At 37.3% G+C, this 144,179-nt stretch overlaps 1 long non-coding RNA gene across 4 annotated transcripts; it reads right to left on the bottom strand.

Moving 5' to 3' along the window:
• Positions 1-26,614: 26,614 nt before the first annotated feature.
• Positions 26,615-122,843, bottom strand: LOC125329335. Of its 4 annotated transcripts, none has more exons than XR_007205126.1 (7): positions 122,752-122,843; positions 70,038-70,132; positions 67,171-67,290; positions 53,718-53,810; positions 46,424-51,389; positions 44,557-44,964; positions 32,521-42,149 (listed from the first exon to the last, which is right to left on the bottom strand). It is a non-coding gene; the product is annotated as an uncharacterized LOC125329335 (long non-coding RNA). The 4 variants fall into 4 exon arrangements; XR_007205130.1 differs by lacking the exon at positions 70,038-70,132 and having other exon boundaries at positions 46,424-47,052; positions 51,354-51,389; XR_007205125.1 differs by lacking the exon at positions 70,038-70,132.
• Positions 122,844-144,179: the final 21,336 nt, after the last annotated feature.

Here is a 144,179-nt window from a genome sequence, read left to right as displayed (position 1 = left end):
CCCCCTCCTTTGGTGACATCATCTGGGTCTTTGGCGGGAAGGCTCCTCCTTGAAATTCGTGGTTGCCATGGAGTTACCTGCAGTCCTAATGGTCGGTGGTTAAATTTAGCTCTAGGGCAAGCACATCTGGGGCTTCTCCTGACTTCATTTTTAAGGATTTATTAAAAGAAATACAGTTTTAAAACACCATTTTAAAGTCTTAACATTAACAAACACATTTAACCAGTACGTAACTCTTATCCTGAACATTTAAACATTATTATAAAAGTGAAACTTAAGGTAGAAGTAGAACTTGGAGTGGGGGTATGAAACTTGAAAAGGGGAACAGAACATGAAAGAGGTTTGCCTTGAAATTCACAAACAGAATTAACACAAACTTAATTAATTATTCTTCATTGATGTGAAAGCCATTTATTTCATTTATGACAATCTTTAGCGATAGCGGAGGAATAGTTAACTTTTGCAGTGGTAACATAAAGTTTATCTTGGTGTTGTTCTCCATATCTTAAATGGCTGTGAGTGAACTTGTTCTATCATATATGTGAGAGGAATCTGAAAGAAGATAGTAATATTTACTGCCTCACACACCAACTTCTGAATACTAGTTTCTATGCACGGCTGTAAATATAATTAGTCAGAGAATCTTGAACAAATCATTTCACCTCTCTGTCTATTTTTCTTCCCAGCATTTTTTGTTAGAGTATGTATTTATTCAACAATGACATCTAAAGTGCCTGCAATAAGCACTTAGCCCTCAGCTCAGGTGGTGTCTTTGGGCCTAAAAAGGAAAATTAAGATCCTGACTTTAAGCAATTGTATTTCACCAAGTTCATAACTGCCTGGTGAAATAAGATCCACTTTTCTCAAAGTGCTTGCTCTACTGACAGCAGAATAGGAGACTGAAAAAACTCAGTGAATTTTAAAGAAAAACTTTGGTCTTGTTTTCCTCAAATCAGTGACACTAAAACAGGGTTATATGCTCAGTGTCCCTGAAGGAAGATGAAATTATGATGTAAGAATAAATAGTTATAACTCAGTCAAGCAGGCACAACCTCATCTGCTGGTCCAGGCTTGAAAAAAATGCAAATGGAGAGACTGGAAAGGAAGAAGAAGGATGAAGTTAAGCTGAGAGGCATCCAGTTGCAAGAAGAGTGTTTGCAATTATATGAACAAGGTAAATGTGTGATTCTAGACATGTTCATTCTAATCCTTCAACATTGTGGCAGGGCATACACCCCTTCTCCCCGCCACAGGTGGCCGGTGCGGATAGGAGAGATAACCCAGGCAGGCAAGGCCCAGCAGGTATCATCTCCTGGCACCAAAAGGTCTGCCGTCCTAACCAAGAATCAACATCTTGGTATGGAAAGCAGATGCGGGAAGAGATAAAAGAAAAAACATAGGTGACCAAAGGCCTGTTTTTAATGCTATAAAAGTACTCGTCATGGTTTGAAAGACAGGCGTCTGCTAAGGAAGGCAGGAGCCTCCCTTGGAATGGCAGATGCAACCCCCCTTCCCTCCCAGTTATTATAATTTTGAAGTCAAGCGGCTTTTAGGCAAAGATGTGGGAAAACAGGAATAACAGTTCTTTGCTATTATATATCTGTATGTGTATAACCAGTCAAACAAACAGCAATAACTATGGCAGCAACAGCAAACAGAATCACAAACCCAGTGCCAGCCTTCTCGGCTGTCGGGCCCTTTCCCCTCGGGTGCAGTTCCGCTCGCAGCCGGCAGGGGCGCTGGCGGCTCCCGGTGAGCAGGGCAGGTGCGATGGTTCCCCCGCGGCTGCAGGGGGCGCTCCGGAGCGAGCTCGGGGAGCGCGCGGCACCGGTGGTCTGGGATCCCGGGAAGGGATGGAAAAAAGGCTTCACAAACCGCTGGGCAGCCGATCCCAGTGTCCGGCCAGACCCTCAGGAACAGCAGGCTGGAACGGCAGGCTGGGGCGGCAGGGATGAGCACAAATCCCAGGTGGCAGACGAGACGTATCCAAACAGGGAACCCCCCGGCGGTCTGGGCAGGCAGGGCAAGCAGGGCTACAACACAGCGAAGGCTCGAAGCAACGATGGGGGCAGGGCGGCCACGGCCCGGCTTCCAGCGGGGCAGGAAAGGTGGGCTTGTGATCCCGAGGCTTCTCCGGCAGAAGGGAAAGCAGCTGAAGAAAGCAGCCTCTCTCTCTGTCCAAAGTGCTGGGGACCGACTGTTCGCACACCCAGGTGAAACAAAAGAGTAGCCAGATGCACCCAACGTCTATAGCCACCTCTTTTGTTTTTCTTAAATGCCCAGCCATTTGTCCCCCTAGCAACATGTATGGGGAAAATTCCTTTAACAGAAAAAAAGCCCGAGGAGAGCTCCTAAAACCCCAACAGTACTACAGTTTATCACAGAGGCAGAAGTCTCCTACACACAGTCTGAGAACATTGAGATTTCTTCCTGGAGTCTGGATGCAGATTCTGCAGTTACTTTACTGGGAATTGAGGGAAAGGATTTCAGTGTGTGCTGCATCAGGAATTGGATGGTAAGAAACACTGTGTTTTGGTTTGAAAGACAGGTGTCTGCCTAAGGAAGGCAGGAGCCTCCCTTGGAATGGAAAATGCAACCCCCCTTCCCTCCAAATTATTATAATTTTGAAATCAAGGGGCTTTCAGGCAAAGATACCGGAAACAGTAATAACAGTTCTTTACTAATATGTGTGTGTGTATATATATATATGTATATTTTTATATATAAACAAGGCAGGGAAAAAACTGATTTAAACTGACAGAGTCAGATACGACCTGACTCTGTTAGTCAGGGTAGCAGCAGCAGTCCAATAAGGTGGTGGCTGCAGTCCTCCTGAAGTGAATGGATGTGGTTCTGTTGAAGCGGTGATCCTGCGTAGAAAGATCTGGTCTTCCTCAGAAGGTCTAGTGCTAGCTATGTAGCTCTTGTCCTCTGGAAATCCAGTGGGAAAGGCTGCCTGTGGTCTTCAAAAATTGCAGCTTATATCCAGGATGGGGTGCTTGGTTTCTCCCTCTGGGTGGAGCATCTCACAATGGAATGAGTCATGAGATAAGGCACTGATGGGCCATTAACAGGATATAGTCTTGAGGGAGGAGGCAGGGAGCACTGCCCCAGCTGGTTTTAACAGCTCATGAAGATGATGATAGAATACATGCTTGTGGGCACACCTTACATTGTAACCTAGGACACATTGGATCCTAAATTCTAATTTTTCTTTGCTAGCTATAAAATTAATAGGTACCTTTAATCCTGCGTGTATAATACCAGTGTTCCCTTTTGTCTTATCCCTGTGTAGTAATAGTCTGTTTTAAGTCTTATGTCTGTTAGGTTTTTTTGTCTATTAAATAAATAATTCATTCTATAATAGACTGAACCAGCCATTATTAAAGAACTTATGAATGAGAGTGGGTCTTGGGGTGCTGGCCACCTCAATAATGCGACTGCTTGATGCCAGAGGCCTGGGCAAAAGGCAGGGACATATTTAAACCCACATCATCTATTCATAACAAACATATATTGTTGGTATGCACAGTCATCTATAAGCTTGCCTTGTCTTTAGGAATCCCAAAATATACTCACTATGCTATAAAAATTTTCGTGAGTCACATTAGCAGGATGGCCAAAAACAAACCAGGAGGAAATGGTGCTCTTTTAACATTTGTATTATGCTTATCTAAATGTTATTAACAATCTTTTAACACAAAATGAAACTAAAAAAACCCCCAAACAAACAGATATCTAAAACATATAATATTGGCAATCTTTGTTTTATCCCCAAAATTGAAAAAACCTAGAGATTTTTACCTCCAAAAGGTAGTGAAAAAAAATCCTTCAGCAGAGGAATAGCCAGTTTTTCATGTGTTAGAAATGGATTTTTATGAGAAAGTATGCAGGATTGTGATGTATTTTGTGTGCTCTTATCTGAATAACAACACCATAATGAGCTTTTTTGGGTGGGAAGGTAAATCTCATTGCACTTTCTGAATGAAACATCCTGTGTCCTTTTGCTCAATAGGGAGTACCCATCACTAAGACAGATGTGAGCCTTCATTTAGTCTTACTGGTGCAAGCACAAATGTAGTATTTGACTGTGATTGGTGCCAGGTTTTTTTCTTAGAATTTTGTTGTCTAGATATTTCTTGGTGAATAATCGACCGCAATGTTTGCTGGGTAGAATAAAGTTTTGTCTCAACACAGTGATATCCTTATAGTGGAACATTTGGAAATTCAAGTGTGAAGATTATTTCCCACGTATTTTTTACCTTGAAAATAAGCAGCAACTATCTTTGTGGCATTGCAAATGTATTATCCTAAATCTTCACTGAATACTGCTGAGAAAAGGCTATCTTTGAGTCATCATGGCATTATCTCCCTCCCTTTGGAAAAGCTAGAAGGCAACTGCTGCTTAATTTGAGGTCTCTTGGGGAAACCACAATGTGGTCCATGTAAGGTACATTGTATCTTTGACTTCTTTTTCCAAATTGGATTACCCAGTCCTTTAGTGTTCTCTGTAAAGCTCATTGCAAAGGAAAAACGTTTCAATTCTCTTCTTTTATTTCCTCTAATATAGAAGTCCTTAGAACAGTTCTATTCTACATTGGAAACCTGGGAGTTTAGTCATGCCACTGCGGGGAAGTAGATCATTAACTCAAAAAATCAATCCATCAGACCTGAGATATAAAATGTCAAACTCCACTGCTTAAGGCACAACCAGGAATTGTTGAGGAGAAGCATGTATCTCAGATTCAAGTGAACGTGGAGGGGAAAAGAATGGAAGTGGCTTCATAGTTCAGAGAGGTCCCCTTTTGAACAGACATAGGTGTTGGGGTACAATAAGTAGACTCCAGAGTTGGACTCACTCTATTGCTCTCTAACTCTTACCTCACGAATTATTTTTTACACAATGGCCTATGAACTGTGGACATACCAATTCCAGTTTTTTGGAGTTCATTATCTGGGGAAAACTGGGTATATAGTAGATAAATAGGGAAATTGTTCTCCTAGAATTAACCACTGAAATTCCAGCTCCTAAGTACCTCTTTGAATCAGAGGCACATGGAGTAGAGGGACTCGGTCTCCTGTCTCACAGTCTTCATTCAAGAAAAGTTTACTAAATCTACTTGCTCAGATAGCAACTTCATAGCTGATAGCAGTAGAAAGTGAAAAAAGATAGTATGAATCCTCATAGTTTCCCTGTTATGCAACAGTATTTCCTAAAGCCATGATAGCTCAATCGTGTTCACACACAACCTGATGTAAAGGAAAAAAGTAATGAAGTCATTCACAGCACATAAAGCTGATTATGCATGAAGTCTGTGAAGATTGGAGGCTAGAATGAATTGCTGTGCTGAAGGTGCATCAGTCTCTGTGTCTTGCATAAAACAAAACTAATAAGAAACCTTGAAAATATTTTTAGAAGCATTTTATGTACCATGTAACTTGTGGCTTATTTTATTTCTTTTCAGAGGCACCCTCCTTTTTTTTCCCTGTCCTGTCTAATGTGGAAATCAAAATTTTGTGTAAAAACTCAAAACATTATCAAGGTAGGTCCCAAGAGCACCAGTGCTAGAAAACATTTGTCTTACAGTTCTTAGAGGATGTTGTCAGCTAATGAACAATTTTTGGCCCACAGATCAGTTAGTTCTAGTCTTCATTCAGGGTATGCCCCTGAGACTATAGAATCTTTAGTTTTAGTTTTGATAGCAATTTTAAGCACAAGATTTACAATAACAAAAATAAGTTGCAAACCCACATAAATTTTTCAGATTTTCTTTTTCATTTCAAAAAAACAAGCATTTTGGTTTAAAGTTCTGCTGCAGAAGATCTGTCTTCCATCTTTCTTCATTCCTCTGTATTTCAAATGTGCTAATGTGTTTCCCCCCTTTTCATTAAAAAAAAAATCTTATTCTATACTCTTACAGAAATATCAGATGATTCTCAAGTAGAAATAGTAGAATTCATTCTATAATTTTTAATAATGTTTTCCAGACGTGGACGTTATTATCTATGAATAAAATAAAGGAAGTCCCGTATTCTGTAGATCAGTTCTTAATTCTATTTTTAAAATGAAATAATTTTGTTTGTGGTCACAGTCACCTTAAACAAATACTGACTATTCTGTAAGACAGAGCAAATCACTATTAATGAGAAAACATAGTGGTAACTGTACACTAAGAACATTGTGAAGATGAATGGTTCAAAGTACTTTTAATAGACGATGGTTTTTTACCTATATAAGTGAAGAGAAATTATAAATTCATACAGTCATTCCAGGGATACAAAGGAACTATGTAAATGGTGATACATCTTCTGATAACACTGGCAAACTCATTAGTGTACTGTGATATCCATTATAGGGAACATCATACAGATGAAAGCTATTAAATTAGAAAATGGTCTTGAGTTCTGTCTCAGTAGAGGAACTATGATTTATTACTCAAACTAATATAAGTAAAATTTGAAGGGTGAGTTGTACTTATGATCTATAGTGTGGAAGTTCTAAGCCTTGCTTAAGTATAAGCCAGCACTTTGCCAGGCGCTACAATGATAGAGTGACCGTATGGTCCAAGAGGTAGTTTCAGCCACAGCACAGTTGCTGACTGACAGAATTCTATTGAGCAGGATAAGAATGCAAAGAATGGAAGAAGGAAAGTGCTGGCATATGGGACTGCACAAGTGACATCAACAACCTGACAGTGTGATATGCAAAGCTTCACCCTTTAAAGAGCCTTAAAAATTGTCAATGCAGTACAAGAGCTTTAAAATCAGAAACTTACGAAGTAAGTTTAGCCTGACAACATTTTCTCTAATCAGGAAACAAAGTTTTCTTCCTTATTTCTTTACCTATTATCCTACTCTCTGGACTCTGGAATGATGTCTAGTGACATGATTAGATATCACCAGTTGTTACTACCTTTCTTTTATTTTTCATATGCCATCAGTACCAGGCAGCTTTTCTGCTGACTGCCTTTCTTGTTTCTCTCTGAGTGGCCAGAAGAAAACACTTGGTACTCAGATTTTCATCTTACACTGTCATGTACTACGTGCCTCTTTCCTCGCACCTTAGATACTTGAAAAAATTTTTTTCATTTCCTAAATATTTTTTGAAATGTTCACCATCTCAATAAATGAGGTATTAATCTACAGTAGCTATGCAATACTTGTCACTAAATATGATGTTACCTTTTCTAATTATCCGGTCTGGAATTTCAGTGGGTTGTAGAAACTTGTTCTTTAATCAGTCACTTTCCATTTTCTACACTAATTATAATCTCTATATATGGCAATGAGCTATCAAACATCAGCATTAGCTGCATACTCTGTGCTTAGGTTTCAGTCAACCTGTACTCAGATATACAGACTTTATCAAGATCTTTATCCAGGTTGTGAAACTAGCTTTAAAATCTTCCAGGACTGTTGTTCAATGCTTATTTAATCAAAATTCAGTCTCACACAAACCCATTTTTTCCTATTGTACTATAACAGGGAAATGATGTTTTGTGTCACTTCCTTCTTGTGAACTGATAAATACTGAAATGCAATTTTTAATTCTTTTTTTTTTGGCACACTCTGTTGCATTCCTGAATACAGCTGAATTTTCTTCAGGCTTCAAGGCAAAGATGCAAAGACTTTTATATGTGTTGGTAAGCATCCGTGAGTTACTTGAGTCTGTGTCTTGCTTGATGTATGTGGCATCCTTTATGACTACTCAGTTGTCTTACTCTCACCTTGCAGTGCCATGAGTCATAGCAGAAGTGTAAAGTCATCAGCAGCACTTTTCAAAAGTGTCATTAAAGGTCTTCTAATGGCTCATTATCAAAATGCTTATCAATCTCCTTTAATTGTGGAATCGTTCCATTCCAAAAAAATCCACAGCAAGAAGCTCCTCTAGCAGCCAAGTGTTTTCTCCTCTTTAGCTGTCAAGGGCCTAAGCAGTACAGGCTTCTAGCTGTGCTTCAGTACTTTACTGAAGCATTCTCACATTCTTATTGAAGCAGCTTTTCTGTAATACAGTCTTGGTGAACAGTTCCCTTTACTCTGTCAAATGCCTTCTAGTGGGTTTTTGGTCACCTTCCATGCTGTTTCAGTGTTCACCTATTCTCTTCAAGAATCACAGACCTCAACAGCTTAGCAACAGCATGGCTGCAAAGAGAAAACACTTCTAGGGCAGTCTGCACATTCTTTGTCCTGGTCTCACTCTTAGAGGCAGTAATATTCACAAATTTATCTCTAAATATGACAGAGCTGCTACCATGCACATGCAGATGGTGTATGCATGTTCATATGCACTGATTTGACACCATGTCCTTCTGTCCTCCTCATCCAGGTTTCATACTGGTAAAAGCAATATTCAAGACCAGTCTTTGCTATGAACAAAGTCTTCAAGATTTGCTTCTGTTCTGTAATACTTCTGTTGTCATAGCCCAATTATTATGAAAGTGTACACCACAGATTATTTTTACATCTGCCTTAATTATTTATTCGTATTTAATGCTTTTATTTTGCAATAATGATTCTGATTTATTGTAATTGTGGACATATCCATTCTCTTAGAATAAGTTTTCTGCTTCTTTCCCTCACTTTCTTTAGCATACAATGTGAACTCAACTCAATGTGATAGATCATCTATGGAACCAGTAGGTCTAAGTGAAGCAGTATTTAAGGAGTATGACACAAAATGTTCATAGAGAAAACCAGACAGTTCTGAGGACTCATCATCTCTAGGTTTAAATTTCATGGGGTTTTTTTTGTTTTTCTAGCTCAACTCTGGTATCATGGGATTAATGCCTACTAACAAGTGGCTTGCATTAGGGTATCTCCTGAACCTTGTTGTGCTGTTTAGCTTCATCCAGAAAGATGGAAAAGTAATACATTCAACAGGTTGCATGGACTGAGACTTCTCTATAAAATGGCATAAAACACAGTAGGTAATGTTATGGGTTAATTTCAAAAGCACAATTCAAAACCAAACTGATATACTAATGTAGGTATGTCCACTTAGCAAAAATAAACAAACAGACAAACAAAAAAAGGCACTTTTCATTATTGTCAAAGCTGCTGTTTTCAGTGTGGGATTTTGTCAAAAATCATGTAAGTATCCCATAAATGATAGGACAAGGGGAAATGGTTTGAAACTGGAAGAGGGTTTGGGTTAGATATTATGAAGAAATTCTTTACTGTGAGGGTGGTGAGGCACTGGAACAGGTTGCTCAGAAAAGTTGTGGATGCCCCATCCCTGGAAGTGTTCAACACCAGGTTGGGTGGGGCCCTGAGCAACCTGGTCAAGTGGAAGGTGTTCCTGCCCATGTCAGGGGACTTGGAACTAGATGATCTTTATGGTCCCTTCCAACCCAAACCATTTTATGTTTCTATGATTCTATAAAGGCAATCAGTTCCCAAGGTGTGAGGTATGACACAGAACTCTGGGAGGGAACAAACAGTGGCAAAGCAACTCAGCAAACTTATTACTGGTTAATAATTTTTAACATGATTGTCTAGGTAAGAAAACAGCTCAAAAGACAGTTTATCTGGTATAGAATTAATAGGACAAAAAAAAAAAATTATTGTACTAATAGATCAAGATATTACATGTAGAAGAAGTGTTCTCTGAATCTTAGTTTGCCCAGATCACACTATGTATGTCTGCATGCTAATTTCCTTGTGTTTTTGAACAGCCCTACATCCACCTGTGATTCACACCAAAGTATGAACATTTTCCTAAATAATTTGTAGAGTTTATATAAATGGTGGTAAAAACAAAAGGAGCTGGGTTGGAGTTGATGGGGATTACAAAAATGAGTGGTTCATGGGAAATCGAACTCTAAGATAGATAGGTTAGAACAGGGTTGGCATTCTAGGGGCTAAATGGTTAAATAAACCACTAAAAGCCTTGCTTTTGACTTTTGGTACTTAGTTTTGCACAAGAAATGTGAAATTTCCATTTGATTACAAAAGTAAAATATAACTCAGGAGACAAAGAAGTACTGTCAATAAAGGATTAATACTCTTCAGCTAAAGGAATTCCTCAAGAGTTCAGTCAGTCCAGATGCAGGCTATGTCTCATTTTTGTTTGAAAATGATGAATCCCCATCTGTATATGATAAGTGGCATGCTCTGCAGTGCAAGCAAACAGGTTTTTTCCTAATCAGAATTCACCTTTTATCCCCCAAAAAGTTGCATAGTTTCAGTTTTATTTTAAGTTCTTTGTCAATATCTGGAAGAAGGGCAGGAGAAACCTCTTAGAATTTTATACTTTTAGCACAAAACCATTTCAGATTTAATGCATATTTCTAACATACAGTAAGGTAAGATAATATTCCTCTGGTTCTTAAATAATCCATGTACATTTCTTTTCAGACTGGAGACCTTTATTAACTGAAGTGAACACCATCATGTCTTCAGGCAACATGTATTATACATTCAATTACTGTAGTTTAAGCTAAAACATCAAGATTAAGATCTCCAAAACAGCCTAAGGCATTTAATCTCATTATATTCAAGATGAAGAATTTCACTGGGATCTGGGTCCCTAACTCATTTAGGTGTGTTTAAAATACTAGCCAAAATTCCCATTTTATGAATATGAGTTTAAAATTACCTTAATGGATCTAAGTTTATTGCTCATGTGGTTTCTAGTTCATATCTGATAAATTATAACTTGAATTACCTGCTATAATGTCAGCTAACTATTCAATTGGCCTTTTTTACCACCACTAGGATACTTCATGAAAATCAGACATCCAATAGGATTAAATGAGATTAAGGTAAACTACAACTTCACCTCAGATACTTTTGTCATTTGCTGACACTAAAGTACACTAGAATATAGTTAGGAGAATTGTCTTATCTTGAATTGAATTTAATAGAGATGGTATGTTTTAAATGAAATTGATATTTTAAATGTTAAATATGTCAAAGTCCCTGGAAGGATGATCATGTCTACAAATCAGGTATTCTAGTAAATGTGTGAATGTAGAATAAAGCACCAGTCCTTAGTTTTTTGCTAATGGCACTGAGCAATTTTGTTAGAAAAGTTAATACATATTGTTAGTGGCTAGATGTGACAATATGGTCTGTATATTAACAAGGTTCCCATGCTGTCACTTGTTTATTGTTACTTATACAAAGCTGAATGGGGAGTAACTCCTGATGTAAGCAACAGAGAAGGATGAAACCAGTCTGTCTGCAGCCTCTATACCTGTGGAAGTGGAGGATGAACCCAAAAAGGGAAGATGTTGAGCAGTGAACAAGCCCATATCATGTGTGTCATCTGAGCCCCCATTTAGGTCTCTTATAGTAATGGCATTTGATAAGTCTCCTAGTTTTCCAGTCTTTTAATATCTATCATTTTTTATCATCATATCAGTAAAAATACTTCTCTTATAAACAGAAGCTCTTCTGTGGTGGACAATTCCTAAGCCCTATAGACAGACAAGTTTAAAGACCTTTTACTTTTATTAGAAGATAGATTCTGATCCAAGAAAGGCGGCATTCACAAAAAAATTAAAATGTAGATGAAAACAATTTAACTAAATACTTGATAAAATCTTAATTGTGTGAGAATATCTAAGCAATGGTAAATGTTGACAGTATTGCAGAATGGAAGACAGATATTAGCTAGTAGATGTAGTTCAGGAATAATCAGTTAGGGCGTATCTTATAGCAAAGATAAAATTTAGGTCACCAGTTATACTGTCATTATATCTAATTTTTTTCCACCGCTGAAATCAGTCTTGAAGATGTTCATACATAAATCAGCATAGAAACCTGAAATTTCAGATTTATCAGAAAGTTCTCTTCTGATCTGACAGACTAAAACATATTAAAAGTAAATGTAATTTGTCATCAAAGGCTCAGATACTGAAGTATGGTGTAGTGATGTAGAAAATCTATGTAGCTTGTATTGCGAAAGGTAATTATCAGAAAACTACACTTCATTTAGTCTGTATACTGAATAAAAGCTTTAAGAGGCATTTCATATCACAGTACATTCTTTTAGCAGCAAGAGAACTGAGTGCAACCAACTTAACCTGTCCCAAATGATAATAAGTCGTTTTCCAATTTATATTAATAAAAAATGTGGTGAAGTTGTAATAAATGTAATTATCTCTCTGATTGACAGGCCATTTAATGTTTGCTAAGGTCTAATTCAAATGTTTATATTTGTCTCGCTTTTGTTTTTAAATGAAGTAGTGCAGTTTATTCCAAATATAGGACATTGGTAGTTATCCATAACAACAATAAAAAAATAAAGAATCAAATTCAGGTTGATCAGACATGCTAAACATGGTGCTCCCCCTTTTTCTTTTTCTTTCTAAATTAGAGAGATTTGAAAGTGATGCTGTTGACGTGTCACTTGGGACTCCATCCCAGAGAACCTTTTCCGTATTTTCTTATCTAGAGCAAAACAATTGTGTTTTAAATGTAGACACAATTTTTATGAGAACAATGATAGCTTTTATCCTCATGAAATGGTGATCTTCCCACAATTAAATTTCTGTTTTAATAGTCCATCGCACTGTTAGCACCAAAAACAATTAGAACACTTCATGGTGTTCAATAGGGAATATTATAATTCAGCACAAATGCCTAAAAGGCCAGTTACCCAATGGAGTACCTCCCCATTTGTAGGAAGACATTCCCTGTGCTCACAATCCAACACATTATATCAAAATTATAAGTCTCATTGTAGTTGAAGTCCACTGCTTTGTGGTTTTTGAAGCATCAGAAGCTTTGTTCAGCTTTGTTTTTGTTATGGAGACTGAGGTGTAGTGGTTTCCCTCCATTTTAGGTCATAGGAACAGTGACATGAATGTCATTAGCTCTAAGCACTTTTAGTATAACATCATGTGGCATATTTGTACTGCAGTCTTACAACTACCTAATTTTTTTTTTTTCTTTCTCAGTTTTATAATGGTAAATCTAACTCTGTTTCCCAGAAATATGCAGGGGAAAGAGATCTCTTCTGTTCATTGCCTTTCTGAGCAAGGCTGGTAATCCTCATGCATGGATGTAATTTTTGTTATGAATCTATTCCAGTCACCTGCTACACTTATCAGTTCTATAACTCTAAATATTTGCAGTTCTTCAACTTACCTCTTTTCTTCTTTCTTGCCATTTCTGTGTCTCTTTTTATTTAAACAGCTTTACTAGTAGTCACTGGGGGTTATTACAGGTGCAAGTTAGAATCAGCTCTCCCCTCTGAATCTAGGCATCCTTCCACAAGGACCAGGACAAGCAGGGCCATATCCAGGTAAGATAAGATTGCAGCGTGCACCTGGGATGCAGGGGCTTGAGATATGTTATAAAATCCATGCCTGCTGTGTAAGCTCAGCTACCAAGAAGTTGAATGTGAACCTTATGATGACAGTAAGTGTTCAATATTATTGTTATTGAAAGAAATGTCTTTTGTGCTATTAGAACAAGATGCCTAAATTCAGGTTATGCAGCACTTCTCTGAGAAGTTTGGATATTGTGGTGATTTGAGGAAACAGTATTTTTTACTTTGTCCAGAGAAATTATTAAAAAGGCAAAGAAAGAACTTGAACAGAATCACAAGATATTTGGTTGGCAAGAAGTCCTTAATTAAAATTGGTGAAGAAAAGAGCATATTTTTAGTTTTATCTTTTTTTCAGTATTTACACATTTCCTACAAAATAGCCACACCCTTTTGGAAAGAAGCACATTTCTCCATGGGAGTTATGGCAACCAAAATCTGTTGAGATACAGAATTTGTCTTATGAAAAATGTGAGACAAGACTCTGTAATACCACATGCTTTTATACTAAACTTCAGTTGGTAAAATGCTTTTCCAAACAAGAAAGAGTGAAGAAAACCCACATCTTTTATGGACATCTCTTACAGATACCTTTTCTGTTGGGGAAGATGAAACAGGAAAGCCTTATAAATATGATTGCCTGACAAAAGATTTTGGGAATATGAAAACTACAGGCAACATCGAAATGAAAGCCACTTTTGAAATACCAAGTCTTAGTTACTGAACAACTGGAAAACAATGGTATGGCCGACTGAAGGTAATCCCCTCTTGATGGAACAATACCCTCTGCTTGCAGGCAGGTCCAAGGGTCAGAGCAGACCCTACTAGCTCAGCAGAAGGGGTCCAAAGAGTAGTTTTTAGAAGTTAAGATGTAACACTCTATGGTAATATAAGAACTCTTATAGGCTGTAGGCAAATGCTATAGGATTTGTATCTTGTATTAGATTGGTTAGTGACAATTAGAATATTCAGTACAGAAGATGATTTATTGTATTGTAACCAGGACTTCACCATTCCATTCCATTCCTCTCTTACTCTTCGCACACTCTTACACTCTCTCTCTCTCTCTCTCTCCTTACTTACTCGCTTACTCTCTTGCTCTCTTGGGCCTGCTCAGAGCTGCCAGCTGCAGCTCTAAGCAGTGCCCCTGTACCCACACCCTTTGCAATAAACCACATGTCCCAAGATGAGACTCCAGAGATCTCCCATCCGTAACCTACACTTTTCCTTCTATGTAATTGTTGGGTAGAATAGTCAAACACACATGGTTATGGGATACAGTAAGGGTGGCCATATTCTTGCTGAAGTTTTCAGCTTTGCATGAAATAATTAAATATTCATTGAAGCAGAAAGAGAAGAAGAATTACTTTATTGCCTTCTGGTTAGAGAAGAATAATAAGAATTGCACTCTAGTCCTTTGCTCCAATAATACCTTAATATGAAATTCTTTAATAAGAAACCCATAAGCATTCATTGGAAAAGGAACTGTAAGTCAGGTCTCTTCTACTAGAAGGCTAGAGTAATTCTCATTATATCAGTCTATTTCCAATCCAATGCATATTTAATTATCTATACATACTTAAAATTTCAAAAAATTGGAATTAGAAAGCCAGTTCCCCATCTTCAAAATACTTTGTAGATTGTTGGTGAGCACATATGCATTAGATATTCAGATGACTCATGTGGAAAAAAACATATTTGAGCTGGTTTCCTCACTTCCTGGGCACAGAAATCCTGCATTAAACTATAGCTTAACAGACCCTCTTGCTCAGGGTTTTTCTTTCTGATCCAGCAGCCGTTTCAGCATATTTGTAAAGCAAGGTATCATGAAATCCATGTGACTACAAGAACTAGTTTATAGTTGTCTGGTTATGAAATATGTAGCCACTCCAGATTTACACAATCAGTGTAAACAAGGAGTAACACTTTACAACTGTGAATGAAAATTATACTCAAAAGCTGCAAAGCTAGTCAGGATACCATCAAACAATAGAATAAAGAGTATAAACTTAAGTTCTTCTTAGATTATCTTACTTTTCCTTCCTCTCTTTCACCTTTCTTGCCCACTCCCCACCTAAATGCTTGTTTCAAAATTACTCTCTGCTAGGTTTCAAATGATGCAGGTTTGAATTAGTAGATACACCTGAAGGATTGAGGTCTGTGTTTAGGTAGTGGTTAAATGTTTATCTACATTGGCTTCTCAAGTTCACTTATTGATAAGATACATAATTACAGGGAAGAATGTGCATTCCTTCATTATATGGGGTATATTTCAGTGAGTTCCTTAAGCACTCATTTTTTTTAACACTACATTGATCACTCCTTTTTCTTTAACCAGGCTTTTACTTGAAGTTATACCAGAAATTAGGTACTTGGCTGTACCAGGACCTTAAATTTAAAAGAAATTTAGTATTTTAGCCATTGGTTAAGCAGTTGATTGTTACCAAAAGAGCATTAACTGTATTTTTCATGCTGATGGTGATGCAGTTTATGCAGATAATTAAAGAAGAGGTTCAATTTTCATTTTCATTATATGCTTAAGTATCTTCTCGGTCCAGATTAGATTTAATAGAGCTATTTGCATGCACGTTTGATTGATCTGAAGCTTTGGCACCCAAACAAATTGATATTGTTAAAGTAATTGACTGACTTACCCTGTATTTCCTTATTTTATTGAACTACTGAAATATTGTCAGCACTATAAAAGTCTTTTAGCTAAGTGCTAAACTCGAATCAATAAATTTATTAATGTATTGTTCACAGAATGACTAAACAATACTGATCTTAAGGGACTTTCATGAATTTAAGAATTAGTAGTATAACTTTTTAAATGACTAATAACTGAAGGTTAAATCAAAGAACTAAATAATACCTAAACAGATGTAAGAACAAACCAAAATAATGAAATATGTTCTGAGTTTGAATTTAACAAATGGAATCATTTCATACCAACTGCTTATAATTCACTCAAAAATAATTGCAAAAGCTCGGGGAGAGTAGTTTAAAAAACTACAAGTTCATGTGGAAAGTTCATGGTACAAAAAGTAATAGGAACACCTGTACATCTCAGCTGCACAAAAAAAAGTTTTAGCATTCTATATATGCTAGAGGACAATTTCAGGTCTATTTGTTTTAATAGGGTAAAATAGTGATGATAGAAAGGTTTGGGTGAACCCTGGGTAGTAGGATTTACAAATTTATCCTAGGAATTAAAATATTCAATACTCACTAGTCTCTCTGACTAATATAACAAACATTGTGGTGGTATTTTGGAAAGATTATTGCTGATAAGAATATGTTGACATTACTGAGTGGCATCAAGGTGACAATAGTGAGATGGTTACTCCCCTCTTTCAGGAAACTGAAGTAAAGTAATATGGTGCATAGGGTAATAGAGACATATTTCTCACTGAAGCAATTCTGTATGCTTTCTAAACTGATATGTACAATTCCCTGAAAAAGATCCATCTACTTCTCATGCTGTAAGAGATCAGAAAGTTGTAAAGTGGGGAGTGAAGTTTGTTTGAACTATTTTCCCTAACAGTCTTTCCAGTGAAATTAATTAAATAAATAATTTCTCTGAACAAATACTGCAAGATGTAGTTGTGAAGGTATCTCTGTGGAATATCTCAATGTTTTAGCTCCTCATCAGAGTGTTAAAGCAGATTGTCATCAAAATTTCAATTTATTGTTTCATTTAATTTGTTTCATTTCCCAAAATGTTTTAAAGCTAGGAGTAGGAAAACAAGAATTTTTTTGTCATTGGTTTCGAGGAATGCAGAATTTCATGTATAAATCTGGAAAATAATTCTGAGCATTAAAAAAAGTCTTCCTTATATCTAGTGAAAATTGACCATCTTTCAGGCCCTGCTAAAAAGTTTATCACCATTTTTCTTATAGGCCTCCTGTAAATTCTGAAGGACTGCAATAATATTTCCCCAGAAGCTTCTCTTCTCCAGGCTGAACAACCCCAACTCTCTCAGCCTGTCTTCACAGGACAAGTGTTCCATCCCTCTGATGATTTTTGATTCTCTCCTCTGGATCTGCTCCAATGGATTAATTTCTTCCCTGTGGAGTCTGGATGCAATATTTTAGGTGGGGTCTCACCAGAATGGAGTAGAGGGGCAGAATCAACTCTCTTGACCTGTTGGCCACTCTTGATGCAGCCCAGGATACAGCTGGCTTTCTGGGCTGCAAGCACACTTTCAGGTCATGTCCAAATTTACATCCATCTGTAGCCTCAAGTCCTTCTCAGTAGGGTTACCCTCAATCCCTTCATTCTCCAGACTGTATTGATACCAGGGATGACTCCCACGAAGATGCAGGACCTTGTGCTTGGCCTTGTACCTCCTGAAGTTCACGTGGACCCACTTCTCAAGCTTGTTCAGGTCCCTTTGGATGGTATCCCACTCCTTAGGTGTGTCAGCTGAACCACTGAGCTTGCTGTCATCTGCAAACTTGCTGAGTGTGCACTCGATCCCTCTATGTTTTTGATGAAAGTATTAAACAGTACTGTTCTCAATAAAGACTGCTGAGGGACACCCTTTGTCACTGATCTCCATCTGGACATTGAACCTTTGACCACTACTCTCTGGATGTGAACATCCAGCCAATTCCTCATCCACTAAACAGTCCATACATCTAATCTGTATCTCTCCAGTTTAGAGAAAAAGGATGTTTTGGAGGACCATATCAAAGGCCTTACAAAAGTCCAGATAAATGACATCTGTAGCCCTTCCATTGTCCATTGATGTAGGCACTCGACCATAGAAGGCCACTAGGTTGTTTAGGCAGGACTTGCTCATGGTTAAGCCATTCTGACTCTCTTAAATCATCTCCTTTTCCTCCATGTGCCTTAGCCTAGCTTCTGGGAGAATCTATTCTGTGATCTTTCCAGGCATAGAGGTGACGCTGGCAGGTCAGTAGTTCCCTGGATCCTCCGTTCTACTCTTTTTAAAAATGGGTGCAATGTTTCCCCTTTTCCACTTACCTGGGACGTCACCTGCTCGCCATGAGTTTTTAATTATGATGGAGAGTGGATTGACAACTGCATCAGCCAATTCCCTCAGGACTTTAGGATGCATCTTGTCAAGTTCCGTAAACTTACATATGTTCAGATTTTCCTCAGGTGGTCACGAACCTGATCTTTTCTTACAGTGGAAGGGAATTCGTTCTCCCATTCCCTGCCCTGTCCATCCAAGTAGGGGGTGTGAGAAGAGAGGTTGCCAGTGAAGACTGAGGCGAAAAAGTTATTGAGTACTTCAGCCTTCTCCTCCTCCGTTGCTACCAGCTTGATGGTTATGTTCATCAGAGAGTGTGCTTTCTCTGACTTTTGTTTTCTGTCAGACATACCTGTAGAAACTTCTCTTTATATCCTTGCCATGTTCTGCTCCAGTTGTGCTTTGGCTTTCCTGACCCCATCCCTACACAAGCTATCAGCATGTTATACTCTTCCCAGGAGATCCGTCCCTGCTTCCACTTCCTTTTCCTTCTTGCCTTTCAGTCTGACCAGCGGGCCTTGACTCAGTCATACAAGTCTCTTGCCTTCCTTTCTTGATTTCTTACATGTGAATGTCAAGAGCTCTTCCACTCTATGAAGAACAACCTTAAGGTTATGCCAGCTGCCTTCTGCTGCCTTGTCCCTAAGGCAGTTTCCCAGAGGGTCTTATTGACTGAATCCTTGAACAGCTGGAATTATGGTTTTGTAAAATTTAGGATCCTTACTTTATTCTTCACCTGACCCATTAGCCTCATGACTGAAAGTTCCAACAGTGCATGGATACTGGAGCTCAGGCCACCTCCAGTCTATACAGCACTGATTAACTCCCTTGTGTTGGTGACCATCAGGTCCAGTATTGCATCCCCTCTGGCAGGGCTGTCTATTAGCTGGCTTAAGAAGTTATCCTCAGTGCTTTTCAGGACTCTTCTGGATTGCCTACAGCTCACCTGCTACTTTCCCAGCAGATGTTGGGGTGGTTGAAATCCCCCTGGCAGATGAGAAACAGTGGGTGAAATGCCTCCTGTAGCTTCAGGAGGAAGACTTCATCAGTAGGTTCCTCTTGATCAGGCAGCTTGCAGGAGACAGGAGCCACAGGTTCCCTTTGTTGCCTTGGTCTCTGATTATTGCCCACAGGGTTTTGGCTTGCTTTTCTCTGTTCTTTAGAGACAGCTCTACACGCGGCCCATTTCTTGATGTAGAGGGCAACCCCTCTACCTCTCCTTCCTCTCCTGTCTGTTCTGAACAGCCTATTTTTCCCAGTGTCTCTCCCTGCAGCTGGAAGGATAGAAGAAAAAATAGCCTGTGCTCCAGATTCCCTTAACAACCATCCCAAGGCTCTGAAGTCTCTTTTGATTGTCCTCGGACTACGGATTGTGTCTTGGACTATGGGTGGCATCTTCATCACCACCCACATGGAAGAGCAGTAATGGATAGTAATCAAAAGGCTGTATCAGGCTGGGAAGTTTGCTAGTCATGTTCATAAGCTGGGCCCCAGAAAGTCATTAGACTTCCCTAAGAGGATGGTCTGTCAGGAATATTTAACTCTCTCTTCCCTTCTGAAGGGGGTCATCTTCATGGAGGTGTTATGATACTGGGCGTATCCTGGCAATATCTCTGGTGTAGATGAACAGTTATCTACATCATTTATTGATGGGCCTTCCACATCCAAAGCCTCATAATTGTTGTACAAAGGCACCTAGGAAGGCAAGGAGGTTTTACTAAAAGTCTGTCAGATGTGTCATTTATAACAAAGTGTATAACTAGGCAGAAAACCTGACCTACCACTCTAGGACCCACAGAGATGGATGGACTGAATGGATTCTTCGTAAGAAAAAGCACAGTACCTTTTGTAATAATTGCTTGAGGAAAAGTAATTTTGGATGCTTTTTCTGGTGGAAATAAAATAGAAAATGAAGTAGGTTGAAGATATGTCTTCAAAATTTAATGAAAACAACAGAGTATTACCTTGTATTTGATATGAATGTTATTCTGCATGATTTTCCATACTTTTATATAACTATATTGATCTTGATAAAAACCAAAAAGTATAAGAAAGAAAAGTTATTATAGTCTAAATTAATAATGTTTACTTGTAATTTCTTCATCTGTCCCTCACGGCTCTTTTCTGCTTTACAAAGTGGCTGCTCTACACATAGTCCAGGACATGGGCCTGTGAGTTTAAGGCATGTTCAGTAGAAATAAATTGCACATCTAATGTCAGTCTTTAAGAAGTCAAATAAATCAGGCCACAGCTTCTGTCAAGATAAGACCAGTGAGTGACTGTGAATTCAGTAGCAAGTGAGAAGAATCTAATAAAATAGGTATTTGTAATGTATTTATTTGCATAATAGTAGATGCTTTTGATTGTAAGGGCTGCTAATCCATTTATATGTAGTTTTTTGGTGATTGACTAATGTGCCTTCAAGACATCATTTTCTGGAAGAAAATAATATTTACTTATGAACATCCACATTTTGGTTAGAATTGTGTTTAAAACAATTTTCTCTGCTGTGTAATGCAGAAATATATCATAAGAACTGAAATGTTTATCAAGTTACATTTTATTTATGGCGGTTGGATAAAAAGCATATAGGTGCAATCCTTCCTTCAATCTTTTTTCCTCAGGTTTTTGCTATTCGATTGTGATAAAAAAAAAAGGGAATTCACACACTAAATGTGATGAAGTTTTGCTATTCTTTTCTTCCTACTAATATTCAAGATAAAATTTTAAAGATGTTCTTGAAAAAGTGAGAAAATTCTGCAATACTCATTGAGAGGCAGAGAAAAAACTCTCAAATTCTAATTTAACAGTCTAATAAAGTAAATTTTCTATTCTTATATTTATTTTGATGTTTAAATTGCAGGAAAATATCAGAAAGCAAGTTTTCCAAAAGCATACACATGCCTTTGAAAGTCAAAAGTCAGACAGTCAGTACATACCTATATATACACACACCCCATTCCAGTGCTATTCCTTTAAATGCAACTCTAACAGCTAATCTATCTTCAGATTTTCCCAGGATTATCCTGTCTCAGAGAATGTGTCTTCTGGAGATACTCGGGGGGAAAAAATCAATTTACTTTGACTTATTGGGTTAATCACAATCAACAGGTCCATCTTGAAGACGTACAATCTATAAAGCAAAATTTTTAGAAAGATATTTCTTGAAGACATTTGAATTTACAATTCATTAGGGAAGTATATGATCAGCTCAAAAATTATATAAGAAGAAAAAGAAATTTACTTATCTAGTATATAATCTTCTAGAAAGTATTCCTTACTCTATATTATCACCTAAGTTTTTCTTTAAAATTGTTTTTTGTTTAATCATTTCCACATAATGTCTAGTCCCATGATGGTACACACTGTATTGATTTTTTAAGTGGTCTTAAAATACTTGAGATATATACTTTGGCTGTTATATTTTATCATCAAAATATTTTTAATCTAAAAAAAGAAGCTGATCCTCTTTATTATGGATAGGTTCTATTCAAATATATGCCTTTATTATTTAATGCTTGGTTTTAATACCTACTGAATGCACTTGAGTGTTGCATGTTATTTTTTATCCAAAAACTGAGTCATAGGTATACATTTTAAGTATGTCACTGGTTTATAAAGCAAGTGTCAGTCTAAAAATGGAATATGTCACATTTAAAAAAAAAAAACAGATAAAGAATCAGGGAAATAACTTTAGCTATAGTCACAGATCAGAGTATAAAAGTTTGTGTTGGTCACTTATTGAGTAAATAGCTGGTGCAAAATATTTATATAGCAGTATCTTTGACCTCCTGTCATCAAATTTCATCAGGCCAAATAGGTTGGATGCTGAAAAAATGATGCCCATACTCATTTTGATGGATTAACATAAACATTGTTCATAAAGTACAAAATTACTTTAAAATTTATTTTTATAATGAGCTAGTGAATTTTAGGCTGCCATTTTCACTTTCAGATCTACGTTTGGATTTTTTATTTTTTTAATTTCCTCCAGGTTATGTCATCAAAATGCCATTTCACATTATCTTTGTGAGTTTTCTATTAAAAGAAGGATCCTTGAGGTCAGTTCATCTTGGTGGAGAAGGGAATGCACTCTAATATATAGAGATAATAAGCTGGTGGCACAAATTTTTTCCCTGTGTAATAGCTCTGGAAATATTTACTGACCTAACTTACCTGCTGCAGAATGTAATAAAGAAAAGTTTCCAAAAATATTTTTATTGTCTGAGTCATCTAGAAAGCTTAATTAAAGGAAATCCACTAAGCACACTTTATTCTTCAAAAGGTGATTAAACGTGCTTTCAACTCTGATAATTATGCTATTTAGACCTTTTAACTGTTTAAAGACCTTTCCAAAATAAATTATAACCAAGATATTGTACACCTTGGGGAAAAAAAAAAAGCCTTCTGAAAACTGGAAAAAAATAGATTAGTGCTTTTCTAAGTAAATGTGGATTTTTTTCTCCAGCATTCAGGAGGATGCAATCCACAATGCTTATCTTTAGATGTAATTTTATGTCTAGTTTGTATCCGTGCATCCCAATCTCCTTTTTTTTATTCATTTACATCATACTCATGCTTAAGAGTTCTTATAAGACCTCAAAAGCCTGTTCACAAAAGAGATGACACAGAACCTGAGATTATGAACCCATTTCAGACTCTAATGAAGTCAATGAAAAGCATCTTGGTGACCACAGCTGACTTTGAACAAGTGCCTAATGCAGTTGGGATGTACTATCTAGGAAGCATAAAATTTTAAACTTAAAATAAAAAGGTTGTGGAACATTAAACATCAGGGTGACTTATGTCTGCCAAAAAAAGCCAAGGTGCACTGTGAAAAGTACCTTATTTGACATATTTGCTGACTTGTATTTAAACAGTCTGTGAAAGCCTCTGTAAGTCAATAAAGGAAGGAAAATAACTGAGCTCCTGGTACAAAGTATGTAATGAGAATGAGACTTTAACTACCAGACAGTCAAGGTCTGATCCAATTCTCATCAAAATCAATATGAAATGTAACTCTTATCTTATAATTTCCTTTGTTGAATGATGAGGTCTGCAGAGCTACAGCAATAAAGTTTTGCTAATGATGTTGGAGACAAGACTGTCAGTTAACGTCTGTGAATTTGGGCGCCACGGTCTGCAGCAACAGCTGACACACATTCAGAAATCTCTAGACAACCTTACAGGGATCAAAAAATAATAGGTTAAATAGAACTTTTATAATTTGTGAGAATCAATTTGATGAAAACAAAACCTTAAATGCCAATTATTTGTGGGGTTTTTTTGCTTAATAATCTCAGCTTGCAACAAGCGTGCTCTCTGGACCAACAGAGAAAATTGTTGCAGACAAGGACAGTTTTTTCCACTGAAATATGCTTTGGAGTCACAGACTACTGTTACTACCTGAATGTCAACTGAAGAAGAAAGGTGATACTGCAATATGCTCAGGTGAAAAGAAACAACTTTCACAAACACTGAGATCCTGAAGTGATCTTGTCTGCAAAATAAAGTAATGATTTGTTGTAACTAGATTTTAAATTATTAGAAATAAGGGTAAATATGAATGTGGGTAAATATGAATCTACATGGCTGTCTAACTCAGATAGCTCTGAATGTGTCTCAAAAGACTCCTCTTCATGAAATCTCTACAAATCTAAGTTTACAAACCCTTGAGTATGGAGATGAGAAAATATTTCTCTACATAAAAAGTTTCTGAATCTCTTTTATGTTCTCTTACTTGTAGAACAGTCCTCTGACCTACTCAAGATCTCTCAAAGCATATGATAAAGCTAAAACATTTCCTCATCTGAACTAAGAAATGTAGTTTTTTGAGATATTGCAACTGAGACTCGGTTTATTTTTTATTTATGCTGAAAAGCTAAGTATACAGGTAGAGCAAAGAATTACTTCCAGTCTTCTGCAAAATTCAGCATTAATTTTATTTTGAAGATAAATTAATTTCCAGGTATCAACTTTTAGGACAGTATGCAGGTACACCACCAAATCAGATCTAGGCTAAAGGTGGGAAGAATAATTTTGGTTACCTTTTTTGCAAGGAGCTTTTTTTTTTTTTTAATAAGAATTGAAATATTGAGTGTAGTTTTCATTCTAGAAAATCTAGTTTTGTGTGTAAAACCAGCTGATTTCCTTCCCACTGTATAAAAAACAATTTAAATTCACTTTCTTAATCATTAGGTAACCATATTCTTGTCCTTGTTTCTCTTTACTGGCATTGCTCTACTTAATTGCCTATGAAAATAGATAAATAATCAGAGTAACATAAATATCTTTCTTTAGTCAGAGTTACCCAATTTGAGTCATTTGGTATGTTCATGTTTAGATCTGGTTCTCTTTATTGTTTCAACCCTATGTGGGCACCTCATCTTTTCAGGCTTGGTATCAGTGATGACAGGCTCTCCGAGTGAAAAGCCTAATCTTCAATCCAGCATAATTCTTCCACTGCTTGAATGATCTGACAATTTTTCTGCAGCAATGTAATTAAACTGAAGCTGAGAAAGAGGAAGTATGTTTTAGAAAATCAGAAAACACTGGTTTCAGAACAAAAAGAAGCATGTAAGTGGACAAACACTAAATCATACCTTGATATTTCTGAACAGCTTTTTTCTGTAGTTGGAAAACTCATAAAGCATTGTATATCCATCCCAGGACTACTGATCTACCAATAAATTGTCAGCTTTTCTATGCAGGACCTCTATTAAGTGGATCATGTATGCTGTGGTTTTGAGTTTGTATCACACTCAAGTAAAGATTGTGAAAAAAAATGTGGGTCACATTTGGCAGATGATGCCTACATTTTCATGAATTTTAATGGCAGTAATATCAGTAAAAATGAGTGAACGTACATTGTAAAATAAAATGGCAAGGACCTATTAAGCTTTCACAATAAAATAAATTTAAAAAAATAAAACAAAGCACTACCAACAAAGAGTCTTTTGGACAAAAGTGAATTACAAGCGTCTTTCAAAGTCCTGAGGTCACAGAGACCTCTTTCCCATGGCACCTCTTAATGTTTTTTTTTTTAAAGTAGTGTAGTGGTTTGGTCCAAAATACTCATTACTGTTTATCTTCTGTGAGATAAGAATTAGGAGAAACACAAAGCAGGCACCAAACTTGAAAGAATATAAAGAAGTTTATTAACAGACCTAAAAGAAGAAAAAAAAAATTATACCACCTTCAGAACTCTCCTCCTCCCCCCACCTTCCTCCCTTCTCCCACTGACAATGTGAAAAGACAACCCTTAAGATGTTCAGTCTGTTTACCACTTCCATAATAACCTTGTTCAGTCCATTTAGAAAGAGAAGTCTCTTCTTGCTCGTGCTATGAAAACATTATCACAACGAGACAGCCGCCCACTTCCAAATATTGTTCAGTCCATTTAGGAAGAGGAGTCTCTCTGCCTGCGTGTGAGTCCTTTCCCCCGACTTGCAGCTTTTCCCGCAACTGCTTTCGAGGGTCCACTCTTTAAGGTTTTTGGGGTACAATTTTAAGGTTGAGCCGTTCAGAAACAAAAACAGAGGCCCTTCTCCTTCCCTGGGAGCAAAGGGTCTTCATCATCTTCATCTTTAGGACTATCTCTGGGAGCATCTCTAGGAACTGAGGTTTTCTCCTTTCCCATTTGGAGCAAAAGTCCTCATCTGGTTCATCTCTCCCTGTCCGAACTTCTCATGAAATTACAGCTGCGTCAGCATCTGCCTATCTCAGCGCAGGTGCTTTTGCTCACGAGCTGAACACTCCACCCCCCATATCTTCATGAAATTACAACGGGATACTCTGATATATCATAGCTTCACAACAGACTTTCAGCTTTAAGCATCTCCTCTCTCTCTTCCCTCAGGTTTTCAGCTCTTCACAGCAATAAAAAGGGTTAATCTCACCTCGGCCTTGCAGCTTTGCAGCTGGAATGTTGAATTTTTCTTATCGCAGTGGAGAGGGGGGGGAGCCGAGCCGCTCCGGCTGCCCATGGCAAGGCAGTGGGGGGGGTTCCACGGCTGGAACAGGTCCATGGCTCCAGGATGGCCGTGGCCCGGCCCAGCCTGGCCCAAGCAGGGCCTGGCCGGGCCCGCTGGCCCCCACTCGGGCCCCGCAGCCACCTGTGCCAGCGCCGGAAACGAGAGAGAGCTTGGAGGGGGAGTTTGCCTATTCTTAAATGTGGATCACAGAGGTGATCACAACTTTAAGTGGCTTAGAGAATTGTCCATATTCAAACTGGCCAGCTGATAGGTTCTATCAGTTCCCAGAGGAAACTGTAAGCACCTCTTAGCAAGGACGTCCCTTCCGGGACTATGCTTGCTAACCTATGACAAGTATTTATCCTGAATTTGAATTTTTTTAATTGATTTTTGAAGTATTTGAGAATTGAGAATTGAGAATTACTCATCCGTCTTTTGATTTATTTTTATAGTTTGAAGGGATTATTATCTGCAATACTGTCACATGTTTGAATTGCACGTGTAAGCATGTGAAAGCTCTCAAGATGCTTGATGACAGTTCCTGAATATTTATTTGTCTTTGATTGTCCCTCTCCTTGCTTCAGTGGTATTTATGCTTATAGAAAAGGCCTGGATTGGGTCACCAGTTATGAGTGTGTAACTGGTGTGTAATTGGTTTGTGTGCGTGTGCACTCGTGTTTACACACCTGCTTGGGACAGTGCATACACTTACTGGGTGTGGTGGGTTGACTCTGGCTGGATACCAGGTGCCCTCCAAAGCCACTCTATCACCCCCCTCCACAGCTGGACAGGGGAGAGAAAACGTAACAAAAGGTCCATGGGTTGGGATAAGGGCAGGGAGGGATCACTCATCTATTACTGCGATGGGCAAAACAGACTTAGCTTGGGAAAATGAGTTGAATTTATTACCAATCAAAATTAGACCAGGATCATAAGAAGTATAACAAATCTTAATAACACCTTCACCCCACTTCTCCCTCTTTCCTCAGCTGAACTTTATTCCCAGTTCTCTAACTCCTTCAACCGCATGGTGTATGGAGACAGTCAGTGGGGGTTATGGTCAGTTCATCACAGGTTGTTTCTGCCTCTGCTCCCTTCTCGGGGAGAGGAGTCCTTTACCTGCTTCACCATCTCTCACAGGAGACAGTCCTCCACTTCTCCAGTGTGAGTCCTTCCCACGGGCTACAGTTCTTCAGGACCAGCTCTGCTGTGGGGGTCTTTCCATGGGGTACAGTCCTTCAGGAACAGGCTCCAGCACTGGTCCTCAGAGGGGCAAAATTCCTTCCAGGAAACCTGATCCAAGGTGGTTTTCTCTCTTCATGGTTCTGCAAATCCTGCCAAGAGCCTGCTCCAGGTTTCCCACGGAGTCACATCTGGTTTTTGGGCATCTAAAACCCTGCTCCAGAATGGGGCTCCTCCATGGGCTGCATATGGATCTCTGTACCACTGACTCCCAAGGGCTGCAAGGCTGCAGTTCCTTCACCATGGTCTTCACCATGGGCTGCAGGGTAATCTCAGTTCTGCCTCATTCAGCACCCCCAACCCCCCCACTTCTGCACAGACCTTGGATCTTGCAGAGTTGTTCTTCTCACATGTTCGCACTCACCTCTTCTCTGGCTGCAACTGCATCTGCGCAATAACTTTTCTTCCTTCTTAAATTTGTTATCCCAGAGGCTTTACTATCATCACTGTTTGGCTTGGCCTTGTACAGCAACAGGTCAATGCCTGCAGGCATTGGCTCTGTTGGAGATGGAGGAAGCTTCTGCCAGCTTCTCAGAGAAGCCATCCCTGTAGCCTCCTCATCTCACTATTGAAACCTGGCCATGCAAAACCAACACAATGGGAAGTTTTAGTTTTGCAGTATAAAATCCTTCAAAGAAACCGAGTCCCTTAGCTAAGAGATGGGTATATTATTGTTAACTTACAGATTCTAAAATAAGCATTTTTTGGTACACACTGTGTATCAAGTGGCACTTGCAGAATGAAAGCTGGACAAAAGGAGGAGTGTAAAGTAGAAAAAAGGGGTGAGCTGTGAGATTCCTTATTGTCTTTGCCTCTTCACATCTGGGCTACAGTCCCTCTGCCCCTGTCTTGCTCACTGTTAAGTGCTATGTGTATTAGTGAGGTATAGAAACCTGTCAAAGATGCTGAATACAATAATAGAGCTAGAGATTCATAATTGCAGTAGTAGTCTTCAGTGGAAGCTGGGAGCAGTAACGATGTTTTTCCAGGCTTGCTTTTGCCTGACTCATTGAGATTAGTATTGTTAACTAGCAGCAGCACAATTTCAATGTAGGTGAGAGGGAAGTCAAGTGGTCTAGAAATATGGCCTAATGGTTATAACATACTTTTGAAAGTGCAGAGAGGAGAGTTTCAGTTTTCCTTGGTAGTCGTCCCTGTTTTCTAAAAGGGCAGGAGATGCAAGAGAGAGGAGAGACATAAAATATATTTGAAAGGAATTACATATTTCATAAATGCTAGCAGCTAGGGGACATGGCATTTGGCTTTCTAGTGCTCCCAAGACTAGCTAGATGCTCTAGCTAGCAGAATCACACTTAAGAAGCTTAAAAATATTCCCCTCTGATTGAAAACATTGTCAAGAATTACAGGCCTTAGTCATTCATCCCCGCCAAAACAACTCTTGCTGACAGATTTTGTTTGCCTTTGTAGGGATGACAACATCTTGCTTGAAATCCTGGCAAATGTGTGATTTTTTTTAACCATACTCCTGAGTGTCAAGCCATTCATTAATGTCTTGAAATGTCATTCTACAGAGAGAAAGTTAAACTTTTACAAGAAGCAAATCAAGAGTATAGCTGTTCTCAAATTAGTTTTTTCTGCATTATGCCTGATAAAGCATATTGTTCAGCACTATATCTTGAAAAGTATTACACATTTGTCTTTAAGCTGTTTAAAAACATCAGTTTTCTTCCCTCTTCTCTTTCTGTCCTTTTCTGTACTTTTCCAAATATCTCTGAAATTTTCTTTGCTGTCTCAGTGCACACCAATGCAACATCAATTGGATGTTATTATCAAAGTCTTGGAAATAAAAGCTGCGGCAAGCTGTTCACTGGAGATTTGATCTTTGACAAATAAGCTTGTGTCAGTGCATCTGAAAAACCCTGAGTCCATACCTCTGTTTTCCTCCCAATAGGGTCTTGGCAGGGATGCAATTAAAAAAAAAGAAAATCAATCTGTTCTTTGCTGTCTTATTTCTGAAGAATGGCATTGAGCTGCCAGGGCATGAAGATGTGGGATTGTAAATACAGAGACATCCTGATGTATTCCACTTTCCTCTCTGGTCTCTAAATGAGTCTGATTTATCAAAGCATTAGAATGAGAGGGAGGAAAGGCTGAGATAAAGGGCAGTGGATTCTTTTGGCTGACTTCTGATAATTCAAAGGATGTTGTGCACTGTTTCAAAATTAAACCATAAAAAAAGCTTACACCCACGAGGGATCAGTTATTTTTTTGATTTTCAGAAGGGCTGAACATCTATCACTAGGTAGAAATCCTCAGGAGTTATAGAATCTGTGACAATCATATATTTTAATTTTTTTTTCCTTCTTAATGTGAGTTTTGGAATACAAGTGTCAAAAAATGTTAGGTTGAAATTGATTTTGAGATTCATGAATTAGGTCAGTTGTGACATCCCCAAACCTAAGAAGTACTTTTGTTCCCAGAGCAATATTCTCATATCCACATTGTATAACTTTTACCCCTTTAGTATTCCTTCTGATGTCACTGATACTCTTTGCCTTTGGAAACTCCAACAACTGTTCACGTTTCTGTAGAACTATGACTTTTGATTGCATAAGAAATTCCACATTCATCTACAAGTTTCAGTGCAGAAAATCAAAACCATCAACAAGATGTACTAAATATGCAGGTGAATTTCCTAGTGGACATACAGTGATTTAAAAATTGCCATTTTACAGTTTTTAAAAAAATCCCAAACACTCACAAGACTATTTTTAACATCAGCAGCTAACCATCCATAACCCACTCTTGGGGCTGTGTTTCTTCAACTTCCTGAACATCTTTGGGTTCAGAATCAAGACTTTGCAGGCTGGCCCATGTGAGAGACTGAAATGTTAATGGTTAATGATTCAAACAATTGGCCACTGACAAAAGCAGCAGGTGCTTTGCTGAGGCCAGGTTTGCAACCCCCAACCAAAGAAGAGGGTTTTGGATGCGTGGTGGCAAAAGCTCTGATCTCCATAAGAACAGTCCAGGTGCAGAGGCCGTGTGCATCCACCACCAGAGGATGACCAGGACAAACCAATCTTTGTTTAGCAACAGGCAGGTTTTTAAACAAGATAAGGGAAAAGGCTGGCAAAAAGCAGATCCTGTGAGGTGAGATAATGCTTTTCATCATGCTAATGTCCTCCCGTCGGTTAAGGCCCACCCCCTCTCCCTCTTCCCCCAGGAGGTACTGGGACATGCACATGTAGGCCTGAGGGTATTCATCTCTTCTGATAAGGCATAACTGGCTTAATTACACAGGCTTGAGAAACAGCTGTTATATCTTACAAAGGGTTATAAACCATCAAAGACCCTCAAAGTGCCCCCAGATTCATATCTGTGGCTTTCCAGCAGAAGACTCTGCATGATCCAGAGTGTCATATCAGACAGTGTAAAACCCCCCTCCCAGGGGAGGTACCTGGACTTTCCCACCTGAACCTGAATGCATATTAATCTATCAAATCTTTTATTTGTGGCTTCCCCCACTCTTATTCTTTCTTTCTCTTACTATCTTCTCCTTATGCATTTTCTTAAGTGTATCTATTAATAAGAACCTTAGTTACATTACCTCAGTGGGGCTTGAAACAGCCGATCACTACAAGTTTAAAGCAAAGCACCATTCCTACTAAGCATAGTTACTGCTTTTCAAGAGGATAATAATTTTTCTAAGTTTAGTGTTGAAAGAATAAAGAATCTGAAATAAAACTTACTATATTGTCCATATGGTTTCTTTTCAACCCCATTTTATTTAACTGTCCTCTTTGTTTTTTCTTTTATATTGCAGAACATTATATGGCAGCACAGCGCTGCCTAAGAGTTATTGAGTATCTTGGCACAGAGATTTCAGAATGAAATAACTGTAAAAGACTGAAGTTCTCCCTGAGTGTTGCAGCTTGCCAAATGAGAAGTGCCATAGGTCTAAATATCTTTTGTGTCCTACCAACCTTGAGCAAACTCATGAGCTGTTATAGCCAAGCTCTTCTGCAGTATGCCCTAGGAACGGTGTGGTGGCCCAGATTTTGCATGCTGGTTCCCCTTACCATACACCTCCTTTCTCACTGTGTCCCCCACAGACTTTAGTGAGTACTTTTTGACAGCAGCAGGCCCATCCCCATCCCCTATGAGATAGCAGAGTGCTTGATGCAAACATGCTCTTGCTGCAGCAGTGGGTGCTGGTGGGGAAGTAGGAAGGGGAAGGTAGAAGGTCCTGTCAATCTCCCTACCCTTCTCCCCTGGAGAGGTGAGAAAGAACTGCTGTGGCAAAGGCACGGCTGCTCTCACTGCTGTTTCCTGCATACCCTCACCTAGAAGCACCCATCTCACCTGCAGTGAGGGTTTGACTCTTTCTTACTTCTCAAATACTCCATCTGACATAAGAGGTCTCATAGGGTTTTCATCCTCTATACACACTGCAAACACAAGCCTTTTAAAAACTTATCTATTTTATTTTTTTAATTGTTTAAATTTTAACTAAGCCTTTTCACAATTTGAATTCTTATGACAGAAAATGTTTACCAGGCAGGTAGAAAGATTCAAAATCTTTCTAAATTCAACAGAAGTTAAGCTCAAATTTATTTATTTTTATTTTTATGACTTAGCTAGAATGCAACAGCTGGACTAAATTAAAGAGACAAACAAATAGATTATGCAAGGACAAAGTTGCTTGATGTGTCTTATTTTTTCCACTAAAAACACAGTATCTCTGAAGCTTGTAATCTTGCCAGACATTGCCACTAGTATCTGAATTATTTTTGAAGGAGGCATCTGGATGTTTACTGGTAGTTTTCCAAATGACATCTTCAAATATGAAATGTCCTCAGTGTATTTAGGATTGTTTATTTTTTGAAAGCATCATACTTATATATCTTATATATATATATATATATATATATATATATTTAAAACTATATGTATAGGTGGTTTATACATATGTAAGTGTACATATATATATGTATATGTTTATATGTTTGTGTTTATATATCCAAATATATATACATAAACACTTATTTAAGAGAGAGAGAGAGAATTCTGAAAGCTCGGCTTTACTAATATTCATGCATGGTTGGCCAAAACATTAGACAATGCTCTAGCTGTGCCAACTCCTGGTCTACTGCAGCAGTTTGTTCCCTGCAATTAAAATGATAAAACCAGTCATATGCTGAAAATGGTTCAAACCATGAATAAAATTACAAGGCCAAAGTAACTAAATTATATAAAACTTTTGTTGTTCAATATCAAATTTCATTTAAATGCTGTAATTAATACAGAATAACATTACAGAACTGTCAATGTAGTCTGAAAATTAGATCAATTAATTATACTTACCTTTTGACACATAGCAAGCGAAGTTCTACATAGTCTAGAAAACAAACTAACATTGTCCTTCTCCTCAGACAGGAAAATATATACCAACAAGGACTCTTCGGTGTCACAGCCTTAGTCAGATCTTCTCATGAGAGTTACAGAAACTCAGTATCCTATAGTACAATCTTTGGGAAAGTCATGACTTTCAAAAATGCAGGTGATCAAAGGACCTCTCAGACCCTCTCAAGTTGGATCCTATAATCTGGACCAGTGAACATAAGACTTCACCTGGTTTATAGGTTTATGTGAACAAACAATCACATCCTGTCTCACAGGCTCCCAAAGCTGCACAGGTGTAGCTGCATTGGGAGGCAAGCCTGCCCTCAAGACCTAGAAATGACCATGACAAACTTGAACCAGGTTGGTGGCCCCAACACACCATTGAGTATTTCTTCAATGTCTGTCTCCCTAGCTGGGATGTCAGCACAGGGCAAAGAGTAATTTATTCTCATATCTGTGACAGCTGTGTACTGGAGATCCTTTCATTCATGCTTTTGACATGTAAGAGGGAGCTGGAAGCTATCTGGATAGAGAAAGTCTACGACAGTGTTTTATAGAGGCAGCTTGTACACTGTATAATTAATCGCCTCTAGTAATATGAGCATAGGACAAATTTATTCAAGAAGGATTAGCAGTCTGTTGGCAGGACTTTAAATTAAATAATGATACTAAATAACTTGCATTCATATTTTTTCCTGCAGCTGTAGTGTATATTTCTATCTGGGTCAGGGACTGCCCTCTGTCCTTGTAGAGTGTCTACACAAGGAGATACCATTCCACCAAGTTCTCTAGACATATATCTTCCATTTCTGCAACAAACTGTGTGAGCTCAAAGTTGATTTTTTGTACTCACAGAGCTCTGAAGTTCAATGAAAAAAAATACTAATCAGACTGGAGATATCAAGAAAAAGTTTCATGCTCTGTGCCATTAATCATTATTGCTCATTTTCCTCCATGGCAAAGTTACCGTAAAATTTGAAGATAAATATTTAATCTAAGTTCCTGTAAATAAAAATACAATGCATTTATAAATTAATGTTTGTTAAATTAGACCCATAAAAATTGGCCTGATGGTTCTGACCCACAGCCAATATTCTGTCTGACAGTGGCTTGTAGCAAGATAAAAGAAACCCTTAAGTAAACAGCTGTGAAATAATATGTGCACATTAAATCAGTTCCTCATATCTCCCAGTCAGTAACTGACTTAAATGCAGTAGCATGATGTGTAAAATTAGTTTTGTTATTTGGAAAACGATCATGCATAATAAGAGGTTCTAAGCCTAGTGTCAATTGTTTTATGGTTTAATGACAGCTTTCAATTGCTTTAATGGTTCCGTCTTCAACATTCTGATTTATCGAACTCCATTTTGCAGTTTCTTCAGGACATGTTGTTTTTATAGTTCTTCTCATTGGCTCCAGTTAGGCCCTGAATCTATGTTACGGTTCAGGAAATGTAGGCAAATTCCTATCTTCCAGTGAATTTTTGCTATGCTGAATCTATGCTCTGTGTTTTAAGCAGGATCCCTTTTTCTTTCCCCTCATCACATTCACCTTCATCATGACCTTAAAATGGATGAATGAACCAATGACCCTTTTGGCATTACTAGCATAGGTACAGGGACGTGAAATGTGTGTCTTGTGAGCATGATATAGAAATTATGATGGTGTATCTTGCTAACTATATCTAGAAGAAATTATAAGTAAACCAGAATTATTTGTTCTGATTTTTGCTAGCTTGCATAAGTTATTCAAGAGGATTAATGAAAAATTCTTTCACATAAATCAATACTGTTCTTAAACATTGCCCTTTGTGGGGCTCCTGTTGTAACATCAGGCTTGCTTGGATCAAACCTGTAGCACGAAAGACCAGATTCAATATGGAGGCATCAGAAACCTCTACAGTAAAATGAAACTCTGAAAGGAAGGTTAATCAGAAGTTTGTAGGACTCAGCACAAGTCAGTGCTCTATGCAATCATTTGAAGAAGTAAAACTTCCTCCAGTACTATTTGTACTGAGGAGGCTGCTAAGAAAACAGGGATTTCAGAAGACTCCTTCAGACCAGCAAATGAGAACTGGAATATGAAAGGCAAAATGATGATACTTTGACCCAGTCAACTAGATAGGTAATATGAGAAGAAAGATCCCAGATCAAAAGACATGAGGAAGACAGAGTTAAGTTTGGCTCAACATGTCACAGCAGCAAGAAGCCACTAATGAAGACACAGTTGAGAGTGACACTAGAATTAAGAGTCAGAAAATTGATGACTCTGCATCTGAAATTCAGAGAGCTACCAAGAACGTCTTTAACATTGAAATCAAGAATATGATTTACATTATATATGTTTAGCAGATGCATTCAGCCATATTTTGAGTTGCAAAAGTAATCTGGTGTGATATTGTATGAAGGCTGTGTGTGTTTTCAGCAGGTTTTATCAGCTCAGATATGATGTGAGAAGTGCTGTGGTAACATGGCTCTTTCTTTTGCTGTTCATTCTCTTCTGACTGCAGCTTGAAATAGAAACACATTTTGGAAGGTATTTGAGCTCACGTGTTTGGGTGCTACAGATTGTTCTGAAGTGGTATGAAGTGAGTAAAATGTTAGGAATATGTCAGCAATCTAACATGAAGGAGAAAAGTAATTATATTCAATCAATGCTTGGCAGCAATTGGCATGAAGCAATGGGTCATGGTGCCTTCCCATCTACCTTCCAAGCCTGAGCCAGTTGAATGGACAGGCACCTGAGGGGAAAAATGAACAACAAGGAAATTCAAGGAAAAAAGATTTTATATTTGCCTGTGTTTGAAAATTGTGGCTTTAAGCTATTTAGAAAAGAAACAAAAAGCTTTTGGGATTGGTCAGGAAGATAACGGATCTAATGTAGAATTTTTAAAATGGTCATATATTTCTTATTTTGGGGTAATATTTCCTGAATGTCCTAACTGTGCATTTTTCCCCTAGATACCTGTCACTGGACTGATCCTGTAAACAGTCTCTAAAGATAGATAGAAAGGCACCAAAATACAGCAAGACTCATCACTTCAGGCTAACTGCTGCAAAGACTTGACTGAAGATATGTGCCATTATTTTTAATGTAAGTATTAATTATACATAGTTCATAGAATCAGAGAATGTCAGGGGGTTGGAATGGACTTTAAAGATGATCTAGTCTCAACTTCCCCTGCTGTGGGCAGGGACACCTCCCACTATACCAGGTTGCTCAAGGCCTTTTCCAACCTGGCTTTAAACACTGCAAGGGACGGGACATCTACAACCTCCCTGGGCAACGTAATCCTGTGCCACATCACCCTCACAGTAAAGAATTTTTTCCTAATATCTAACATAAATTTCCCCTTTTTCAAATTGCACCATTTCCTTTCCTTTTGATCTCTTGGTCTGAGCTGTCTTCTCAAATGCATAGGTGTTTAAACGGAAAATTTTGTTGATACAGTCTGGTCTGGGTAGTGTATGTTAGGGAATTCCGCTTTCCAGAGGAAGATAAGAGCAAACACCCTTTTGGTTTTGTAAGAAAAAATGTGTAAGTGTACCTCCTGTTTTACTGATGATATTAATGTAGGTCCTCATATCCTTTAAGGAAATTTCTTCACTAATGAAAAAATTTTGTGTTTCAGCTGAGTCTTTCTGCTAAAACAAAGCAAGATATAGAGAGCAAGAGTAGAGGTTTGGTGTAAGAATCACATCTTCTAATACCAAAGCAAAAAATTTAACAATAGATTACATCAAAGAACTGGCAGTTCTCTCCAATAAAAATGCTAAATACTGTGTTTATTCATCTGAACTTATTTCTTTGATTACAGAGAATAAAGACTAATCACTGAAGGTTGAAAGTCAGACTAAGAAGAAAGGCGATTATTTTGCTTTTAGAAATTCACAGATTTTCAAACTGTTTTAAAGTTACAGGATCTAATTAGTATCATTCACACTTCATATAATCCTTTGTGGTTACTTCAAAAAGGGCCTCACTTGTTGGTTTTCCATGCCTTTCAGAAAATTCTGGCTGTTATGGAAAAGAGAAAAACTCCTGTTTATACGAAAAGGAAAATATAAAAAGCAGGGAAGAGTATCAAAAAACAGTTTGAAGTCTGGTGGTGGTGATAAAATCAGAAATAAAGTTTAACTAATAAACTGAAATAAGAAGGCAGCTGGAGAAGCAATAAAAAGCAGATGAATATTAGCTGTTGGTAGCTCTATGTACAGTGATTACCTCAAAATAATAAATTAATAAAAAATACAACATTTATAAAATTCTACATTACATCAATTTTCTTCCTGACTTATCACAAAAACATTTTATTTCTTTTCTAAAGAGTTTAAAGCCACAATTTTCAAACACAGGCAAATATGCTAACACATACAATTCTGCTGACATATGAAATCAATGTAATTTTTTTTTACAGCAGCACTGTTTGAGAACAGATCCTACTGCCCTGGCACTGTAAAATCATTTGCTTTATGTCATTTGGCTAGAGAGTGGTCTGCTTTCATTTAGTTCAATGGCTGGTGCTGATAGCATCATGTTTAAAATATAGTGCTAAAGATAAAGTCTTTATCACATGTATGTTTGTGCATAAAGGAGTACTTTTCATGATATCTGATTCTGGAAAGAAGCAGGACTACAACAAAAAGAATTCTACAGAATAAAAGTTTATGTCCAAAAATTAATCTTCCTAGAGAATTTTAACTTGAGCATCTATCTCCCTGTTCAAAATGTCATATTAAGAGAATTCAGAATTGCTCCAGGCTTCTCAGCCTGCATATGGAGATCCAAGTCTTCATAAAGAAATCTGTTAGATGATCTGCAACATATTCAGCAGATAAATATAAAGCGCTTGCTCTCATCATTGATCTTCCTGACTGGCAGATCATGTGTAAACAGAATGATTCTAGTCTGATGGCTTATTACATATTTACATGAGGATGATCAAGAAGAAAGCTCCCTTTAATTAGATGGTGGGACCCTGTGGGGTCTCCTGCACATTTGATTTCCCCCAGAGCAAGTAATTTAAATCCTATGAATCATTGAAGCTCAGTATGCCTGTTGGGTTTTGACAAGTGTCTCAGTGTCCCACTGAGGCTAAAGCAAATGCAGCTGGAATGTATTTTTTCCCCAAAATGTGAGTGCTGTGCAGCTTTTTATCTACATTTCTAATTCTTTTTTCTAAATATAAGCACCCATAGATAAGACATTCATAGTAAGTACCTAAAGTGAGACAAATTAGGTGAAAAACAGCACTTTGATATCAATTATAACTTCTTGACACGCTCTTTTAACATGCATTCAATAGTTGCATACAAAGAAATTTGACATTCTAGAGCTTCAGGCCACAGTATTTTCTCATTTGTACTTCTGCAAGTCATTGTATCAGTTCCACCACCTCACAACAAGAAAGACAATGAGGTGGTGGAGCAAGTCCAGAGAAGGGCGGCGAAGCTGGTAAAGAGTCTGGAGAACAAGTCTAATAAAAAGTGGCTGAGGGAGCTGGGGTTGTTCAGCTTGGAGAAAAGGAGCTCAAAGGAGACCTGGTAATTTTCTGGAAATACCTGAAAGGAGTTTGCGGTGAGAGGGGGTGTGGCAGTTGAGAGACAGGATGCAGCTCGGTGCAAGCAAAAGTCCAATTTATTGTTTCTGCAGCATGGCTTATATACCTTTATAGCCTTTAAACAAAACTTTCCATTCCCTTAGTAAAGAGCACAACATTCATGTTTCCTAGCAACATTAATTAACTATCATCTTGCATTATTTCTCTAAAGCAAGACACAATGTAATATATGACATTCCTTTTACTCAGTCCTTCAAAGACATGTCTGCCACTCCCATGGCTTCTGTCCCACTAAGGTCAAGATATCCATACCTGCAGTACTTTCCGCTTGGCTTCCCAACTGCCTCTCCACAGCGGGGGTCAGTTTCTGCTCTCAGGTAACAAGTGGCAGGAAAAGAGAAAATGGCCTCAAAATGGAACAGGGGAGGTTTAGATTGGTTGTTAGGGAAAATGTCTTCATGGAAGGGGTTGCAAATCATTGGAACAGACTGAGAAGGGAAGAGGTGGAGTCATCATTACTGGAGGTGTTCAAAAATTATGGGGATATGGCACTTGAGGACATGATTTAATGATTAACATGGTGGTAGTGCTAGGTTGACAGTTGGACTTGATAATCTTAAAGATCTTTTCTAACCTTAAATATTCTCTTATTCTATGATTGCAAACTTACAGGAGTTACTCAGGACTTACAACAATATAATAGCTGTCCCATTATTAACTTTAAAGGATTTTTTTTTCCCAACAGAGAGAATATATTCAGTAAAATCAGTAACTGTTCTGTTGAGCTAATAATTGAGGGAGAGAAATAGTAAGACTCCCCAGCATATGCAGTGCTACATGGATGTTCACCTTAGAAAGCACTTCAGAAGCACAGTTGATAGGGGAAGAGCAGGTTGTACCAACTCTGCTGTTGAAGGTCTCTAAGAATAGATGAATTAAATTTCTCTGATAATCAACACAGGTAAAGTTAGGACAGAAAAATGAAGTAGATTCCCTCTTGCTATCTTTTTAAAATATTTTTCCATGCTTTATGTGATTAAGCATTACATCAGTCATAGACCTTGAGTATGGATGGGGCTTTGAGCAACTTGGTCTTGTGGAAGGTGACACTGCCCAGGGTGGTTGGAACTAGATGAACTTTAAAGTTCTTTCCAATCCGAAAATTTCTATGATTCTTTCCTATGAGAGAAAATCCATAAAGAATAATTTGTGAACTCAAGCAGAGGCCCAGACTGTGAGATTTGTTTAGAACAGCACAGGCGCTATCTGTGCCATTCATCTTAAGGACAAATCACAAGTCAATCATTGTCACAGTTTCCCTTAAATTACCACAGGACTGTCTACACAAGAGCTTAGTTATTAGCCTATAGCTCCCTAAAATGCCATTTCCTTAGAATCTCAAAGAATGTCTTGATTTGGAAATAATCCCAAACAACATGAGAGACAGAAATGCCTGGAGGTGGCAAAAATAGAGAGAATGAAATGGGGAATGAAACATTAGAGAGTCTAAATCTACTTTTTTCAAGGATACTGGAACAAATAACCAATGAATATTTCAGTAGGCAGAAAGGCAAAAGAAGCCAAATTTTGCATGAGTGTGTTTCTCAAAGTTGGTCTATTATGCACATTCTCCATTGTCAGTGATGGGTAAACTTGTGTAGTGATTTTCCATAAAAGGGGGCGTTTCTATGTCTTACTTCTCTACAAGATTGCCTGTTTTCTTTAAACTTGAAGGAATTTACTTTTCACTCAGATACCTAATTTGGCTGAAATCTGTAGGATGTAACAGACAGACAGACACACAGGCTGATCATTCGATTGCTCCCGGATGAATTGAGTATGAAGGAAAAAAAAAAAAAAAAGGAATTATAGAGTGTGTGACTGTATTAGTAAATGAAATATGCCAGTGGCCGTTTCCTGAGATGAACTGACACAAACGGCCCATGTTCACCCCAAAAAACTATCCAAAAGGAGGTACTCATAGGCAAGGAATAGCCACAAAAAAGTGTCTACAATTTGATAATTCTTTAAGCAAGTTTATGCATTGTTTGGGAAAGTTTAGGCCAAAACAATGTCAGGAACCATTTTAGCAGCTGGGTTCCTGTGTGTAGAAATAGCCTTGTCAGAATTTAATTTGTTCATATAGGTATAGGTAGTATTTACTTGATACACACGTCCAAACTTTTTTATGTCTAAGAATTTCTTTGAAAAGTTTTACTTACTATGACTACCATGTCATGCAACTTACTCAACTGTGAAGTTTTTAGGATGCACATATGTCTACAGCTCTCCCTTCTGTTTCATTAATTTTATCAACTTGCTGATGATGGAGCCAGAGGTGCCTTCTGTATGAAATTGTATAGCACAATCTGTGATTGTCAGCCTCTTCTCCAGTTCACTTTGTTGATGTTCTGCCTTAGAAATATCTCCTTATATACAAGCAAACATCAGTTCAGCTGATTTTTTTTCATTCACTGGGATTGCCAGGACACGGAATGTGTCCTCAATAAGTGTCACATTTTTTCTCATTTTTTCAACATGATGATCATGACACAAGTGTGTCACCATTAAAAAAAATTAAAAAATAAAATGAGTGTTCAGGAAAAGTTGAACTCAAAATTGCCCAAGCAAAAATGAGATAGAATAAATAATACAGCTTGATCAGCATTCCATCTAGAAAGCAATTTATAGAAACCAAGAATATTTTCCTAAAAGACAGACTCGATGGAAAAGTTTTTTTTCTCTTTTAACATGAGCAAGGAATGGTTGTCACATTGCCTTTCCATTAGTTTTACCTAAAACCATTTGTGAATGGTAGTAATCATCTGAAAAATTATCAGAAGCTCTTGATAGAAATATTTTGGCACCAGTTAAGGTATAGAAAGCAGTAACTTGAAACATGCTGCACCATGTTTCCAGCTCGTAGAATTTGCCACTGCTCCACTGACTTCCAGAAGCACAGATTAAATAAGGTGTTATTAGTCCAGTAGCACTAAGGTTCTCAAAAAATTGTTAAGATTCATTAATGTTGCTTTGGGACTAATATGTATGAGTTTGATGCACTTATTTTCTTAGTTATGGTGACATTCTATGCTTTATCCTTTCTCTAGGAAAATAACCTTAATTAAATAGAAACATAACCAGGTGCTGTGTACGCCTCTTGAAATATGAAGTCACTTTTTCTTGTTCAAAAATATATTAGAGAATTATTTTTCTTTGTAATAGCTAGAGAGAAACCAAATTCAATGAGAATCTATAGGAGATATTTCCCTGAGGCTACACAATGCTGATGACTTTTATTTTTTGAACATTTTTTTTCCTGAAGGAAACAGGATGGATGGCATCTGGGCAGCACTGATTTTATACAATCATGTAGCCTAGTCCAGGCTTTTCAATAAATGACCCTGTATGTAAAATGAGGGGAAGTCAGATTTGAGGCTGGCTTGGGGAAGCTTTGAGAAGCAGTAAAGATGACTGGTGGAGACAGCTGGGCAGGACTCTCTAACTGGCTACTTCTCTGTAAGTAGCTTTCTGACATGCATAGGGCCCATAGGAATGGTGATATGTCATAGAAGGGTCCCTGCTTTCTCTGAAATGTGCTGTTGTTGAAATGTCACTGCCTTGTTGAAAAGCCTAGGGAGTTCCAGGGAAACTACAGAGTTTTCAATAAATGCTTTGATGCTCTGTTTCCTCTCTGTTACTTTCTGGTAGTCTTCAAAAAATGGGACCTGCTACAAAAAAAAGATATGTCAAGGACACGGCAGTGTGGTGATGACTTGCATAGGTTACTTTGAAAAGTGCCATGCTAAAGAGATTCTATCACTCTTGAATGATCTGGGTGGTGTCTCAGCTCTTCTGGACCTAGCAGTTTCCCTGCAGGTGTCAGTGGAGTCAGAATTACATTCTCTGGTTTATGTATCACCTATATTGTGCAGTGCTATTGCCTTAAATACTTTCTGGTACATTACAGTATGAAACTTGTGAACATACATGGATTGTCTAAAGTAAAAGAATCAGACACCAATAGCCTCCTTTGGTTTTTATATGAACTTATATAAATGCTTTTAATTTTTAAAATTTTCTTCTCTATTTTGGAATAATCACATAATTAAATGAAAATTTTAAAATTAGTCTGCGTTGCTAAGCTATGCAAGACTTCATTTTCTCTGAGTCTTGATAACGCAAATTATACATGAAATGCATTTGTCTTTGTATTTAAATATTCTAGAGCTTAATCAATGCAGCAGCCTTGTCCCTTGAGATAGGATACATAAGAAGCTTTGTAAATGATATTTCGTTTGACTAGGACAGGACATTCATCCTCCTGAATTACATTCTGGTGGAAACAAAGTGATGAATTTAACGGAATATATGCATATTTTCTACTTCTGCTATTAATACATAGCTGGGATAGTCCATCATCTCCAATTTTTGCAGGAGATAAGAATGGGTGGAGACCCCCACAGCTTAATTCTGAGTTGCAAAGGCAACTCAATAAGATTTTCTGACTCTTCTCCCTTATGAACCTGTTACTGAGTCAGTTCTATTGCTTATACTAACATGTAATGCACAAGAGAAATAGTCTAAAACACTTCAGCTGATTATTGAAGGAGATTGGCACATACATCCACAAGTGTGTTTCTGTATGAATTCAATGTGTTACACTGATTTAAGTTAAAGAATATTTTGAGGTACTTCCACAGTATTTCCACATCTCCTACCAAGAGTGGATAGAGTTAGTCGTAACAAAAAATAGTAGCTTTGTTAAACAGTGCTTGGAAGGACAGGCACCATGACGAGTGCTGTAAAATGATTATAGGATTATAAAGTGTATTAGTCTGAGCTTGCCAAACCATCACTATAGACAAAACCCTATATTTTTTAATTTTAAAAAGTGCCTTTATGTGATTTAAGGTTCATCATGATACAGAAAGGAGCACAGAGGCACAGTGACGAGGGGGAGATCCCCAATAAGAGACGTCGGCCTCAGCTGCTGTTAGGCTTGTCCTAGGAGAACCTCAGCAATAGTGTCTAGGTGTCACATTAGGAAGACTCACAGGCAAGAAAGGTCAAAGTGTTTGGCAAGGAACAAGCATAGGGCAAAGGGGTAAAATTACAAAAGGGGCTGGTCACACATAAACAGGTGGCTGGGCAGTATCTTGGTCCAGACATACTCTATGCCTGATAAACCTAGTCCATCCTGTTTTCTTATTAAGTGCCATTTCTATCTGTTTTCCTGGGTGAGGGACTCTCTATCACTGTGCATGTGTGTGTACAGGTGTACGAGTGCTGGCAACTAGCATGGGACCAAGAATCAGAACCTCAGGATCTATCTGTCTGTGGTGTCAGTGGCTGGAGAGACCAGAGCATGTGCACATTGTGTGTGTATGTATGACAGTGCATGACTGCCAGCCAGGATCAAGCTGGGATACTCAAAGAGAAGGATAAGGGGCTTGGGAGCCAGTTATTGGAGTGGCCATAAATCTGTGCTGAATAGCAGGGAGACTGATGTGGTCTGAGGGTTCCTGGAGGAAGCAACTGCTAGACAGGCTGAGTGGCTTGGGACAGCCACTGTTCTTAGTGGTAGGACATACTTACATATATAATATGGATACCCACATATTATATATATATAGAGCGAGATATATATATAGATATATAGATATATATATATATATGCTTCTCATTATTAGACCTTTACCATGAATTGCCATAGAAGGGGATAAGATTAGTCCATTTGTACCATCTCCATTTGTATGTGTGCTTTTGTCCGTCTTAATTTGTGTGGCCAGCTGTGTATATGTGTGCATATTTGGTACAGTGTGACTGTGCCTATCCAGGTTTGTCCTCATCCTTACTTCTGGCTTGACCTTGGGACATGAGGGTGCTAGCAGCCTCACTTCTTTCTGCCTATTCAGTTCAGAAGCCTCTCAAACAAATACCTTACTGTCGGCTGGCGGTGTCACTTCAATATGTTTTTGTTTGTTGGGTGAGCAGTTGGTTGATAGGTGAGGTTTAAAGAAATATGCTAAATGGTATTGTATCTGGCTGGCAACCAGATACAAGTGGGGTCACCCAAAGCTCAGTTTTAGAGCCAATGTTCTTTAATATTTTTATAAATTATTTGGATGCATGTACCTTAAATTTGCTGATGATATTAAACTAGGAGCTGTGGACTCCATTGAGGGCAGAGAGATGTTACAGAGAGATCTGCATAGACTGTAGAGTTGGACAATCACAAACTGTATGAAATTCAACAAGAGCAAATTCTGTTTTTTCCACCTGGGATAGAAAAATCACAGTTATATATACAAGTTGGTGGACAAGAAGCTAGACAGCAGCCCTGTAGAAAGAGATCTGGAGGTCCTCGTCAATGACAAGTTGAATATGAGTCAACAGTGGGCCTTGGTAGCCAGAACGGCCAACCAAATCCTGGGCACATCAAGTACAGCATCAGTAGCTGGTCGAGGGAGGTGATTATCCCACTGTACACTGCACAGGTCCAGCCTCACCTTGGCGACTGTGTACAGGTTTCAGGTTTGGGGTCTGAAATATTAGAAAAACAGACATCACACGCTTAGATTGTATCAAAAGGAGAGTGGCCAAGATGGTACAAATTTTCAGAGGCAAGACCTATGAGGGGCAGCTAAAGACACTTGGTTTGTTCAGTTTGGAGAAGAAAAGTCTGAGGGGTGACCTCATCACAGCCAACACCTTCCTTAGGAGAGCAGTGAAACGGGAGGTGTTGATCTCTCTCAGGTGACCAGTGATAGGACACAAGGAAATAGTATTAAGTTGTGTCAGGGAAGCTCAGACAGGATACTAGGAAAAGGTTCTTCATGAAGAGGTGGTTATTCACTGGAACAGGCTCTCCAGGGAAATTACACTAAGCCTGTCAGAGTTCAAGGATTGTATGGACGGTGGCCTTAATCATATGGTATAGTTTTAAGGTAGTCCTATAGGAGCAGGGAGGTGGACTCAGTGTTCCTTAAGGGTCCATTCCAACTTGAAATATTCTATGATTCTGATAAAGAAACACACAAAAGTTAAAGAATAATTTCAAATCTCACAGCTGATGCTTTCATTTGGCACTCAAGACTTTTTTTCCCATCACCTTCTGCATCCTCATTGCACCTTTCCCACAAAATCTTCCAAAAGCAATCCACAACAGGGAATAAATAGGATTCTGTGAAAAAGATAAGAAAAGTGCAAGGAAAAGCTAAATTTCATCAGAAATTTTCAGCTACAGGATGGACTGCCTGACATATTGCAGAGAAAAGGGAGCTCATTCTGCTGGCATTTATCATTGCTGAAGATGTATGTAGTTGCATAGCACAGCAACTTGACTCTCAGAGAAATGATGGTTTAGATTTTTGTTTCTACTAAAGAGAAATAATCCTCACAGATGATGGAACTAAGAACTACAAGAACACAAAAATGATGAAGGAAATATTTAATTTCAACATATTTGCATGTCAGTATATGAGGCCAAGCAGCCTTCTGTGAGGATACTAGAACAAGATTTGGGTAACCTCAGTTCAGTTCCATGTTCTTGCAGAAGATTCTCACAGTATCATCAGAGTGCTCACCATGGAGTGGTTTTAATCTTTCTTCTGGCCCTTAGAAATTTATGCTTCAAATTTTTTGGGAAAGGACAGCTCTCTCAGTGGTCAACGTAATTTCTTTTTCTGTTTGAGCAAAGACACAATTTCATATTAACATCTGCCTTCTGAATGGCAAAGTAATCTTGACATGGTGTTGATATTCATTACCATCTAAAGCAATGCCTATGCTAAGGCTAATTTTTCATCACAGATGTTGTGGTTTAAGCTCAGCTGGCGACTAAGGTCCACACAGTCCTGCACTCACTCCCCCCACCAGCAGGATGGGGAAACAAATCAGAAAAGTAAAAGTGAGAAAATGTGAGGGTTCAGACAAAAACAGTTAAATAGGTAAAGCAAAACCCCCCCACACAAAACAAAACAAGGAATTCATTCACTGTTACCCATGGGCAGGCAGGTGTTCAGCCATCCCCAGGAAAGCAGGGCTCCATGACATGTAGCAGTGACCTGGGAACACCATCACTCTGAACGTGTTCCCTCCTTCCTCCTTCTTTCTTCAGCTTTGTATGATGAATATGATGACATACAGTATGGAATATCTCTCTGCTCAGTTGGAGTCAGCTGTCCCAGCTGTGTCCCCTCACAATTCCTTGAGCACCCCCAGCCTATTTGCTGGTGTGATGGGGTGAGAAACAGAAAGGTCCTTGACACTGTGTAAATAATCAAAATATCCTGTGTTACCAGGTCACAAATCCAAAACACAGGCCCGTACCAGCTACTAACTCTAACCCAGTCAAAACCAGCACAGCAGATTGCAACTATTCTGTATTCCAGCAACGCTGTGCTTTGCACTCGTCTAAATAATCTTCTTCCTTACTTTCATCAGGCATCTGTCTACCAGTCATGCTACAGTTTTGCCAGTGTACTTACTGTGTCTACATGTGAGGAGCATCTGTTCACCCAGACGTGTTGAACGTGGATCATATTACTGCATACTCCTGATTGCAGAAACAAGGCTGGCAGGAGGCCCTAGACCTGGCCTGAGTCTCTTCAGCCATCTGGTACTTGCTGGCTTTGTAATCCCAGACCATGCCAAGATTTATAACAAAAGCACTGGTTTTACAGATAAAAACAATTGACAATAGTGGCTTTTTGCACAGGAATGCAAAAATCAGAGAGCATAGTGTCTTTCTGCTGACAGCTTCCTTCAGTCCCATCTGGTATTCTGTGTGCTCTGATTGAACCCATATACCATTAGAGGCAGTGACACATGCTAACAGTTGCTATAGTTGCGCTCCAAATACAACTAACAAAATCTTTCCTGAATTGTAACTTCATGCCACTTGAATGTCTCCTATTTTTATGCCCGAATATGGAAGTTTCTTCCCCTTCTGTATTTTAAATACATTCTTTTTTTTTTTCCAAGATTGCATGATGAATTTAATTACAGCAGACTGATAAATAGGAGTTCAGTAGTATTTCAGTCTGTAGATTTTGTATGTGAGTTACTTCAAATATCATTTCATTGCATTATGAAAGATTTTTTTTTTTTTTTTTATTTCCAGGAACTACACAATTAAAATGATTGTCCTTTGAGATGAAAAAAAACCCCCTTACCTTCTGTTTTCCTTTTTCATCCATTTAGACTACTGTTCTACAGATTTTTAAGAAAAAATTTTGATATTTTCATATATGCTTCTTCGGCTTAGTCATTGCTGAATACATGACCTGGATAACATATCAGTTTAATTTCTGCAATATTTATTCAATCCTAGGTAAAAAGATAGATGTAATACAAATTCTTTGCAGGATAATCTTTTATACTGCAAACTTCCTGATATCCGTGAAAAAGGATTTTTATATCACTACTTGTATGCCACTTCCTGATGAGCCCCAGATACACTGAAGATCCTGATGTGTGACTCCTACTTAAGATTAGACCATTTGTTTCATATGAAAAAAGGTTGAAATTGCCTGACCTATTTTTATTAACTTTCTTTCTCACTTAGCAGTAAGAAACTTTTCTCGTTTCCTTTTTTTCCCCTTTCCCTTCCTATTCCTCCACATCTAGCTATCGATTTACAATCGCTGCAGGGCCAGCATTTCTCAGAATATATAACAATGGGTGATGTTTAATCAAAAAGCAAATAATAAAGGGAACAAAGGCTTCAAAATCAAGCTTTTGTGGTAAAAGCCAGGTGAAAAAATTCTCTCATGGCACACTATAAAATGCAGGTGTTCTACAGTGTGGATGTTCAATCAACATTACATGAAGTCTCTTGCAGAGAGGATGGCTTCTCCTACAGTGGGATTGCTAACTCCAGGGCCTGGCAAACCTGCATTCACACACCTGTTTTACCTGCCCTACTGTGACTGATAGGAAGTCATTTGTCCATTCTGTCCCCTTGCTCTCTGTGAGTCTCCTTGAGGTTTTGTGGTTGGGCTTGGGAATTTTTTGGTTTATTGTTTGTTTGTTTGTTTTAATGGAGAAGGAGTAATTTGGAAATCTATGCCTTGGCCCCACAGTGACAGCTTTTGCTGTCACTCTGCACTGCACTGAACACAATCACGGGGGCAAGAGATACTACTCTTTGTCCTCTGACATTTTATTTCTTTAGCTATGATGGACGTGATAGAAACCCTGTATTTTCCAAACTCCTTTAAAGACAGCAAATTACAGTAACTTAGAAAACTTAGTCAAATCAAAACATTTTTGAGCGAGAGAGAGCAAGATATCACAGGGAAAAAAGGATTTAGCAAAAAATGGGTCTGTCTCACATTGCAGTCTCTCCTGTCAGTCTTCTATAAATGCGCCTTTGCTCAATTACCTTTGTTTCTGGCTTGGAGAAGAGATTTTACTGTATACTCTTCCTTTAACATGACCTCCATGTGTATCTATCAGTGCCTCAAAAAAGGAAAGAGGAAATTTTGGAGTTTTGGAGGAAATTTATTTGAGAAGAAATACAGTGCAGTGTCTGTGTTAATATTGGCATGTAGGAGTTATAAATGCATGTTCGCTACCAATGAAAGGTAGACATATTAGCCCTTATTTCTGGGGGTGACATCTCAGGCAAATTTAATTACTTCAGCAGGGTTTGGGTTTTTTTCAGATAAATGTCTGTAAGACCAAGTAGCACCAGAATGACAAAGGTAAGTCTTTGTGACATTTTATAAGGTCTGTGATGGTAAAACACAATGTGCATGAGTCTTTTCAACTATGCTTTCTTTAACCTCTTCATTTCTATCTGTATCTAATGCAAATATATATTTCTCAGAATCAGTCACTGTATAACTGCCCAGAATAGAAGGATGTCCAAGAGAAATTGTTGGTATTTTTTTGCTAAATTTGAATCAGTTTTGAACTTAAGTTGTAAAAGTTCAAGTGCAAGAAGAATTGCTAGTGTGATGTTCACTATTAATGCTCCAGGATCCACAGGATGAACCACCTTACTCTGACTGAGAGCGCTGCAGTGATAACATTATCCCTCAGTAAAGTAAGAACATATTTTAAATTATTGTCACTTGACAAAGCTGATATCATAGACTTTCTCCTCTGCAGTGTTTAGAAGAAAGTTATTTGATTTTTTTGTCCCATGGATTATTTCTGTGGAAAAATGTATATGTAGAGGAATAGGGTATTTTATCCTTCAGACAAAATGAATAGTTTTGTTCAGCTCTCAGTGTATGCGCAATGATGCTGCCTGTGAATGTGAAAAGCTGAAAATGCATAAACTTCACTGATTTCTATATTTACATTACAAAAATGTGATATCTGATATCCACTGTCTATTTTTCTATACATATACGTAGAAAATATGTGATTAATGTATACTGCTACCATATACCATATTTCTATACTGAAAAACATAGCTGAACCTTTTTTTTTCACCTTATCCACTCTGCTGGCTGTATTATTAGTAACATACATTACAAATTACTTCTTAGACATCCAGAAATGAGGGAGACTTGGAAAGTAGGGAAATACCCATGTGTGCCCCAAGAAGAACACAAGCCATAGAAGTTCATTCATTTAACAATGTTTTCTACTAGATATGGTAAGCTGAGGAGTTAATAATTTCTCTCTAAACCTTTGATGACTTGCTACAGCCCTATCAGCCCTATCCAGGCACTGGATCTTCAAACAAGCTCAAGTAAAACTAGTATTCTTCTGTTCTTAAAACAGAAGGGTTTCTATAATTTTTTACCAAATGGTGGTTACTCCAATGGGAAGAAATTAAAATGTGGTATATAATCTATTTATCTGCCACACTCCACAGAATCAAAAATTGGTTGGTGGGCAGCAGCTTAAACACATAAACCTGTTCTTTTCAATTCTTTGCAGCATGTGTTATTTCAAAGGTGAAACACCATACCAAGTTTGAGAAACAGTTTGCTAGGGTTAGGGTGAAATAACCATACAGGAGTGTCCTTTGACTGAAAAACCTTAAGTTATTCTGAAGAGGATCCCAGATATTAACAATAGTAGCTGTGAGAGGGGAGCTGAAGGGTAAGAGATGTATCAATTCATAGACAGTATTTCCAGCAGTACAGTTCATTATGTGATCTTAAATTCTGATGTTTTCTACACAAAGTTTCATTCAGGGTTCTGTGTTTCAATGTAGAATACTAGACAGCTTACTTACTTACTGATAAAGTAAAATAAAACCAAACACCCCTTTGCAGTTTCACAGAGGCAACTATCATGTTCACCTAAGAAACCCTACATTGAAACTTTACTTTTCAAAGCAATTTGATTTAAATCAATAGTAATATTCAGAACCAAAATGCTCAAATAATTTAAAATCTGTGAGCCAAATTCCCTGCTTTGACAAAGATGCACTCAAGCAATCTGTAGCACAGAGACTGAAGAAGTTAGAAAATGTCACTTTTTAATTTGATCTTTATGAATTACTTATCTGTTTCATGCAACTAAGATGAGCTAAGGTATTATAAGACACCTTTGAACTTGGATTTTTTTTTTCTGAGAGAGCACCTAGGGGTGTAGAAAACTGGATAGAAGTACCTGAGGCGTAAGTATATAATCCAAGAATTTACTAATAGCAGATTTCAGTAAATCCACCAGCACTCAAGTCAGAGAGAAGGGGAGTGATGATTTGAGGATATTTTTCCCTTTTTGACATTGATAATTCATACATGTAAGGTGATTTAGAATGAAATAAAACCAACATCAAATATTTGTGTTTAATTACCCAGCGTAACAGAATGGACTCAAAGGTGATTGCACGTCTTTAGTGAAGTTAAAAATAGTCTCACATGAGACATCAAAGGGTCTTTGACCATAGACAAACTAAAATTAAAACTATTAGTGCTTATATTAAACATATGCAGTAGGATAAAAAAAGAACCACATACCATTACTGCCATAATCACAATATGATATTTCAAAAGCTGTCCAGAAAAAAAAAAAAGAAAGTAGAAAGATTTTGAAAAATCATTGTGTTTTGGCAAAACTTTTAAATGGTATTTTTCTTACGATTTTTTGTGAAGCAAACTCATTGTTCCTTATGTACAGTTTGTTGAGAAACTCAGGAAAAAATTACTCTATTTTTACACTGAATCAGAATTTCAACATCTAAGGGACTTCTGTTGTTTTGGATGGGGTTTTTTTTTGATGAGTTATGTTTCGGTTTTCCCTACCCATAATTTAAATACCACATTTATGAGTGTCTGAACTTTAACTTAAATAAAAATAATATAGGAATACTCCATCTATGTGTAAAGGGAAATTTTTGGAAAAACTTAAGCAGGAGGCATTCTAAGCTGAAGCCAGTACAAATACAGCAATAACATTTTATTCTTATCTGGCCTTTTATACCATGCACTCTACCTTATGATTCAGAATAATGCAAAATTGAAAATGAAAAGTTAACAATATTTTGAATGCAGGAGAAAACATGAGTAAGTATATCTCTAAAACACCTTCCATTTGATGTATTTTTGTTTTTCAAGAGCACAGTTTGTCCCATAGTGGGAAGAAACAGAAAATGAGCTATTCACACCTTAATTGGAACCCATACCTTTGTCACTGTATTCAGTTGTAGGATCACTGAATTCACAGCTCAAAGAGTATGTCTAATGCACGCCGAGGAGATTTCAGGTGCAGAATGAGCATACTCACATTGAAAATAGACAAATGTCTGCCTTTCATATTGTATGAAAATTATAAACTCATTTAGGATATTATTTCATATATATTTTACATATATAGTCACCAAATTATCTGCATCTGGTGCAACTGGCATTCATTCCAGGACAAAGAAAATGAAGCAGAATGGCACTGCTGGATGATCCATCCAATGAGTAGAAAAAGGCAAACATCTGTTCTCCTTTCCTGATCCCCTTTATAGTGTTTGATCTGACTGATTTGCGTATCCTAGTACCACCCTTTAAAGGAATAGTATGTCAAAAATGGTTTCAGTCCTCCCGTAAAGGCCCATCCTCTGTGCTGTAGCTGGAACTTGTATATCCTGTTCCTAGGCTACTAACAAGGAACAAATACTGAGATATTTGTAAAATTTACATGCAACCTTCAGGAGACCGGGAATGTGACATACCAGCCTATTACAGCTGGTGATGGGGTCCGAGGCTGCGACCCAGGAAGAGATGACCAGTCTGGGGAGATGGTCCCGAAAGGAATCGCCTTCCCAAGGTCCGGTGTCTTCCTCTCAGCTGCTGGCAGAGGGGCCCTTGCAGAGGCTGTCAGCTCTTTAGTGATTATCAGCTCGTGATCCCAGCTCAGCTCTGCAGGGCAGCCTCCAGGCCAAACCAGACCGGAGAGAGAGACGAGATGGCCCGTATGGCTGGTTCCACACGAAGGTAGCTTTATTGTTGGTCCCCTCCGGCGAAGGGGGAAGCCAGGGACGGGCTCTCTCTAAGCCACAGGGGCCAATTGATCTTGCTTTTATAGGGATACAGGGGATCAGCAAGGGGACCAATGGATTACAGGGGGTCTGGGACAGACTAATGGCTTACAGAATGATCTGCATAGTGTCTCCCAAAGGATTGTGGGTCTACCTTTCCTCGCCATGACCCTAAAGTACTTGCCTTTCCAGGGAGTCCTGCTGGGAGATTGCTGAATCTCCTTATCTCAGCAGACATCCCTCCAGGGCAGTGGCTGGGCATACCCCACAACTCCCTCCAGGGCAGTGGCTGGGCATACCCCACACCAGCCTGCTTCCCTAAGGCAATGTACAGACGCATGATTTACTTCAAGGTTGGCTCAGCATTTGTATGAAATATACTCATGAATAAAAGAAGTCAGTGCAAGGTACGACAGGAGCACGGAGATCTGGAAAGTGGCTGTTACTATGTAGTTTCTTTGGAATTGAATTGATGGTCTTGCTTTTATCACCACCAAAACGATATTCAGGATAGTTAAAACACTACCTCCAGGCCAGAGGTCACAACTGGCATCACCTTCTTTTATTCAAGGAAGAAATATTCATCTTGCAAAGGAGTTGAAACTTACTGGTAGCCCAAATGCCCTAGGAGCTAAGAATTGTTACACATCTTAGCACTATGGCTGTGAGGTTCATCTAACTTTACTCATCTAGCTAAACTGGATATCTACATATGAACTTGAGTCAAGAATACAGAAGCTCCAATTAAAAAAAACCCAAAACCAACCAATTAAACAAAACAACACCAAGCAAACTAAAAACCCCACAAACCCATAAAAGTTTACCAAGGAACTACTCCAGTAAAGACACTACATACCTTTCTTTGCCTGGGGAGTTAATTCACGTATGAAATGTATGCCTTAGCATATGCCTGCAAGAAACACACTTGCTGTGGATAATATGTAAAAACCTGGTCAGAAAATAATAAAAGAAAGGGATTAGAATTTTCCTCATATTTTTAAATGCAATATTTTTGACTTAATTGTGCTTTTTAAGAAACAAATTAGCTTTCAATAAGCATATAACTTAATTTAATAGCATGCAGTCAGACAGGACTTGGGACTGTTATGACATTTCCAGCAAAAAGCTACTACATAAGAAGGTTTTTAAGGCCAAAAGAGACCTTTAGTTAATCTAGTCTGACCTCCTCAGTATAATAGGCCATGAAAATTGTTATCGTTTTATGTTAGGGCAAAAATATGGTCTGTTCAAAAGACAATAAAAAGTTCTATATTAATGAACTATGAAGAAGGCTGGTCACTTAAATTGGAGAAGAGCGGTTGTAAAGATTAAAAATTAAAAAATTAATATCCTGTCTAAAAATAAGAAGACTGAATATAGGCTAAGTCAGCTTCTATTTATAGTGACATATATTCCAATTTTAAGCGCCTTCAAGGACAACGACTTTCAATTTCACTTATTTCTTCGGACTTTTTTATACATCCCATAAATTAATTCCATGAGATACTGTGTTGTAATGGGGATGTTGCAACATGTGTATCAGACAACAAGGCCTGTGGAAAAGAATACATATGGACAGGTTCTTGGTAGATATTTTCAGAGATGTTTATTTCTCCAGCCACATGGCTGGGATCTGCCAAGGAAACCGTGTCAATCATGGAACCAGAGGGTCCTTGCCCGCGCAGGGGAACACAAAACAACCAATGGGGAACAAGGTTGACCAGGGGCAGGGAAACCCTGTGCCTCCCTCCCAGGGCCCCTCTCCCAGGACCACATGGCTGGCGGGAGGAACCCCAACAATACTGAACTCTACAAGTTTATCTCAAATACTTTCGGTGTTTAGTGCTCATGTTGTGTGCAAAAACATTAATCTTACATGAGCACTAATGTTCGAACTACGGAATGATAGTTTATATCAACAAAATAAAAAGTTTTATCATTCAATATACTATTTCTTACATAACTTACACTTGAAACCTCCTCAACAATGTGTATAAAGTCATAATATAGTTTAATTCTTTACTTCGTCTTCTACCCCCAAATTTTTTCAATTATATTATTAATGATTGACTAATGATGCTAAAATATCTGGTTTACACAGAAACATCAGTCTAAGTGCTTCAGTTTGTAACTTCTTTAGTGATCTATTAATGGACAATGTTCCAACTGAACTGCTGAAATAACTAAAATACAAGAAAAAAATGTATTTTAAACATATAATGAATTATGTATATATTAAAGGAATTATAGCATGTATATGGACATACAGGTAACCACCAAAATGCATGTGAATGAACTAACACTTTGTTATAGAAAAATCATGGCAGATCTGATAACTCAGAACATCTGTGTATGTAACCTGTAAACTCATTAATATCAGGTCATAGTTCAAAGCTGCATAAACTAGGTCCTCCCTTTACCCCTAAAAAAGAATCCCAGACAAGCTACCAAAATCATGAAACTTGATATTATCTATACTGAATTTTGCCTTTTGTTCAGAAATTTATGTTCAGTAGCTGTTTCATTGTTAAAGAGAATACTGTAAAATTGCTAAATCAGCGCCAACTCATGAACAATTCCTGATAGTGATATTTCCAGTACTGATATTTTTCCTATTTGTTAGTCCATAGCTCACTTTTTCTGCAACTGCTTATCTCCCTGTGACTCTCAGTCAGAAACTACATGGTGTCAGAGGCCAGAGGGCTTTTATCGTAGTTGAGTACAATATGAATGACCATGAACAAAGTTTAACCACTGTAAGTTTGTATTCTAGCTCTCAAGGGGAAAAAAACCTGTCCTGAGTACAAGGAACACAAACAATCTCCATAACAGTCAGGGCTTTCGGAGGTTTTCTGTGCTTGAAATGCTATGTGGATATAAAACAATGAAGCACATGTTTTTTGTATTAAACAGAAAAAGTTATGTCCCTTATTGGTCACTGCTTTCAGAACTCTGTGGTAGATATGTTCAAAGTGCTGTGCTGCTGAGATTGTGATTAATGGCAGTTATCAACTTGGACTCTCAAAGTGCCATAAAAATTATGGCAATCAGAGTATTTATCTAACCACTGAAGTATGACATATAAAAAAATGGGGAAAATGTTAATGCATGCTGAGCATCATTAGTAGATCAAACTTTAAAAAGCATTTTTGGTATATTATACTTTGTGATGGGTTAATTATAGTACTTTAAGCTCCTTTAGCAAGACATTTGGATATTTGACTCCCATGTAAGTAAGTGGCTCTTCATAGCTTAACCTGTTACTGTCAGAGGTTGAATGGGTACAGAGCTAACAGAAAAAAAAAGCTGAAGCTGATGAATGTGGGAAACACTGAGGACGTCATCATAGTACTTCTCTTTCTTTACCACCAGCTCTGTTATTTGTCTCACTGCAGTCACAAATCTTGAGGCATTTATTTCTGGTCCAATTTCACTTCTACTCAGGTGTCTGAGCTTAACATTCCTCATGCTTGCAGGCGAAGTTATCTGATTTCAAATTTAATCAAGGATAAGAAGGAATGACAAACAAAGTAGACGGTTTAGCAAACAAGGCACGGGGATTTTTTTCCTATTGATTTGCAAGATTAATTAAGAGCTTTGTAAAATAAAATGGGTCCCAACATAAATATAGTGAAACTATCATCTGTAACTTTTTGAATAACTGATTGGAAGATGAATCCACAAACCCAGATAAACAATTCTTTGCAATGTCTATCATCATTCAACTAAAATGATCAAATACGCTAAGTAGCAGATGTGCTCTTGCTTTCCTCTGTTGAAGTAACAAAATTTGCATTCATTTTTCTGGAAGCAGAAATGTCACAGGCTTCACAGCCAAAAATGTGGTTATATTAGTTCAAAGGCCAGCAAAATAGTTAACTCCTAATTCCAGATAGAAACTAAAGCCCAACAAAACCATCAGCTAGTACAATAAATAGCCTAGGAAGCAGGCCAGATATCTCTATCCCTGACTACATACAATATACAGGATATGTGTAAAGATAAAATTCATGTATATTCAATTGCAAGATTCAGATCCAAGAACATCCTGCCAGGAAACAATTTTCAGAATAAATGGAGATTTTCATATCTGAGGGATCAGTCTCATTGTTGCCATGGAAACAAAAAGAATAAATCCCATGCAAGCTTTTAAAATGCATGGTGGGGACAGCAGGGACAAAGAAAAAGTTAGAGCAAACTGAAGTATTAAGTACAAAGGACTTGCGTATTATGTGAAAAATGTCATTGAGCCTCTATTCTTCTCACTCTTAAATGTAGTACAACTTAATTAGTAAATTATTACAACATTTGTAAGTATGTTAAACACAACAAATATAATGTGCCCTAGCTTCTTTGCTTCATATATTTGGTGTTTCACAAGACAAAATATGAATGTTGAATAAGGATTAGATTTTCAGAGACATACCATGTAGCCTAAAAGCCAGGAGTATCAGTTAACTGTAACAATTTTAGCTGTTAGGCAGGTAACTATAAAATGTACTCATGAACTCCTGTCCCTAAGGAATAATTTCTTCCTTGTTTTCTAGCAAAGCTGCCTCTGGAGCAGGGTGGACCCATGTTGCCAGTTGCAGCAGCTGGATCCAGGTTCAGGACCACTTTACAGATTTTCCCTCTAGCTACAGTCTGTCTCTTCCCATTTAAGAGCAATTCTCCTTTTTTCTGCACCAATAAGTATCCTTTTTCAATGTTACCTGCTTTCCTTCTTCCTCCTTTAAGTGACAAGCCAAATGGAGGACCTATTACCTGTTAAAACCATTAGCAGCAGACCTTGACTGCTCAGAGTCCTTGAAGGTCTGTGAGAAGCTCAGTGGGTACATTTTAGACACACACAGACATATCGGTTGCCTTCAAGCAGCGTAATTGGGTCAGAAAGAGGCAAACTCAAAGTATCCTCCCTGTGGAAAAGCCGTCACTTCTACAGCTGATGGAACCAAGTCCCTGGCTCCTGAATAGGGAGTATTTCAAAAGCAGGGCATAGGAAGGGGATGGAGTACTGCAGTCTGAACGGGCAGGCCGTAAGTTTCTCGTGTACATTAGAACTCCAGTGGCATGTTACTCCCCCTAAGGTGAATATTAACTGATCAATAGAAATGGGAGATGATTCATAGCTCCCTGATAGCTAATCAGTGCTCCTTGTGTCAAGCAGATCACGGGAGCTGGAGAGAACCTGTTTAGAGCTTTTGAGTATTCCCAAGGCAACACATCATCAGAACAAATAGTAGAGGAATTCAGGGCACTTCAAACACCTTAGTGTTTTTGAAGTCACATTTTCGTCCCTGACTGCTCTCTTGTTCACTGATGCAAGGCACCAGTGACTGCACATAGTGATAGCAAATTATGACTTCCACTGTGGTAAAATGAAGTTTCAGCCACAGCCAAACAAGTTGGTGCAGTATGGTATGTGTAAGTGTAGAAAAGTTTCCAAAGAGCAATTCCATCTTTAAACCTGTTGCAGCAAACTGCAGAGGCCCATGTAACCCGATACTGCTGAGACGCTTGATTTCCTTTGTGTGCAGGTATGATTTACTTTATCCTAGACTAGACTTTCTGGCTCAATAGTTCATTATGTATTTCTACAATCAAAACTTTAATTTGTTACATATCCCAAAACTCCCTTTATTTCTTGGTTGCATTTAATTCAGCTAAGCTATTTGGACTCTATACATGTAGCTTCTAGATCTGCAGTTGTGATACTATCATTTGGAAAATGGTAGGATCTTCTTCAGTGAGATTTGTGAGCATTTTTTTCTGCTTTCTTATATATTTGAAGATTTGATGTATATAGAAATAGTTTTATTTCATTTGAAAACTCTGTAAATCCATACAAATTGCAAGAATACAGACGTGATAACAACTTCAATAGCAACATTGTTGATCCCCTGTACTAGCTAAAATGAAATATATCTGTGTCATTTCAGATTTCATCTAAGGTAGCCATGATATTTCCAGGAAATCTGTAATGGTGGTTTACTGCTGTGAAGATTTTGTCTGATCTAGCCTGAATGACCTTTGCTGCTGTTGAATCCCATGTCTTCTCAATCACAGACATGGAACCACATGTTTATAGAGGACCACACAGGAAGGTCACAGAGGACATCCTTGTTTGCAGTATCTTGTCATGTCTCTCAAAACTGTTATGATGGCTTTTCCTCATGCTCTTCAGTTTACTCTTTCTAGATTTAACAGGTGTGGCTTTTCTTCCCTTGCTATACCTGTCACACTTTCTCATGTGTTTATTCTTAACTTCAGTTCTAGACTGATATTTTCATTATGAGTATTTTCAGGTGACAGGAGTTTTTTCTTCCCAGAAAATTCTTACAATTAACTTTCTATGGAGCAAAGGAGAAAATTAAACTCATTGCAACATTAAAAAAAAAAAAAATATTAGAAAAAATAAAATGTATTGCAATAAATCAATTCATAGTATTCCATACCAAAAAATATCTGGTTTTCACATACCACTGGTAAAATGTAAGTATTCTGCAGGATGCCTGAACCTCACAAGATGAAGTAGCACCATTTAATATTACTTATATTTGATACATTGGAAAACCTTGGCTTAATAAAACAAATTAAATTAAAATTAATTCTGTTACAAAATACCTCAGGGTTTAAAAAGTTAATGGTCAAAGGGGGTAAAATGAATGAGCAGAATCAAAATGGATTGTTGAAAAATTAGTCTTGTTACATGTAATGAAATAAAATTAAATGTAACGGGCAGAAACACAGAAGAATAGTTGAAAGAGAATGACAGAATGTGACTTCAAGGGATTTTATTTTCTTTTGCTTTCTTTCTGCCCTTTTATAGAGATTAGTGACTGAATCTTAAAACCTGAGCTTAATTTTGGTATTGAACGCAACTTTTCCTAAAGGTCAGGATATTACTTAATAGTTAGTGCTCTTATCAAAACAAATAGTAAAATCATGTGAATTTTAATGTTAATTAGTGAATAATGTCTAAAATTGGCAAGTTTGGACAAATCAATAATTCCATGCATATATATTATTTGAACGGTAAGCTGTTCTGAAACTACATTTTTAGCAATCAGTTTCAAAGAAACAGCTAATTATGGATTGTGAACTTTCTAAATGAGATGTAAAGCTATTAAAGAGATTTAATTGAATAAAGATATATTAGTGAGGTGAAATTCTTTCCAGATTTATCTAAATGAAAGTGTGTCAGTGTTAGCAAGAACAGAACTTGGTCCACTGCATTTTCAAATATATTTGGCCTCTCGGTTTATCAGTTTGGCTAAGAAATACTATCTAAACCTGTACACTTTAAATATTATTTGAAATACATTATAAGTATAATGGTCTTTTAATATTACTTTTACACATGTATCTAATAGTGTCCATATGAGTGCTTACTCAAACATATACAATTTGATAACTAAATAATATTTAATCTTTTATATTGATTAGACTATACATACATTTGTATTTCCAGTACTTGATACATGTAGATGATATGTACAATTGCATAAATAATAAGCACAAATGAACCCACATTTCTTTTTTTTTTTTTTAAACTTATCATAATATGTATTTATTTCAAATTTTGTTATCACAGCACAGTTTCATAGAATCATAGAGTTGCTCTGGCTAAGAAAATACTTTCCTTAAATCTCCTTTTTTTCATGTCTGTCTCATATTTTAATAAAATATCCTTTGCCATGAAGTACCTGATGCTTCTTGTTAGACCAGAAATTTACGTTAAAATTTGAGTTGTTAGTGTTCGTACATGGTTATCTCCAGCTTTAAAAAAGAAGATTTCATATAAGGATCAGTGCGCTTATCAATTAGAAAGCAGTGCTGCTGAAAAAAATCAAGAGAGCCCATGTTAGATATCTCTTGGTGCTTCCAGAACTAATTCCAGTTAACAAGTAAAGTGATGTTGTGATGTTTTGTTTCCCTCTGTGCTCTCTTTCTGCTCATGTCTCATCTCTTTTCTTGCTACCACATTTATGTCCCTTTCTTTTCATCTTAGGATACTTTTCCTCCTTAACTTTTGAATATAAGATGTGAAACCTTAATATTTTTTAAATGCTGCTCTATGAATTTTGAAATGAAATGTAGGTCTTTCAAGTCTGAATCTTTTATGAGGTACATTTTTTGACTGCTTGTGGCTGGAGGCATATAATTTTTAGGTATGTGTGTTTGGTTTTACTCTTGTACACCTTGAGATAGGTGTTAAGTCAGCATTATTCCAAAGAGGAAAGATAAAGCAACATAAATGTTAATAAGTCCCCTATATTTTCATTGTGGTTCATTTTCTTCTGTCGCATATTTCATCAGAATAGCATGAAAATTTTTTTGAATCTTATGGCTATTCTTTTATTTGTTCTAGACTAAAACTGACCCTTGAATTGAACTCTGCAGGGTGAGAGGGAGAGAAAAGTTATAAACAACGAGCCATGCAGACCTCTAAATATTACCTATGATTGCTTTCCAGTGTCAAGATTTTACGAACCAATATCTTCCAGCCTGCCAGACCTAGGAAGGATTGCCATCTCTCATAGCAAGGGAAGACTCTCCTCTTTCTAATGTGATAAAGCATCTATTTGAAGTCAGATGGCTCATGAAATACTAAAACTTAAACCTGTCACTAATCCAGGATTAAATATTGATGGTCCTATATACAGTGTAGGTTTCTCTTACTCATTTGCTCTCTTCTTGCTCTGAACCCCAGCTGTATGAAAGGGAGAAAGAAAGGGATATTCATATCTCGAGAAAAAAGGAATGCTACCTTTTACTGGGCTATCCTGTGTAACCCAATATGTTATTGGGGGTTTATTAATAATCACCTCCAAACTGTTGGAAGAAAAAGAGGGAATGACTTTTCCTACCCTTTTACCTTCTTCTCCCCCTTCAGGTCTGACACATCACCCTCTGAGAATGTTCACTTCCCTCTGAATGTTAAAAAAAATGTATTTTTGTTGCTAATTCTGCTATGTCACCTCAATATGGCCTAAAACACATTTAGAATCAGGGCTGAGATTTCCAGAGAGGTTGTCTGGAGAGCTGCCCCAGTGGCAGAAAATCCTGAGTGGCATGGAATGTGGGAGGATATAGGGCAGGTTCTGAAGAAATACTTTGCCCCAATAGTTTGGAAGTTCCCCCTCAACAAATACATAACCCAGCATGGACTAATGAACTAAATCCATATCCTGGGCAATGGTCAGTGGCTACTGAAATAATAATTATATTTGTATATAGTTACAGGTATATATGTACAGTTGAAAGGTATTCATTTGGGCATGGTATGGAATAAGGGGTGGAAAATAACGGAAATGGAACTGCCGACGTTTGGGGTGCCAAGTCTTTTTAAGGTCGGGGCACTCAAGAAGAAGCCCTTTTGGCTCTTGCTTTTCCCTGGCATTCTCATGGGAAGAGCTGGGGCAGTGCAAGGCAGGAGCCTCCCTTTCTCTCTGGGATGCAGAGCAGGTTGCTTCAAGCATGTCTCTGAGTAACAACCTGAGAAGCTGCACTTCACAAGTTCCAAAAGGTTTCATAGTGAATTTTGCAACACTTGTCCCCAGCACAAAGCCAGAGTTGGTCGAGATCAGGCCACCATTCTTCAGTGCTCCAGGGGACATTTTCTTCCTCCCCTATCAGGACAGCAACCTGGGACAGCAGCACTGACACCGAATGAACCAGAGACTGACACTGTGGGAGCCAGAGCTCCCCAGGCAACACCAGCAACTCCCATCTGCCACCAGAACTTCTCGTAAGCTGCTATCTTCCCAGTTTTTTTGTTCCAGGGGAAAGGTTGAGCCAAGTAGGGCTTGTCCACCATTTTCACTTTGACTCTCTCCACAAGGTCACCGTGGAGGGAGCCATCTTGGTGGAGGGGCTTCTCCACCATTTTTGTTTCTCTTTGCTCCCACGGAGTCTGTGACATTTAACAACTTTCTACCTACTGATTATTTACTGATATTTTCTGCCTGAAATATGTTGCTGTTTCAGTTTTTTAGTAAACTGTTATTTTTTCACTTATATCTACTCTCATTCATCTCTCCTTATTGGTGAAAAAGGGTGTTGTTAAAGGGGAGATGGTGCATGTTGGAGTTTCCATACCCGTTACCATGTCTTAAGCCAAGACATGGGCTCTGAAATTTCTTTTGAAAAATTTTGAAGTTCATTTTAATCAGTGTCTCTGTATTCTTATTAGCAGGGATGAATAGTGATTATCCTCTTTTAAAATCATCTTCAAAAGCAATACAAGAATTTTGGAAACTCCTTTTTCCCTACAGAATAGAGCTATCATTAAAAAAGCGAGAGGATAAGAGAAGCTTAAAAGTCAGGAGTTGAGCTAAAAGACAGTTTGTGTATTTAACAGGTTTATGCAAATCTCAAGAGCAGCAGTTAGAGGCTTAATTTTTTTTAATTGTTACATTTAAATTAGGAGTAAATTAAAATGTGCTGAAAGTAGCTCTGATCATTTATGAATTGCAGTCTTTAAAAGCTTTTCTGTAAAAAAAGAAAGAAAAAAGTTTTCCATTCATGTCAGAAAAACAGTTTAACTGTATTCTACAGTGATATAGCTGATAGTAATCAAAAGGCTTAATCTTTCCAATTGGCTCTTTAGTGACCTTTGTAGAATGTTTTATGTCTACCCTCTTCTCAACACTGAACTCATGTCCACACCATTAATTTAATCAAATAATCATTCTTTTCCAGTGGTAGCCATTCACTGGGTAAGCACACCAGTTTTAACAGGTGCCAAGTCTACACTACACTTAAAGATGTAGGTCGATGTGACAACTTCAGGGTAAAACTGAATCACCTGGAAAAACAGGACAAGGAAAGAATTATCTCATCCACTTCTGTGGGACCACAGTCTATTTAACAAGGTACCCCTGTAATTGTACTACAAAATTTCTAAATTGCAAGGAAAGAAGAAAATATTGAGCCTCATCCTAAAGACACTTTTGTAGTTTGCCGATGCAATTTCTCTGCTTTAAGAGGATGCGATTCTAAACTGCTTGTGTATAGACCTAAAGATACAGATTTTCCTTGAAGTCAATCATAATTAACTTTTATTACAAGATCAGGAAGACATGAAGGAGAAGGTTCCATAACCATAGCAGTGGTAGGAAGAACTTTTGGAAGTCAAACATAGAATATGCTTGGCAAAGGATGGCTTGGTCAGCATATGGGGGTGTAGGAAGTAGTTGAGATGAAATGTGGAATAGCAAAAGGTTGAACACTGCAGGCAGCAGAAGAATGAACTCCCCAGACTTTGTTTACTCAGCTTCGGTAGGATGAGATTCCCCCAAAGACACTGACTACAGCTGGATTCTTTCAGCTGCTTTCATCAGCTCTATAGCTCCCCTCCTTTCCCTCCATGGACAAAATCTTTTTCACTGTCACTTCAGCTACAGCAGAGAAAATTTTGTGTCACCCATATCTTTCACTTTTTCATCTGCAAACCTTATGCTCCAACTCATCACAGGTATACTTAATAATGCTAGCATGGGAAGAAAGTCATGAAAGTATTTAGTTTGCAAGTGATGGCTCTGATTATTTGCACTGCTGTACCTTAGGTAGGTTTAGCTTTATTGAGGCTTTTTTTTCGTCTGTTTGTCATGACATGGGAATTTGAGCATATCAGCCAGGTGGGTTTCTTAGCACACATATACTTCTGGATGACTAAATAAATGTGCAGAGATATTCCTTGGCCCACTAGGATTATCCTTTAGAACAGAGGCCTGTTTTGTGGCAAAGGCACAATAAAGAGTTAGCATGGGGTAGGAGACTAGTTAAAAGAAGACATGATTGCCATGTTGTGCTCAAAGAAGTCATTGCTTAGGGTTTTTCTATTTCCACTGAAGCAGAAACAAAATCAAACAAAAACCAATCCTGCCCAAACTAAAAGACCCCCAACCCCAAAACCAAGCAACAGCCATTTCCCTCACAGTATTTTTAGTAAACCACACAGCTATTCTGTGAGGGTTGCATTGTATTTGGGAATCCAGTCCTGCTAAAATCTCACAGGTTTAGGAAGTCGTGTACACACCAGATTGTGTTAATGCAAAACAGGGTGTTTCTATTTGTGTGTATAGGGGGACAATCCACAGTCTCCTTAGCTGTTGCTCTAGCAAATCCATATATTTTTAATTCAGTGTAGCCTTCTTCCGTTAGTTAAAGCTCCAGGAAGTATCTGTCCCCTAGGCACATAAAAGGAGATGTAATTTCACTGGCTAATAATGTTTAGCAAATCTAATTGACTGGTGTGCTAATGTATTAATGCACATCAATTTGTTTTTTTGTAGAAATAATTTATTTTCTGTATCTAATTCAGAAGTGTTGGGACAACTTCTGCACTGTATTCCAGGGCTCCCTAACCCTGTGCCTATGCACTCATACTATAAACCATGCCATGTCTCACCTTTAACCTGCTGAAAAGATTACATTCCTTTCTGTTTCCTTGTTTTCATCACACTTATCCCCCTTCTTTCCACTCATTTAACCTTTAACTAGCACAAAGATACACTGCTTAATTATGATCACAGTAATGAGTGACCTGAGGCTTTTCTCTGGTTAACGGGACTGACCTTTACTTGATTTGCCTTCACCTCACTGTTTTGACTAACAGCTCTGGAGGGGAAGTGAAGCAACTTATTTTGTTAAAGCACAGAGGAAAGAAATAATAAATATATTAATAACAATGGAAAAAAAAATGCTTGGCAAAAGCATTTCTGCCTGCTTTCCAAGCCTTTGTCAGTTGTATTCACCCTTAATTACTCCCTGCAGGTTGATTAAGTGAACAGCACTGTGAGAAACAGCCCACAGAGTGGAGTGGAGTTGGTGTTCCATGTTCACCAACCATCCAACATGTTATGGCTTGGGAGCATTTTCAGCTTTGACAAGGTGATGCTGCTTAGTAACATTCAATTTATTCCAAGTCTGGTCAGTACACTGACAAATACCATTTACAAAGATTAAGTAAAGAACTGCAAAAAGGAAAAGGGTATAACAAATGGAAAGAAAAAAGAGGTGGAAGAGTGGCTTTCCCAAGTAATTTGACTCTTGTGCATAAACAAAACTCTTGTAAAAAGCTCTGTCAGATTGGCGTTCACTGTATCAGGTTCCACAGTCTGGATATTACATTTGAGAAAATGAAAAACGACAGTTAGCTTTTCAGTGTACCTGGGTTACTCTCCTAATTTAGAAGTGTATTAGTGTTTTGTCATGATACATGTAATTATTAATATCTAATGTCATTATCTGAATTTCTGTGATTTGGATTGTTTCGTGATCTTAGAATATCTTTCATGATTCTTGACAGGAAAAATTTGCATATGCCTATGTAAAATGTTTAGCAGCCTGTATCCCTATCTGAAGCAGGGGCTCTCTGCAGAAAAAAGAAAAAAAAAGAACAAAAACCAAACAGGTGTCGTAAAATCCCCCTGAGAACCTAAGTGCTGTGCACTGTACTTTCTTAGTTTGGAAAGCTTTATTGAAAAGCAGTTGAATTAACATGAAAGTTTCTACATAAAACGGGAGATGCAGATGCAAAATTGCATGCAGCTTCAGAGGGCATCCTTTGAAGCAGGTCTTTTAAAAATACTGAGTGCTACAAGGTTGTTTAGAAGGAAGTAGGAAGGCTGATTACCAAGGGATAGTGTTTTACATAAATGTTTTCTGCAGCAAAACATATGGTACAATGGAGATTTTAGAGTGGTAGAAGTGTAATTACATTAATAGAGTCATGTCTCTGTGGTAATTGTGCGCGGAGGTTCAGGTTAGAAGAATAACCTTCTGTTTAATGTATCTGTGATCCCTTGGAAGTCCAAACCAGAGTGAGGGACCTGCCAACAGAATTTCTGAGACACTGGCACAAGAATGAATGATATCTAATCTTGACTCATAAATAATAACTGCAGGAGTTATCTTTTGTTGAAAGCTATTCGCTCCTCTTGCAGTGGTTCTGATTCAAAATTATTTGATTCATTTATCTCTGTCTCCTACAAATGCTGTTTAACTTAAGAGAACAGAAATAGTGCCATGAACATCAATCACAGGTTATCCAAAAGGGAAAACTAAAGTAGTATTGTGAGACTTGAAATGAATCAAAAATCATGAAATTTTCTAAAATAATTCCTTTCAGACCTTTTATTTTCTGCAGGTTTTTGTTTTGGTTTGTTCTGTCTCTTTTTTTTAAGGAAAACTTCTGAATCTAAAGCCATATGAAATCTCTTAAAGGACAAGTGCCATCTTAAACATGGATGCAAAAACATCCCAACATTTCTTACTTTAGGAATTCAGTTGGCAATACTTACTATACTTCATGTTCTGGACATCATCTCTGCTCCTCCTCTTACCCACTCACCTGCAGCATCAGCAGCGCTTCTCTCTTAGAGAACAAATGTTCTAGTCTGTATTCTCCTCTCCTTCCTGGCCTGCAAAGAGGAAGAGTCATTTTGTATATGGTCAAGAATTATGTTAGCACAATTGAAAATAAAAGCAGGTAGTAGCATTTTTATTAATTAAAGTGAGATGGCATCCATGGTGAATAAAATTTAACAGCTTGTATCAGCCTTTCATAAAACTCAAAAAAATACTCCATAATGCCTATATTTATGATAATAATAATAATTGGCAGCACTGCAGACATATAGACAGATAAATATGGGAAGCACTCTGACAAGAATAAGGAAAAGGAAGGAACTGTATTTTGTACTTGGGAGGAATACAAGTATTTTGACTGCAACAGTTCGAAAGACTAACGTAAAATATAAAAAAACCCCCAAAACCAAGAAGCCAGAGGTCAGAAGAAAGGTCACATGTTAGGCTACAGAAACCCTTGCCAATACTTCTGGCAGTGTAAAAAGCTTGGTTTCACTAAAGTCCTTGAGAAAATCAGACTGACATAGTGCCCCATGCAGAGTCAAGTTTTCCAGAATAATCTACATTGAGGGCAGGTTGGGACCAGAGCAAAAAAGAGAACGAGTTCTATTCATTTTTTAGCTATGCAGTTGTCAGAGGATGAATTAATATTGCTTACATTTAGCTGTTACTTTAGGACATATTTTTTTGGAAATAATAAACTTGTTTGGTCTAGCTGATACCCCTAATACTTGGAACAATTTGTAACAGTCCTTAAACATGTGACTGCTGGGAAAAGAGGAACCTCTAAATAATCCCAAAGCCATTCAATTTCATGTTATTGATCTACATTTTTTAATTTATTTGAACAGCATTACAGGAAAAGTATTTTGCATTTTGCCATTTGAATTACTGTCTTGTTCCTGAGCTGAAGTCTAGACACTGTCTCAGTTTCCAAAGGGCATGAGTGTCTCTGATGATGCCTTCCCACAGAACAATACCAATTGGTTCAGGATAAGATATTTTTCCCTGTATATTTCTGCTTCTTTGATAACTTCATCTACACAGACACCACCTAAAATTTACCTACTTTTATAACGTTGTACATTTACTTCTGTTTTCCTGCTGCTGTACCTTTGAAGATGGTTCAGATGCATGACAAAAACCGGCTGCCAGTAGAAGTGGCTCTGGAGTGTGGGCTGCCCTGGTCTTGCTGGCTAGCCCAAATTCAGGGAAGCCTCTGTGCAGCATCAGCAGGGTGGTTGCCTGCCCCAAGGAGCTCCATCCCTTCTGTTTGTCCCAAAGCATGTCGTAACCCTCTGACTGGCCTGAAAACCTGCCTCACCTGACCAGTCAGGAGTCAGCCCTTTAGATCAATTCTGCCCACAGCTTGCAGCCAGGAGCACCCACAGAAGGGAAAAAATCCCCAAACACAAAAGTGTTGTCTTTGCAAGCATGTGTACCATATGGAATCACACCTTGGGACCAAACACCTGCCGTTATTTGGACAGTTTGATATTATTGACCTTCACTCCTTTTTTTTTTTGTAAAGTCCCTGTGGACTATAGAGCTGTGTGATAGTGTTTGGAAGTAGAAATATTGCCATTACCTCCTGCAATGTTAATTCTTCCATAAATTATCACTGTAGGGTAACAGGTAGAAATTATTCACATATAAATTTAGAGTTACATTATCTATTTAAATTTAACAATAAATTTAAATTTAACAAAATGGGCAACTTGGTTGTAAATGTGACTTTGTCATAAAAAAAGTCTAAAATCTGTGAATAATATTTTAAAAATAAGACTGCAACAAAAAGATTTGTAATGCTTCCCCCCTCCCACTCTTTTGTCTTTTGAAAGTCCGAGCTATTGTTCAGGATTCTAGAAACAAGTGCAGAAGCCACCAGTAGAGTCAAAAGTACCCTAGCCTGAATGCAAGTTTTTCAGAATATCTGCTCTTCATTATATTTTGTCTCTCTTGTTCCACCTTTTTCTTTATAATTTCTCTTTCTAGATGTTGAGATATTTCCTTTGATTTTGATGCTTAATGAATTAAAAAGGAAAACAGGAAAGATTTCCAGTCTATCTATGAGATCAGTAGCAATTTTCTAGCTAAAATGGTTATAGAAGCGACCACATTGCTAAGACATGTTTATATAACTAAAACTATAGTCATTATTGCTGGTGCTGGTACAGATGAAATGATGGAATAAGCAGTAAGGATTTTAGAAAGACTTTTTGTAAGTGTTAGTGTGCATGTATTGTTCACAATTTTTTTTCCTGTTGTTATAAAATGTTTTCTAATTTTCCAGTCAATATATGATAATATAAATTTCCTTTTTTCCAGGCATTGTATTTTGTTTTCATTTTCTTTTTCTCTGGACATCATCCAAAGTTCCTTTAAATGAATGGAGAGACTATCCTTGCCTTCAGTGAGCTTTTGTCAGTGATTCAGTATCTGAGTCACCTTATATTGACCTGTCATTATCTTCCTACCATTCCTCATTGCCATCTTTTCATATATCTTTTTTGTTTGTCCAAGTTCATGTCTTCCTCATTTCTTCTGAGTCAGGAGGCTTTCACGCTCGAGAAGCATAAGTGTTATGCATTATTATAAAGGACACATCTCAAACAAAAACCAAGGAATCTCTATTTTTAAAAAAGCCACCAAAACCTCTAAATTGAACTGAGACACATGTCTAATAATACTCTTATTATCATTAAGTTTTCTAGTGGCACTAGGAAGAAAATGCAGGAATAAGGAATTAATTTTTGCTTGCTTTGACTCATCATAATCTTTCCTGTTTGCATTCACTTACCCTTTCCATTTTCCTTATCCATTTTTTTTCTCCTTTTCCCCACCCCTTTCTCTTATGTCTTCCTTATCCTATTTCTGCATTCAAATCACAATGTTCTGATTAGAAAAAAAAGAAAAAAAAAAACCTGCTTGAAGGCAAAGAAAGAAAATAAAAACACAACAAAACAAAAACTGACGACAGCACAAGAAGGCATGGGAAAGTAGCATCTGCCATAATGCTACAAGCAGGAGGAGTTAGTGCCTCATTTATTGTCAAAATACAGCTTATGGACAGCATGGTGTGTTGTCATCAGAACATGGTGTTAATTAGAGGAAACATAATCTATTTTGTAAAATGGTAATGTTTTAGGAATTAACAAATCTACAGTTTGGTAATTTTTTTTTCTTTTTCATTTTGAGAATCAAGGATTTTTCAGTGAGAAATTTAGAGCTCTATGCAGTCTTTAATCACACTGGCTAATTAACATGGAAATTTGCATTTTCCATGAATGAACTTTTTCAGTACTTTATTGTTCATATTTATCTGAAACACATCTCATACATATTTGGCCTCATCCTGTAAGTTTCCCATTACATACATACTTAGTAAAAGAGTGATTCTTAAAAACAAAAATAGTTGCATATACTTTTGTGTGATTTTTTTTGTCATGCATGCAGTTCATCAGAATCTCACCCCAATGAATGACACCAATAAATAAGACACAAACAATATTTCTGGGAAGATCTTACCAACATTAAGGGATAATAAATTAGTGGTACTACTATATAATTTATAGAACAAATATGTTTATTATATTCATATGAAGCTTATTTGGGCTAGCAGAAGGAAATTCAAGACTCATTCTTGTTCATTGAAAACACCACCAATATAACTTCCAGCAAACCTTCAACCCCAATAATCTCTGAGGTAGTGTTTGAAATAATGAGGAAGAGAATTACAGGTATAATTCAATAATGTAATAAGAAATTCATTGAATTCAATAGGAATACTAGATGTTGATATAAGATGGTTAATTTCTACTGGGGAGAAATGGCACAAAGACTTTATTAGTACATTGTAGTTTGTGACCCACGAAGATTTTTATGGAATTTTGAAGAACAAGCAGCTCCTATGGGTCCTCACTGTCCACAACCTTATTTTAAGAACTGCTGAGCTCAACGTAAAACTTAGTGTAGCAATCAACTTTTTATTATTCCAGGTTTTCAGGATTCCCCTCACTTTCCTCTCATAGCAGCTTTCTTTATACTTCATTGTAGCACCTAGCTGTTCCAATATGCCTACTGTACCATCATATTTAGCTGGACAAATTCTTGTCATCATTGCCATCACATTCAGGAAATGTATTTCTGGAATATGTGTGGAACATCAGGCTGGTGTCTTTTGGTGCTCTGACATTCTGTGTTACTAGGTTCTATGGCAAGTTTTTCATTCAGCTGACACTATTTCTTAGGAAATGGATCACCTCCTTTTTCATTTTCAGAATAGCTGTTTGCTTTTTTTGTTTACCTTTAAGTAGGAAACCGAGTATTATTTCAGAAATAGATTACTGTGTATCTTTGTATAAGCCTTAAATCTGCTTTCCTGAGAATGCTGATATGTTCTGTAAAAGGTATATTTTGTGCCCTATTTACACTTGTAACTTTAGCTCACACTGTATAAATTAGAAGACAGACTGCTAAAGACTGAGTGCAGACTTCAGAATGTTTCTCCTCTTTTTTTTTTTTTTTCCCTCCCCTAAAGCTGAGCTCATCTTTAAAGTGTCTTTTTTCCATCTTTATCTTCGGGCAGTAGAGCTTATTAGAATATTAGGTCAATCTTCTTATAAATATGCCTTGTCATTTAAACTATTCTTTTTTCTTTTCCTTGCTGGAAATCTCACTGTTACCATTTTCTGTTGAGTAATTATTATAGATGGATTAGTAAAGACCAATCCTGAATTTTCCATTTAATGAGAGGCCTGGTTGAACCAAAAGGAATGATTATTTGTGTTCTCCTTCCCCATCCCCCATTATGGGACATAATCCTATGGAAGCAGTATATGAAAAAAAGACTAGAAAGCAGTTTTTTATAGTTTATCACATAAAAATGATTTAATAAACAATTTATAATCTTCTTGAGTTCATAATATTTTAGGTAATAACTTGTTTTTAAGACAATTCATTTCTTTTAGCAACCACCTCTCACTTTTTCCCATCATGTAGTTTTCCCTATAGTCTTATTCTTTTCCAAGTATTGTCTAGTCTATGACCATTTTCTTTAAACAATTGCTAAACCTTCTGACATGGAACAGAGAAACACCACACTTTGTTCTTGCCCCTGCAGTCTCCCAGCACCCTGTGTGGCTGAGATTTCTTTCTTAGTGTGGGCAGGTCTTTGTTTCTCTTGGCTTTTCCAGTGATCTTTACTCTGAGATGTGGAAACTCTTGATCAATCCTTTAATCTGAAATGCCATCAAAAAACATCTCAGAAAAAAGCAGATGTCTTCATCCAACTGCACAATCTGCATGCGTTTATTATTTATCAAGCATTTGTATATCTTAGGAAAAAGAAAGCCCTACCCTTGATTTGACTGTGTTTTCATAAAAGATTTTTAAAAAGATGGTATGAAGTTGCTTTTCTCAGAAAAAACTATGTTCCTCTAACACTCTTTTTTATTACTTCCAAACTTTCATGGCATAAGGGAATGTAATGACAGACAAATGATCTAAATAAATAATAAATATAGCTCCTACATTAGATGCCTCAACATCTGGTAAATTTACATGAAGAAAACATCAGAATTTTTATAAGAATCTCTGTTTAGTCACTGAAACTAATCTTTAGGATCTAAACAGACATATTTAAGTTCAGCTATTATCCTACATATTTCAAGGGATAGCACTGCAAGGGGAGCATGACAGCATGCTTGGATTACTGCAGCAAAGGAAACTTGATCCCATGTCTTTATCTGTCAGATATGCAAGTTCTCATTGACATATACCATATGGAAATTTATGTGTGTTTTAGGACCTAATACTGTCAAATCAGTCTCCCTATGAAATAAAATCTTTTTCTCTACATTAAATAACTGATTAAGAGAAAATATAACAGGAGATGATCTGAAAATACCTTCAACTTCATTCTGCACAGATTATGATTTCTTGAAAGTGCTGTGATAAATGGTTAAACAGTATAATCAAAATGAACTGATTTAAAATGCTTAATGAGGTGCAGATGAAAGTGTTTGCAATGCTTTTTAAAAAATACAAAAATCTGCCTATGGAGGGAAGATTAAAGCAGGGCCTAAAAGTAAAAATTAAAAAGAAATCACCAGCAAAAAAATATTTTTATAAAGAATCATACGTTCTAACATATTGTTTATTAGGGATTTGCTATAAATCATACAGTATGTGAACTATTATATACTGCTAACGGAATTTGCCTGTGCCTTGCTCTTCTGTGAGCTGTATTCTAAAGATAAAATATATATATAGTACACATCTATAGGTAACCCTAGATTAAACAAAAAAAAATAAAACAGATTTATTAAAGTCACAGTGCTGTTTTATTCTTAAACACAGATACAAAAAAGAGGCAAGCAGACACAAATTAAGAACCAAAGTAGAAATCAGAAGGACAGAGTAGAGCTAAGCTTTATCAGATGGCTGTCTGCTCCTGACAAATGCTGACATTCACAGCTACTGCTTTCCAAGCACATTTTCCCTCTCTTGCACCCAAGATCCTTCCAGATCCAAGGTATGGCTTTGTTTTGGTATGAGCTTACTGCATGGGGAAAAGGATGATGATGATGACAACAAACAACACCCCTTCCAAAATGTATAAATGCTTTTACAAACTGTAAAAAATACCTGTTTCTTTTAGAGCACAAATTTGTCTTAAAATTTCTCTGATGCTCACACTAGCAATCACATACTCCCCCTGTCATGGGTTAGCAAGCATAGTCCCGGAAGGGACGTCCTTGCTAAGGGGTGCTTACAGCTTCCTCTGGGACCTGATAGAACCTATCAGCTGGCCTGTTTGAATATGGACAATTCTCTAAGCCACTTAAAGTTGTGACTGCCTCTGTGATCCACACTTAAGAATAGACAGACTCCCCCCCCCAAGCTCTCTCTCGTTTCCAGCGCTGGCACAGGTGGCTGCGGGGCCCGAGTGGGGGCCAGCGGGCCCGGCCAGGCCCTGCTTGGGCCAGGCCGGGCCGGGCCACGGCCATCCTGGAGCCGATGGACCTGTTCCAGCCGTGGAACCCCCCCCCTCCCCCCCCAGCGCTGCTGTGGGCAGTCGGAGCGGCTCAGCTCTCCCCCCTCTCCACTTCGATAAGTAACATTCCAGCTGCAAGGCCGAGGTGAGATTAACCCTTTTATTGCTGTGAAGAGCTGAATACCTGAGGGAAGAGAGAGAGAGGAGACGCTTAAAGCTGAAATTCTGTTGTGAAGCTATGATATATCAGAGTATCCCGTTGTAATTTCATGAAGATATGGGGGGTGGAGTGTTCAACTCATAAGCAAAAGCACCTGCGCTGAGATAGGCAGATGCTGACGCAGCTGTAATTTCATGAGAAGTTTGGACAGGGAGAGATGAACCAGATGAGGACTTTTGCTCCACATGGGAAAGGAGAAGACCTCAGTTCCTAGAGATGCTCCCAGAGATAGTCCTAGAGATGAAGATGAGGAAGACCCTTTGCTCCCAGGGAAGGAGGAGGGCCTCTGTTCTTAGAGATGAAATGCTCCCAGAGATGGGTGAAGAGAACTTTTGTTTCTGAATGGCTCAACCTTAAAATTGTACCCCAAAAACCTTCAAGAGTGGACCCTCGAAAGCAGTTGTGGGAAAAGCTGCAAGTTGGGGGAAGGGACTCACATGCGAGCAGAGAGACTCCTCTTCCTAAATGGACTGAACAATATTTGGAAGTGGGCAGCTGTCTCGTTGTGATAATGTTTTCATAGCACGAGCAAGAAGAGACTTTTCTTTCTAAAAGGACTAAACAAGGTTATTATGGAAGTGGTAAACAGACTGAACATCTTAAGGGTTGTCTTTTTACATTGTCACTTGGAGAAGGGAGGAAGGTGGGGGGAAGAGGCGAGTTCTGAAGGTGTGGTATAATTTCTTTTTCCCTCTTTTAGGTCTGTTAATAAACTTCTTTATATTCTTTCAAGTTTGGTGCCTGCTTTGTGTTTCTCCTAATTCTTATCTCACAGAAGATAAACAGTAATGAGTATTTTGGACCAAACCACTACACTAAATTGGTGTTTCTGCTCGGTTACGAACCGAACCCGTGATACTCCCTTAACAAAATATCTCGTGTAGTCCATGTACATTACTAAACGTATCATGGTCATCTAGAGAATTACTGAGCTTTTAAGGTCATCATTCACAAATGTATTTGATATAGATCAATCCAAGCTTAAATCATAAATACTCCCCTGTGTATCTTAAAAACACAGGCAGGTTTTTCTTGACAGAACTACTGGTTTTAAAAGATACCCTAAGACAAGTTTCTATAGATTATGCAGAATTTACGTACAGTGATTCCTGATTTTATTTTACTCGAATAAAGCATAGTTTAATGATCTGAATGTGTTTCTCTGTTAACCCTGAGATACTGCAGGTCTTATAATTTTCTAATGATATTAAGCTTTTCTTCATCATTTAGTATTTACCCATGTCATTTTTCTTTATTCCACTAATGTAATTACTGTTTTCTCACTCAATTACAAAAAAGACACTAAAATGCTAAAATGAATATGTTAATTTTTAAAAACTGTTGAGAAAGGAAAATTCTATATATGTCATGCAAAAAAACCAAAAAATGAAAAACCAAGAATCCAAAACTATTTGCAGCATTGAGAATCTAGCCCATTATCTGGTATTACCACCAAGTTAAACAGATTTTTATCAATTTACATTCTAGTAAAGAAATTCCAAAATATAAAATTCTGAATGTATTCTTAAAGAAAAATCTTATATTTTCCCCAGAATCTGGAAAAATCAAAGATGACTAATAGGAAAACTTGTATAGAAAGTTCTCCAACTCTCTATATGGGTGAAACCTTGACATGGACTGATAAAGAAGTAATGTATTTTTTTCTGCAGTTTCTCTTTACTCAACAATAATTTTATAGGTGAGTGAGCAGAAAAATACACCTTTTTCATGGAGCTCAGCATTCTTAATCTGCGGCAGAAGAGTTGTAAGAAATTATATTACTGTATAATATTATCAGTAAATCTAAGGTTTTGTGGTTTTAATTTTTTTTCCCCTGACCTTGTAGAAACACCTGTGTTGCAAGCTTGTTATTTTGTTAAGGTTGAGTATTTACAGTTCACCTGTATTTCTACTTCACTTTGTCAAGTTACACTGGGTTGCTATTCTGACAGGAAATAATCACGAAATTAAAGAGTTATTTCTTTGATTTCTGTAACCAGCAGTGGGCCAAGTAATTTCATTTATGTGATAACATACAAGAGCTATAAGCTTTCATAAAAGAGAAAATTACAGAGTACTGTCATTTTTTCTGTGGAAGAATTGCTCTTATTTAAATAGCTTCAAATTTATAGAATAATGTAATTTTTCTCTCTCAACTCCAAATACATCCACAAAGTAAACAGACACACAGAAATGCAAATCCACCACAAGTAATGAGAAACTATCTAGAATATTAAATGAGATCATGTTATTACAAATGTAGAAACAGGTCAAGTTAAATGTGCACAGACCTAGTGAAATTAATAGGTATATGCTAATTTCTATCATCCAATATTTCTAGCCATGAATCTTTCTTAGCTTATGCAGATTTCCTTTCTATATCAAAGCAATACATGAAGTTCTTTTCTGAAAGAGAATGAGTAAGGGACAGGAACTAAAAGAAAATAATCATCATAAACTATTTAAAATTAGAATCACAGAAATAGTGTGAAAATAATGAATATCCAGAAAATGTTCAAGAAGGAATGCCCAGGGAGCTAAGGTATTTTTCAGACAACAGGTTTATCTGAGAAGAAATTATGAAGAACAATGTTGCCAAAGTAGTCAAGTATATGTTGTTGACAAAAAAGGAATTGCTTCTGAAAAATACATCCTTTTATATGCCTTTTACCACAGGAAAAATGTTAGCCTTGGGAAAGGGTAATGCATCTTGTTCCTGTATCAATACAATTATTAATACATTATTATTGACACTTTCACAAATAGAAATTTTTCAAATGTGAAAAAATCCTCTTCATTCTTTTGTCCTAAGCTTTCAAAACTTCAAGAGAGGTTGAACATTAAGCTGGGTCTAGCTTTGTATGCGCCTGGATCTTGTGGGATATGTAAGAATGCACATTTATTTTGCAGTGTACATTCCTCTTGCAGAACCCTTGTTTTGCAACCAATGCTGGCAGATGGTGACTTGTCTCCTGATGGTCTTTGCAGAAAGCTTGTTGTAGGTTGGTACCTCAACAGATACGAGCAAAATACCCATGAGCACAGAATGTTTGGGCTAATTTTCTAATGGTTTCCCCAATTGCATTTTAATTAAAAAAATAAAAAAAAGGTCTCTCATGGCCCAGGGGCCACTCAGGTGAGAAGAAACATGGGCCCTAATTCTGCTTTTAATTATATTTTTGTATGTTCTTTGACCTCAAAGCAGTTTCTTAGACAAGGATCAAGGGTGCAATTTAACAATATCAGAAACAGAATGAAGTTCTTCAGACACTAAATGTACCTGGCAAAATTTATGTGTTAAGAACTTCAATCAAAAAAAGATAAAATAAAAGAATTCATTTCAGAAACACTGGTGTCGGCAATCACCTGGCCTATTGTGATATTTTTAAACATAAGGAATAAAAATGTTTTCATTTGTAAAGCCCTGTTGATCTGATAAGATCAACCTCTTATTGAGATGCATGGGAGAATAAGAGTGCAGTGACATTTTTATAGTCAGTATTCAGATAATAACTTCTTGAAGCATGAGATTATGCCATGATCAAGGGCCTTCAGTCCAGTGAAAGTTCAGGAGGAGTTCATGAATGCTAAGAAGATAAAAGTAGGAGATTGAAGGAAGGTGGAAGAAAAGTGGAGCAAAGAGAAGCAGTAATCAGAAGAGGGAAAGAGGATGACAGATTAAAACAGTGATTGGAACAACCTGGTAAAAGAAAGATCAATATTAGCTGAGGAAGAAAAAAGAAAGGAAGAAGAAACACTGAGTTTGTAAGAATTACTACTCTGAAGAGAAATAGGATTAGGAAATTGTTTACTAAAACAAAAAAAAAAATAGTATTAAATCTTCATCCTATGAGAACAAACCATATGTCAGGCAACTATTATATACATATTCCTTACATAGGACACTAAATAAAAAGGAAGGATTTGAAAACATACTGTAAATTTAGTGACTGTTGAAAGGGGTTGGAGACAAAACAATGTGCTTTATTTCCTTCAAAAAGCATGCTATTTATTCTCATATCAGCAAGCTACATCTGTCTACTACAAGATCTGAGCATATTATTCAGAATAGGTGACTTTTCTCTTACTAGTTTTCAAGGTTATAACCTGGAAATGCTTTCTAACCTCTTTTCAATGTTCATTTGCTAATTTTCAATGTATGTTTTCTCAGAGAATTCTGATCTTTATGGGGGATTATTTTTACACAGGCAGTTCAAACTCTGGTCCCTCCAGCAATCTCAGTTTCTACTCATCCTCTTTGTAGGAGGAGATCAGTGTTTATAAACTTCCCATTACAGTGTGTTGGTCAACAAGAAAGGCACATGGACATTTATGTTTATTAGTAAATTTTTAGCAGAGTAATAGCTAAAATGGTCTAAGCTTTAAAACTCTCCAGTGCCAGCTGGAGAATCAGAAAATGTGTATGAGGCTTTAATTAACCGTAAAATCTGAAGTGAGTTGCATTGCATGATACCTGGGGATTTCAGTGAAGAACGTACATATGTTCTCTCTGCTAATTGAAGATGAGCTGCATTTTAAGGGATTACATCCCCTGAGGTTACAGAGCCAGAGAGAGCAGAAGATAGGCAAAGAATTTTAAAGGCCTAAAGTAAACTTTCTGTTAATAGTCTGCCCTTTGCAAGCAAAGTATATTAACAGTTTATCTTTAAGCTGATTTACTGCATGCTGTGTAAATTTTTTATGGAAATGGGAATGCAGTATAGAAAGGAAAAATACTTTTTCTTCCTAGACATAAAATATAAAATTTGAAAGGCTTATAGTTCTCTGACAAAGCTCATACTTCATTTTTTCATTAAGCACTGAGATCTTTTTGTTCATTTCTTTTTAAGAGGTTATAGAAGCAGATTAAATGGAAAGTAAATTAATCCTGGCCGTAAACTCATCTACAACATAATGGACAATTACAACACTCCAGTGGCAGGGTGGTACTGAATTGTCTCTTTGAAAGTTGCACAAAAGCCAGTAGGTTGCATGGAGATTTCAGCTTGCAGAAGGGACAAATTACAGTGCCTTGTCCCAAAAGGGTTCTTAAAGCTCTATGCTGGTATTGGCTGGAGTAGAGTTAATTTCTGTCACAGTGAACGGGGCTGTGTTTTAGATTTTGCTGCACACAGGTTTAATAATATGGAGATGGTTTTGTTACAGATGAGCTTTGAAAGGGTGTGATGATCAGAAGAGTTGCTTGAGGACTAGAAGAAAACAAATGCCATCCCTGTCTTCAAAAAAAACCAGGGAGGGACCTACCAGCCAGTCAGCCTCACCTCAATCCCTGAAAAGGTGATCAAGCACCTCATTCTGGAGGCCATCTCTATCCACACGGATGACAAGAAGGTGGTCAGAAGCAGTCAGGATGGATTCACTAAAGGTAAATCATGCCTGACCAACCTGGTTGCCTTATACAATTAAATGACTACCTAGATGGATGAGGGGAGAGCAGTGGATATTTTCTACCTCAGCTTCAGCAAGGCTTTTGACACTGTCTCTCACAACATTCCCACAGGCAAACTCAAGAAGCGTGAACTGGATGAGTGGACAGGAGGTGGATTGAGAGCAGTCTGAACAGCAAATCCCAGAGGGTTGTGATCAACAGCATAGGATCAAGATGGAGCCCTGTCACAGGTGGTGTCCCCCAAGGTTCAATACTGGCCCAGTATTGTTTAACTTACTCATCAGTGACTTTCATGAAGGGGCAGAGGCCTCCTCAGCAAGTTCACTGGTGGCACAAAGCTGGGAGGAGTGGCCAATACCCCCGAGTGTTGTGCAGGCCTTTAGAAGGCCTTCAACAGGTTGGAGAGATGGAGATGGGCAGAGTGGAACTTTCTGAAATTCAACCAGAGCAAATACAGGGTCTTGCACCTGGGGAAGAATAACCCCATGCACCAGGACAGGCTGGGGGCTGACCTGCTGGAAAGCAGCTCTGCAGAGAAGGACCTGGGGGTTCTTCTCCCTGGAACAATCTGTCCATGAACCAGCAGTGCCCTTGTCTTCAAGAAGGTCAATGGTGTCCTGGGGTGCATTTGGAAGAGCATTGCCAGCAGGTAGAAGGAGGTGATTCTTCCCCTTTTCTCAGTCCTGGTGTGTCCAGTTCTGGGCTCCACAGTACAAGAGAGACATGGAGCCCCTGGAGCAGGTCCAGAGGAGGGTGAGAAAGATAATTAGGGGTGTAGGGAATCTGTCTTATGAGGAAAGGCTGAGAGAGGGGCCTGTTCAGTCTCGAGAAGGAAGGACTGAGAAGGGACATAATCAATCTCTATCAGGATCTGAAGGGAGGGTGTCAAGAGCATGGATCCAGTCTCTGCTCAGTGATGCTGAGCAATAGAACAAGATGCAGTGGGCAGAAACTGATGCACAGGAAATTCCACCTGAATAGAAGGAGAAGCTTCTTTATTGTGTGGGTGACTGAGTACTGAACAGATTGCCCAGAGATTGCCTGTGAAGTCTCCCTCACTGAAGATATTCAAGAACCATCTCAATGCCATCCTGTGTGATGCTCTCTAGGATGACCCTGCTTCAGCACAGAGGTTGGAATTACCCACTGTCATCCCTTCAAAGCTTACCCATTCTGTGATTCTGTGAATTCTACTGAGGAGCAAAGCCTCAGTTATGGATAGCAAAGCACTGGTATTTTAAGTTTGCAGGAAAAGAAGATATATGAAGGGGCTAAGAAAATGAGAGTAAGTGGAGATTAAACTGAGTTGAATCTTCTTTCTTGATTAAGTATATTGGGGCAGAAATATGAGGGAGAAAGAATTAGATGGAACAACTTAGAGAATATGTCTCTAGTGTTTCTTCAGCTAGGAGGGTAGTAGTAGCTGGTGAGTTGTTTGTATCCATCTCTTTTTCCCAAAATCTGGTGTGCAACTGAGATGAATAACCACTGAACTTGGGTGTGTACCTGGTTCAACTGAGTCTATTATACAGAAATGCGTTGTGGATATGCAACATTTTGCAAGCTGCAGGCAGTTCTAGTGCACAGTTGACCCAAGACAAGTGTGCATTTTGCATAGTGTGTGGCTGCAGTAATCAGGGCATTGCTCAGTGTGCAGCATTTTTCGGAACACCACTGTCAAATCACATGCACATTTGAGACACAACTTCCTTGTAGTTTCTAGGTGGAAATTGAATAGAATACGACTAATAACTGACTAAGATAAATGAGTAAATATCTTTATGTATAATTCATTGTGAAAATAAGTACCTAATAATTACTGCACCTTCATTTATGTCCGAAAAATAATTGCATTTTGTCTTACTGTTGAAACAGTTTTGGAAATGATGAAGAAAATATTGTCTGTAAAATCTAAAGTAGTATGTGGCTGCTGGAAAAAGAAGCACCTTGTTAAGATATAGCCACTCCCCATATTACCTATTATTCCAAATGGTGCTATATTAAAACAGAAAAGATTGAGGAAAAGTGAAGAAACAGAGTGTCTCTGTTCAGGACATAAAATATTGAATACAATCTGAAAAAGAAACTGCTTACATTTCCTTTGTATTAAGTATTTGAGACATAGAAGATGAATACATAAAGCAGCTCATATAATATTTAGCACAAGAACCCCTAATTTAGCACAAGAATCCCTGGGGAGGTTAATGAGCTGACTTCTATTAACTTTAGCAATGCTATACAAGCATAGGATCTGCTCCCTAACCTATAAACTCATATTTCTTGCATTCTTACTTATAAGTCAGAAAGAAAAACAATATGTCATGGACACTTCATATACTCTATACGTTACTGCTTTTCTAAACATGGAAGAAGAGTCACAACTATTCCCATCCACCTTACTTCTAGACTTCCTCACAGACATTGAAAATTTGATGTCACTATTGTTTGTTCAAAATCATACTTTTTTGCTTATAGTGCTATTGGCTATATATCTTTTTCCTGTATAATTGTGGTTTGAAAGACAAAACCTGTGATAAGTAAACCTAACTGTTAAAATTATGGTATCCTTTCTTTTTAAATTTCATTTTAAAAATATCTGACACCTGCTGACTGGCTGGCCATGTAATTGCCTCTTTCATTTAAGTCTTACCTCTGGAGAAGGATCAAGAGCAGTATATAAGTTCAAGTGAAGCTTCCATGGCAGCAGTGTATAGCATGCAGCACCTGGGCTTCTGCCTGATTGAAATCCCTGACTATGCAGAGACATGAAGCTCTTTTGAAGCTGAAATCAAAAGGTCATTCAATGATCAAGGTGTGCATCCGTCCTCCCTCCAGTAATAGAACACTGAGATCTCCTAGGGAGGTCTCCTCTATCTTTTGTTCTCTTCTACCTTTGAACCATTCACAGGAACCTATCTGCCCTTCTTAGTTACAGAATAAATGTCTTGTGCTTTTCAGACATGCAGAGGTTTTGGTATGCAGCTTGCAAGACCAGGAAAGCCAGACACCGTTGTACTAGACATGGAGTTTGGCAGTTGCTGAACTTGAGAGAATTCTTCATTCTTTGCATCTCATTAGGGGAAGGCAGGATATCCTTGAGCATCAATGATTCTGTCAGAAAACAAGGGCATATTTACATATAATTTGCATACTCTAAATAGTTGTGCTCTCCTCATGGATCTTGCATAGAAAATGCATATCATCTGACATAATGCGCCAAACAGAAGAAAGTTTGCTTAAGTTTCATTAAAAACCTGAATTTTGATTACTTGTTGACATGCTAAACAGTGTTCTACAATCAAAAAGGTATTTCTCTAAGTATTTAGATTACAGCAATAGTGTAATTATAATAAGCAGTTAAACTTTACAGGCACTGAGAGGGTACAATGCTAGCTAACTTCCAAGTCCTAGAAAAAAGTTATAAATTAAAAAATACTACAAAGAATTTTATAAAAGAATTTACAGAAATAGAACTATTAATCCATAAAATTGTTTTCCTGTACATATTCCAATTTAATGGATCCATATGCATGTTCTCAGATAAAAGAAATTAAGTGTTGAAGAATACTCTTCAAAGTAGCTTATCCAGGCACTGATTAAAGTTATGATTTCCTATATAATATTTCAGCAATTCTAAAGGTGTAAGGAAAGAGACTTAATCCTGGAGGAAACAAGAAGCAGGATCAGGACTGATGGTTTTAAAGGTGAAAGAGAGTTGCAGACATGAATTTGGAAGAAAAACAGATGAAGAGTAGTTTCAAAGTTTAACTTATAGTTCTGGCAGGAACAGGCAAGAGAGCCATTATTGGAGGGGAAAGTATATTCATACTAGGTAGGACACTGAAGGGGGCTGCCCTAGGTAAGGTGAGCCCCTCTGTTAACTTACAACTTGTTATCCTTAGTTTCTTGACATCCCCAGATGCTTGACATCCTTGTCTTTCTCTTTTCTGTTCTCCTTTGGTGGCTAACACACCTAAGACAGTTAAAGTTTCTCCTCATATTTTTCTTTTTTCTTTTCTTTTTTTTTTTCCTAAACCCAGGAAAAGCTCAAGTGTGGCCCTCTTCCTCTGAAAAGGATCTCTGTGCTCTTGATTCAGTCCCACCCTATCTTCCTGCTGAGATTAGTGACTTTTCTGTAAGGGCACCTCTTTTCTTCATTTCTGTCATCTTCTTTGCACCTTTCACCCGCTTTCTTTGTAACTCTTAAGAGAGAAAAAGAAGGGGCTGAGTAAAGAGGCCAGACAAAATGATCTTATGACACTAACTCTTCTTCGAAAGACCATGATTTGAATTCCATGATTTTTGGAAAGTACAGAGCCATCCACTGCAAATTTTTTTTTATGGCAATAGTATTGTCCCCGTATCTGCATAAAATCAAGGAGAAACATCTGTGGTTCTCTGAGACAGCAGAGTCAGAGGCAATTGGTTTTCAAACAAATATATATAATATTCTGCCCTGTTCTGAGCTGCTGCTGAAGGCTTACCATGGCCATATCAAACAAAGGCAGCTGCTAATTGCTTTTATCTATTTTCACCTTTTTTCTTCCATGTGTATGCATTTTTAGTTCTGCAATCTTGTGCTATTCTTACTCACTAAGCAGTAACAAACACAAGTAAAGTGTGTTTGTTCTAGAAAGGAGGTGTCATATTTTAGAATCTACCTTGTGCAACTCCAATGATGAGGATGAGCACTCTCTGGTACTGCCCACAGCAAGGACATAATGCTCATTTCTTACAGTATTCCTATTTCTGAGATTTGTCATCTGCTCTAATTTACATTTTTGCCTGAATATATCTTTGGAAAAGATGACTTTTTTTTTTCCGGTTTGCCGCATTACAGTGATTACCTATATTCTAGAGATTGTGACAGCACACTGTGTTTCCTCTCTTTGTTCATCCCTTAAGTGCAATCTACTCTCCACTAAGTAGAAAAAGGAAGTTTTCACACAGTTGGGATTCCCTCACTAAAAAAGCATTGAGATAAATTTGAGGGAGAGAAAAGCTTCTCCACTGTCACTACAAAACAGTTTATATTCTTCAAAATACTGAAGTGTATGCTGATGACAGGCTAAATTTTAATCTATGCTCAAAACAAAGAAGAAAACAGAAATACGCTAAAAAAATGAGCAGTGAATATTATCTGCTATCACTGTGGGGCCATTGCACTGAACAAGCAAAACACACACCCTTGATTATAGAGGTTGATTGAGACATTTTCCAGCTGCTTTGTTCGCATGCAAAACACATCCTGGTTTTTCAAAGTGACTGAAAATGAGAAAAGACAAATTCAAAATTCAAAAATCTCATGGGATTTTTTGAGAAAGCTTCTGTACATGACATGCAATGATAATGGATAAAGCAGCAATAAAAAAGATGGTCATGAGTAAGAAAGCAAGCAGTTTTGTATTTGTGATGTATGGATGATGATATGCATGTCTGAAGAGTTGATTAGACTACATAATGTAGCTGTTGCACAAGCAGCTAGAATTTAAATATATGATTATATAAATCTGAAAGTGAACAACTATAAAAAAATCATCTCTGTGATGATTTCATTAAAATGAAATGTGTAGGTTTATTTATAACAACCAAACCAAACTCAGAGTACCAGCATTTGTATTCCATGGAGTTTCCTTTCCCTGGTCCTTGAGACCTGGCTACTGGCCACCCACTCCCTTCTCCTCTTTCACGTGCCCTCTGTGAGATGCTGACCTTTGTCTGTCTCATGTCTTCTCCTGACATCCTACAATCCCTTACAAGCTCATCTTCATGAGCAGACCCACTTGCTTCCCAGGAAAACTACAACATCCTCCAAAGCAGAGGTCCTTCCATAATAGCCAAACAGTCAGTGATAAAGTTGACAAGGACTTCTGAAGACTGTCTAATCCAGCTCAGGACAGGGTCCAGTTGACTTTTGAATGCCTCCAAAAATGGAAACTTCACAGTCACGCCAAATAACCTGTTTGACCACTCTACAAAATAATTTTCTCATGTTTAAAGGAACTTCTTGTATTTCAGTTTGTACTTGTCTTTTGTACTGTCACTCAGTACCACTGTAAAGAGCCTGGCTGCTTATTCTTTAATCGGGTACTTTTATATATTGACAAAGTCACCATGCCATAAAACCTCACTACCCTAAATGAAGTATAACACCAAGGGGAATCAGTGGGAACAACTGAGAATCAAATATAGATGCTATAAAAGACTGGGTTTGTTTGTTTGTTAGTTTTCCGAAGTCCTTTGAAACACCCTGATTTCAGACCTTATCTGAAAATTTCCAATATAAATAATTAATTCCTTCACCAGAAACTATGTGTCCACTCAGAGAAATCCACAAAGCTTTGTACCTTCTGATAAAGATCAATTACAAAGTCTACCTGTGGTGTAACCTTCAGTTAGAGTTTCTAGAAAGGCTCCTTCACTTTCAGAAGATACAGACCTACTGCTTATTTACAAAGGGAGATTATACATAGGACCCTGGGAGCATATACTATACTAGTCTGTGTTTAAACCCTCTGAATAATGTAGTATCAATAATGTCAGTTGACCATTCCCTCAGTCATAATGTCCTTGGATAACTGAAGATCAGATAGTTCATTTCTCTGTAGGCTTCTGCCTTCCTGACTTCAGACATATCCAAAGATCTTTCTTGTATCACATAGTGGGGCATGTATCCTGATCTTCAGCTACTTCTTTTTCTGAACCTGTGACTAGACATAAGCTGCAGCAATATGACCACGAACACTGAACAATGATCTCACAGAATGAAAAGCTTGTTGTTCTGTTTGTCATCTGGTATGTCAACAAGCAAAATCAGCCAATAATTTCTCCATTTTATGTGTACAACTCTTACAGAAAAGTATTCAATGTGAGCATTTCTGTGGCTAAGGCATAAATATTTATACCCATATAACCAAGTTTTATAGTTATGGAGGACGCGGTGAGAAATTATTAAAAAATCCTGAAAGCAAAAGATTGGGTTGATGACCAAAGCCTACCGGAGCCTTTTTTTATTTGAATGTAGAGACATTAACCTCTGATTATTTGAATCCCTGAACTATCTTCACTTCACTTCAGTGTGAGGAAACATTTTCTGGGAAAAAAATCTGTGGATGACAAGGATGGTGTGAATGCTTAATTTACAGAACTAGAAAAGAGCTTCACATATATGCACAGGTAAACTCAGCTATGCAAATTAAGCTGGAAGAAACCAATTTTGCAAAAGCTAATATTGAACAGAGATAAGACGATATTATATCAATTCTTGAGGCCTCCGTAACTATTCCAAATGCAATGGAAATGCAAATTTAAGATGGTTCCAGGTGCATGGTTCTGTTTTCAGACATGATCAGCTGATTACTCATCATCATCTGTTGCAAGCCAGCTGTCAGCTCACACAGAGAGTATTGAAGTCAGTTTGGCTGAGCAAACAGAGTTATTTCTGAACTGAATGTCAATTGGTTTCCAAAGCAGTGAAAGTAATAAAAGTGGTGATGTCAGTAACAGCAATCAAGCTGCACAGAGAAGGTTTATTTCCTTGACCTAGATCATATTAAACCACAGCTTTGATTAACAATGAGACAATTTCTGCTTCACAGGTTCAGACTTCTACTTACATACTAGGACAAAACTGTATTATTGGTAGATCAGAAAGAGTAGGGAATTGGTTTCAAAAAAAAAGAGAATATAATTACTTCATTTGTCTACCTTTTATTAAAAAGAGAAAAATTCATTACCACATTAAATGCAATGTTTCTTTTACTTTTCTTTTCCCCCATGGATTTCACAGTAAAGGCACAAGAGTGTTTTAGAAACCTCAGCAGATAAAGGTGCATGGGTGTAATGGAGTATATGTTCTGTAAATTCTGATTCATTTGGACACATATGCCTGTAGATTCTATTCGAGAAGGACAGCTCTAGTGCTTTGTTCAGGAAATGCTGATCACACTGCAAATGTACAGAGCAATTGTATGTTACTTGTATAATAGGCAATCGAATCAATCACATTCATATTTGTCACTTCCAGAGCAGTTGCAGGTTGTCTGGAATTGCTGTTAATTTCTCAGCTGCTCATTTGGAAATGCCAGATATGGATAGAAAGTTCTCAAAATCTGCCTGAACAAAGGAATGTGTCAGGCAACTTAAACAGCCCTTTTGAGTCTTGAGTAACCATGAGCAACACTGAAAGAAATACAAAAGCAACAAGTCCATGGGTTAAGAAAGTGTAAACTAAGTAATGAAGACAGTTCTAAAAACTTGAACCTATATGGGACTATTTAAGAATTAATTTCATATTGACAGCCACATGAAATTAATGCCTCCATTAAAAAACCACAAACATATCAAATAAAAACAAAAACCCCTAGACAAATATTTGAAAATATTTTTTTAACTTCCTAATTTTGACGCAAACCTCATTATACAGTCTGAGTAATAATTTTTTTCAATCTGTCGGACTGATAGCTCTACAATGTTCATGTGAGTAATAAGCTTCTTTGCTATGGAAAAAACAGAATATTTATTACTCTCACGTGCTCAAGGGGATGAACTTTGCTCATTAGCTTTCTAAAATAATGTATCAATATACTTATTTTTCTTAGAGCTCTTCTTTTCCACCACCATTTCAAAAGTCAAAATGGAAAAAGAGAAAAACCATTCATATCAGACAGGACATGCTATAGATAAACCATTATTAACCCTCTCCTGATGCACTGAAAATCCATCAACACCAAAAGGATATTGGTCGGACTTTGAAATAGCATAATATGCAAAAATTGTAAGTGTTACTAAACATGCTTTAGAAAAAAAATATATCTCCTATCAATATTCACTTAGATTAAACACTCATCTGGCTGTATTCTTAATCACCTGACCTAATTGCAAGGGGGTCATTTAGCATATGTTTCAAAGTGATACTCAGGTAGATGAAGTCACCAAGAAAAGCATCTGTTTCATATCACAAATAATAATTAAACAATTAAAATAGTGAGGTACCTCTGGGATTTGTGTGGAGTCCCTGGTTAAAATTCCACAAACTAAATCAAGTTATGATTACGCTTAATTTTCATGCCTCTGAAGAAGCTTAATTGCTTTCTGGCTACTGTTGATGCCTGTAGAATCCCTACAGACTGCTTAGCCAAAACAAATATTTTTCACTAGTCTAATGCCACAGACACAAGAAGCAATGGCTTTCTTTAGGGTCTAGAAAGAAAAAAATGCTGCATGGATATCTAAATGTCCTTATAGGAAAAAGTACTTGAGAAGTTCCTTGCTTACTTCTCATAATTTCACCTATGGTGGTTATCCTACCATACAGGTTGAGTAAATGTGGAGCGAGAAATGGCAACAAATACCTACTAAAAACATTTACCATGTTAAATGTCAGATTACTGTTCTGTGAATTTCAAAAGTATTATTTGGATCTTGGATGTTTTGTTTCTGGTTTGTTTTTTTTTTTTTTTTCCCAGACCAGAAGGAAGATCTTTCATTTTTGCCTGAAACAGTTGCAAAATTGTTATAATAACAGTAAAATGAAATTAATGCTGAGAACCAAAGTAAATTGATTTTGATTTTATCTTGATTCTTGTTTTTTCTAAATGCACAACAGAGCAAGATTTAGCTAATTTTATGTAGCATCTGGATGTCAACAAAAGTGCATTTTTAAATTAAAATGATATTTGAATGGACATAACTTACCTAGAATAAATAGTTAAGAAAATAAAAATAAGATACAGTAGCAATTGCTGTTTGGAGTAAGTGTTGGTTTTCATGGCTCCTCTGTGTCTTTTTACAGTCTGCAGGATTTACTTCTGGGAAAGACATAGGAAATTTCACAATAGGCATCTATAGTTGAACTCATGCTTAGTTGAAGCTGCTTCTCTGACAATCAGAAGGCAAGGCATAATTTGAATCACAGGAAGTCAGGGAATTCAGATTTCACTCAGTATTGTATAAGTATGGAAATTTTAATATAATATGTGTTTCAGTGGTACAGGTATACTATTAAATTTTGTTGGTTTAATGAAATTTTGTGGTAGAAAGTTCCACAAAATAATTATCTGCCACAAGCATACATTTTTAAAAAAACTTCTGAAGGATGAACTTAATTGAAATGTTTTATTATTACTATTCCAGGAGAGCAAGATTCCATTTATGTTCTTGAAATTGTCTATTTTTTTTTGCTTCTTTCCTGTCCTGTTTCAAATCAAATTATTCAGTCATTTTATTTGCTTTTTACATGGCAGTCCTTATCAAGCCTCTGATACAATCATGTTATTTCTATTATTTGAATACACATATTTAAGTTCCACAATAAAATTCACTATTCTGAGTGGGAATATGCTATTGTTTTCTATGTTATACATTATGTAAACTGTATTCAGACCTATTTATTTATTTATTCTTCATTTTAGCTTTTATCTATTATTTGTTAATCCTTCTGTGGTTCATTTCCACCATTGCAGAGCGCAAAAATGTTTTTGCTGAGCAATATAGACAGGAACACTGATAATTCTTTTGATATATTTAAAATTCAATATATGAATGCCAATTTTTTTTCTCTCCTCTGGATGCTTTCTTGCATTGATGAACAGAAAAATTCACATGCCAGCATTTTCCCATTTCTCCAGCTTTACCAATTCCAGTAATGTCTTCTTGTTTCTATTAAATGGTAGCATACCAGCCAATTTTCATTAGAGAAGTCAATTTCATGATAATTTTATGATGATGACACTGAATTATAGCATACATGTATTTTCATATCATGTCTGAATTTATTTGCACTCTTTCGTATCTTTGAAAGGATTCTAGTCAGCTACATCACTATAGGACTGACTGTGCTCAAGGACTTGGTATCTTTCCTCTGGCTGCTAGCATTTTGTTCTATACTTTACTAGATGGTTTTGAAACTAGAGTTCTTTCTTTTTATTATTTGCAGAAATAAACATGAGGTAGAGAACAAAGAATGATTTTGGAATGATAAAAATTAATTCTTCCGGCTTATTAACAGCCTTTCTAAGGATAAAATGGCACATTTGTTTTCAGCTTTCCCAGTGAGCTTGGGAATGTTTAACAAGATAATGACATAATTTTGGATAGCATTGCCCAAGGAAGAAAACTTCAGGTGCCAACCATGTAATCAAACCCAATTTTTTCTGTAGTTTTTCTTTTTTTTTGAACCATTTTAATATGACCAGTGAGTGAGTTACGTAAAAAGTATATACTCTTGAAATGGCTACTGGAGGCACAGGAAATTCTGTCATAAATTCAGAAATCAAGATGTTTTAGAATTTGTATGTTTTCTAAAAGTTACTGTGGGAAGAAAATTTTTTTTTTTAACACCAGTTATTTACAGCTTAGGTGGTAGGCATATCACAAAACTAACTTATACTAAGAAGATAACATATATCTTAAGAAAATTCATGGTTCCAGGGTACAAAGAATAAAAAGGGTATATGCTATCTTCAGTCTTGAAAATCTTTACATTGTGAGGAAATAAATAGATTTATCTATTGGGAATAAAGTCAAGATGCTATCTTATCTAGCTTTCCATTTCACCTGTCATTTTTCAGACTTGTCATATTTTTCTCAATAAAAAACTACCCATCACTCCTTTGGGTGTGCTGTGAAAAAGCAAAAGGTGAGTCCTTGGTGTTTGGACAGCGTACCCCCCTGAGTCCAAAGGCATGTGTCTTCTCTTTCCATACTGCATGTGCAAGACACTAGACAATTGTTGCCATGGTTACATTACTACTCACTGCCTCCATTTTTCTGAATGTTTTCTGCCCATGGTTTGTAGCAGTAAGTGGACCATTACTGCTGTGGTGTTTATGCAAGAAAACTAAGAGCAAACAATATTATGGTGCTATGTAACGTATATTTCAAGTATATCTACTACTTTAAAGAAAACATCTTAGTAATTTAGTGCAGTCATTTTAGTCATTGAGAACTAATTTTTCCATCTTTGGAGACATCCCACTAAACGTAGCATAAATTTCCACTCACTGTCCAGTAGAATACAGACAGTAGATCTCCATGAATCTTCTAGAGCAAAAAATAAATACAACACTGGATTTGGATACATTATGGTTTGAACAGAAAACATTCACTTTTTTGAAATTCTGCAATTTTTATTGAAGTTTATTTTATCTGGGTAGACGTGTAACAGGCTTGACCCAGACCCAACAAATCAAGCAGAAAGGTTTGGTGGATATCGTCAGACACTGTAACAATGTCAAAGATCAGAGAAATCAGTACTTGCTTATTCTAATTTGGGTGAGTAGACAGTTTTCCATATTGAGGCACATAGCCTTGATAGAAGAGCTGACAGGCCTGGAACCTGTGAGTGAAGTGTGCATGGACTGACCACAGTCCTACATATCAAGGGAACTCTCTGGATACTTTTTCATGATAGTATATCTTAGACTGCGGATGCACATAAGGCTTAGCATCTTAGACCTTTCTTAGAATCACAGTTCAGTGAAGGACAAAGTCTTAAAATGTTAGCATAAACCTAAAGAACAGAACTTCTGCATCAGTAACTCTGAGGAATACATATAAATTTAAATGGAATTGTACAAGTGAAAAGGTGTATTGTACAAGCTGTCATGCAAACCCACATTTTCTAATGTAATTTATTTAATCTAGATGTAATCCTCTTACTTCATTCTCCCCGTGCATGCTTCCCTTCTATTATTTTTGTTCTCCTGGCTGGAACAAACTAAATTCCTATGTCTATTTCTTCTTCTTCTTTCCTTTGGACTGAGAAAAAGAAACACTTTCTTTCAGAGGCAGACTATTACATTTTAAAACATATATTTTCTTCTCTGAGTGCTTTATGCAGAAAAGCTGAGCCTGCGGGGTAAGAACCAGATGGAAAAAAAGTTTGGTAAGCTGTTCCTCCCTTAACATTCAGTAGATATTCAGACAATTTTGATGAATTTGCACAGCTATAGGGAACAACATATATTATGATGTAAATGCCATCAATATGACATATGCTTAAAGTTCTGTGTATAAATAAATAAAACATATTGAAAAGCCTGCTGCTTACCCCAGCTGTTTATTTCTCACAGTGTATAAATGCCAGAGGAAAAAAGCAAAAAACCCAACACCAAATCAAACCCAAAAAATCCCAACTTGTTTTTGCAGTGTTTTCATATTGAGTTTTGAGTCATAAAGCAATTAGTAATCTTAAATCAAGATTCCTAGTTGCATTCAGGTCAAATCCAATGAGCGAATTTTTGCATTTTTGTTGATAAAATGGAGAACATTTTACATTAAATTGACAGAAAATTATATCTTCTTTGAGGATTGCATCCTAACTGAAAGAAAATATATTTTGCCAGGGTCTTTTATGGAACTCTTGATAATTCATGGGTCAATCCATATAGGAATTTGGCCCTTTTTGGGGCCAATGCAAAAGCCTTTAGGTGACATCCATGAGTTCTCCATCAGTTCTCAAGCGTCAATTTACTTTACAAGTGATTCAGTGACCAAAACAAAATAAAAAAAGACCAACTGAAGTAGAAAGTACGGAATTGCTAAAAATCAGGGTAGTTGAGGACCAGCAACCTCAGAGTCTCTGGCGCAGCACATGGAGACTGGTAAAAGCAGTGGCTTGCCTTGACATTCGGCTTGCATTTCACTGCCAGTGACCAGAGAGAAGGAAACAATCTGTTCTGTGATCAATGTACTGTGGTGAAGCATTCAATGTGATTGTGTGTTTTCATAAGTGTAACTGTTTACTGAAAGAGAAAGGTGTTAAAATCATAAAACAGTAGAAAATCTAGATATCTAGACAAAACGTTCTACTCCACCATAGAATTCCGACTTACTCTGCTGCATGTTATACAGTTCTGTTCACTTCTAAAAAAAATGTATCTTTATTTTCATAGAGATTTAAATAACCAGATATATGTTGGAGAACTGAGAGTTGATGTCTGACTTAATTCCTCAAGCAAAATTCCCTTGCCCGGAACCAGGGTCTTTCTAAATGAAAATATGCAGGTCCTAGCTTTTGTAATTTTTGGTAATGCATCCAAATCACACAAATAATAAAAATGTTAAATGAACTGCACTTTATAGTATTTTCCAAAGTGTTTGATATTTAATTTCCTCTCGGTGCCAGAGATGTCCAGTATATGTCCTATTCACACAAATAGTAGACATATATTTGCAATGGACTGTGAAAATCCAAAAAAATTCTTAATCTCAATCTGTGATTATTAGGTTTATTCTCTGAAAAACCAGGATGAACAAATTTAGATCCCACTTCTGTGCAAATCTGTAACTTAATGGTTTGGCTAGGTTTTGAAACATTTGCATCTATGGAAACTCTTAATCATAACCATTCCCCTGGAAAATTGCCTTTAAAATTAAACTAAAAAGCATAGAACAAATATATGGCCAGGACAGTAAGTTCTGCAGTGGCTGCTGCTAAAATTCCAGTGTTGGAGTGGTGGTTCTTATTGCATTTTAATAATACATTTATCATATAGAATAAGGCAGCAGACTTTGAAGGATAAGTCATGGCTTACCTCCCCTTGGGGCTATGTGCATTCAGTTACAATTAGTAAGCAGGAATCTTTACATTTAAAAAAAAGAATAATATTTAGGGAAGATAATACTTTCATTATTGCAAGCTTTCTTCGAGGAATTAATATCCTTTTCCATATTTCATGTATTTCAGAAAACATTCAATGGAGTATTTAAAACTTCCATTTTATCAAGGGGCTACAGTTTTCTTTGCTGTTCTTGATAGATTTTGTTATTCATTGTCTTACTGTCACCTGATCTCAAAACAGAGCCATAGGTCTGTGTGCATAATGCAAAGAAATAATTAATTTTCATTAAAAATTTAACTTGCATTTAGATCTCTAGAACAAACATTAATCTAGGCAATAGGCCAGTTAAAATGTGGAAGGTACATTTCATGCTTGTTTCATGAGACATAGTGGGAGGGCTGGTTTGGGTTTTTGTTTTTATTATTAAAGTTGGAATTTGCACAGTGAAAAGAAGCAAGTTTTATCTTCTAAGTCACCCATACTGAAAGGGTTTACTTTCATCCTCATCAGTTTCTTACTTTACTGCCACTGCTCCTTTCCTGCAAACTGCATACCTGAAATTTAAGAAGCAGATGAAAAGGTTCTAGTTCTTCTATTTTGAATAGCAGTTACTGTAATCTATAACCACACCACAATTAGGAAAATCACTATTCCAATTTCTTAATCTTTCAAGGAATTTGAGCTCCACATAGATTTCTCGAGAAAATAGTGAGTTCTTTATACCAAAATGGAGGGTTCAACACCTTTTAGAGAAGGGGAGAGAGCATGCCACCCAGAATCTGGGAGTTAATGCCTAATTTCTTCATGGCTGATTGCCTTCAGAAGAAGATTTGAAGTGTGTGACCCTTTTTTCCCTAGAAAAATACTACATTAGTAGTTCTTCACTGCAACCAGATACATGTAACTAGAGCTACCTTGATCACTTTGTTTATTTTTAAGTTTTTTCTTTCTGCTTTGATCATCTTTGCTTTACAGTGATATATTCATTAGTACTATACTGCTGAGATGGTTAGGGAAATGGAGCATGTGATAGATGAGGAGAGGAAAAGGGAAATGGATTTGTGTCTAGGCAGGAGAGGATCGGCTTGCTACAATCAACTACCATAATGAGTTGGCACAAAGAAGAAAGCAACAGACTTCAGATATTAGTTATAAATGGCAAATTTCAATGAGATATATGTATTGGATTTGCATGGTGGGTTTTTGTGGGGGGGGGCAATACAGGGGTGGCTCCTGTGGAGGACTGCCTGAGGCAGCCCCTGTGTACAATAGAGGCAATGCTGGTGGCTCCAGGTTGCACCCACTGCTGGCCAAGGTTGAATCAGTCATTGTCAGGGGTGGTGCCTCTGTGATGTGATGGCACATGTAAGAAAAGAAAAAAAATCTGCAACAAACTGTATCTGGAGAGAAGAGCATTTGAGAGAAAAAGCCCTGCAGACACAAAAGTAAATGCAGAAGGAGGGGGAGGAGGTGCTTCAGGCACCAGAGCTGAGATTCCCCTGCAGCCTGTGGTGCAGACCATGGTGAGGCAGCTGTGCCCCTGCAGCCCTTGGAGGTCAATGGTGGAGTAGAGATCCACCTGCAGCCCCTGGACCCCACATTAGAGCAAGTGGATGCCTGAAGGAGGTTGTAACCCTGTGGCAAGCCTGTGCTGGAACAGGATCCTGGCAGGACCTGTGGCTTCTTAGAGACAGGAATCCATTCTGGAGCAGGTTTCCTGGCCTTGTGACCTTGCAGGGGACTCACACTGAAGGACTGTACATCATGGAAGGGACCACACTGGAGCAGTTCGTGATGAACTGCAGCACATGGGAAGGACCAATTTTGGAGAAGTCCATGCGAGGCTGTCTCCTATGGAAGGGACCCCATGCTGGAGCAGGGCAAGAGTGTGAGGGTTCTACCCATGAAGAGAAAGGAGCAACAGAGATAATGCTCAATGAGCTGACCACAACCCCCATTTCTCATCTCACTGCACCTCTCAGAGGAAGAAAGTAAATAATTCCGAATGAAGTTGAGCCTGGGATGAAGGGAGGGGTGAAGGCAAGGGTTTTTTTAAGATTTGGTTTAATTTCTCATTGTACTACTCTGGTTTGATTGGTAATAAATTAAAATATTTTTGTTCTAATTCATAGACTCATAGAATCATTCAGGTTGGAAAGGACCTTAAAGATCCTCAAGTCCAATTGTTAGTCCAGCCCTGTAAAGTCCATCACTAAGCCATGCCCCTAAGTGACCCATTTAAATTTTTTTTCAATACCTCCAGGGATGGTGACTCCACCACTTCCCCAGGTATCCTGTTCCAACGCTAGACAACACTTTTGGTTATTATCCATCCTAATATTCAATCTAAACCTCCTCTGGCACAACTTGAAGCCATTTCCTCTTGTTCTAGCACTTGTTGCTAGAAAGACATGACAGACCTGCATCTCCCTGCAAACTCCTTTCAGGTAGTTTTAGAAAGTGAGTCTGTTTTGCCCACATTGGCAACTGGTGAGGGATCTCTTCTTGCCCTTATCTTGACCCATGAGCCTTTCATTATAGTTTTTCTCGCCTGTCCAGCTGATTGAGCATCTTTCTTAAGCACCTGGCATCCAGTCAGGGTCAACAAGCCAAACCACCACAACAAGCCAAAAAACAGACACTATGAAAGTGGTTAAAGACTGGGACAAGAGCCCAGAAAGGCCATGAAATCTTGATCCCTGAAGCTTTTTGTATTTCAGTTGAGGAAGGTCTCCAACAATCCAAGATAACTTCGAAGTTAGCACTGCTTTGAACAAGGGATAGATTAGGTGTTGCAGAGGTAATTTCTGATGAAGTTTATGCTATAATTTCTTATTTGAAAGAATTCAAAATTCTTATTTGCAGAATTCATCACAGATTGGATTTCTAAGCATTGCCATCATACCAGCAAATAAGAATCCTGGCAATCTTCTGTGAGAAATAAATAAGCATATGCTATATATGTGTGTGTATATATATACATATATCTCAAATCAAATTAGCCTTTTTCACAAAGAAAAATGAATTCTATTTATTTGGTGTTGAATGGCCAGCAGAGACACTCCTTTGCAGAATGGAATTTCAATGTTTCTGTAAATAAAGGACAAAAGAGCCACATTCCAGTGTGGATGTCAGTGAGGGGGACTGCCACATGACTTTTTAATCATGGAGTCTAAGGCTTTAGAACCAGTTTGCCATGGACACTCATGAACCCTTGTTCTGGCATAAGGAAGGAAACAAGAGGAAGAGGCAGGGTTTGCCTGCACTTAGCAGTGCAAATTTATACGAGATAAAAGTAGGCCATAGTCATGGCCTATTTTCAAGCTCTGGTGATACTTCTTATTGAAGTCTCAGAGCAACTTGTATTATTTTCTCTCAAATGATTATTGAAAAGAATGTGTTTCTCTAAAAGGCAATCTATACCATATAAGGGTGATGCCAGTTGCATTCAAGCATTAAGAGTTGAATCTTCCTATTAAAAGTTTCTGCCACTTGGGACCACACTTGAGCTGTATCAAATTCAGGATCAAAGTTGGTATAGGTTCATATTTAAGAGATTACAATTTACAGTCCTTTCCTTCCTGCTTTTTTGATATTATAGGTATCAAATTATATTCATGTCAGCCTACAACTAAAGTCTTACAGCTCAAACCCATGGTGGATTCTGCCAGCATGTCTCCTGAAAGGGTGAAAAGAAACTGAGTACTTTCATATCTCAGATGAGATATGTCAAGTTCTCCTAGCTACTTATAAACATTCGCATGTTTCATGTATCTGTTTTACAAGCAGCTACCATGCATTTTGTCTATAGAAAGTGTCGATGACAATATTTTAATTCTCTTCTACTGAGGTAGAAATGTTTAGAGAAACAGAAATCTCAAACTAGGTATTTCAAAAGAGAATAATAAAATGCTAGCCTTATTTAGAGAAGAATCAGCAGCACAGGATGTTTTCTTTTAGAAATCCTTGACAAATGCCTTGTAGCCATAGAAATGATTTTGCAGACAGCAGGACTAGCTAAAATAGATTAAATTAATGTGCTAGGCTCACTTTCTCACAGCATGTTTCATGTAATTGATTATACTATAGCAAAACTTAAATCACTAGTATCAGTGCAGATAGAAGAAAATTAATATTTAATAAACTCTCTTGTTCAGTTTCAATAAACTAATCTATTGCAAAAAGCTATAATTCGTGATAAGCATTTAAAGAATTTTTTCTACCTGGAACACTTTTTTGTGGAACCTGTAAGTATGAAAATAATAAGAAAACATAATTTAAAAGTAGAGAAAAGAATAATTAACTATGCAAACTTGTATTCATTATTTACTTATAAGCATTCAGTAATATATTTGATTTGAAAAATAGATGTCACCTGACTAATAATTTAAACTTGATCTTGCAGCTGTAGGCTCTTTAAGTAGATTTGCTTTAGAAGAAACAGATCCCTGAACCAATACCTATTTGTCTTCTACTATAAAATGAGAGAAAATTAGTCAATAAAAACCTGCAATTGTGATTAATGCTTATAGATGAGCAAAAATCTATGATTCCAGAAAATACAGAAGATATTATTTGGAGGTAGTCTTAATAGAACAAATTCACGTGTCCCATGCTATAATTAGAGTCGGAATAATCTATAAAAGAAATAATTTTGACAGGGTAGATCTAGTATCCAATAATAAAAGGAAAATTGGAACACAGTATTGGAAAACCTGAGTAGCTGATAAATGTAAAAAGGAATTCCAGCAAAAGGTATATTACCAGAAACGTGGTATAAACAACAGAGGAAAGAAAGCAACTTCATACTAGAGAAAAATCAGGTTGATGCTTTTACTTTTCAGAAGACTATTTCTTATATTCTGCTTTACATTCTTCTGAGTAATTACTCATCAATTTAAGGGGTTTTTTTCAGTTTCTAGGAGATAGTGTTCTCTTCTTGATTTGTCAGTGTAATATCAAGGGAATAATAAGACACACAGGAGCAACCAGATGTACAACAAACACATGCTTTGCCAGGTTCCTTGAAATTCTTGCCCTTTTTGTTTGTTTAACAATGCCCACCACCACCACCCCACACACACCTCAAGTTCACATTACACAAGAATTCTAACTCTTTTGAAAGATATAAAAGGAATTTGCTTACTACTATTCTACTTCCACACAATTACATATAGGCAACTAAGGCAGCTAAGAGCTGTCCACTGAGAAATGCTGAAACAACATCCAGGTGATTAAACAAATACCACCTATAAAAGCTGCCACCATTTCACTAAATTAGCAGTTGTACCTCTTTCAGTTAATGAAATCACTCTAGCTAACTTCCCAAAACATTTCTGGTTTAGTATTCAGTTATGACTTCTTTTTTCCTAGAAATATCTCTTTAGCATAGCTCAAATTTTGATTTTTCTTTCTATTCTGTTGAAAAATAAAAAATGAAATGTTAATTTACTCATTTGATTTGTTTTACCTATTTTTGAAAAATAAGGAATTATTTTTATCATGTACCACATATGTCTTGTAAAACTAGAAAAGATCATCTCCATGGTGAAAACATTTTACTGCATAGAGACTTCTCATGTGTGGAATTCTCATGCAGTTCTATTCTCTGCTCTTTGTTCTTCAAGTATATTTAGTCTATCTCTAGACCAGGACATCCACAATAGCTTTTCCCTAGCTAACTTGGGTTTGCACATTGGTTTGCCCTGTACTAAGACACTGTGTCCTAGGTAATGAGGGAAGCAGGCATGCCTAAGAAATTGCGTGCTTGATCCGAGAGCATAACAGTGAAGTCAATGAGAATAAAAACAGCCATACAGAGTGAAGATAAACTGTAGCTTTTCTATGAAGTGCAACAAACACAGGTTTGAAGAATTTGTTGCAGTGTTCATGAGAGCTATTTTTAAAACAACACATGATTTAGGGTCACTGAAAAGTAATTATGATTCAGAAAAGTTAATAGTTTTAATTGAAGATATTCTACTAAGCTTCAGTGAGGTCCATAATATACTCACATAGAGCAAAAAAAAAAATTGTTCCACTAAATAAAGAAAATATTCCCTTCATGAAAGTAGAAAATATTCCAGATAAAAATTGAAGAAAATAGAAGCATTTTTGTGATGGGAAGAGGATGTGCTGTAGAGGTCACCAGAGACATGGAATTTTGTCATAAATTATTACAGAAATTAGATGAATAAAGGTCTGAGATTCTGAAGAAAAATATTATTTTACCATGGAGTTGCTGCTTCTGTTTGATTGAACAGATTACAATTTAGGGAGGCTATTCATTCCTTACACTGCCATTTAGATATTTTATAATATAAAAACGTAAGATGGCAGCAAGAAGAGAATTCCATCTCTTTGGATAGGCAAATGAGTTGTTGAAAATATTCAAATTCAGCTTGAGATTTTTTTGTTCTGGTACAGCTACTAAGAAAGACCTAACAAATCAATATTTTAACCCCTCAAAAGTCAGAGTATAGAAAGAAGATATAAAATGTCAAATTAAAAACTACGTTATGAAGTGTAGGCATGAAATACAATAGTCCTAACATTATGGGAATTTAAATGAAGGGAAAGAGTGGAAGAGGTGACAATAAGTCTTAAGATCCTGCTTAGGGTTCCTGCACTGTTGTTTTTGAAAAGGATATGCTCCACTTATAGAAGTTAATTACATAACTGAGGAAAGAAAAGCAGAGTTATTTATGCGTACAGCATAAGAACATGGGATAATCACACAGACACCTTGCCTTTCTGGTGCTGATGCAACCAAGTATCTGATCAGACTCCAGATAACATTACCAGTAAAACTCTCACTGAATGCTTCTTGCAGTACTTTTGGGGAAAAAAGAGAGTCAGCTACAGAGAAATAAGCGGATAAGTGTACGTCCCATGGACTCATCTGTGAGCAGCCACCATACTACCCTAAATGCATGACCGGCTACATGAAATCAAAAGCATGGCAAATCAGAAAGTAGATACTGACAAGATTTTAGTAAGTGAAACACAAGTGCATAAATGTGTAGCATAACTGGTACTGTCTATTTTTAAATGGCAAACACTGAAAAAAGTTATGCAATCCAGCACAGTGAAAAACCATTAGATTTCTCTCTGTGGATTTTTCATGGAGGTTTAAAAATAACACGTTGGAAATTTATGAACAAAGCTTCTTTTTCCTCTCTCACCACTCTGTTTTTCTCTCAACAAGTGTAATTCTAGTAAAATTTAATGAGATGTTCATTGTTCATGAAAGAAATTGGTTAAATATAAAAAATGGAAGAGATACAGAAAAAGGAAGAGAGGTATTTACTCATATTAACTGTAACTAAGGACTAATTTAGTTTTTAATAAGCTCATATAGCTCTAAAATCTGCTTGTAAACAGTATTGTTGGAAAAAAAGTTCCTTCATTATTTCAGATAGGGACTACCTTGTGCCTATGGTCTGTAAGAATAGGAGTCTAGAATTTCAGAAGTTGCTTGAGGACATAAAGTAAAATTGCAGGGCTAACCATGCAAGAGACCAAACTACCATTGCTGTAGAACAGAGGATATGTATTAAGATGTCTTTCATAATGATCCTGCTCAGCTCCATGTAGCATTTTTGTAATACCATGTGTCTTTACTGGTATCATTTGTCCTTAGTGCAAAAGGTAAGACAAAGTTTCAAAGGAAATGTTTTCCAAAGGTTTGAAGCATTGACAAAAAATGCTGCAATTTAGATTTATGAAAAGGCTTATAAGGTTTCCAGTGAGTTGAGTGGCAGTACTTTGTACAAAGACTCCTTTTGATTTAGCTAGGTCTGCTGTATGTATTTAAAAGGTTGGAATTTAAAAAAAATAATAAAATTTAAAATCCTGTGGGAAATAGAGTTGCATGAGGAGAAGAACCCCTGTAGTACAAATTAAATTTACTCCCATTATACAAATAAGGTAGATAACTTAGAAATTCGTATCTGCATGAAATTGCAAAGAGTTAATTAGAAACTGAGGAAAATAGAGATAATTTACTTGTGCTGAGAGCATAATATTCTATTTTAGCCAATAAAAAACAAAATAATAGGGGACATATTTTTCTTTGTACTCCTTAAGCAATGCTTCTGTATTAATTTATATCTATATCTCCTTCAAAGGGAGATTTTTTTTGTGGTTGCTTCTCAAATTTAAGCATTAAATATTCAAATAAGATATAAAGAGGAGAAGAGAAAACCAGGAAAATACTATGTAACAAAATAAATCAAACATCCTGAAGTGGAAGTTACTGATTAATTGAGAAGTATTTAAGCTGCAAAGGTACAGATATTGACTAATTCTGGCTTCAAGGGAGACTATTTCTTGAGGTAGGATCAACAAATTAGATCCGAACACTTCATCTTTTGCCTACATACAAATGGTGGGTTTCCTTTACACCTTTACATTAACCAAAAGAATTGAAAAGTGATGTAATAAAAGCTGGACTGACAACTCGAGAAGGAAATTGTCACTCTTTCTGTAAAAATTGGAACCGAGAAGAGTCTGATTTCTCCTTTCACATTTATTTGCAGGGATGGTGACAAGCCGGGTTTTTTGGTGTGGTGTTTCTGCCACCTGATAAGATTGCAGGTGTTGGAGTTTGTCATTACTAGTGATTGCAGTCAGGTCCTGGCAGTGTTTTGATGAGTATTGAGAAGGCATGGCTGGTAATCTTATTCTGTCAGTCATTGACCTGCTGTTGCAGGAGGTGTTAAGAAAACAGGGTTCCGTTATTAGTGATGAGTGCATTATTGTTTTAGGCAATGCTTTATAGAATCAAAGACGGGGGGGCGGGGGGAAGACAGTCACTGTTTCTGGTGCTAGAAGGTTTAGAATGTTAACACATGCATTTTGAAAGGTTCATCGTTCTCAGAGAAATTTCAAGAAAAGTTGATAAAGTTTCAGTGGATTGAAAGCAACGGGTTGGGTTTTTATGCACTACTCACACAGTATGTTGAGTTTCAGTATAAGAAAAGCCAATCAAAACAATAGAGGTAAGTTTTCCATAAATGAAAAGTGGGCATATTTCCACTTAGAGATACAGGCCATAAATGTTGGGCTCTTTCAGTTAATCAGACTGACTCATCATTGTTTACCAGAGAACAAAAGTAAAATATAAACTTGAAGAATACTTTCCTCCTTGCAAAATTAATGAAAAGCTAACATACTGGATAAAATGCTTGAAGTCTGTGATAAAATACTGTTTGCCATGACCTAAACTGCCTTTGAGAGTGCTTTTGATTCACCATCTCTCCTTAACCTGAGTAAATACTTATGGTCCACTAGGATATGTGGAATTCATTATGATTTAAAATGCCTTTTAATGCCTTTGGAGGATGAAAATTTTTAAAGTTATCATATGACATTGGCTGTGTGTCATAGTCTTTTGATGGTTTTTAGTCCCTTTGATAGTTGTTAGTCCCTTTGATAGTTTTTAGTCAGCTGTCACTTCATGTGGTCAGAGTTAAGTAAAGGTAAGATGCTTTGGCTGTATCTAGTGGAAGGTGGAGAGCAGGAGGAGGGAAGAAAAGACTGTGAGGTCTCATCTTATTACAGGTCAGACCATAGCTGGATTGTCCAATAACTGGAATCACAGCACTGAAGTATTCTTGGGTTTCTTCTTTTTATACTTAATATTAATATACAGATTTAATATTCTTTAAATATTTTGAGAGTATTTTGGAAGATTTGTAACAGATATTCTGAATGTCTTTACAGTTTTTAAATATGTTTTTTATATATACTGTAAATGATCTTAAGTTCTATCAGTTTTAAGTCTTTAAAACTGATAGAAAACAGTAAAGGGTTTCTAATGGAAAATTGCTTCTTAAACCATGTCATGAATATTTTTTCGTCAAGAACAGTTTCCATAATTAAAAACTTCAGTAGTTTGACATATCTGGGTGATGATCTGCAACTAAGTTTGAGTGGCAAACATACTATCACTAGAAAAAAAAAATGAATATAACTCTTCACTTTGAAGAGTAGATCATGTTCTTTTTAACAAAGGGGAAATTAATAAAAACAAAGAAAAAAGACATTTCTATTATAGTGGTGATCTGTGGAAGGTACAGGCTGTTTTCTGTAAACTCGAAGCAGAAATGAGAAACTGGCTGTAAATGCTGCCTTTTGCACCCAGCTGTCTCCAGCTTCTTATGAAAGTAAGGTTTCCACCTCCACACAATATTGACAAAAAAAGGAAATGAGATATTACATATATATACTTATTTGTATGCATTTAATCCTAGTTTATCTTAAATACATGAGCTTAGTCTTACAGGAAATTATAACTTTGAAAATATAGTCTCCACATTCCTTCTACTGTGAAGTTAATTCTGAATACAAAAAAAGAAAATAATTACAATTCCTCTGTAATATTTCAGTTTTTCTGAATTAACCATGAGATATAAACAGAATAAATCAGCTCTTATCTTACAAAAATGTAGCTCTTCTGAAGCTCTATGACATTAAAAATGCATGGTTTTGTTAATTTTAAGGAAAATAATGTTTTGGTTTTGTTTTCCTTCCTTGCACTCATAATCATTACACGTTTTCTGACTTCTTAGCTGAGATAATCAATTATTCTGTAAGTGCTAGAACTTTACTCTCTTGGCACAGATATTCAAATCTCAGTCATAGAGAATAGAACTAGACCAAACACCAGAACTACCTTTCCAGAGAAAATCTGGCAATTAGAAGGTTAACTTGGCTCCAAGATGGAGTTGAAAGCTGAAGTTTTAATATGTCTTCTTAAAAAGAAAACAAAAATATTAAAACAATTGCTTTACACATATAAAATATGAATACTTGTATAAAATATTAATATAATTGAATACATTTATTATAACAAGAAGTGAATTTGATGCCAGAAATGAAATTATACAACCTTATTAAACACATGAAAAGAACAATGGCACAATATTCTTAAAAAACTCCTTGAGTGGAAAACAGAGTACAAATTGAGTCACTAGTGAAAACCTGTTCCAACTTCCTTGTGCAATTTTATTTTCAAATGGTCCCTTTCTGCAACAGGAAAAGTAAGCCTTCTTTTCTGGTTATACATTTGGCTTCTGACCCAGCCTTTCCTTAGAGGCCAGTCCCAGTGGGCACCCTGCTCTTCCCCTTATGCAGGAATTGACACTGCAGATTACCCCAACAAGTTACGAAGAGCAAGCTCTTCAGCCCTGCTTCATTTCAACAACTTACTGAAGATGTTTTCTGCAAGTGAATGATAAAGACAGGAAGATTTTTGCCCTAGAGTGTTCCCTTTTGGAGCCCCTAAGGTCCAAACTGAGTGACTTCCCTTCCCCCAAGCATGAGAGCAATTTATATCACAGTTTCACCTCTCCCTTGTAGATAGCCTCTTCAGGGTAAGAAGAAAAGAGAATTTAGCAGCATTAAAAAAAAAAAAAAGCTGATGAAGACTGCTTTTATTTCTGAACTAGAGAATTGTTTTTGAAGGAAGAGTGTAGATATGTCTCTCAGCAGAGTTTTCAAGAAGCCCACCTAAAATAGTGTACCAGAATGAGAGGAGGGGCAAAATAAATCTGACCAGATTTTCTCTTTGCTGAAAGAAAGAAGAAGCCTACACTTTTATCTACATTAGTATGTTTTCAAAGGGATGTTCAGGGATTTAGTTGGAGAACTTCCATTAACATCACTGGGAGCTGAGAGACTTCTTCTTTGTGCTCTGCTTTGAAAGCAGACCTCTTTGTGGTATGGGCATAGACACATATATAAGTAGTCTCTCTCTCCTTCTCACTCGCTCTCTTTTTATTATAATAATGATTGCTAAACAAACAGGCTTTTGATTATGATCAGCAAGGAAAATTTAGCTGGTCCCTTCAGGCTGTGAAAAATAGCATACAATGTTAATTAGGGTCAGAGTGCCCAGCTTTCACTATAGTAAATATGAAAAAGATGTTATTAAAAAGTACCTTTTGAATTCTATATACTGCAAAAGTTCACTGTACAAGAAAATATAGTAATTAAAAAATGGAACAGTGTAAAAAATAGAAATTAAAATATTTTAGGTATCCTTTCTACACAGATGAAAGCTCCTTTTATATTGCAAATATCTCTTAATTAAAAATCCACATTTAATAATCGTGTTAGATGAAGCTGCTCTTACTGGTATTTGCCATGGGATAATTTATACTAGCTTAAATATGGGATTTTTTTGTCCTACTAACAACAACATAATGTGTCTCAAGCATGTAGATGGAAGGTTAAAATTTTGTTTGTCCTTCAGATGATACTACATTACACCTTTATTCCTGAATATTTTGCAGGTTTACAAAAACGAGGTTTTAAAGGTAATAAAAACTCACTGATGATATTTCTTCACCGCGATCCTAGTCAATTAGTCACAAAAATGTGACTTGGAGAGCAGCAAATAGCTGGGATAATTCCACTTTTCTTGCAAGTGAATGATGAGCTGAGGAAAGAGGCAAGGAATCAGCTCATCATTGGTATCTGACAGGAGCTGCTTTTTTCCTGGTGACATGAGGTCTCATAAGCAGCAAGAGCTTGTGACAACACTTCATGCAGTATATAAAATACCTTCCATGATGGAAATCCAAGTGTCAGAATGTGCTGGGTTATTCCAGTAGCTGGCACAGACCTACAATACCAAGATACAACAGTCTAGCTAAGAGATTAAAAAGTAGAATTGCCATATAAAGGTTATTCTTTACATATACAGTGAGCTCTTACAAAAAATTGAAACAATGTAATGGATGAATTTATTCCACTCTCTGTCAAGGGAAGAACTGATTAACAGGACTATAAAAAAAAAAAAAAAAAAAAAAAAAGCAAAGCTAAGTGGGAAATTAGAATTGTAGCTGTACTTCCTGCAAAAACATCTCAGAGCATTTCTGAGTTCCTTTTTTTAATGGCATGAGGGATATTTTCAAAAATGTAACCAATCTAGAATAAAAAGAATAAAACCAAAAATGCTTTAAAGAACAATTTTCACAGAGACTCTTTCATGCATCTCTCATTAAGACATCTACCATGTACTAAAATATGACATTGAATTTTGTTACATTTTACAGCATAACCAATCATGTTTTTTCTGAATTAAATGGATCTACATGGCAAAAATAGCCAAGCAAAAAGATAATAAGCACTCAAGAGAGCGAACACTTCAAAAGCTAGAGACAAAATTGTCTCATAAAAGTCCAATCACATGTGACAGGTGCAAATGGCTTTCTATCATCAACCTAGAGTTTGATTTCAAAATGTATTTATGGCCATCCAGATATGCAATTGTAAGGTTGAAACTTTTAATCACATGTTTGAGCTGGGATTTTTACTCCACAAAATGCAGTGACCAGTTTCAATTAACATTCAGTTTAGGCATTTCATCTTAGTCCCACAACGTTTTCAAAGCTCCTTTAACCGGCAGACAAACAAACAAACAAACAAACAAGAGCACATATACAAATGTTGAATCCTAAGAATAAGAATTGTCAGCATTTTTCAAATTTAAAACTTAAATTAAATATTTCATTTGAAGTGTGCATTTGGGGAATGGTTTATAGCTCTTTCTGATTAGAATATTGAAAAACTCTTACTCTTTCCCACTCTTTCTAATTAATATATTCTCTCACTTGAGACTTTAAGGACTTTGGCTTCATTTCAAAGAAAAGAATGAATGTGCCCTTGAAAACCTTAAATCAAATTCTGTTGAAAGAGGAAGCCAGAAAGGCAAGTTCAAAAGAAGGGGGAATTCAGGAAATTTGGTAACTTTTCAAAATATTCAAAGGAAGCATTAAGGTTTGTAATGAAATCAAACAAATGATCCAGAGTAAACATATTTTATGTATTAGCTTTACCTCCAGAAGGCTTAATATATTTGATTCTGTTTAGCTAAAACTCTGCTCAAGATCACAGCATTTTCATTGTATAGGAAAACCATGGAAGCCTTCCCTAAATTAGGTATTGAAATCTGAACATTGTTAATAAAAAAAAGAAAAAAAAAAAATCAGTTTTGAAAATATTAGCTTCTGCTTCTCTAGCTCTTTACTTCTGTTCTATAGTTAAAACTTGAGATTCTAGTTTCTGTCAGAAAAACCCTTCCTCCAGTCCTTGGTTGAATGAGGAAGCAAGTATGCCATGACATTTCCATAAATGTGTGGTGAGCTGCATGAGACAACCAAAGGATCTGCAGGGAGAAGAGGGTTGTGTTACAGGTATGGAAAGCCTTCCTAAGTTTTACCTATGTCTTTACTGTGCCAGTTGAGGAACAGGATTTTCTCTAGTTAAAGAGGAAAAGGGTGATTTGAAAATTATCATGTATTTGGTAAGATTTTTATGACATCTATAACTAAGAGACCTCTCATTTTATTTTGTTTCTATAGAGAACAATAATCCATCTCACCATGTCTACTTGGCTATAAAACAGACCCAACCAAACAAACAAAAAGTTACAAGCAATATTTTGAAGATCTATATTCTGCTGGTAATTCTGTCATCAGATAATTGCAAATTATTCTAATGACTCCTTACTTACTACCTTAGAAATACCAGTAGAAGCACTGTACTGAAGCAGGATGGTTATTTTCAGTTCAGTATGATGGGTTTGGTGGCAAAAGCTCCACATATTGCAAAGAATATTCTAGAAAACAGAATTAGATAGTCACCTCACTCTAAATCAAAGGGTAGAGAAATTTTATTCTACAAAGCTAAGCTTTAGAGTCCCTTGTTGGCATTGATATAGAATGTACAGTGATGCATATGAGAATAAAAGGGAAAATTAAATTGCAGTTCCACAGATCTTTCATTAACCATAAAGGAAGGAAACATGAAGTGATTTTCCCCACTTTAAGCTGGTGCAGCCTTATCTTGAGTACTGTGTGTAGTTTTGGACACAACAATATAAGAAAGATATAAAGCTATTGGAGAGAGTCCAAAGGAGGGCTACAAAGGTGGTGAAGGGTCTGGAGGGATGGCTGAGGTCACTTGGTCTGTTCAGACTGGAGGAGACTCAGGGGGAGATCTCATTGCTGTCTACAACTTTCTCATGAGGGGAAGAGGAGGGGTGGGCACTGATCTCTTCTCTGTGGTGACCAATGAGTGAATGGCCTGAAGTTGTGCCATGTGGTTGAATACTAGAAAAAGATTCTGCACCAAGAGGGAACTTGAACAAAGCACTGAATAGGATCCCCAGGGAAGTGGTCATGGCACCAAGCCTGACAAGAACATGGACAACTTTGTCAGGCACAATTCTTGGCGCTGTCTTATGCAGAGAAAGGAGCTGAACTTCGATGATCTCCGTGGGACTCTTCCAACTTAGAATAATCTATGATTCTTTGAAATATTTGTGTGTTCTGATGCATTTTTGTGTACCCTCATGCTTGATATCACTAATTTGAGTGCAGCATTTTTCTATTTCTTTATCAAAATCATCTGTGTTATAGAAAAGTTAACACCTTTACAGTTCACTGACATGCAGATTAGCATGCATATGTGCAATTTGTGCTGTTGCATATGGAAAATGAAATGAGTATTTACAAACACCTGAGCTGACCCCAGAGACAATGGACTACAACACTCTTAAAAGAAATTTGCCACCACACGCTTAAAAGCTTTTGATGGATCATCTGCAAAATGCATGGGTAAGTCTTTAAAATTCTTAGGCTAAAACCAGCACTTGACCATACTCGGAACCCCCACAGAGATCTGGATGTACAGATTACCCTGATGTCTCAAGTGATGCATTTTGAAATGTATGTACCTTTCCTTCTATGGCAAGAGAAGTTTATATACCTCATGGTGACTCTGAGTTCCCAACTACCAGCAAAGAACACAAAATCCCCTACCTGCTTCTAACCTGAGTGTTATGCCATAATTCTAGCATGTTCCCATGGGTCATTCCTGAACTACATGGAGAGATCATGGTAGCTCCTGCTGCTGGGAAAGCAGTTGAATGTATCTGGAACAGTATCTCTAGCACATGTACATTTTTCATTAAAGGTACATATGTGATGGAGATGGCAACACCTCTAAGGGGAAGGAACAGCCAGAATCAAATTATTCCAGACTCTTAAGGAAATTTAGCTTACCTATGAAACAGGATCCAACAAGACCAAAGAAACAAAGTCCTTAAGAACATAGACAAACCTGTCACAAAATTGTCCTAAAGCTACTGCAGAGACAAGATTATCACAAGTAGTTCTTAGCTAACAATTGCAAAGTATTATGACCAGCTTAGCCCACTTTATACAACTCCAGGTTGAGTAGTTTGAAGGAAAAGCCATAAATATTTCATTGTTTCTTGTTTCTCAGTCCACATTTCTTCTACTGAGTTGTCTCTGAAAGACTTATGAATGACAGTTTCTATTACATCAAAAGTGTTTTACCTTAAGAGGAAAATTATTGATTAGGCTGAAGATGTATGGAGGGGTATTTACATCATATTTAGCAATCCATGTGACATCCAATTTCAAAATAGCATTGGTGGGCTTATTACAAATGTATAAATAACTGAAGGTCAGCCTCTTTGTTTAGATTTTCCCCTAGGTAAGAAATGTCACATTTACATTCTAATAGCTGTATTAGACAGTCAAGCAATTGTAAGGAGTGAATCCCATTTGTAATTTATTGGGTATTTTCAAATCCTTTTCTGAAAAAGAAGGCAACATCACTGAAATATTTGGCATAAGGGACACAAAAAAAGTGAAAAAAAAATCCTTGGAACAAGAAAACACATCCAAGAAATACTCTCTGTTTGTACTGACGGGTTTTTGGTTGGTTGGTTTCCCAATTGGTTGGTGTTGAGGGCTATTTTTTTACTATATTAATATTAACACCAACTAAGCTGTGTCTTAAAAGAGGTAAGCACAGAATACAAAACAAGCAAGCAAACAAAACCAAACAAAACAGCCCTGCAAACTGTTATTTCAGAGAAACAACTAGAGTATAAAAGTTTCATGTATAACTTTAAATTGCTTTCTCCTTCACACTCTTTTGCAGCTGATGTGTGTTAGTATTCTGCAGGTTGGTAACTTTAACATCACACAATATATCCAGCTAATGAGATTGCAAGAACATTGTGCTCCTCCATCATTTTCTTATCAGTGACAGTCAGTCCATTAGAAGCTGTAACCCTGAGAAGTGAACTCCAGTCTCAAACTTTTTACATTCTGAAATGGTTTTCCCTAGGCTGTTAATAGATAAGATGGATGCAACATTTTGTGACAGTTCAAGACGCTCGGCCTCCAAGAACTGTTCTGAAACCAACAACAGATCCATTATCTCCTTTTAGGAAAGGTTTTTTTATCCAGTGCAATTAAGTCAAGGCTTTCAACACAGTTCCTCACAGCCTCCTGCTGGAGAAACTGAGGCATTGTGGTCGAGACAAGGGGTCTCTGTGGCGGATGGGGTGAGAGAATGGTGGCAAATGCCCCTTTTCAATCTGGCAACCTGTCACAAGTGAGGTCCCCCAAGGATTGATATTGGCCCTTTTAACATGTTCATAAGTGACCTGCAAGATGGGATCAAGTGTATCCAAGCAAAGAATGAACTGGTGGAGAGGATGACTGGCCTGGTGGAGCAGACAGCTTTGTCTTGATGTCAAGGAAAAAAAGAGAGTCGATGAGCTTTGGAAGAAGAGGCAAGCAACTCAGTAGGACTACAAGGATGTTGTGAGGTTGTGAAGTGGAAAACTAGAAGAGCCAAAACACAGCTAAGAACTTAATCTGGCTACTGTCATTAAGGATAACAAGAATTGTTACTACAAATACATCAGCAACAAAAGGAGGGCTAAGGCGAATCTCTGCACTTAATTGAATGCAGGGGGAAATATAGTGCCAAAGGATCAAGAAAAGGCAGAAGTACTTAATGGCTGCTTTGCCTCAGTCTTTAATAGTAAGACCAGTGGTTCGCAGGGTATCCAGTTTCCCAAGCTGAAAGACAGAGATAGGGAGCAGAATGGAACCCTCCATATCCAAGGGGAAATGATCTGTGACCAAGCAGTCCCACACAAATCTATGGGGCCACATGGGAGCCACCCAAAGTTATTCTAAAGTTTGTTGATGGATACTTTGGGAGGGAAAGCCACCCTACACAAAGACTTGGATAGGCTGGAAGAGTGAGCAAACAAGAACCTTAGGAAGTTCAGCAAGGACAAGTGCCCCTAGGAAAACATCATCCAGGACTGCTGCACAGACTGGGTCTACCCAGCTGGGGAGTGACTCTTTGGAAAGGGACCTAGGGGTCCTTGTGGCCAACAAGCTCAATATGAGTGAACAGTGTGTTGCTACAGCAAATCATTCCAGTGGGATGCTCAGCTGCATCAACAAGGGCATCACCAGCAGAGGCAGAGAAGCCATTATCCAACTCTACTCAGCACTGGTCATGCTGCACCTGGAATAATGTGCTCACTTTTGGTCCCTGTTGGGCAAAAAAATAAGTGGCCAGATTGGAAAGGGTCCAGAGAAGGATCTCAAAGATGATCAAAGGACTGGGAAGCCTGACATGAGGAAAGGCTGAGAGAACTGGGTTTGTTCAGCCTTTAGAACAGAAGGCTTAAGGTAGACCGTATCACTATGTGCCACTGTTTAAAGGGTGACTACAAACAAGATGGAGACTCCATTTTTACAAGGAGTCACATGGAACAGGCAAGGGGTAATGGGTTTCAGTTACACCTGGGGAGATTCCAATTAGACACAAGAGGACAATTTTTCACAGCGAGAACAATCAGCCATGGAAATAATCTCTCCAGAGAAATGGAGGATTCCCCAGTGTTGGACACTTCTAAGATTTGTCTGGGCAGGGTACAGGGTCATCTTGTCTAGACTGTGCTTTTTCCAAGAATGGTTGAACCAGATCATCCTTTAAGTCCCTTTCCAGCCTGGTATTCTATGATCCTGTGATTCTACGAAGAGCATTGTATGATGTTGCTGAGAGGTCTAAGCTCAGATTCCAAGATTTCATCTGCCCTCATAGATACAATGCCCTTGTCTTCTAAACTTTAATGAATTTCTTTTTAGTGAATTCAAAGGATTTAGAAGTATTTTCTTCATTCATATAATAATTTACAGGTAGTTGGAGCTACTGAATGAGACATTAATTCATAAACTCAGAAAAATGGAATAATGGAATGCTCATTTTTAATACTGAAGGTTGTAGTACAGTCTCCACTAGAAAAAAAATACTAGGTAATTGAAAGCATGGGTCAGATTCTGGTCTCAAGGAGCTTACTGTGTGTGATACTTTGGATTTACCTCAGTGTACAGAAGCAGAAGTTTGCTTTATAACAAAGCATCTTCAACCAGACACTTTGCTATTGATAATGATGGAAATCTATGTGTATTTGCTGGATCTGAGAACATACTTATCCTGTAAAGAAGAACTAGATAAGAAATTATTCTCACCTCTGATCCAAAGGCAATTCCAGGAGGAATGGCTGTTCATACTGAGTGGCAGAACTAGTATTCGCTGTTGAGACAGATTTGTCTGGAGTTCAATGATTCCTGGCCAGCCTAGGTTCCTAACCTTAGCAGCAGCTAAGTAAGATGCCTGGAGTAACTAAGATTAGATCCACTTATCTTCCTGTTTCTCATTGAAGGTATCTTATATCCCTGCTAAATTAATTCCCAGCTGGAGCACTTCTGGATTGTTTGGTTCTGTGAGTAAGTGATACTTGTCAGGTCCTGAAAAATACATCCTCCCCAGGGAAAGAGGAAGTGGTCACTGAACAGCCTCTGTCACAGTGCCTTTTACACACTGAAGCACATATAACAACCTGACTTTGGTAGACTTGCAATATATGGTAAGTCTGAGAGTGTTTTTTTAGGTAAATTTTTAATAGCTTAAGAGAAAAGGGGATCACAGATACAAATGAGTCTCTATGTTTAGTGTGAAAAGGTCTGAAGAGTTCATAGTCATCAGAAATTCTTGGATTACTTATGTTTATGAAGATTTAGTAAGATTCTCTATAATGACTAGGAAGAGCAATTTGTCTAGAGCCTGGCTTGTAAGCAGCATTATCATCAAGTAAAAATTATGTCATTCCTCCAACTCCTCCAACTCCTCCAACTCCAATTATTCCTAAGAAAAAGGAACATTACAAGCCTACAGTAAAACAAAGCTTCTGCTTTGATATTCGGAAGAACCAGGACTTTTATACTACACCTACAGGAAAAGTATGTAAAGTACCTTTTCTTACAATTAGCTAGGTATGGTTTGTTCATTTAAAAGTGAGTTTATTAGTGACTGCTGCAATAAAAAAAAACACCTTGAATATATGTGCTGCATCATTTAAACAACAACTAATCAAAATCTAATCCAAAAGAAGAATACAAGTCAACCTTATCATTAAACATGTAGGGAACTGACGTATACTGTCTGTCAGAGATATCAGGTAGAATTTCAACAAAATAGTAGCAAGCTCGCTTCACTTAAGCTTATTAAATTAAAAAGTAATGCATCTAGGAGAAAGTATCTAAGTCAGATGTAAGTAAGACTGAAGTCAGAGCTGGCAATTGCAATTCAGAAAAGAGAATGGTTTGGGTTGAAAGACACCTAGAAGATCATCTAGTTCCAAGCCCCTGCCACTGCAGGGACACCTTCCACTAGATAAGGTCACTCCAAGTTCCATCCAACCTGACCTTGAACAATTCCAGGAATGGGGCATCCACAGCTTCTTTGGGCTACTTTTGCCAGTATTTCACCACCCTCATGGTAAATCTACCCTGCTCCAGTTAAAAGTCATTCCACTTGTCTGATCACTACATGGTGTTATAAAAAGTCCCTCTCCAGATGCTGTAAGGTGTCCCTGTATCTTTTCTCCAGGCTGAACAGCCCCATCTTTCCTAGCCTGTCTTCATAGAACTGGTGCTCCAGCTCTATGACCATCTTCATGGACCTCCTCTGGACTTGCTCCAATAGGTCCACATCTTCCCTATGTTGGGTCTCCAGAGCTGGATGCAGTACTCCAGGTGGGGTCGGTCTAACAAGAGCAGAGTAGAGGAAGAGAACCACCTTCCTCTACCTGCTGGCCATGTTTCCTTTGATGAGGTCCAGGATACAGTTGGCTTTCTGAGCTGCAAGTGTACATGTTGAGCTCTCATTAATCAACATCCCAAGGTCTTTCTCCTCAGGGCTTCTCTCAATCCATTCTTCTTCCAGCCTGTATTTTTGCTTGATAGGGATAGGATTAACATTTACAAAATCATAAATTGATTTATAGATTGAAAATGTAACAGTAAAATCAGAGGACAATGGAAACTAATAGGAGATTGGGTTTAAACAAATGTTTAAATCTTATCTAACAATAAGCAATCTTCTGGAACTTGTTGCAGCAGTAAATTTTGGAGGAACATAGCATATGCAGGTTCAGCAATCATTTGAATGACTTCACGGACAACAGGCCCATGAATAGGTTGTAAGAGGCAAAGTCAGGTACGTGCCCTCTGATTTCTCGTTCAACAACTGAGGATAGTATTAATTGTGATGGGAGTGGGCTGTACACAGCCCTCAAACTTGTATGCTCTTTGTGGTGACAAGTACATACAGAGCATGCATACAGTAGTGATAACTTCTTTTGTCTCTTGTGGAGATTTGATATTGAGCTAAATGGATCCTTTGTCCAACCCAGTGAGATATCTTCTGGGGGTTCTTCTGGCATAAGAGAGCTGGGAGAGAATGGCTTCCAGTATGGCATGGGAGTAAATTAGAGACCTTCCTCAAGTTGATAAAGAAGTGAACTTTTAACTTGACAGTAAACAATATTCTGATTAACAGCTCTAGTAATATCTACTTCCCTTCTCCCCTCCATTTGCAAAAGATATTTTTTGCATTCTCCATGACATCTGAAAATTTGAAGAAGTATAATCAACAAACATGTGATATGTAACTATATTAATTGCACTGATAAACATAAGAACATTGTTCAGTAACAAGCAGAGAAGAAAAACTCTTTCAACTTCAAAAGTTATCTAACAAGGTGAACAACTTCCAAGAGCATTTTAGAAATCCCTTGTACAGAAATAAACATAACACGGAGCTGACATTCAATAGATGTGAGTTTGAGAAATATATGTGCTAGCTAAAATATTGGTTTTCATCTATAAGTCGATTTGCATTTACTATACTGTTGATGAGTGAAATGGTAACTTCTCTGGAAATGCCCATATGGGATGGGTAATAGCTTTTTCATTTTAAAGATAGAGAAAATATGTTAATAAATACATTTTTGGAAACCATTTGTACCTTTCAAAAGCAATTCACTTCAACAACAAACTGCAAAACACGATCATTGATTAAAGCACTAAATACATTGTAAAGATATAATCTGTGTATCTTATGCTATAAGACTAACTTCCCTTACTTCCTGGTTCTTAGATCTATTCACAAATAATTCTCAATGTCATAAATGAATGAGATTCAACTGTGGTGAGAATATAAAGTAGCTTTGCACAAACAATTAGTCAAGATTTCCCATGTTTTCACCTAAGTTATCCCAGAGAAAACTCAGGAAACAGGCTGCTTCCTTCATTCCTGTGGTGTTTTAAATGCATTCATTGGCACAGAAGAGTATAATTCAAGGTGTCTTGCAGAACATAATGAAAGAAAATAACACTTTTTAGTCAAAGACTTTCCTTTAGCTATCCACAAGAATGGAACAGAAATCCAAACAAAACATTTGATTTAGAGCAAGTTTTGCCAGGCACTTGTGGAGGTGGTATATCAGGTCCTAGGATTAGGATCAGCCAGTGGGAACAAGCACCTGAGGAAAAAAGATAATAAAGGTGAACTTGCAGTGAAAAAGCTACAAGCAAAAAGTTCTAGGAAAGCTTAAGATAGGATTTATGATTTCTTTCTCTTCAGATAAGCAAGCACAGTTTAAATGTCATTGTAGTATGACTAATGTGAGTGTATGTGTTCTAAGGTGATAGTGGTATCACCCACTTCAGGGGGTCTTGCTGAGATTTGAGTTGCTCTGAGGACAGCTATAAAATTGGGAAGTAAACATCGAACATTTTTCTACTGTCTTGATCCTTTTACACTGTGATGAGCGCTTGTTTGTATAAGCAATTTGAGCACATCTAAGGAACTGCTTGGACAGAGTACTGAGTGAAGATTGCATGGAACCAATAACTGATGGCAGGATAAGCCTCATTTTGACATAGCCTCCTTTTTGTAGGATTGCATCAGACTACTTTCATGGACTCCGTTTAGATTATTAGACTACAAATTGAACTCATCAGAGAGGCTCTTTACTATTGCTACAACTTTAAAACTCCAACCAAGTCTAATGCTAATAGTGTTGATGTAGTCTGACAAGAAAACAGTTTTTAAGTGGTGTTTATTAATGAAAGAAAAGTGAGGTTTTTAAACTTTATTCCTTTCCTCTTTATTTTGCCAGTGCTGTAATGTAATGAGTTTATATTTCAGAACTCAGACCCTGAATATATATAAACATTTTTTCATTATTCTCTGAGGTGAGTTAACCAAACATGCTTTGCATAGCTACCATAGAAAAATGTCAAAGTAATTGTTTTCAGTTGCGATCAACATGAGGTGGCACTCTGCTGCCTAAGTCTTGTAACTAAAGCACTTACAAATTAACAATGTGATGATAAGGATATAAATAATATTATTGCCTTTAATATGATTATATGCAAACTAACATAGCTTTAAAACAGTTTGATGATATTTTGTATCATGGTGTCATCAGAAAAAAATGTATAAGCATTTTACTTAGTGTATGGGCAGTATGTCCACCAAAGTGGCAAGCAAAGAGGTGTGTGTTGGCATATAAAGGCACGTGTCTAATTAATGAAGAAGTGCAAGACAGAGAAAGATAAGTCTAAAGGAGTACAAATAGCATTCCTTGGATACACAAAAGGATGACTGACAAAACAAAGGAAACCGCAGAAACATGATTGGGATGGATTAGACTCCCCTTCTGAGGAGAGGAAGATGACATAAAACCATCAGACATAAGTACAGAAAAATCAAGAAGAAAGATGAGAAAATCCCTTTGGTTTTGGCCCTTGATCAATGAGTTCTCCAGCCTGATCACTTGGACGTTAGTGACTAATAACACCAAGAAGGATGGCCACTGTTAGCAACTATAGATCATTGGCCCTATGTTATTGTATATTCAGAGATAATTCAGCACATGAGTATAAAAGACTAATAGTGTTGCATGTGTAGCGATTGTGATTAATAATTCACAAGTAAAACTTTAGCAAGAAATGTACCACTAATTCATTCAGTGAAGTTCAAAAATTGGCCTGGTTTGTCAGTCTTCTAAACAATTCCCTCACAATAATGTCTGATTACCTAACTGTTATCTATCTGTCTACCGATCTGTGTATTCAATTGAAATATGCTGAATTTTTGAACCATCTCTTCCTTGTCTTAAAAATTCTTACTTGGTACTATTTTATTTTCATAGAAAGGAAAGGAAACATCAGTATCTCGAGTTGCACATGTTGGTATAAAAGGCCTGTTGCCTTGAAGTTGCCTGGTAGACTTTCTGGTGGTGTCAAATAGATTTAATACAGGGTGCAATTCTTACCTTCCCTCCCTAGAACTGCAATTTGTTTCAGAAATACTTTAAATGCAATAAAGTCTGCCAGACTACAACTCAACAAGAGTGGTTCCAGTATTGCTTTCATTTTATTACCATTGGCAATGTTAGGCTAATTAGCTAATTAATATGGTAATAATATTAGAAAAAAACATCAGATGGGGATTAATTAGTCATACTAAATGTCTCATATTTCATGAGTTATTTTATGGCCCAAGAGAAAAAGGAAATTAAATGAAGGCTTAAAACCCTACTTAGTAAGTAGTTCTGCTCCTTTCTTTTACAGCAACACATTAAATAGTATTTCTCCTATATGAGGAGTAGGAAAAAAGGAGTTACAACTATACATTTGTTGTTATTATATATGAATGTATACTAATAGAATAAAGTTATACATCTACATAAACCTGTTCTGCAGCAGTATTTAGCTGTGCCTGGTTATTCATCTCTCCACAAAATGGAGACAAAATAATTGACATTGATTATTTATCACTGAGGAAAACATTTTTAATGGGAAAAAAGATCATCATGTCGCTACTAATATTGAAAGTTATTTAAAGAGAATGTTATCACTGGGTGAACATACATTATAGAGCTTTATGAAATGCCTTTGGAAATTAAAATCAAAATGGAACATCAGAACTCTTTTATTTATCTCTGTGTGTTTAATGGTAATGAAATATGCAAGACCAAGCTTTGGATGATGAATTCTTTTATTCAGTAAACAGGGATAACACCATTTCCTCCTTCCTTCCTTACCTATAATACCTACTTGCATGAAATAGAGAGAGGGGATGTGGTGTAAAATGGATTATGTTATTATCAAAAAAACCCCTCAGCATTTTATGTTTCATTTGATTTTGTGATCTGCCTCAGATGGAATGACAATATTTTGCCAGTTTCTTGTGAGACTATTGGAAATAGCCAGTGGTGCTTCTCATTTTGCATGAGTTGAAATGCAAATCTTCCAGGGAAATACTCAGCAAATCACTTCAGCATTAAATAACAGTTAATAGGATATGAGCACATGAATCAGTTCTTCAGTGCATACACACCACTGACCCTGATCTGTTTAGTTTTTTCTTTGTGTCAGGTCTTGATCCCTGACTTTTGTAATGATCTCTGTCGTCACTGAATTCATTGCAAGATCATAGTCTAGAACTGCCGAAATTGAATCAGGGTATTTGGGCCATCAAGTTTGTTATGTGCCATCAAAAAAGTAATGTTCAAGGCTTGAAGCCTTGAAACCACAGTGAAATAGAATTCATAAAAAGTAACACAGGATTAATTTGAATGAATTCCTAGTTTTATATTTAATTCATGGAAGTTTTTGTGCATTAAGAGGTGATGTGAGAGTATTAATTTCTGGAATCAAAATTCCAGTTGTCGTACCACAAAAAGTTGGAGGAAATCACTAGTAAAATTTAGATTAAGAACTTCATTTATAAAAATTTTAAAAGAATTTATAATAATTTTAGTTCTTAAATATCTTACTTTTAGATTTAAAGTCTAACATATGACTCTGCTAAGACAAGAAATGTAAAGGGCTACAGTCCAAACCCTTAGACCAAGCTGTGGTTCAGGAATGGTGATGACAAAGCCTAAAGCCAAGATTCCCAGATAATGCTCTCTTTCCAGTGAGGCCGACATGATACAGCTTTGTGTGTCAAGACTAAGTTCACTGGAAGTTAGGAGTAAATGGAAAGATTTTGGAATGACTGGAGTATTAAAATAATAAATTGCAGAGACTTAGCATCCTGACAGCAAGAGAGAATATGTAGGATTGGCTATTGTTGGGGTCTCCTCCCCTGCCATGGAGCCCTGGGAGATGGGCCCTGGGGGGGAGACACGGGGTTTCCCTGCCCCTGATCAGCTTCATTTCCCATTGGTTGGTTTGTGTTCCCCGGGGTGGCCAAGGACCCTCGGGTCCCGTGACTGTGGAGTTCCTGAGCAGAGCCTCGGCCATGCGGCTGGAGAAATAAACATCTCTGAAATATCTACCACGAATCTGTCCATATATACTTCGTTTCCACGGGACTCCTGGTTTGAAATATGCTTGTTGCAGTAATCCCTGCTGTAACAGGCTATATCTGCATTCCAGGTCTCAGTTTCTGTCAAAATATGTAAAAAACCTATTTTTTCCATAAAAATCTCTAAAAATGTCACCATTATGCAGAATCAGTTTTTTCTGTGTTACACATATTACCTGTAATTATGCTTCTGAGCAGCCAGTGAGTTGTCAGAGACATCCTAATATAAAACTTCATAATCAGTACTTCTTTTTCAGTCCAAGGAGAGAAACAGGGCAACTCCACAAAATTTGCCACAACAATGGCAAATTCCTCTAGATATCCAGCAGCAATATCTTGTCCTTCTAAATGGGAGCAGGAATGGGGAACAACTCTCTTCCCTTTGCACTTTTTGAGGCTTCTCCACTTGAAAAGCTGCACAGGGTGGAACAAGGTGCCTTGTAGGTGCCTACTGCCGTGCTTAGTTTTCTTACTGAGCAGGGCTCCTTTCAGCCTCTGCTGCTAATAAAGCCATAAGAAATTACAGAAGTTCTGTACTTCTGAAGGGGAAAAACTACAGTGCTAACAAAATTTTAAGTCACAAACTTAAAGAGGCACTGCTGTCTCTTGAGAAGTAAACTGGGAATAAAATTATTCTTACTAGCCTAGAGATCTCTTCCCCCCCAAAAACAACTGTTTTAAGTGAGAAGTTTGTTTGGAAAGCTCAAAAGCAAATTAATTCCTCTAATAACAGAGGGATTCTGGCAAGGCAAATGTTAACCTTTTTCACAGCATATATGTACATATTATATGATTCTTAAAATTCGCTTCAGATACCAGGAGTATCTCTGGAGAGTTTATTACACTTGATTATTCCACTTAAGTATTCATAAATATTTATGCACCAATTGATGCTCTCGATATAATCTTTCAGTGGTTGGTACAAATATGTCACTAAAAAGAACAGTGAGGGAATCTGCAATTAGCAATTAGTGATTCAAACATATCATATGAAAAGTTGAAAATCTCACTTGTATAAAAGAAGCTTCTGCATTAAACATATGGTTTAGTTCAGTTTTCAAATGCAAGTCACCACCAGAGAGCTAAGCCTGTTCTCTAAAGACTGAGCTATGAAGCTACAATAATATGTAAAGGCAAGAACATTCACCTGAATTGAATAACAAGAGCTTTGTTTACCCAAATAATATTCAAATTTTTCATGACTGATCCATTTGTTCTTTTCTTTTTCATCCTTTTCTCAGATACATTTACATTTCTCTTGACCAATATGACACTTACAGTCTTACATTCTTTATTATCCTTAATAAGGAATTCTATGTTCTTGGAGTATATTACTTCATACAAATGGCTGCCAATAAAATCTGTTTTCTTGATTTAGAATTTCATATGAGCTCACTTTTTGTTGTGGAGGTAGTAACCAGACTTTATTGTACTGCTTTCTTTCATAGGAAGCTCATATGCAACATGTAAGTTAGGAACAAAGGATTAAACCAACATTTCTTTTTATGTGTCGTTTATGATCAAATACAACAGTGGTTTATGAAACACTAATCAGGCAGGCCGCATGTTACCACATTTTGTCTGAGCATGTGTAATCATTATTTTTAATTGGTTTCCTAAAATGAATGACTGGGTTTCTTTCATCCCCAAATTCACAGTATCTTAGGTTCCATTCATTGCAGTGGAAGCTTTGAATTAGTGTCAGATCTAAATACAAAAGAGATAGTGCCCACCTACCTCTCAATGATCTCCATGTGGAATTTCTTCCCCTATTCATTTTGCCCAGGCTTGTACTCATAACTAACCTACAGATTGCTCTCTGCTGTCACATCTTGAGGGAAGAGAAAAAGCCCCCACTTACTCCATGATTGATCTCATTAACCCCAGCAGCTGCCCATGACGTCTTTCAACTTGGAAGCTCAGACATAAGAAGGCTGCCAGGGAAAATCTCTGTGGCTTAGTTGAGTGAAGTTCATCACCCTGCATATGCACTTTACACAATGAACGTCCCCCTTGTCTGTGACTTGTGCCTGACTAGATCTTAACCAAGTAGACCTTTTTTGCTATTATACTGCCAGAAATGTGCAGATCCACTTCAGTGCCAGCTTTACACACAGGCAAAATAAGAAGTAATTGATCAGAGCAAGCTGGCGGCCAGACACTGTGAAACAGGAGTTGCAAAAACATTAATGCCAGAGCCCTGAGAGAACATGCTGCTACTGTGGTGGCTCTTGTTCCTGAGGGAACTGCTGTGTGTCAGCTGCTGTCCACAGGGAGGCCTGATGCCCCTGGCAGCTCTCACTGTGGGCTTACTTTTTGTACCTAGAGCAGCAAAAGCCTAAAGCTTTGGCAGGGCTGTCACCAACAGCACACCGCTCACTGTGTGGCTTTCAGAGTAATGAAATTCAGAGAAACAGTACAACAAACAGATTCTGAACTTTTCTTTTTTTTTTTTTTTTTTGTCCCCAAGAAAAGAGATATTGCAACTAAAAGAACTAAAAGATTACTCTGGACACTTTTGGAAAAGCCTTGCTACCGAATGGGTCAGCAGATGGCTGTAATAGGCCTAAGCCTTTTGTTCAGGCAATTGTACTCTGCAAGTTGGTAGCCAGCAAGCCCCCTTTTATTGACTATTTTCCTCTGTACCATGTAAACATCTCTACCTCCTATAATTTTTATTGCAAAGAAAAATGATGCCTTGTGAAGTAATATGTTTGGAGGGTGGAAACCAATCATTTAGGACATGGAAAACATGTATTTGTTGTCAAATAGAAGTGTTCTGCCAAAACAAACTGTAATTGGGCCAAACATTAAAAAATCCGCTACTTCAATGCTCAAAACCTATCCCTTCATCATAGGAGTTACAAGCAAAAGGGAAAAATACCTTACTTGAGCTTGTGTCCTTTCCAATATATAATAAAACCATACTTGCTCAGATTCAGATAAGCAGATTTTCCAGGTTTTTTTATAGTTCCTTAGATTGTGAAAAATAAATTGAATTTGGGAATCTTATCCAAGGAATTTTTCATAAGGAGGGTTATTGCTTCTGTTACCATGTTTTTGGATTAAATATATTAATATAATTTCATTATGGTTATGCCATTTCTAGCTCTCTAACTCACTCAGAGCTATAGGCAATGAAGTGATCAAAACAACTATCATTGGAGGTGGCAAACTCCGAGTCAAGAAGGATTATTTCTATGTATGAATAGAGTTTCTATTTTATGTGAACTAAAATTTGATGTCACAACACTAGAATGGGCTTTTTATATATTGCTAGTATCTCTCTCATTTGCATAATGTAAGTTATAATCAATGCAATATTTTATTGCAAATTTGAAACATAAGTGTCTCATTTATGAAATTAGGCAGCGAAGATAGATCTTTTTAAATGTGCATGAAAGACATGAATACTGACAGAAATTCAGAAGATTAATATGTCAAGTGAATGTCACTTAGGGACATAAATTCACAGCATCCTCTTCTGAGATTCACAGTGATATTCCAGTTTTGGCATTACTGAAACTTCAGCAAGGGAGAAATAATGCAGATATGGTATAAGCAGAAGCAAAGGCATTCACATTAACCAGTTTTTGAATACTCTTCTGTCAAAACTGAAACTAGAAAATGATGCTGGCTAGGGAAAGCCAGTGAGGCTCCAAGTGATTTAAAACAAGTGAGATGTTTTGGCTAAGAAAAGCAAGTACTAAATGTGGTGCCCTGTTAATCCCCTGATTCTGTATGTTCTCCCTGTTCCCTCCCTAGCCTTGGCCACTCCCTCAGTTTCTCCCTATTTGCTCCTGTACCCCAACCCCGCCCAGGGACCACCCCTGGGCCCCTGACAAAACCGTCCCACACGCCGACCACGTTGTTTCTCTACCTCTGAACATTGTGGGGAAAAGGTGTGATCAACCCCTCATGAGAGACCCTTCTCTACCTTCTTTACCATCCACTGCGTTGTGACACTGCTGGCTGCCGGAGCCAGATCGCAGGGCTGTCCGAAATGGACTCCAGGATGCGATTAATCACGTGGCCCTAGGAAACCCTCGCTGAGCTCTCAGGGAGCAGCAGCCTGCTAGGCAGAGCCCAGCGGTTACAACACCTAAGTAAAATGGAAAGGAAGAAGAACCCGGTTAAAGAAAATACTTTATGTGCAGGTGAAGAGATGCAAATCTATATGACGAAGAAAAAGGTAGATGGGTTCCTCAATTTACACAGTAAACAGACTGTTGGTGAAGAACCTCTTTCTCATAAAAAGGCCCATTTGTGTGGTAGCAGCGAAGTCAAAATAACAGCAGCAGAGAAGAGAGTGATAAAATCCAGACTGGCAAACACTGTCTGTGAAGAAATGGTTTTGTTCATTAGAAATAATCTCTTTTCTCGTTTGAAAATATTAAGAATTCTTACAGAAGGATTAGTGTTGGTTAGAAGACATACGAAAGTCAGTGATTTAAAAAAAATATCCAAGAATACACATCATAAAGCAAAAGGAAGGTTACAGACATGCCTCCCATTTACATTCTTTTGTTCACATTCACATCCTTTTGTTCAAAAGAAGGGATTTCATTGCATATCCAAGAATCCTTTCTGAAAGTATGAAATATATAGTTGAGATTAGCAAAATAAAAATTGAAGCCATACAAGAAATTTTAGGTGGAACAAGTTTATGGTTGAATGGCAACACTTAAGTAGAAAGAGCGAAGGAGTCATGGTGTCCTTCCCTCTAAAAACTCAACAAAGATTCAATAGGGAATCTTTGTCATAGAGACAAAGAGAAAGTCATAAGGACAGAGGAAGGACAGAGGAAGTACCCAGTTCTGAACACTGAACATTCAGACATCTGAAACATTCTTAGTGTCACTGGATTATTACAGGGACAGATACAAACTTTTCATTCCACAAGAAATATTCAAACTTTTCTATAGAGAAGAAACTCCATCTTGGAATAAAATTGTCAGATCTGAGGAGGAAAGAATGCTGTCTCATTTAGGGGAAGTTGCTTTTCTGTCTCTTTTTACTAGATCAGCATCTGCAAATACACTTGCTAATAGAGCAAGAAGTAAGTACAAAATAATCAATGCAATTATATTGTTTCTGTCCTATTAAAGTGCTCAGAAAGGATTGAACCTTCTCCATTTCCAGTGCAGGTAAATAACACTGTCAGCATAATATATGGAATAAAGAAAAAAAAAGAAAAAAGAAAAAAAATTTGATATGTTATTTACTATGTCTGTTTGCCTACTTCCAAACTAAAATAGTTTATGGGATAATCTCGCTGCTGGTTTGTGGTACTGTTTTAGTGAACTTCGATAAAAGATTCTATTTGTTCCCCTGTTCAGTCCCCTAAAATAAACCTGTCCTTCTTCACCTGTTACAAACCAGTCATTGGAGAACACATAAGAGCTGAAGTTGTATAAAAAACACTTCTTAGATTAACATTGAGTGAATTTTCTCCTTGCCTTCAAGATAATTACGTTTCTGATGTTGCCCACTTGGAGATGCACTTAAAAGTATCAGCAGTGCTTGAGATAACATCTGCTAAGTGCTTTTTGATTAAGTCTTTTATAATTACTCATATTCACAAAGCATGTGTCTATTTGAAGGGCACCTCAGTTATCAAAAAGAGTATGCTAATGGAAGCCTTTCACTACTTTGGATTTCTTACACTGATTTGAAACTTTGTTTAGGTTTATGAGGAGTTAGAAAAGGCTGCGGATGCTCTGTGTCATGAGTGTTTGAACTTTTACATGTAATCCAAACTATGTACCCTATATGAAGAGATGATGGATGTATTTTTTAGCTCAAGTTTGGAAGCTTGTTGGCTCAGACTGGAGAATCACAGTACATCTGGCAGTAGAAGAGGCCACAAACAAAAACCACTCAGACTACAGTTCTTAAACAGAATTTTGTAATAGGTGCACCTCAATTCCTAAGCAATGAAGTCCTTTTATGAGGCTGCTGGGAAATCTAAGATAACTGAAAAACACCTTCATAATTTTTGCAATAATTATAATTTTTTTTTAATTTAAAAAAAAATCAAGGACACTTTCAAATCTTACATTAAATACTTGAGAAAACTGAATAATCCAGTGAGTATTAGCAGAAAGTCCTTGCCAGTCTATCAACTGGTCAACTAATCTCACCAGACGTTGTTGATGATTTAATGAAGTCATTGGAGATATAAACATATAATAATTTTTAAAATAAGCTTCTAAGATGTGAGATGTTTCTCATCCTCTTTGCAGAAACTACATGATCAGATGTTCTTAAAATGTTTTCAGTTATCAACTCAAAAAGAGTTGCAAATATCTCAGGAAAGAAAGTTATACTCAAAGCAGATAAGAATATATTTAGAAACACATTTGTTGGTGCTCAAAGCAAATGCTCAAAGGACATTTGAGAAAAACTGCATTATCTTTTTCTCTAGGCATCAGCAATATTAGGTGAAACACTGAAAAACAAGACATTTCTGGGTAAAGAGATAGTATGGATTCTGAAACCTATAGAAGCCATTCCCTGGCCTTTTGTTCACTAGCTGTGGAATGCTAGCAAAACACTTCCATAACTTTTGAAACATGCCTGGTGACTAACAGGAGAAGAACATCCCGTAGGTCAAACAATGAGTATAGACCTCAGCATGCACTGGGAGATATTAACAGAAGATGCTGAGATATGCAACAAAAAGCCAACACAGCCATTGATTTTCAGGAAAAAAAGCTGTGACTCAAAAGATCCAGAAATAGTGAAATAATTTGTACATTTTCATGAACAAAGCAGGCTTCATCAAATTATTTATTGATTGATAAAAAAATAATAAATTACAGAGATAAATTACATGTCAAAGGCCTTTCACATGTGACTTGCAGACCAACAAAAGGACTAGTCTTGGAAAACTGAATTTCTAAATCTTAGGCAGAAGAGAACTCATGTTATTTTGCATATATGCCATGGCACAAGTGATAACAGTAAATCAATCACAATTACTGCTTTAAACTTGACACTAGTAATGATGTTAGAGCATGGACCCAGACAAGGTTTTTAAATTAACAAAACAGAGGACTTCCTTTAGGATTTATGTGCACAAAGCACATTTTTTCCAGCTTGATATTGTGAGTGATTCTGCAGGAAAAAATATAATACTTGAGAATACAGCTTGAAACCAGGCCTTTCCAAGTTTGGACAACCTTTTGGGGAAGAATTAGGAAGTCATTACTTATCTTTTTATTCTTAGAACCATAGCAATGGATAAAACCATAAATGTATTGCTAGATTTTCTGGGACAAACTTCCACAACTGACTGTGGACAATTTCTGCCATTAAGAGTTCATTGCCACATAAGGATTGTCAAGAGGAATCTTGGAGACAAACACAATGTGAGTTCAACATACTGGGTACAAGAAGTAGTCATGGCTAAAGCCAGCAGAAATGTCAATTTACAATGGATAACTGCATCATCCATATCTAGTGTTATATCTGAAACATATCTGTGCTGATTAATAATGAATAATTATTTACTAGTAATGTAATTAGGTGATAGAAATATCAAGCTGGAATTGTGTGCCAGCCAAAATAAGAATAATGAAGAGGAGAGTGTAAGAGACTGATTAAGTAAAGGTCTGGAGAACAGAGAGAAGAAGATGAAAAGAGTAATTCTGTCTGAAAAAACCAGTCCATTGAACACACATTTAGAAGCACAAAAATGCTTGCTCTCCTTACTGATGATACGTTTAAGCAAAGTATGTATGTTTTTAATTTTAAGTATTACTTTTTGAGCAATAAGTATGTCAAGCTTGTCATGATATTAAAAAAATATAAAACAGGAGGGTAAGAAAATATCTGCTAAGCAGTGATTCAGATCAAAGAATCTCTTTTAAAGAGTTTGTTGGCACATGTCTTTGTAGGTCTTCATCTGCATTTACTACCACCTCAGGTAGTAAAATTTCTGTTCTCAAGTTATTGATTTTGTTTTAAAAAACATTATAGAATGCTATTACTATGTATTGTAGGTGTTTACTGTTATGCACCTTTCCTTGTCACTTTGCATACAGGCAAATAGACAGGAAAATCTGATTAACAGCATTCCTTAAAAATGGTTGCAAAGCTTTTAAGACACTAAGATAACTCAAATTCTTATTAAGCTTCCCTTTAGGAAAATAAGCTCTTTCCTCTAAGTCCTGACTGCTTATTTAAGTCTTTCTACAGAAAATCTTACTTCAGTTGATAATATTTAAAGAAACTTCCCAAGACCAATCTTAAGTTGAAGAGGTAGCTTAGCATATTTTTATATAAATCCTATTACCCAGTCAAACAATCATCCTTTATACGTAATGTCATCCAGCAGTATAAATATGCTCTATTATCAAGAATATTTAAAGACAGATAATATGCACTCATCCTGGGTATGTGCCACCTGTTCTCAATGAAACCTTGATGAACAACATCAAACAAATTGCAACTGCTTGCTGTAGCTGCCCTTTACTGTAATATATTTGAAAATAATTTATCAGATGCCATCCACAAGGGATATCTGTACTTTAGACACATCTAATGACAAGCTGCTTGGAAATTTTTGGCTTCAGTTGAGGAAAAGAGAGAGGAGAAAAAAAACCTTGTCTTGACTTAGGTGACAGCAAAACAATTCTTTTGACAAGTGTGCAGCTCTGGATTGCTAATTATAATGACTCCTCAAGTAGGATTTCCTGAACTATAATATAATATCTATCTTGAAGAAACAAATGGCTTGAGGCCGAAAATTACATATGCCATGAAAATATGTATATTATCTACCTGCCTGAATGACTATGTTTGATATTTTTTTAGAGATACTTCTTTAGAATCTACAGAGTACTTAAAGTTTCAGTCAAAGAGGAACATTTAGAAGCATCTCCTTCTGAAATATATATCTTCTCATGAAGTTGTGAATTCAAATGACAATGCTGCTCTTTTTGAAAAACAAAAATCTCTCCAGTGTTGGAATTGTAAAAAGAAGAGAGGCCCGGGCTCTGGCGTGGGGAGAAACTTGCAGACCAGCCAATATGGTTGATAAGAGCAAAACTCCGTTTATTAGCAATCCAGAGGCACTTATATAGTATACCAGCTTGTTAACTCTTAAGTGGCTTAAAACTTATCAAAGCGCATTTCGACTTCTACATAATTGGACTTACATTGGCAAGCTTCTACAGTCATGTTATGATTAAAAGAATTCAGAGTTTACCTGTCCTTCTCCGAGTCTTATCTGGACAGCTGCAAATCTTCAAACTCCCTCTTTGTTCCCAGCCCTGTCACACAGGGATTTTCTCATGGAGAGTTTTTCTCACAGGCCTTTTGCTTCCAGGCCTATTGCTTGTACAGTTCTTTTATTGATCCCATCATTCTATCAATGATCCATGCCCCTGATCCTTTAATAATTGCAACACTCCAGGGTTTTTATTTCCAAGTAAAATCTAGTCCTTGCTAGAAAGTATGGCTTTAGAATGTTTGAATATTTTTAGGGGTAAAAATACCATCTGCTCCTTAACCCACTGAAAGGGTTCTGGAATATGATTCATTGTTTGGTACATAATAGTGATGCATTCATTCGAGCAATGCATGTGTTTTCATGTAGCACCATTTCTGACACAGCAGGTCTGAGCTCCCTGCAGAGATGTAGTGTTTCCACATGAAGACGTCTTAGCCTCCAGCAAATCTCCATTCCAGTGTGAAACTATGCAGGCCATTGCCATCTAAGTCTGCATGACTGATTTGTACCTCTGATCCTACAATATATGCATTGATGGTAATGGTTTCAATATGACACAAGCACCAAGTACACCAGAATCCTATTGTTAGCAAGGTGTCTTAATATTTTTAGCAAAGAATTTGGTGCAAGAAGGCCGTGTTAGACTATTTCTTAGGAATATGCAGGTGGCTGACTACTTTGGTGAAAGCTTCGCTTAAGAGATTTGCATAAAAATATTCCTATTTTTAAAGTCAGTTATCAGAATTATTCCAGCCTATGAATAATTAAAACTGTAAGAGTGGGAACTGGGAGGGCATCCTAATTGCTGAATGCATCACAGATTTAGGGTGAGAGGGTCTTACCACCACTATGTTACATTGTCAGGCCAAGTACTCAACCCAGCTAAGGAAGGGACCAGGAGGATCTGGAACATACTGCAGAGTAATCCTTGTCCTCAGAGTAGCCATATCCAGTATGAATTGGAGGAAGAAATCCCAGTGGCACACACCTAACCATAGGTACAGGTAACCCCTATTCCAGAATCCCAGTGTGGCCTGTATGACCCATCCACACTGAATAATACCCCAGGTGTGAGTAAGTGTTTCCAGGGATGCTGAACCAGAGGTGCAATTTGCAGTGTTTTACTGAAACAGTAATACCTCTAATATGCATATATTAAGCAAATAGATCATTACTTTCTGAACTAAAATAAAGGCAATTTCCTCTGGAATATGAAGAAACATTTGATCTATGAAACTGCAAGTGCTTAGGATGCAAGATAACAGACTGCAAAGTCCAGCATTAGATTTTAATATTTAATTTCCATATTAATATGAATCAGATCTTCAGAGATTTACAATTAAGATGTTTGTCAGCATTTCACTGCAAATGCTCCTTGGTGTTTTGAGCTCAATAATTATTTGTCAATGGTTTGGAGATAATACCAAATCATGCTTAAAAATAATGGCCTTCTTGAATATTTACAGAAGAATAGAGTTGATTGCAATTTTTTATCTTATTGTGTACTTGGTTTTATTAAATGTGTAGTACTTTTATCTAGTGGGACGATTTTTTTTTTTTTTAATATATTTGTTAATATTTCTCCATCAAAATTAAGCTCCATATTAAAATTTTCCATATCAATATCAACACTTGGACTTGAACTCAATGGCTCTGGAGCCCGTCTAGGATGGGGAGCTGTATGAGTTTTTCAGATTGTTCAGCTAAAAAATAAATTAAAAACCTTCTGTTGTTCTCAAAATAATCACAGTAGCAAACGAGGTTTCTCAGCTAATATATTTTCTTTCTTCAGTGTTTTTTTTCCTTAAGATATATCTATGGCAGAAAGACTAAAAGGAAACACACTGTATTGTTAATTTAGAAGATGTATTTCAGTAACATAGCATAAGTTTACAGCACAGGTAGCAGTGAGTCAAGTTTTGACAGTCAACTTTGATTTTTTTCTTTGGTCCAGTCAATGGACTGAAGCTAAAACCATTTTCCAGCAAAATTAACAACAACCATCAAATATTTTGCTAAGTAACTTGGCACAGACATTGTCCTCAGAAAATCCTGTAGAGACCTGTTACTGCTAGTATTTTTACACAAAAGGAGAATCTCGACCTTTGCTTTGGCATGGATTTGGCTGGCCCACAGCATGTTTACAGACCACAATTCCTGGTGCACCATGGTTGACTGTCCCTGAAGTCCCTTCAGTTTGACAATTGCCCCCCTTTCTATCACGAGTACCAGTATAATTCTACTGATATCCAGCACAGAGCAGACTCTGATGCCACAAATGGATGGAGGTTCCCTTCTCTCTTCAATAGATTGCATAAAAGTCTCAGTTCCAATCACAGCTTTCAATTTGCTATTTTTTATTTTACAGCTAGATACTATGATACCTATGAGCTGGACAAAGAAATTGCACTTAGGTAAGGAATAATAAATAAAGAATTCTCTAAGTGAAATTTCTCTATGGAAATTACATGGAGGTTTAATTTGTTTTTCTCACTGAAACTGACTAATTAATTTATTTAGATTAATAAATTTGAATCTAACCAAAACATTTTAAATTGCCCAGTTCAAGTACAGTTTCCTCGTGAGTAGTTCACAGTGTAGCTATATCTACTAGTGATGGCATGGTGTTATGCCTACACTGCTGATTGGATTTCCTATGGGTCCATACCTTCCTGGACAGGTTATGACATTGATAAATGCTTCATCTGATAAAGTCAAGTCATGTAGAACAAGAAAAGGAGGTGGAAAGCATAAAGAATGCCCTTATTGATGTGGCAGCACAGGGATATTCAGCTGTACAACAAACCCAATTAAAACAAGGAATTCTGTCATTTTTAAGTTGCAAACTTTTTGAACTCTCTGAATATTTTGTCCTACAAAAAAGTTTGAGTAGTTGACTTAGGCTGACACAAATGTCACAATATCAGGACTTCCTAAGGGACTACGCTCTGATTTTTGCCTGGCTGAACTATCTCTGGAAGCTGTTGATATTTTTCTGTCTATTCTTGACAACTGGGGACAGAAAATAGAAGATTACAGACCATTGCCTACAGATAAAACGACTTCACACTAGCTGCATTGTGGTTTTACTATCAATACAGAAACAATTAATATTAAGAGACCGTAAACTGAATAGCTTTAAAAAATGTAAATATGGCTACTTTCTTTTTTTTTTTCAGTGAAACCTTTCCTTAAATCCATAACATATTTCCAAGAATTTGTAAGAGCATGTGAAAACAATGAAAAAAGCCCCAAAGAACAAAACACCTAGGTTTTAGATGATTTAACCTACTCCACAGAGTTTCAGTTTGTTATTTAATGATAATGATACTTCCTGTTCTGTTTGATATGTCATGAAAATTTAGAATTTCACCTAAAAAATCAAATGCAGGGGTTTTTTTCACGATGATAAGTTTTTCCTTTTATAGTCAAGTTTCCTGTTAGCTAGAAAGGTAACATTGCTTCCTATAGCATTGTAAATCCATTTCTGAACAAACATATTCTATGACAAACAAGACATTCTCTGCTAGAATTGCACTTCATATTCTTTTGAATATCTTCTTAAAGTGAGATACTTTTATCTTAATATCTTGGCTTTATCAGTCTGCTCCATATAAATACGTGTTTCTACAAAAGGATTTAATTCTAAGCCAAGTGACAGGGCAGAACACTCTATTTGTGTAGTCACTTCCATTTTAAAAACCAGGCCTCATTTCTAGAAAAATGAGAAATATTTTTCAAGAAATGTTGAGTCAAGCATTCCTGAAGACATTCTCTTGGCAATGTTACACTTAGCAACAATTTCAAAGGTACACATTTCAAGGGCACCCATCTGAATTTTACAATATGCTTGAATATGTACAGATATGTTAAAACACAGAACTATCCATTCTTAGGTAAAAATACAGAGCTATCCTTTCTCAGAAGCAGCATATTTTTGAGGCTTTTATCTTTTACCTCTAAGATTCACAGTACATAGACAGCTTTTGTGGTTTACTGATAACTACAATTAAAAATATTTTCAAAAGGTTTATCAGGGGGTTTTTATCAGATTTTATGGGATATTTGAAATAAACTTGTAGTTCACTTTTGCAGTGGGAAAGTCCATACCATTATTGACATTCTGTTGAGTACAAGAAAAAGAAGAGTCTTGTGCCCTGCTTATATATGCTATTTATTTAGGATTCAAATAAAAGAGAAAAAAAAAAGGTTGCAGAGAATTATACTGTATATGATTTTTTTTCAGCTGAGGTGGTTGCCATGAAGAGAAGCTCCAGTGATGAAAATAATTTTTGACAAAGGGAATAATTTCCATCTTGCAGGAAGGTGTACGCACACGCCCATGCTGGTCTCCATCACAGCAAAAGGCACCCACAGCAAATGCTGCACCAGCGGCAGTAGCAGCATCCACATGTACTGTGCTCCAGGAAAGAGATTCACCTCCCTCTGGACACAAAGAGTCTAAAGGTCCTGGGAAAACAAATCTGCCTCTGTGTATTGCTGAATTCTGTCTCCTGGTCCTCACTGTGACAAAAGCAAGGAGGTTGGAAAGATTGCTTCTGTAACACTCATGAAAGGAAGCAAAAGTGAAGTGGGCTCCACTGCCCAGTTTTGAGACAATTCAAAGAAATCAGGCGGTCCTTGGACACTCCTGAACTGCAAAGAAGATTCTCTACCATTCTCTGGAAGGTAGAGGTTGAAATATTGATCATTTCCCACAAGGGAAAGAGTTGCTACCACAATCCATTGAATATATTCACATCAGTCATGCTTCATTTCAGTACTCTGGACAGGCATGAAATTCACTTTTGTGAAGGTTTGATTCAATGTGAGAGTCACATTTTAAAAACATAAGTGAAATATCTGGGCATTTAACAACCAGACTTTAATATATCAGGCATTGAGTTCTTCTTTTTTTTTTTTTTTAAGTCCTAGACATACTCTTGTATGTGTCCTCAGATTTAAATTCAGGGCACATTCCTTCTAAAGTAACTTAGTGTTTCTATGAGATGATGAATGGATTGAAGTAACCCATCTTGACAGAGAAAGATATCATCCTAATAATCTGATATTTTATGTTCTTTTTTATAATTACTTTTGCCTCAGATTAATGAATTCCATTTACAGTAGCAAGCTAGCAAATGAAAACCATTCAGCACAAGTATGAAATATAATGGAAGGATGAGACTATTTGGTATGTAAGACATAAATTGAAGTATTGAAGAGTCATTATTTACTAAAAAAAAAAAAAAGACTTTTTTCATGGTGTAAATTTTATTAAAAAGACATCTCTTTCCCTCAAAGGTAAGCAAATGCATTTACATTCTTGAAGATAATTACCGAGGCCACAGAAGTGAAAAGCTTTCAATTTTCTTCTCAAATAACCCTCTTTGTTCCCACTTGTTTTTCTGTTTTGTATGTTATATCCTTCCTATCTCTCTGTTCCATTTGAAATCAAATTATTAAAATAAAGAAAAAAAAAACAACAGTATTGTAGAAATTAACTTCTGTTTCTATATAAATCCTTCCTTGTTTAGAAATGCATGGTCTTATCTCCTGAGGAATGCATATCTCTTTCAAACAGGATCCCCTTGTAACAGCTGTTCTGCAGCCTAAAGCAGCTGAGTGCTGCTTAATAAAGTCATTACACTTAGAAGTGAGATGGAGTGGATCTGTGAGCTGGAAAGGAGCAGTGGCAAGGAGCTGGGACACCAGGCTCAGGGTCACAGTGCTGAGAGCAAAGGCATCAGCATGTGAATCAAATGTCACAGGTAGAAGTGGCCAAGGAAGTCAGACATCTCCAGACTGAAAGGCAGCAAGTAACTCCATAGCAACCAGAGTCTGTCTTTAATAGGAAAGATCCTAATGGTATCTAGCCCCTAATTTCTATGTTACTGGAAGGGCTACCTGCCCACCACCCCCCTAAAAAAAGAAAAATTGAAACCCTAACATTACCCGTACCCATCACCCCCAGAGAATCAAAACCATTCCAGGGAAAGACTGTAAATTAATTTGCAATTTGAGGCACAGTGGGAAAGACCAAAGGACAAAGTTTTATATATGTAGTTGAAAAACCCTATAGAAACCAAGACCTCATGCTGGCATGGAATTTTACTGTGGCAACAGATGTAATACTGTCTGTTAGGCTGTAAAAGGACCAAATCAAACAATATAGATATCGAAAATAATGACAGAGAACAGAGTGGAGTTACCCCATGGCCACTAGAAAGTTATGTTTTCACAGTAATATATGCTCTCAGAACTGCAAAAAAACAAACCAAAACCAACCAAAAAACATACTATGGTACAAATACCTGGATATGCAGAAGATAGCACAGTCTTCACTGTGGCAAGCTGAGAAAAGGAGCATATGACTCCATATATCAGTGCCAAGCACACAGAGGTGAAAGAGTAGAAGACTCCAGCACTCAGGATTGCTTTTGTGTTTAATCCACAACAGCTTAATGAGAAATACACATAGTTCTAGAAGCAGTAGCAAGAAAAATAAGCAAAAAGGCTGTTTCTTTTCTTATGATATTTGTGCTGCTGAAAGCAGTGGTGTATAGAACGTAAAACAGGGATGTACACTGTTCATTTTCCCCTTTAATGTGCCTCAACTTCTCATCTGGGAATATCTCCATTATTTCTGGGATACTGCAAACACTGCTCTTGTCAGCTTCTCTTTTTGCTGTGAAGTGCGGTACAATGAGGGGAAGATTTCATTTCAGCATGCTGATGCCCTTTCTCCCTGGGCAATTCAAATAGAGCTTCCTCTTTCATTCTCATACCTATTTTCTGAACTGTCTGAGCAGTACTTCCATGGGAAATGAAAAGTGAAAAAAAATAAAAGGAAACGAAAACTAAAATGCCAGATTTTTATAACCAGATGCTTAACTCACTGTTGTCTATTCTGCATGGTCCTTTTATAACATTAAATGTAATCTGACATCTGACACTTCCTTGCTACGTTACAGCAGAAAATGATGTCAGATTTATGCAGTACAGTAAAGTCTACAGTAAAGTGCTGTTTCACAGGTATCTAAAAGAGAGGATATAGCATATGGAAACCTGTGAAAAGAGTAATTAACTGTTGGGTGTGCATGGAAATATTTTGATATCGGTGGGGGAAGGAAATTACAGGGGTGGCTTCTGTGAGAGAGCCAATGCCAAACAGCTCCAAGCTGGACTTGCAGCTGGCCAAGTATGCACCCATCAGCAATCGTTTTAACAGCTCTGGGATAACATATTTAAGAAGTGAAAAAAAAAATCCTGCACCACTGCAACCAGAGAGAGGAGAGAGAAAAACAAAGCTGCAGACACCAAGGTCAGTGAAGAAGGGGAGAGACTAGCACAGGTTCCCCTGCAGCCTGTGGTGAAGACTGTGGTTAAGCTGCTGTCCCCCTGCAGCCTGTGGAGATCCACACTGGAGCAGAGATCCCCCTGCAGCCCAAGAAGGACCCCACACTGAAGCAGGTGGATGCCTGAAGGAGGCTGTGACCCTGTGGGAAGTCCACGCTGTAACAGGGTCCTGGCAGGGCCTGTGGCCCTGTGGAAAGAGGAGCCCTCTCTGGAGCAGGTTTGCTGGCAGGGCTTGCAGGGTACCCATGCTGGAATGGCGTGTTCCTGAAGGATTCTGCACCATGGAGAGGACCCACACTGGAGCAGTTAATGAAGAATTGCAGCCCATGGGAAGGAATCATGTTGGAGCAGTTCATGAAAGACTGTTTCCCATGGGAAACACCCCATTCCAGAGCAGAGGAAAAGTATGAGAAGTACTCCCCCTGCAGAGGAAGTAGCAGCAGAGATGTGTGATGAACTGACACAGCCTCTATTCCCTGTCTCCCTGCACTGCTGTGGGGGAAGGAGGTACAGAAAATCAGGAGTGAAGATGAGCCCAGGAAGAAGAGAGGGGTAGGAGGAAGGTGTTCCAAGGTTTGGTTTTACTTCTTATTATTCTGATTTGATTGGTAAGAAATTAAACAAGTTTCCCAAAGTCGAGTGTGTTTTACCTGTGACAGTAGTTCATTGGCACATGAATTAAGTGAATTGTCAGGTGAAAAAATAAAGATAAGGGAGTGATTCTCTCCCTGACTTTAAATCCATTAACCTTTTATTATATTTTCTCTCCTCTGTCCAGATGAGGAGGGGAGGGATGGAGCAGCTTCAGTAGGCACCTGGTGTCTGGCCAGGGTCTAGCCACCACATAACCATGAGTGATTCCAAACTCCTAGCAGACCATGGGTGATTTAGAGTGGGGGTTGTTGAGTCATGGGCATATGCCAACAAAGTGTACAAAGAGGAGGCAGACAGTAAGTCATGTTCTTTAAAGTCCTAATATGCAAATTTCATCAGCAGTAATGTGAGAAGCTTGATAACACAGAAGTCTTAGTTTCTTATAAGCTGTTCTTCAAACCGTATCTTTTCTCCCAGCTTGCTTGCAAAGGGGAGGAGGGAAGGAATTGAAGTCAAGACACTTTAGCTGTTCAGACTGAGTCCTGCTAGGTTTTTATCATATTTGCCTTGGCAGGTCTGTCAGCGGTTAACCAGTCGAGCCTCCTTAGCACCACTAAATGCGTTTAGGTTTGTCAAGGGCATTGTAGCTTAGGATGGGCTCCCTTTTATGCAGCTGCTATAAACCCACTGCTATCAACTTGCAGAATTTTGCAAGTCTTATCCTGTTTCATCATTATCTTAAATCCTCAGCTCTGAGTTCCATGTGGGTACATGAGAATCTCAGGATTTGTTTTAAAAGTAGCATGAGTTTCATTCTTTTAGGTAATGGAGAAAAGCTCTTTATCTCCCTTTTGGAAAAGAACCCCCACATTCTGTTATCTTTAAAATCATGAACACTAAGAACTTTTTTTTATGACTTTTAATAAAGGTTTGACTAAATTCTCAGTCTAAAAATGTATTTAAACTGACTATTCAAGTATCTGCTATTATATTTTAGATATGAACATATGTTTCTACTGCTGAAATTCAGTTAACAAGACTGATCAAAAGGAAAAAAGTTTGCATAATATGTTTGTGAAAATTGTTGCCACAGGAACTCATTGAAGCAAAACACTACAGCTACATTCTAAAGAGGAGTGGATAACTAATAGCATTGCTTAGAATCCGTGCCTATGCAAGCTAAGATGATAATAAGGTAATCAGATTTCACGCTTGAGGGTGTTATCTAATCGCCTGCAGAGGTTTGGCACTGCACAATTGGCTGAGTGCATCTTGTTTATTTTTATGCTTGCTCTGAGACATCAGTTATTCACTGCCACTGTCAAGTGCTTACTGGACAAGATGAACTAAATGGTTTGTTCCAGCAAGATGAACTCTATGTCCTGTAATAAATGTTATCATAAATATAGCAAGCCATCCATTTCAAGACATCAGTAAAATGTACATTATACTGTAATAACTGCTTAGTGGGCACATGTACTGCTGCCCTCTACTGACTTACTATAGCCAAGTGGAGTGATACTCATGTTTTGTGTCTCTGACTCTACAGAAAAAAAAAAAAAAAGATGTTACCTACAACACTGATGCCACCTGTGTTCTACTGTGACTCTCTGTGCTTTAGTAGGGGAAGGGAAGGGAAGGGAAGGGAAGGGAAGGGAAGGGAAGGGAAGGGAAGGGAAGGGAAGGGAAGGGAAGGGAAGGGAAGGGAAGGGCTTTTCTTTTTCTCAGAACAAAAGGTAAAGAAAAAAATACAAGATGCTCCCATGTTTTAGGCACTAAGATGGAAAGACTTCTCTGATCATCTTCATGTCTTTCTTACCTAGCCTCAAAAACACCTCGTGGAAAAATGTCTGATTCATTGTTAGCCTTTACCTGCCAGTGAGCTGGGACCCCTGATCAGGGATCCAGAGGTAATTAAGTTGTTGCCTGCTCTTTAAAGTTCTCATCATTTAAAATCTGAAAACAGTCCTGATCAAGATCAAAGTAAAGGGGGAAATAGAAATGTAAAGGGCTTGAGAATAAAAATTCTGAAATTAAATACCCAGAATTAAAAAAAAAAAAAAAAAAAGAGAATGGCTTTGACTGAGTAACATTTGTTTTTTTTCACTAGAAACAGAAATACAAGATATAATTAAATCTATGTAAACTATGGGTGAAGGAAAAAGGAAAATGGCAATGATGATTCAGTCCCCAGATTCTAGGGTGTCCTGAAATACTAATGTTCTTGTTGTATCCCAGAGAGGATCTACTGGAACAACACATTTCCCTTGTTGTTGCACTTGCTCTAGTTCATGTCTCTATGAGAGAAGCTGGACATACAAGTCATTTTTCCCTTCCAGCATGGAGCTGGGATGAAGTAGGGTACCCTTAGAGCCCAGGACATTAAAAAAAAACACTGCTACTGATAGTACTTGTCCCATATACAACACTCAGTCACACCTAAGGCAGCCTATAAAGTAATATTTTAAAGCCAAGAAGGACTAGTGTGATCCCCCCTAAACTGTAACACTTAACACTTTTCAGCAGCTCCACCTGATCTTTCAACCTCATAGTAAAATTTGTAGTTGATTAGTCATTCTGTGTAAAAAATGGGTTTGTCTTAAGTCTTTTAGGCTATATATTTATGTGGTTTCTTATATGGTATCTTTATGACATAAATTAGCATCTGGCTTGCCCCGGTAATGGATAGATGACACAGATTTCACACATTTTAAGGCACATTTAGAAATGGTTCAGACAAAAATTAATGGCAGTGTATTTTGCTATTGTCTTTCACACTTAGCTTTTAATTTGTCAGTTATTTTTCAACAGGCGGAAGGTACTTCACTCTTTTAACACTGCCCATAAACACTTTATTGATTTAATTGTATTCCATGTCACTAAAAAAAATAGCTCTCAATTCTCATTAGATAACAAGAAAATGCTATGCATGCAGCAACCCACTGGCTACAGAAACTGGAGTGTTTTCCTTAACCTACTATGTGTTATTCATTAGGCCTCACCAAAAAAAAAAAAAATTATATTATTGATTTGATAGCATGATTGATTTGAAAGTCAGGGACAAAACAAGTTTCTGGAGTGCTGTGTATTCTTTTTAGTCTGTGGATTGCTGCAGTAAATCTTTTTCACATTGGGCTTCTCTCATCTGGCAAAACATTAATTTTTAATTCCATCTATATCTTGTTTGGGCTACTACTTAAAAAATATATAATAGATATTTTCCTGAAATTTAGGGCAATTTAGGTGAGCTACAAAACCATAACTAAAGAAACCATTTGAAAATTTTGCTCTCCTTTTCAACAGCCCTCTGTTATGCTAAGCTGCCAGGTAAACTGTAGAAATTAGTATCCCAGAAAAGTACATGGACCTAAAAAAAGACTTGTAATCTGGTATCTATTACTGTATCAACCTGATTTACCAAAATATGAATATCGATCTAATATCGATATCCAACTGAGACGGACAAAACTCTCTAACAGTTTAGAGTTAGAAAGTGCATGTTTTATTTGGCGCCAGGCTCTGCGTGGGATCGCTCCCTAAGATGCAGGGCCCCAATACAAGCAAATATGACACTTTTTATTTCAAAATATTATGAATATCCAAAATACAAATGTATATTCATAGCATTAACACCTCCCATTCTCTGTTTCATATGGAAATGAGCTTAAATGTCATTAAGCATGCGTAGTGTGTGTTCTAAATTGAGTCGGTGGTCTTGAATTGGGCCAGTGGTCCTAAGGAAGATGAAGTAACTCATCTTCTTCATTTTGACCTTTTTGCCTTTCTGAGTTTTAACAATCCTAATTACTTTAGTGACCTCTAAGTTTCTTCTTGCATGACTTTTGGACGAGTTCCCACAAAGGGAGGAAATTAGTACTTATCCTTATTTCATACACCAACGTATCAATGTTTCTATTCCTCGTTCTAAGCACAGCTAAGCAAACATGCAAATGACAGATCATCAGTTATTTGGTAATCAGTTACTAACATCTAAAACCCTATTTCAGGTCCAGCTCTCCTAACTATTTTAATTAACTCTCACTGGGCCCAAATTCTTTCCTATTCCAACTAATCTCAACACAGCTAGCCTATAACAAAAATCTTTATGTTTCTTCTAAATCTATGTTTCAAACTTTTGATTACAACACATAGCTGTCTTTAATGAAGTTATTTTTAGAGTACTGACAATCTAGTCAGTCACCCCTCCGAGTGGACCTGTGTTATGCATAGAGTCATAATGCAGGTTAAAGTTGCCTATTCTAAGACATATTTGAAGCATTTCCACCGACGCAAGAATGTGCAGGAGAAATGTAATCAGTAAGTTGTATTGCTTGAGTTTACAAATCATTACATCTCAGTCTGTTAATGTTCACTTTTCTATTTCATTACTATTTGTTTACCTCCAGAAGATCCATAGACAGCCAGTTTCAAAAGGATACTCAGTTTTAACATTGGACCCTACGTCAAACATCTAGAACTTCATAAACATGACAAAGTATCCTCTAATGGACATTAGAGTAAATGATGCCTTAACTTAGAGTCAGAAAGCCACAAGGTCAAAGAATAAGAGCCTTCAATCTTTATCAGCACAGGCCTTCAGATGCACCCCAGTGTCACTGCATTCATTCACCTAAACAAGGTTGAGGTCCTTACTGCCATTGATAGCTGAACTAATTGCCTTTAGGCTAATTTGTATATATTTGCTCACTGATATTTTAGTGCAGTGTAGATGCTTGTATATATATGACCAGTATTAACAAGCAGAAACCTGTTCTCTCATTTGCAGAGCAGACACAGCCTGCTTCAGCTGTAACAGCCTACCTGTCACCTCAGCATGCAGAACAGCTCAGACACAAAACCAACTCAAAACAGCTGCTCTAGATTGCTCTTCTGCCACAGGTGCCCTTTCTGATGGAAACTACTGGAAACTGAAAGTGCCTTTGTGGCCAGGCCCTTTTTAAATTCTGTATTGACCCAACTACAGCACTGAAGACCCTTTTGTACCTTCCTGTGGGACAAAATGTTAGGTTGGATGCACCTGAAGAATTCTACATATCTCAAAGTGTTTCACCTCTTGTATACTTGGCTGAAAATTAAGAAAAAAGACACCAATTACAAAAAAGCAGGAAAATGCACAAGCCTAAACAAGACTTTCTTGGGAATATGAAGCTTTATCAGAGACATCAGAAAAAGCTGATCTACCACTTTTATTTGTGCAATTTCAGTTAAGAATAGTGTTGAAAACATAAGAGGACAGTGATAACCCTGAGTATGGATACAGAATTTTTGCTATAATTGAATATATCATTGGTGTTTTGTCACACATTTGTTGCAATTTTCTTAGCACTTTTGTGCTTCTGAGTGAGGTTAACATTGATTGCAATCTGTTAAGCCTTTGAACATCCATATTTTGGACTGAGAAGCCTCAGCCAGGCTACTCTTCTATAAAATACTCTTCTTTCCCCAGTTTCAAAAAAGGTAAATCTTAGCAGTGAATTTTTATCTTTGAATTTACTCACTTTGGAGTTTGCTACACCCCAAATGGTATGCAATTCATTATGTTTTTACTAAATTAATCACTAAATATAGTCTCCTAAAACTTCATAATTTCATAATTTGACAATCCATCCTTTAGACATATAAATCTGCACCATAGCAGACACCTTGTTTTTTTTTTTTTTTTTTTAATAGAAATCTTAGAATGATAGAAATGATAGAATTTGCTGAGTTGGAAGGTACCCATCAGGTTCATCTAGTCCAACTGCTGGCCCTGCACAGACACCCCAAGAATCACACCATGTGCCTGAGAGTTTTGTCCAAACACTTCTTGAGCTCTGACAGGCTTGGTGCTGTGACCACTTCCCTGGGGAGCCTGTTCCATCCCTCTTGGTGAAACACCTTCTCTTGATACCCAACCTAAACCTCCCCCAACTTGGTTTCGTGCCGTTCCCTCAAATCCTGTCACAGGTCATAA

Source organism: Corvus hawaiiensis, chromosome 1 (assembly GCF_020740725.1).
Source record: "Corvus hawaiiensis isolate bCorHaw1 chromosome 1, bCorHaw1.pri.cur, whole genome shotgun sequence".
Taxonomy (NCBI): Eukaryota; Metazoa; Chordata; class Aves; order Passeriformes; family Corvidae; genus Corvus; species Corvus hawaiiensis.
The sequence above is the reverse complement of the archived record's forward strand: the minus strand, read 5'-3'. Positions and strand labels throughout refer to the sequence as shown.